The sequence below is a fragment of the Benincasa hispida genome, chromosome 12 (genome assembly GCF_027475165.1).
Source record: "Benincasa hispida cultivar pf3 chromosome 12, pf3_genome.v1.1, whole genome shotgun sequence".
Classification (NCBI taxonomy): Eukaryota; Viridiplantae; Streptophyta; class Magnoliopsida; order Cucurbitales; family Cucurbitaceae; genus Benincasa; species Benincasa hispida.
In genome coordinates this window covers 53,488,550-53,632,728 of record NC_143489.1, presented here as the reverse complement: position 1 = coordinate 53,632,728, position 144,179 = coordinate 53,488,550, and the positions used below count along the sequence as shown (strand labels likewise).

General features: G+C 35.7%; 1 protein-coding gene and 1 non-coding gene across 2 annotated transcripts; both read left to right on the top strand.

Annotated features, from left to right (window-relative positions):
- The first annotated feature begins 25,007 nt into the window (after positions 1-25,007).
- On the top strand, positions 25,008-25,111 carry LOC120068598 (small nucleolar RNA R71). The gene has a single exon (XR_005479236.1). It is a non-coding gene; the product is annotated as a small nucleolar RNA R71 (small nucleolar RNA).
- A 9,086-nt stretch (positions 25,112-34,197) lies between these two features.
- On the top strand, positions 34,198-114,551 carry LOC150032069 (uncharacterized). Its single transcript, XM_090308372.1, has 10 exons — positions 34,198-34,416; positions 34,498-34,666; positions 111,018-111,130; positions 111,238-111,461; positions 111,522-111,729; positions 111,875-111,988; positions 112,087-112,956; positions 113,130-113,252; positions 113,334-113,769; positions 114,058-114,551. Exons 1-10 carry the CDS (start codon positions 34,198-34,200, stop codon positions 114,549-114,551), a joined length of 2,970 nt encoding a protein of 989 aa, XP_090164498.1.
- Positions 114,552-144,179: the final 29,628 nt, after the last annotated feature.

Sequence of the window (144,179 nt, the reverse complement as noted above, 5' to 3'; positions counted from 1 at the left end):
ACGACTTGTTCCCAAAAAGTTATCTCTTCCGGTTCGAGAGAATAAGCCCATTTTCTTGCCTGATCATATAAAGAAAATGGGAACAGAGTGAGTCGAACTTCCTCGGTTGAGATATTCGGGAACACAAAAGTGTTACAAATTTCTATGAAGCTTCGGAGGTGAGCGTGCAGGTCTTCGCCACACCTTCCTCCAAACTGCCCAGCAGCCTGAATCATCTGCAACATTACCGGCTTCATTTCAAACGTCAATCCATCTAACGCTGGCCTCATGATTCCTAGAGAGAAATCATAGAGGTTAGGTGACGCATAATCCCGAATGGGTCTATTGCGGTTATTCGCCAGAAGGATGGGGTTGGCCATTATATTGTTCGCATTTGCGACCCTTGCTTCCGGTTGTTCCGCCATTCTTGGTGTTCTCTTTTGTTGTTGGTGGTTTTCTCTTAGTCTGCGTCGAAATGTTTTCTCAATCTCCAAGTCGTAATTCACCAGAGATTGAGAGTCTGCAAAGAAGTAAAAAAAATTACCGTTAGCACACTATTTTTCCGAAGTCCTCGGCAATGGCGCCAAAAAATTGATGCATTATTTTATGATGTGGAATAGTGGATGAAATGCGATGGTGAAAAATGCATTGAGCACTCAAGTTTTCTCAGTGGAATCCAAGTGTAAACCCCACTGTGTTCTTGGTAAGTCCAGGGTCGAACTCAGAGACTTGTGAAAACATATTGCGTTGGTAATTTTTAGAAAACCTTGTGGTAATCGGTAACTCAATTAATTGTTGGTTTGTTGTTGATTGTAGTAATGAAAAATAAACAAATGAGGCGGATTTGAGAAAAGTCTGATTTTGTGATAGACGCAATGAGTATGCGGATGGTGAAAAATGCATTGAGCACTCAAGTTTTCTCAGTGGAATCCAAGTGTAAACCCCACTGTGTTCTTGGTAAGTCCAGGGTCGAACTCAGGGACTTGTGAAAACATATTGCGTTGGTAATTTTTAGAAAACCTTGTGGTAGTCGATAACTCAATTAATTGTTGGTTTGTTGTTGATTGCAGTAATGAAAAATAAACAAATGAGGCGGATTTGAGAAAAGTCTGATTTTGTGATAGACGCAATGAGTATGCGGATGAACAGGTTGAGAAGGTCTTTAGCTAGCATTACTTGGGAATGCGTCAGACTATGGTATCATGCTACAGCCATGCACAACAAGTCATTTTTTAATGAAAATGCGATGCTCCTAAGTCTAGGACGCATGTGTTGAATTCAAAAGTGTCCATAGAACTTATTCCTAAGTCTCTACTCTTGTCCTATGCGATGATGCAAGATGCATAAAGGCATGGTGACCGCACACAATAATATCCTATCTCTAGGATGCATGCGATGTGTTAATAGCAAACAGTGCTTATTCCTAAACTCCTATCTCTTGATTATGCATTCTAATCTAACTCTCTCGAGCCTAGAATCTAACCTGACTTTCCCAAGCCTAGATCTTGTCCTTAGACTACCCTTCTGAGTATCTCTAATGGATGAATGAAGCATACATAATACAAGATAATCACATAGAATGAAGATTCCTAGTTGTGCTAGCTAAATGCTTCTCAACCCATTCAACAGATTTAGCTACTTATGCGTAAATAACAGAGAGTGAACAGATATAGAGAAGTAAATTCCATTTTTATAAATGAGTTTGAGTACAAAATAACAATGGAAGATAAAGGTAAAGAGCTTGGTAGCAATTCCTTGCTGATCGAGGCTTTTACACTGTCAATCTCTATTCGGTTCAAAAGATATTCCTGCTTCCACAGGAATCGGCCCTCTCTCTATTCTTGAAGCTTCCAACGCTCTCCCAAGCTTACCGGAAAGATCTGTTGGCACTTCTTCTCTTACGTCCGCCTTAAAGTAAAAGAAAATCTAAGAACAAGGCCAAACTATGAATAGAAATTGTGAACTCATGAGATGGTGAACTCCTTTTCTGAAGGATGCCTTTGGTATTTATAGAGCTTCGGGGTGAAGGCGGTTTCTCTCTTATGATTGTTCAGATGGGATGACTTTAATTCCCTGACTGATGTGTCGAATATTTATCATCGGAAAGCTGAATGTACTTGTTATCGTTAGCGGCTGTCAACTTAATTCGGATTCAACCGTCATCAGCTTTCTGTCCTATCGCGATTAATTACGCCTTTCAGCCAGATGCGCCCACCAAGTTGCGCCGACCAGGTTCCGGCAATCATTCTTGAGCAAATGTTTACGAACATAATCACCACAAAGTCTTGCGGTAATGTTGCGCTCGACCAATAATTTCTTATGATCGTTCTTTTCGCCTTGCATCAACGCATATTCTACATAAAAACACAAAAATCAACTATTTCTATGCGATGAACGCATACGACCGCAATATTATGAATTTGATGCATTTTGGACGCAATCTAACATATTTTATCAACGCAAACCAGCATTGTTTAAGAACTTAGCTCTATGATAACGTGCATTTCTGCCTGTTATCAACAAACATCCCAAATTAGCTCCACGTTACATTGGCCCTTTTGAAATAATCCAAAGGATTGGACCAGTAGCATACAAACTTTACCTACCCCCTGATGTAAGCATACATCTTGTAGTACATGTTTCATAGTTATGAAAAGCTGTGGGTACCTTACTGCCAAGATTAATGGCACCACCAATTGGGCTATTCTGGAAGCCACTCAAACTAGTGTCGGTTTTGGGGGTCCGGAAGATCGGCACTACCATATCATCATCTAATGATTTTGAAGAACTCATCCAGTCGGAAGACCTACCAATCGAAGATGCAACATGGGAAGGAGGAGCACAGATAGATAACCAATTCCCAGACTTTCACCTTGAGGTCAAGGTGGTGCTTTGGGGGGAGGGTAATGATAGACACCCCATATTTAGAAAATATGAAAGAAGAATTAACAAAAAGAATAAGAAGGGGGGGGGGGGGGTAAGAGAATATAGGTAGTTAAAGGAGAATGAAGGATGGGACCACTATGGGAGGAGGGAGAAATCTGTTATTGATCTATTATTTTTGGGTGACTGATTTAGTATAAAACATGAGGTAGGGGAGAGGGATAGATATAGTAATTTCATTTTGAATTAAGCTTGTAAGTTGTAAAGGGAGGAGGTCTTGGCTTCCTAGGCTATTTTGAGCCAAAACGGTGAATATATAACCTAGTTACTATCAGTTTTGTACCTAGCTTCTAACCTTTAACACTTCTTTCTTTGTAGTGCTGGACTGATATCAAACCTATTTGGATATTTTTTCAATAAGTATTGAATTCTGTGCAAGTTTTTTCCTATCTTGTTAATTGTTATACATGTCTGCAACTGTTAATTATGTAGATTATCAAATCAAAGTTGGCTAAGCCTAAAAGACTACTTGCTAGTAGCATAATTTTGTTGGTATGTTAGTCTTTGATTTGTTTCCACAATTCTATTCTTGTGTTTACATATTTTTATGTTTGCTCTACTAAGGGTTTGGATTTGATAAGTTTTAAGTTGCCAAGATTTATTACAAGTGTAATATTAATATGGAAGACTACTTATTCTGTGTTATATACTTATTCTTTGTTTCGTTTCACGTTCTTTAAAGAGCTTATTAAACTTGGCTTTTTGTGTTAAGTTTCTCAACACAAGTATTCTTATTATATGATTTTCAAGATTAGTGATCGTGAAAATTTCATTCATGGTGCAAATGTGGTATGTTATTCAACTCTTACTCTCTCCCTGTAGTTCGAGATTGAATCAGAGTGTTTGAACTAAGGTTTAAGATTGTTTTGTTAGTTTTGAGTGCTCAAGCTTCACTTAGAACATTTTGAACTATCTATTGTAGTTTGAGACTGATTCACTGTGTTAACTTAAGATTTAATGTTGTGTTTTTACTAGCTCTTGCACGAATCCACTAAAGTGGTGAAGCTATCAAGCAAGTGATTGATGTTTAGTTAGTGACCAAACTTGTTGTAATATAGTTGTTCATGGGAATACCTTGTTGTATTTAGTTTCTTTATATAAATTTACCAATTTGGTTATTAGTTGCTTGTATTTGTCCCTTTGGGGACATTTGATAGCTTTCTTGTATTTTGTTTCTTTGTAAAAACGTTTTTATTTATGTTTGAATCAATGTTGTATTTAAATTGGTTTAATTGATGATGAAAATCATATGTGTAACGATAAGGGTCAAAGAAAATAACAAAATATCAAGACATGTATTATATTGGCAATACAATAATGTCATAAATATGAAATTTTGTGACAATAAAAATCTGTCGTGATAGAACATTGTTGATATAAAATAGTTGTTATAGTTCAAATATTCTTGATAATAAAATGTCATATTTCATATATTATTGATAAGAAAAAAATGTCACTCTATATTCTTTTTTGACATTTTATAACTATCGCCAATGAGCATAACACTACAGTAGATACCCAATTTTGAGTTAATTAATGATAATATTCTGTCATAATATATTTGACAATGATAGTTTATGATTGTTAATATTATTCATTGTTGACAATTATATATTGCACGAGAAGATCAGTTATGACATTTAAAAAAAAAAAAAAAAAATCCTTTATGTGCATACCTTTACTTTGATAGTTTTTAAATGTCATGAAATCTCAAGTTTGTTATAGTTACCTACATCTGAAGGATAGTGTGCTCATGGAAAATATTTTCACTAATATAAAATCAAGCAATTTTAGTGATGTACGTATATATAAATAAACAACAATATAGTAACATTCGAATAATCCAAGTTAGAGAACGATCATTTAGGCTCTCGCTAAGTGTGAGACTCCATCTAATAAACTTAGGCTCCCTAAATGTGAGACTCCCCACTAGAAGAAAAATTGTTATGATAGCTAACAATAAAGGCTGTAAAAGACTTTTTATAACATTTTTCGAAGGTCCTAACAACCCATATTATTAAAGATCTGAGACCTTTTATAGCCTTTTTGTAGAGTTATCATAGATGCTATGGTAGAATATAAAGATATAGTATGCATATATAGCTATGAAAACATTCAATAGCATTAGTCATTAAAGCTATCTTTAACACATCATAGTTTGACTTAATGCTATCTTCACTATATAATAGCCTTTTCTTAATGCTTTCTTTGACATTTAACCTTTTTTCAAGGCTATTATATCATATATATATATAGCTTTAATCTTATGCTATAACAAAACATTGAAATTATGCCCATCTACATTACAAGTACTTGTTTTTAGTTAAATAAACACGTGAAATACTTCACACTATATGCATTAAATACAATGGCTTGTTTTCATTATTGAAATTTAGTAATCAATTTACCTTAGAAACTAAAAAAGTTATCCAATAATAACTATACAACATTCACAAATTAAAAATTCATGAAGTGTTGAGGATTATAGCATCATGAAATTGAGCTCCAATCTTAGATCTTTCCGCATGTAAAAGTTCATCCACTTACATAAAAAGTGAATTAGCATTAATTTGATTTCCAAAACCACTTAAAAAGTGACGAAGTATAATTTTGAATCCCAAAACTACATAAAAAGTGCATAATTGTCATTTTCTCCCAAAACAACCTAAAAATGTGTGGTTCATTAATATTCAACAAATTTACCATAGAAATAATATATTAATAGATAGAATAAGACAATAAGAGGTAGGACAAGAAATTCAAATCTAAACTAACTTTCAATTTGAAAATCCTTATACCCTTTTTTCATGTTCATTGTTATCGTAAAGAAAATAAAAACATACCAAATTAATAGTTGATATGAACTTCTGTCTCTAAAATTCACTAACTCTACTCCTTTTCCTCAAACACTCTTAAATAATTTAAAACAAAGGGTTGATGTCTATCAAATACTTATGATCATAATGTAAGGAAGATAGTGTCGAGCAATAACTGAATAATAAAGAAAAAACAAAAGCCCGCACACATTTAACAAAGTTTTCTTTTCAGGATTTATATATAATTTTGCCATGACTTAATAGTAGAGATTCATAAATTTAGATCCAAAACAACTAATCTATCACCTGATTATATTCATCAAATTGCAACAAATCTTTTTACAAGTTTGATGAACCCATTTTTGTCTTCAGCTATGTTACTTCTTCTACGTACAACATTCGGGGGGCTCCCATTTTTTATTATAAAGAAAAAGCACAAACAACTCAATAATATTAACTTAGCAAACATAGTAAAATTGTACTTGAATCGTTAGCATTATTGATGTTATCATTACAAAAATGGTATTAACTTAGCAAACATGGTAAAATTGAAGGCATGAAGGTTTTTTTTTTTTCTTTTTTTTATTAGTTTCAAAACCAGAAGGCTTGTGAAAGAAAAAAAAATAAAGACCAACTTACATTATATATTTAGACCCCAAAAATTTCAAACAAGAATAAAAGAGAAGGTTGCCACATCTAAACTTCATTGATAAAAAAAATATATTGGGGAAAGCACATCAGTATAGAAGATTCAAGATTAGAAAAGGACGTTTATTGTAGACCAACATGTTACCTAAGCTTTGAAGGCATGTTCAGTGATCTATAAGGTAACTGGCCAATTAAACATAAAAAAGACTAGTTATTATCATACCCAAGTTATCTATATGTGTAATTAATCACTCTTTTGACCGCCATCAATACGCCATATAATACACATCATGAGAATGGATCTTATAGTCTTGATTAGAGAAGAACTCACTAATTCTCATCAGACACGCGATGACTAACAAGTAAGTTGGAATAAAATAGAAGTTGAAAATCAGCTATGTAGAGAGACTAAAATAGAAAACGTTTTAAGTGTAAAACAGACTTTTACCTCTCCTATGAAAATCTAGATACAATAGATAGTGCAACTTTAACCTCTCCATGCTTATAAGGCTCTGAATCCAAGCACAACTATTATGGTCAATGGCTAAAATGTTCTCAACCTTGAGCATAAAAATAGTTCTCTTAAGAATTCAAGAAATAAGTTCATCCTCTTATGTGGCAAACTTCAAGAATACTGGAAACTAACATACTTCAAGTGTGTTCACTACTAATTCAAGGGCTGCATTGGTTTCAGTTAATCCATTTTATTACTAGAAGAAAAATGCAAATACTTGAAACCAATTCTTTGGTTCCCTAAAGATAGTCAAAAAGGAAAAAGAAAAATTCAACTCCGACTTATATGATGCAAGATATTTGACCAATAGTTCATACCTCCCATGACGGAACAATGTTTACTACATTACGAACCAAACACTTAAAAGGGAATTGAATCCCACATAAGCGTGTGATCGTGATATAGTTTCAAAGTCGATTTTATAATAAACAAAAACGGTAAATAATTTACACAAAAATAGAGGAGAAACATCAAATTTAAGCATGCTATTAAGGGTAAAGTAAATGAAAAAGGTTGAATCCCGATCTTCACGTATTTTCTCTCGCTTTTCTCACAAACGCCTCTTCAACAAACAAGGACACCACCGTAAGAGTAACCTTGTTATTCTCTAGGATTCCAAGGGTTAGGTTTGTGGTCTCTAACACTTGGAAGAGGAAAACTTAGAAAGACTTTGTTGAGAAAGTAGAGAGGAATTTTCGTGTGGAGGCTAGGTTTCGTTTCACAAATGAAACCCTTTTCTCGGCTATAAAAATGTATTTATATGTTGAAGGGTCAACCCCTTCTCCAAGTTTTTTCCTTTCCACTTTTAAAGTCAACTAATTAAATAACTATTATTTAATTAATTGGAATACAAATTAAATTTTCATATATCAAATCCAATTTAATATATAGTTAATTAATTAATATATAAACACCACATATTTATATGCATATACCTCTCTAACATAATAATTCTACATGAATCTAATTCACAAGAATCTAATATTTGAATCTCATTCAAATATTTCTCTCTTATATAATTTGGATTATAAATCACATCTATAATTAACCACATTATAAATTAATCATAATAATATAAAATTCCTTCAAGTGATCTGAATAATTCAAATCATTCATCATTACTGTTCACTTTTCACAAATCACTCGTAAGTACAGTTAGGTCAAATTACCTGTAACACCTCATTCGAAATCTGGATTCGGCACTTGATGGCTTCGACATTTCCCTGTGACATGGCTACGTCATCTTCACTTGCCTTGAATGCTTCTAGAAGTGAAAGTTGTCCCCACAAACAAACACGGGTCCTTTCAGCATGCTTTCTCCTCACTCACATGCATCCTAAGAAAATTCCTAGGAGGTCACCCAACATAGGATTGCTCTAAGCTAAGCATGCTTACTCCAAGCTAAGCATGCTTAACTTTAGAGTTCTTATGATTGAGCCACTAAAAAGGAAGGTGCACCTTCTTGGTATAGGTAGTAACTTTCATCCCTCTCATTCGGATGTGATATCGGTTCATTCATGTACCCCTCTTAAACTCAGCTGGTTACACTATAATGACCTGACTCTCTAGGACTCAAGCTAGGCCGTTACTAAACACATGCATGCATGGAACTTAAAACGACACCCTTTTATAGTGAAATAAATGCTAAATAAACAAGGTAGATTTGAAAGACCTCCATTAAATTCAAATATTAAAAATAAAATAATAGGGTACCCATAAATCATAAATGAAAATAAATAGGTCTGAAAAAAAATCTTAACAGTAAGTTTCCAAATAAAAAAATCGAAAGTTAAAAACATAAAAGAATTCTTAAAACATGAGCGAAAACATTAAAACTGGTCCCAATGGCTCGATCATGGCATCTGCTTTTCATTCACCGGCATGTCCCTGCTCTTACCTGAAATATCAATATGAGAAAGGATGAGTATGAAATACTCAGTAAGTAACTCCACTACTGGGGTCAGGCTAAACATTTATATCCAATAAATGCAACATGAACTGAAACTCTCTACTAGTGGGACCTAAAGATTTCCCTTTCATGGTTCACTCTTTTTCCTTTCCCTTAGAGTGCATCTCTTACGTATACCCTAGGTCCTCTCTGTGAATGTAGGGACATGTACCTCTTTCTTACACATGGTTATGCATACACCTCTTTCGTATACACATAACCCACTGAATGTGTACCTTCGTACACATGGTTATGCATACACCTCTTTCGTATACACATAACCCACTAAATGTTTACCTCTTTCGTACACATGGTTATGTATACATCTCTTTCGTAGACACATAACTGGTGACGAAAAATTAGAAGTCAAATTATTCAACAACTAAAATCCCTTGGACGCGGTATGTGATGTATGTTCCTAAGATATACGTTAATAGTCATGCGTCGATGGTCATGCGTTAATGGATGTATGCGATAACCATGCATCCTGTCAAAAGTTTTCTTGCGTTCACGCAAAGTATAACGCGAATGCAAGTTTCTCATGTGATCCAAGGTCAAACACGGGGACTTGTTGCAAAATGAATGCGGTGATGTGCGTGCGGCGGTTTAAATAAAAGAATGGAAGGGAGGTTGCTAAGTTAACCCTACTCCTACTCCTATCTAACAGACAACACAATGAGAATATGCATGAGAGGTAGAGACCCGACAACTCTTGACATGAAATAAATGAATGAGAAAGTAGATAAAATGCGGAGATAATTTCATTGCAACCCTTCAAAGTGACCGTAAGGGCAACCTCAGTCAACGCAAGCCATGCGATCATGCAACACACATCCAATAGTAAACCACCTCTTGGTGCGAATGCTACGGCTTCTAATACTAGAATGCATACGACATATCTACAGGGCCTACACATAAGCCTCTATTCCTATTTATGCGATGACAAAATGACATCCACACAAATATGCGACTACATAATATCATACTTATCTCTAGGGTGCATGCGATGCAGTGTTGTCAAACAAAGCTTATCTCTAAGTCCTTATCTCTTGCTTATGCCGATCTAATCTCACTCTCTCGAGTCTAGATTCTAACCTGGCTCTCCCGAGTCATTAGGTTATTTCTTTAGACTCTCTCTTGAGTAGCTCTAAAGGGGTGTTGGGCACAACATAAAACAAGACAAACGCATGAACTTGGTTGACGCAAGATTGTTCCTATCTCTAGTGACCAATGCATACATTGCTTAATGCGACCAACCACTTACCCTCCTGGGCAGTTGGTTGTTGCTGACTTTACTCATAGACAAGCAATGCGTTAGCCATAGACATGCGTTGTCGCATCTTCAGACTAAGATAGTAAGGTTACTCACACACTCTCGCAACACACACCTCTTGATGGGTTGCCACATGCTTCATATCTCTAATCCACATGACTAAGTATGCGATACCAAAGCAATCCTACTAAGTGTTGCAATGAAAGTAAAGATGCTAAGTAAAGAAGATGGAGATGGAGTCGAAGGAAACAGAGAAATGTATTGAAACAAATTGTATTAAATCTTTAATCACAAAATGTCATACAATATAAGAAAAGAACCGGTGGAAGCAAAGACTTGCTTCCAGCGGATGTGCGTCAAGGCTGCCGATGGTGCCATGGATGGGTGGAGGAGCTAACTCTCTCGAGATCTAACTCCAGTCATCACTCGGAATGGATGAAGGAGGTGAAGAACTCCCAAGCGTATTCTCACGCATTTTTTTCTAGATCACGAGGAAAATCCCTGGATTGTAGGGGTAATCCTCAGACAACTTGAATTTCTGCTCAGCGGCTTCTATTTATAAAGCTTGGGTCACTGACAGCATTAATGGACTGCTCTGAGTCTGACATTCGACGCGTTAGTTCTTTCTGAACCTCTGCCACTAACGGCGTGGTAGGTGAAATGTCAACATCATATTTTGGATTTCTCGAGGTAGATGTGTTGATGCGTTCATTCCACCAATCTTGCGTTGCTCCTATTAGTGTGCGTTATCACATAGCCGCAATCATTCAATGATCGCATTCGCTTAATACCGCAACTCTGTACGATGACCGTAATCGCTAGGCAAGCGCAACTCCCAAGCGATGGACGTATATGACTGATTACCGCAACATTCATGCGCTGATCAATGCATTCGCCTTTGCGATGGAGAGTTTCTCCGCATGCGGTCGTCTATGCGATGGTCCGATTTCTACGTTTGTGTCCACTTCCTGTATTAGCTACAAAAATAGAACATTGAACGCATAATAACGCATAATAATGGGTTAGCCAAGATTCATCATGCTGATCAACGCAAACTCATTTTATCATGAATTCCTAGCACAATTGTCGCATATTCTACTTAACAACCATCATAATTCTAAGTAAAAGGCCTAAGATGACATGCATTTCTGCATGTCATTACACCCTCAAACTTAAAATCATGCTTGTCCTCAAGCATGCGTTATACTCAAGAAATTCTAACTCACCTTCATGTTTTCATTTGCGATGACCAGCTTCTCAGAATATAATTTACACACGCCTCTGACCATCACCGCAATGCTCTCCTTCACTTTGGTTGCTTCTTCAAAATGATCTTTTCTAAGTTTAAATCTGGCAAGCCTTTGCTCAAAAACTTTTTATTCATTCACCGTAATTTTGCGTTTAGCTTTTGAGAATGCGTACGTCAAAATAATTCAAAACATTGCGATGACTTATTCAAATGCAGCATTGAACTTGGTTACGCCCTTCGTTTTGGCTTACCCCCACGTGTGTCATGCGGGCATCCAACTTCGGTTGCAGTCCATATTCAACTCAACTCTTGTCGCGTTTGATTTGGCTTGCGCCGGATAGAGGAGTTGCACTAATATGTTGATCCTAGCGACTAGCCTTCGTTTTTGCTTGCTCCCACGTGTGTCATGCGGACATCCAACTTCAAGCAAGTGCCTTTCATAGCTTAACTCTTATCAACATGGGTATTCCCATTGCGTTGACAGTGGGGTTATTATCCTAAAAAACTCGCTTGTTTTTCTTCAATGATCACAATGCAATGAACGCAATTCTCTGAGACTCTGCCACCCCCAAACTTAGAGGTTGGCAGCATCCTCACTGCAAAGCTAAAAACGAAATTACAAGAATGCGGTAGTAAATGTTTGAACAAAGGGTTGCACAAAATAAAACTTAAGACTTTCAAAATTTGAAGAAGCTAATAAAAGTAAAGAATTCCTTGCGTTGATTAGTTAGAAGATGTGGTGAACTATACATACCATCATAGAAACATCGTAAAACAACGTAATCGGGAAAGAAAGAATTTCAAAAGGATAAGGCATATAAGATAACAGGAAAAAAATTTCAAAAGGATAAGGCATATAAGATAACAGGAAAAAACCTTAGGCGGAACAATGCATGCGATCATGCGTTGGAATCCACGCGATTAAAGCCATGTGTTGAAGGGTGAAAGGAATTTTTCCGTTAAACTACGAATCGAGGAGACTTATTGTTGCACCTGCAACGAACAATCGACCACAACCAAGGAAGCAGCCATATATCCAAAATAACAATGAAAATAAAAGTATCCTATACTAAGAAAGAAAAGTAAAGATAGGGTAGAAGACGTCCCTGGAAAAATAGGAATGTTGTCACCGCAAGGAGTCTTCCATGGAGGATATGGTTCTCAACTGCTTGGGTTAAGTTTCCTTGACCATTGGAACTTCCGGCAATTGTTGGGCTCATGTTGGCCACCATGTGCTTAGAATTACCTTCAGCTGTTCTGCTACTGATTGCCCTTCTACCTTGGGGTCAATACTGGCTTTCAGCGTCTCGCCTACACTCCAATATTGTTTGCAACCTGGTCGCAAAAGCTGGAATACTCCTAAGATAAAAAGTTTGCTCGCAGAGACACAAAACTTAACAAACAATTAGCTACCAAGTCCTCGGCAGCGGCACCAAAAACTTGGTGATGGGAAATTAGAAGTCAAATTATTAAACAACTAAAATCCCTTGGACGCGGTATGCGATGCATGTTCCTAAGATATGCGTTAATAGTCATGCGTCGATGGTCACGCATTAGAATAATAATGCGTTAACGAATGTATGCAATGACCATGCATCATGTTACAAGTTTTCTTTGCATTCACGCCAAGTATAATGCGAACGCAAGTTTCTTGGGTGATCCGAGGTTGAACATGGGGACTTGTAGCAAAATGAATGTGGTGATGTGCGTGTAGCAGTTTAAATAATAGAATGGAAGGGAGGTTGCTAAGTTAACCCTACTCCTACTCCTATCTAACAGACAACGCAATGAGAATATGCATGAGAGGTAGAGACTTGACAACTCTTGACATGAAATAAATGAATGGGAAAGTAGATAAAATGCAAAGATGATTTCATTGTAACCCTTAAGAGTGACCGCAAGGGAAACCTCAATCAACGCAAGCCATGCGATCATGCAACATGCATACAATAGTAAACCACCACTCAGTGCGAATGCTACGGCTTCTAATACTAGAACACATACTATATATGTGAAAAGTTTACAGGGTCTACACATAAGCCTCTATTCCTATTCATGCGATGACAAAATGAAATCCACACAAATATGCAGCCACATAATATCATATCTATCTCTAGGGTGCATGCGATGCAGTGTTGTCAAACAGAGTTTATCTCTAAGTCCCTATCTCTTGCTTATGCCGATCTAATCTCGCTCTCTCGAGTCTAGATTCTAACCTAGCTTTCCCGAGTCATTAGGTTCTTTCTTTAGACTCTCTCTTGAGAAGCTCTAAAGGGGTGTTGGGCACAACATAAAACAAGAAAAAAACATGAACTTGGTTGATGCAAGATTGTTCCTATCTCTAGTGACCAATGCATACATTGCTTAATGCGACCAACCACTTACCCTCTCAGGCAGTTGGTTGTTTCTAACTTTAGTCATAGACAAGAAATGCGTTAGCCTATAGACAGGCGTTGCCATAGCTTCACACTAAGGAAATAAGGTTACTCACACACTCTCGCAACATACACCTCTCGGTGGGTTGCTACATGCTTCATATCACTAATCCATATGATTAAGTATGTGATTCCCAAGCAATCCCACTAAGTGTTGCAATGAAAGTAAAGATGCTAAGTAAAGAAGATGGAGATGGAGTCTAAGGAAACAGAGAAATGTATTGAAACAAATTGTATTAATTCCTTAATCATAAAATGTCATACAATACAATATAAGAAAAGAAAGGGAAATGAAATGACCCGGTGTTAGCAAAGATTTGCTTCCAGCGGACGTGCGTCAAGGCTGCCGGTGGTGCCATGGATGGGCAGAGAAGCTAACTCTCTTGAGATCTAGCTCCGGTCGAAGGCTTCGATTGTCACTCGGAATGGATGAAGGAGGTGAAGAACTTTCAAGTGTCTTCTCACGCATTTTGTTTAGATCACAGGGAAAATCCTTGGATTGCAGGGGTAATCCCCAGACAACTTAACTCATTGGCTTCTATTCATGGAGCTTGGATCACTGACAGCATTAATGGATTGCTCTAAGTCTGTCATTCGACGCGTTAGTCCTTTCTGAACCGCTACCACTAACGGCGTGGTAGGTGAAATGTCAACATCATCTTTTGGTATTCTCGAGGTAGATGCGTTGATGCGTTCATTCCACCAACCTTGCGTTGCTCCCATTAGTGTGCATTGTCACGTAGCTGCAATCATTCAATGACCGCATTCGCTTAATACCGCAACTTTACACGATGACCGCAATCGCTAGGCGAGCACAACTCCCATGCGATGGACGCATACTGTTCGTTGCTATCGTGATTCGAGCTGGGAATGTATTGTATAAAATAAATTGGAAAAATAAGTTCCAATTATGAATGGTGCGTTGATGCTTTGATGTGTTTATGTAGTTGTAACGCGTTGGTGCATTAAGGATGTGCAGCAGAACGCATAACACTCCTTCTATTGCAAGTTTTCCTAAACCTGACCCAAGTATAAATCTAGTTTAGGTTCCTGGTAAGTCTAGTGTCGAACTTAGGGATTTAGTTAAACTAATGCAGACCTTGTGTTGTAGCTATTCTAGGGGTTTCCTAAATGTATGAGAGAAATATGTTATTTACACTAAAGTGTTGTGCTTGTGCAAGAAGATAAAAAAGAGTTGAGTAGTGAGTGATGGATCATGCGAAAATGGATTTTAATGTAAGTGGTATGCGTCGGTCTAAGATGAGTGTACACAAATAGAGTGTGATGTGGATGAGATGGGATGATTTGCTTATCTTTGTTTATGTGATGTGGATGAGATGGGATGATTTGCTTATCTTTGTTTATGCATTAGACTTTATTCAACACTTCTCAATGAAAATAACATACAAAACCTATCTCTAGGATGCATGCGCCTAACACAGAATGCAATAGACACCAGTAAGTCTATCTCTAGATGTACTAGGCATCCTACTTGATGCTGGCTTATCTATTCTTTCAAATAATCTAAGCTAAGGATGCTTTCAACAATTGATCAAGTTGGCTTAAGCGTTTGAGATAAGATTTTGCATAAAGTATAAATGCATTTAACATAAACAAGAAATAAACAATGGCAAGTGTGATGGATCAAATATATGAATTTATAAAGAAGAAAATTGTCTTTACAAAAGCAATATTCAATCAAATGAAATGAAAGCGATAAATGAGATGAAAGGAACTGAGTCAAGCCGCAGAGTACAATCTCTTGTATCTCTTTTGCTCAATTATGTTGTGTACAATCACTTGTATAGGAGTTGGACGAAGTGTCTTTCTCAAGCTTGACTTCCTCCGCTCCCTGACCGGTAGTGGTGGTGGTTCTCAACCCTTCTGATCGTCTTGGCACTATAGCACAGCTTTTAAAGAACTACAACTATGACTACACTATTACAAAGAGTGAGAATCTTGATAAATTTCTGTGTATGTATATGTATCCCTGGAGGGACTTCATCTATTTATAGGCATTGGTCATCTCCACTTGGTGATGGGCAGAATTAAAGTCCATGCCCTGGTCAGCCGCCATACACTCAGAAGCTTTTCAGACGCCGTCTGCTATAGGTACCCATACTTGCAAGTGGTGATGTGACACAATCAGCTTCGATCAATGAATCTTCTTCGCGTTGAATTCCCTCCGACACATGGCCCATGAATTAGAGCTTTTGCCTGCATCACTTCTTACTCATGCATTAGCTTCTTGTTGAAATCCTGCAATATAACACGTTAGTGTTGCAGTATTTAGTAATAAAACTTCTTTTGCATGAGTTTGCTAATGTTTGAGTAATTCCATGCATTTCTTCTAAAAATGAGGAGAATTTATCATTAAGTGTGCGGAGTTTGGCTCTCATCATATTCAGTCATAAGTTTGAGATAAGAGTTTGGAAAATGTAACTCAGATCGACACTTTTCTAAAAGGAATAATGTTTAGTTTCAGATGCAGCAGACCTTTTATCGATAACTCTTTTCGCTTCTCAAAACATTCCCCTTTTTTTCTAAACCAACAATGTGTTAGATGCTCTTTTTAATATAGATGCCAGATAAAAAGAAAAAATTATGAATTTTCAATTACCCATGCATTGTTCCAGGTATTCCACTTTCGTTTTGGTTGCCCCCACAGATGTGATGCGACCATTCAACTATGGGTGAGAACCCTTCACAACTAAACTCATATCTAATATTCATGCGTTTCAAGATACAATTTCTTCAAAGTAGATAGAGGAGTTCTATGGGACGCATTGATCTAGGAGACTTAACTTCGTTTTGGCTTGCCCCCACGGGTGTCATTCGAACATCCAACTACGGCTAAGTGCTTAACTCATGTCACTTTGAGGTTTTTCTTTTAAAGTAATGATAGAGGAGATGCGTTTAATATTTTTGTTAGTTTTCTTCCCTTTCTTTTTGATGTATTCATTTGATGCGTCTTAACTCGGATTTCTCTCATCCCCAAATTTGGAGATGATCTAAACTCATCCCAAATTTGGAGATGAGCTAAATCCTCGTTGCTAAAAGAGAAACAAAATTTCAAAAAGCCTTTGAAAATTCGAAAGGAGTTTTGATTTAGAGGTTGCATGCGTTAGAAAGGAAACATGTAGTATTTTCAGAGAAGTTTAGGCTTTATTAATTTTCCTAATGCCTACTCTATACTTATAGATTTTATATTGTTGATATCCTTGAGGTAAGGCAAGGCACAAGACTTAGAAAATATCTAAAGAAAAAAAAAAAGTATGCTAAGGTCAAACAAAAGGAACAAAATGATAGAAATTTCTCATTCATTTTCATGGAATAACATAGAATAAACAAGTAAGTCAAACTAATACAAAAGATCAAATAAATCAAAATACAAAAATAACCCAACACCCCAAAACTTAAATGTGCAAGCGCGACATCCCTGCGTTCTTCTCCAGGGTCTTCATTCATAAAGCGCAAGGGCTTTCTAAGATGGGCAGGCAATGGAGGCAGGGCAAACATTCCAACCAAGACCTGATTGATGTACTGCATTGTATAAACGAATTGGTCTTGCATCCGTCTTGTTTGTTGTCTTAGGTAATCTCTTAGAACCTGGTTTTGTTGCTGAAGACCTTCGATGGATGCGGCCAATGGTCTGAGCTGATCACTGATGAAAGTTTTCAACTCTTCAAGGTTAGTACTGCGTTGAGGTGGTGTTGGTTCTTCACTTCTTCCAACTGGGTCTTCAAAATTTACTGCGTTACTCGATGCTAACCCACTTGGTTCAAAGATGGTTGGAGGAGGCACAAAATTGGGAATTGGACTTGGTGAGGGTGAAGGAAAGGAACAAGGGATATCTAGATCTATGTTTGTAGGTTCTTGATGCGTTTAATCAAGATTCCCTTCTGATAGAGCCATTGGTGAGTCATGGAGAGTGAGGTTGAGGGTTGGTTACACTTCTTCATCCGTAAGTTCAAGCTCTGCTTCATAATCTTCATGCTCTGAAGCTTCATCACTGTGTTCAACTATCTGGACGTGTCTTCTTTTGGGGGCGCGTTTAGATGATCGAGGTCTGGTTACCACTTCTTTGGGAGGTAAAGCAGGCTGATGTGGCAAACCGTAAAGTAAACGCCTGACTAACTTGATAACCAATAGACTGTCGATCTCTTCATGATTATCCCCCAGAGGGATGCCCCTGTGTTCACGTAGTGCACAGATCAGCCATGGGAAGTAGAATTGTCCTCGTGGTTTGGTCTTGATGGCCTTGATCTGATCCCTTATTATTCTTCTAACATCTAAAGGGATGCACTGCATGATACAATAGGTAGCCAGGACGCGTTCCTTTGACAGTGTTTCATCATGCGTTGAGGGTATGATGCTCCTCTTGATCAGATAGTACCATAGATTCGCGTTTGGGTTTAAGTTCCTGGAAGCTAGCATCTTTGCTCCATTTCTAGATGTTTTCCACTTACTTCTAGGCTTGGCTACCACTTTTAATGCATCTTCAAGTTGGCTTGGCATTGGTTGCTCCAAGATGATATTACCTTTTGTGTCTGGATTACTATCAATGTTGAACACTTCGTTGATCTTGTCGGCTGAGAAGTGCACTAATACCCCATCAACAAAGGCTGTATTCTTCTCCATATCAAACTCAATGATGTAAAACATGCGGACGAAGTTGGGCCAAATACGTGTATGCCCAACGCAAAACTGACTCCAACCCATTGCGTTTATGGTTTCTGTTATGTATATTGGCAGTGGGTGGCGCTCGGGAAAGAATCCTTTCTCTACAAGTATATCATTGAATTGGCACTTTCTTCCTGAGGTCTTCTTAGGTAACGCGTCTGTTACCTTGCGTTTGCCCGCCACATGTTCCTTCGCTTCCCTTGCTAGCTCTCTCAATTCATTCTCTAATTCCCTTTGGAGAGCTGTCTTTCTTCGCCCTTGCCTTGCGGGTTGACACTCTTCCAAGTCCTTTTCTAATACGTCGTGCCTTGAGTAACTTCCATGCGTTGCATCCTCAGGACCGGATGCTGATTTCTCATCTTCTTCCTCCAATATTAGTTTTCTCTTCCTAGTCACTCTCTTTGATTTTAAAGGCCCTTCATTCGCGTCGGTTTGGCATGATTAGACGCGTCTGGGCCAGTTCTTTTTTCTTCTCCTTCTCCATCTTCCTCTTCTAATTCTGCATCAAGCATCATAGCGTACCGCTCCACTTCGTCCAATTCAAGTGATGCGTTAGGTGGGTCAGAACGCATCACTTGCTCTTCCTCGTGGCCTTGATTTAGGCTTGCCAAAATGGCACCAAACACTTCCTGCTCATCGAGTCGAGCCAATTCCGCCAACTCTTCAGGGTTACGCTCTGACGCAGGACTGTCAGAGGGGGGTCTAAGTGGAGTAAATGGAGGGGTGCCTGATGGAATATGAGGCGACTCAAAGGAGGATATGACGATGGGTGAACGCGGCGGTTGGCTTGACGCGTCTGATTCGACTGGGTAGATGGTGGCTAGGGGTTGGATTGAAAGTGGGGGCGGTGGACGCACGACTGGTGATGGGGTGTTGTGAAGGTAGGCTGGAAGTGGGTCATGCATTGCACCCACCGGAGTTATGTTAGGAATGAATGGTGGTGGGGCAGGCTTGGTGTAGGGCTTATTGACAACCATAGATGACGGACGCTACCTCGGTTTTGAAGGTGTTTTGGGCTTTGGCTTAGGGATAGTTTTGGGTTTTGGTTGAGAAGTCTTGGCAGAAAGGGTTGCAATGGCTTTGGTGGTTTTAAAAGGAAGTTTTGTGGGTGTTGTGGTAGGCTTCGACAAAGACAGTCACTGGGAGGTGGAGATTGCTCCGCCATGCATAGGTTTGGATTGGACAGAGGGTTTGGAGGTTTTTCGAGGGCTTAGGGGAGGTGAAGTCAAAATAGACGATGAGAAGAAGGAACTTACCGGCGAGTCATTTCCGAAGCTCATCGTTTGGTTCTGACTATCAAATGCAGACGACATTGTGGCTAGAGAGGTGTTTGAGCAGATTGGCCGTGAGGGAAAACGAGAGGGCTAGGGTTTTCTTTTTCTTTTCATAGATGGCTCGAGTATGAAATGAGGAAGAAAAAGAAAACGAAGTGTTTCATCTTATATAGGCTGGGAAAGAGAGTGAGGTGATGTCAGGCGCGTAATAAATGCAAGGTCGAAGGGACGTTCTTGGGTTTCTAAGCACTCGAGTTCTTTGTATTTTCGAGACACGTTCCTTCAACTGAACCATGTGTTAGACTTGAGTCTGACGTATCCGTTATTCCCATCTCGATTATACTTTTTTTAAAAAAAACAACAAGTAAAATTTTTAACTTATGAAGGCAGAAACAAAGAACCATCAATCTTAAAACATAGACAAACAAACAAACCAACAAACTCAAACGCATTGTAAAATACAAAATGCAAAAAGACAAAGATAGAGGAAGCATCCCTGGAATGTATGTCAATGCGAGCGCAGGGATGCTTCGACGCGGGCCTCAATTGGCTTCGCGTAGTGCGAGAGATGAATTTTGACGTTCCATGCCATCTTTAAAGTATGGCTTCACTCTTTGGCCATTTACTTTGAACGCACTGGTGCCATCCTCCCGTGTTAATTCCACAGCTCCATATGGAAAGATTGTCTTAACGATAAAAGGGACCTGACCACCCGAATTTTAACTTCCCTGGAAATAAACGCAGACGTGAATTGAACAATTGAACTTTTTGGCCAATAATAAGCTCTTTCTTACTAATGCGTTGGTTGTGCCAACGTTTTTTCTTCTCTTTGTAATACTTGTTGTTCTCGTACGCGTTCAATCGCCACTCCTCAAGCTCAATGAGCTGAAGTTTGCGTTGAACGCCCGCAGCGTCTAAGTTCAAATTTAGCTTCTTAACTACCCAAAAAGCCTTGTGCTCCAACTCTAAAGGTAAGTGACAAGCTTTTCCAAATACTAGAGAGTATGGAGACATACCTATAGGGGTATTGTAGGCAGTCCTATAGGTCCAGAGCGCTTCATCCAGCCTCTGTGCTCAGTCTTTCCACATTGTGTTGACAACTTTCTCCAGGATAGATTTGATTTCTCGATTGGATACTTCAGCTTGATCGTTTGTTTGTGGGTGGTAGGCGGTAGCGATTTTGTGCCTAACATTATATTTGGCAAGTAATTTAGAAATGATGCGATTAATGAAGTGCATACCTTCATCACTTATCAGGGCTCTTGGCGTTCCAAATCGTGTGAAAATGTTCCTGGTAAGAAACTTGGAAACAGTGGACGCATCATTTCTAGCATAAGCTACTGCTTCTACCCACTTTGATACATAATCTACTGCAAGCAGAATATATTATTGGCCATAGGATAGGGGAAAAGGTCCCATAAAATCAATACCCCAAACATCAAATAGCTCAACTTCGAGAATATTGTTCAAGGGCATTGCGTCTCTTGAAGAAATATTCCCGGTGCATTGGCAGGGGTCACATTTACGAACAAACTCCCTCGCGTCTTTGAAGAGGGTGGGCCAGAAGTATCCGCTTTGAAGGATCTTCACAGCGATTCTTTGCCCACCGAAATGCCCTCCGTAAGAAGAGTCATGACACTCGGCCAAGATGCATTTTGTCTCCTCCTCCGGAATGCATCGACCTATTATGGAGCCAGGCCTTATTTATAGAGAAACGGTTCATCCCAAAAATAAAATTTGCTGTCATGTACTAATCGTTTCTTTTGCTGAGAATTGAAGTTCCTAGGGAATTGCTTGGTAGTTAAATAATTGACTATGTCTACGTACCAAGGTTCCCTACCTTCAACTCTGAACAGGCTTTCATCAGGAAATGCATCCTTGATTTCACTTTCTTGATCTTGCATTTCCTGATTTTCTAGCTTGGACAGGTGGTCAGCCACCTGATTCTCGGTTCCCTTTCTGTCCTGAATATCAATATCAAATTCCTGTAATAGCAGCACCCATCTTATTAATCTTGGCTTCACGTCCTATATACTCATCAGGAATTTTATGGCTGAGTGATCAGTATAGATGGTGGTTGATACACCAACTAAATAAGATCGAAACTTCTCGATACCAAACACTACAACCAACATTTCTTTTTTAGTGGTGGTGTAGTGTTCCTGAGAGTCATTCAACGTTTTGGATGCGTAAGTGATGGGATGTATCAAATTTCCCTTCTTTTGCCCTAACATTGTTCCTACTGCAACATCACTCGGATCGCACATGAAAATAAAACGCTGCGTCCAATCCGGTGCTATTAGTATCGGAGCTATAGTCAACACATATTTCAATGTTTCAAATGCGTCACAGTAGTCTTCATTGAAATCATAGGGCCGGTTCGCCTCTAATAATGCACTCAGAGGTCGTGCAATTTGAGAGAATTCTCTAACGAACCTTCGATAGAAGCCAATATGCCCTAGAAAACTTCGTAAAGCTTTCACATTTGTTGGTGGTGGAAGTTTAGCTATGACATCTATCTTGGCTTCATCTACTTCCAACCCAGCCTTAGATACTTTGTGGCCTAAGAAAATTCCTTCAGTCACCAAGAAGTGACATTTTTCCCAATTCAGTACAAGGTTTCTTTCCTCGCATCGAGCGAGGACGGCTTCCAAATTATCTAGGCATGATTGGAATGAGTCTCCAAAGACTGAGAAATTGTCCATGAAGATTAATGGTCTTTTCTTAGAAGTCAGAGAAGATAGCCATCATACACCTTTGGAATGTCTCAGGTGCATTCCACAACCCAAAGGGCATGCGTCTGAATGCAAATGTTCCAAAGCGACAGGTAAACGTTGTCTTCTCCTGATCTTTTGAATCAATCAAAATCTGGTTATAACCAGAGTATCCATCAAGAAAGCAATAAAATTCTTTGCCAGTAAGTCTGCCAAGCATCTGGTCAATGAAAGGAAGGGGGAAGTGGTCTTTCTTAATTGCTGCGTTGAGCTTCCTATAATCCATATAGATGCGCCAGTCCGTGACAATCCTCGCGAAGGAATGAGTTCATTATTGCTATTGACTATCACAGTCGTTCCCCCTTTCTTGGGAACACATTGGACTGTGCTTACCCAGCTACTATCGGATATAGGAAAGATGACTCCCACGTCCAACCATTTTAAAATTTCTTTCTTGACCACTTCTTTCATTATGGGGTTCAGCCTTCTTTGAGGCTCAATCAATCCCGACTTCCCTTCTTCCAGCCTGATCTTATGCATGCAATACGAAGGGCTTATGCCACGGATATCTGCTAGCGTCCAACCCATTGCATGCATGTGCTATTTCAGCATTTGCAAGAGAGAGTGCTCGTCAAGCTCTGTAAGATTCGCGGAAATGATCACAAGTAAAGTTTTATTTGTTCCAAGGAAGGCATATTTCAGATGACTAGGTAACAGTTTCAACTCAAGTTCTTGTGGTTCCTCAAGTAATGGACGTGTTGATTTTGTCCACCGTTCACTCAAACTTGGCGGCTCTGATTCTTTCAGATTCTCCTCCAACGCGAGGACTTCGCATACACGGGTCTCTTCTTCAGGCAACTCTATACTGTTTTGCTGACAATCTTCACTATCTGGGAATTTTAATGCGTTTAACACATTAAACTTCACCTCTTGATGATCTACACGCATAGTTAATTCATCTTTATGCACGTCAATTAAAACTTTCCTAATAACTAAGAAGGGGCGTCCAAGGATAATTGGTACCTCCCTATCTGCTTCATAGTCCAAGATGATAAAATCTGTTGGGAATATGAAGTTGTCAACCTTTACCAGAACGTCTTCAATCTTTCCTTCAGGGTACTTGATTATTCTGTCAGCGAGCTGAAGAGTAACAGAAATGGGTTATACTTCGCCAATTCCCAATTTCTTAAACATCGAGAGTGGCATGAGATTAATGTTGGCTCCCTAATCGCACAACGCATGACCCACATTCAATCCCCCTATTGAGCAAGGAACTGTGAAGCTCCCAGGGTCTTTCTATTTCTTGGGTAGACTGTTGCTTACTAACGTGTTGCACTCTTGCATTAGTGCGATTACTTCCGTCTCGCTGACTCTTCTTTTCTTTGTCAAAATGTCCTTAAAAAATTTGACATATGTTGGCATTCGCTCCAAAGCCTCTATAAGTGGAATGTGATATGCAATTGCCTTAGGAGCTCAAGAAAACGCTTGAATTGTTGTTCATCATTCTTTTTCATCAGACGTCTAGGGAATGGTGTGTTCAGCGGCACCGCAGGTTTTCCCGCGTTAGACGTACTTGGTTCTGAATGGCTTGTGGTCTCAGGCGTTCTTTCTTTTTGATCTTCTACTGCCATTAAACGTGTGTTGCGTTCTTTTGAAGGACTGCTGTTTCTTGGATTCATTCTTCTTTCTTCAAGAGCTTTTCCACTTCGCAAAGTCACCGCGTGACATTGCTCTTTTCCATTATTGTTCCCAGGTGTTTCAGTGTTGCTAGGTAGAACTCTAGGCTGCCCATTTTTCAACTCGCTCGCTATCTGCCATACTTGTATTTCTAGGTTTCTGATAGACGATGCCTGGCTTTTCAGCAACATGTCATTCTGGGCTATGTACTCCTTTAATAGGTTCTCAAGCGGAGATCCTGAGCTCGACGCCTATTCTCCTCTATTAAAGGACTATTGATGTGGCTGATGCGTTGGTTGAAATGCAGGCGGCGGTCCCTGCCTTTGCTATTGGTTCGCCCCTAGGTGGTGCTCTTGATGATTTTCTCCTGTCCAAGAAAAATTTGGATGGTTCCTCCATCCAGGATTATATGTATTTGAAAATGGGTAGTTTTTAATGAAACATACTGACTGAGGATTTTATCGGCAATCCACATAGGAGTGAGGATATCCACAGCCCACATAGCTAACCATGGGCTTCCTGAACCTTCTACCTTATTCACCTTCCATTGATTTGATGTGTTTCCTAGCGTTATGTTCTGCAAAAGGCTGATTATCGTAGCCACTTGTGCAGAAAGTGTGGCTATTGCGTTGGAATCGATAGAATTAACATTATGAGATCTGTTCTTCCTGTCAGCTCTTCCATCATACGTATTGTCCACCCATTCCATGTTGTGTTTAGCAATGCGGTCTAATATCTCTTTAGCCTCAGTGTAAGATTTATCCATAATTCCACCAGTCGCCACTGCCTCTACTGTCATCTGCGATGCTCTATTCAATCCACAATAACAAGTCTCCATTTGTATAGTTAGTGATAGTCCATGATTTGGGCAATTTTTTACCAATCCCTTAAAACGCTGCCATGCGACGCTTAAGGTCTCAACTTCTTCTTGTTCAAAGTTCATAATCTCTCGATGCCTCCTCGCGTTGGTGGTAGGTGGGAATTATTTTTGCATAAATTTCTCCACCAACTTCTCCCAGGTGGTGATTTCACCAGGCTCCAGTGAGCTTACCCATTGTTTTACGTCATCACGCAAAGAATAGGGGAACAAAGACAACCTGATCGCCTCTGGGGTGATTCTAGGAATCACAAATGAATTACACGTTTCCAGGAAATGCTTCATGTGGGCGTGAAGATCTTCACCACGACCACCCCCAAATTGTCCAGTAGTCTGAAGCATTTGAAGCATTACAGATTTCATCTCGAACCTCGTCCCATCTGGCATTGGGTATATGATTCTTGGAGAGAAATCATACAGTACAACGGACGTGTACTCCCTCATGGGACACGTGCTGTTGTTCGCCATTAGGATCGGATTTTGTGCAACATGAGCTAGTTGCTGATCTAAGTTCTGATTTGCCTAATTGTCCGCCATTGCTTGTTGTCTGAGAAGTTGCTACCTTAACCTTCGACGATGATTAAATTGGTTTCTACGTTGGAAGGTCCTTTCAATCTCGGGGTCATATATGAATTCAGGAGTGCTCTCCCTGCTCATAAACGTTCACAAGCTTAGGCTTGGCTTGTAATACTCCCTCAACTGAAGTGTTCATACAAAAGATACAACGAAATTTCTGGTTAGTTTTGTTTCTGAATCCCCGACAACGATGCCAAAAACTTGTTTGTTGATATCATGATTCGAGTTGGGAGTGTATTGTATAAAATAAATTGGAAAAATAAGTTCCAAGTGTGAATGGGCGTTGATGCTTTGATGCGTTTATGTAGTTGTAACATGTTGGTGCATTAAGGATGGGCAACAGAATGCACGAAACTCCTTCTATTGACGTTCAAGTTTTCCTAAACCTGACCCAAGTATAAATCTAGTTTAGGTTCCTGGTAAGTCCAAGGTCGAGCTCAGGGATTCAGTTAAACTAATGCAGACCTTATGTTGTAGCTATTGTAGGGGTTTCCTAAATGTATGAGAGAAATATGATATTTACACTAAAGTGTTGTGCTTGTGCAAGAAGATACAAAAGAGTTAAGTAGTGAGTGATGGATCATGCGAAAATGGATTTTAATGTAAGTGGTATGCATCGGTCTAAGATGAGTGTACACAAAACAGAGTGTGATATGCATGAGATAGGATGATTTGCTTATCTTTGTTTATGCGTTAGACTTTATTCAACACTTCTCAACGCGAATAACATACAAAACCTATCTTTAGAATGCATGCGTCTAACACAGAATGCAATAGATACCAATACATCTATCTCTGGATGTACTAGGCGTCCTACTTGATGTTTGCTTATCTATTCTTTCAAATAATTTAAGCTAAGGATGCTTTCACCAATTGATCAAGTCGGCTAAAGCGTTTGAAATGATATTTTGCATAAAGTATAAATGCATTCAACATAAACAAGAAATAAACAATGGCAAGTATGATGGATCAAATATATAAATTTATAAAGAAGCAAATTGTCTTTTCAAAAGGAATATTCAATCAAATGAAATGAAAGCGATAAATGAGATGAAAGGAACTGAGTCAAGCCACAGAGTACAATCTCTTGTATCTCTTTGGCTCAATTCTGTTGTGTACAATCACTTGTATAGGAGTTAGACGAAGTGTCTTTCTTAAGCTTGACTTCCTCCGCTCCCTGACCGGCGGTGGTGGTGGTTCTCAACCCTTCTGATCGTCTTGGCACCATAGCACAGCTTCTAAAGTACTACAACTATGACTACACTATTACAGAGAGTGAAAATCTTGATAAATTTCTGTGTATGTATATGTATCCCTAGAGGGACTTCATCTATTTATAGGCGTTGTTCATCTCCACTTGGTGATGGGCAGCATTAAAGTCCATGCCCTGGTCAGCCGCCTGACACTTAGAAGCTTTTCAGACGCTACCTGCTACAGGTGCCCATACTTGCAAGTGGTGATGTGTCACAATCAGCCTGAATCAATGAATCTTCTCTACGTTGAATTCCCTCCGACGCATGGCCCATGCATTAGAGCTTTTTCCTACGACACTTCTTACTCATGCGTTAGCTTCTTGTTGAAATCCTGCAATATAACGCATTAGTGCTGCAGTATTTAGTAATAAAACTTCTTTTGCATGAGTTTTCTAATGTTTGAGTAATTCCATGCGTTTCTTCTAAAAATGAGGATAATTTATCATTAAAAACCTTAGTTGTTCCAACTTAAGAGCAAAAATAACTTGTATTTCTACAAGTTATCACATACAGCTGATTACCGCAACATCCATGCGTTGATCAATGCATTCGCCTTTGCGATGGAGAGTTCCTCTGCATGCGGTCGTCTACGATGGTCTGGTTTCCGCATTTGCGTCCACTTCCTATATTAGCTACAAAAATAGAACATTGAACGCATAATAACGCATAATAACGAGTTAGCTGAGATTCATCATGATGATCGATGCAAACTCATTTTCTCATGAATTCCTAGCACAATTGCCGCATATTCTGCTTAACAACCTTCATAATTCTAAGTAAAAGGCCTAAGATGACAGGCATTTCTGCATGTCATCAATAACCCACTGAATGTGTACCTCTTTCATACACATGGTTATGTATACACCTCTTTTGTATACACATAACCCATTGAGTGTGCACCTCTTATGTACACCCCGATACCCTCTAGTTATATATCACTTTCATACACACCAGCCCTAGTACATCTCTTTCATGTATTAACGCCCTCGGATATGCATCACTTTCATGTAGTCAAATAATCTGGAAAGAAAAAGTGGTTGCATCTAACTTCATATTATATATAACATTCGCAAAATCATGAGTCCTCTAAAATCTCCTCATCAAGGTCATGTTAATTAAGATCGACGTACTTGTTTAATCTAGTTTTAATGGATCAACTCTAGTACATCACTTTCATGTACTAACTCATGTAAACAATCAAAATTCGAAATTTCATAATACATCATATAGCCTACACATTTTCATAATGAATCACATAAATATGTACATTAACAAATGCTCCAACTTTTGCATATCTTTAAGACATTCTAGAGTAGTGTCGCTTAACTCATAATTTAGGGCCATGTTCAATCGTCCTTTTAATGTCTCATAAAATTTAAGTCATGCTCATACATTAAGATGCTTTAGACATATTATTACATGCTTATATATCTTTTTTAAACAATTCATTCAATATCAGAACAATCAAAATTATCCTTGTAAACAGTCTTAAAATCCTCAAGATAAATCCTAAATTTATCGTTCGACACAAAAGCGATTCCAGTAATAAGATTACTTACCTCAATATGAAACTAAAACAATAAGTTTGCACTCAAGCAAACTCTCCAATCCAACTTCATAACTTTTAGTCCAATCCTAGGGCATGAAGAAAATTCATTTTAGTTTTCAAGCCCAATTCCATACATGAAACAATTTTAGAAGCCAACAAAATTCTTTCCCAACTAGCACTTTAATCTTAAATCACCTCCAAAACCCAAGTCAAAATCCAACCAGGAACTCCTAATTCAATCTTGTTAATGTTGAATAGCGCAATCCCAACATCAAACTCCCAACTAAACTTCCAACAAAATAGGCAACCATTGATTAACTCAAAAGTCAAAACCCCAAAACCCAAAGAGAAAAACAAGACCCATCCAAGAAAACCATGAAAGCCACCAAGACCTTACCCAAAAATTTCACCTAAAACTTCCACCCCACTTCATATTCCGATGATGAAGACCCACAACAGCGGTGCTCCGAAGATAGGGACGTGCATTGGATAGAGAGAACGTCGCACGACTTTAGGTGACATGGCTAGGCAATGCAGCTTCAGGCATCTACGGCTGGTGCGACATGGCTTCTGGAAAACATGACTGGAGGCGACGAAGAACGACGAAGGGAGCTTCAGCGACTGGTGACAGGGAGCAAGTGGATTGAGGGCTCGTCCGCGCGCAAGGGAGAGACTTCCTTCCTCTCAATTTTTCTTCGTTCCACATGTGCAGAAAAGGAAGGAAATAACATTTTTTTTAAAGCAAACCAAGAGGGAGAGAGAAGGAAATTAATTTTCCCATTTCTTTTTCCTTTTTCTTTTCCTACTCAAATTCCTTCCTAAACCAAAACTAAATTCGAATAAATCCAAATAAAATCCCTTTCCAAAATTTCCTCCCAAATTATAATATATAAATAATTCATATATACATATGTATATATATATATACTATATTCTTTCCTTTCTTTTTCTTAAATTCAAAACCCACACACACACACACACACACACACACACATATATATACTTCTTTTTCCTTTTCTTAATAAACATATCACATCAAACTCAAATCTTTCACCTCTTCTCCAATTAATTAAATAAACCTCATAATAAATTTACCAACTTTAAATCACTTCTTTCCAAAAATCCTAAATCCCAAAATTAAATTCTAACTTTCCAAATGAACTTAAATCCAAATTTACAAATCTTTTTAGATACTTGATTTAATAACTAACAAATAAACCAATTATCTTTTCTTAATTCTCTACTTAAATGTTGGATCCAAATTCCAAAATTAAAGAGGATAAATTTTAAAACCACATTTTCCCCTTTTCCCTTCCAAATTTCACAAAAACTCAAAATTTCTTATCCGAATATTTCAATTGTCCCTTCCAATTAATTTAAAACTCTACTCAAAGAATCCACATAACCAATAAAATTTCTTCAATTGTAACAATTTGGTTTCAAATTCAAAAGATTAGGGAAACCAAAACTCAATAATTTGGGATATTAACTTAAATTTTTCTAAACTCGGGATGTTACATTACTGTTTTATCCCTATACTTACATCTAATTCCTTAAGTACCACTGATTTCTCTAATGAACAAATAGGTTATAGACCAACTATAAACTAACACCTCTCGGGCCAGTGAGAGATTGAGGCCTCATTGTTCAAGATTCAAAATAAGCTATTAAGGGGGCAATTTATTTACTTTTCCTAAGGTTAGAAAGAAGTGAATTCCATCTTGTGTAGTTATGTTCCCTGCTCCCTACTCAGACAAATCTCCAAAATGGTAGGCTTGTTGAGTCGGCTAACATAGCCACTCTCACCACATACAGATTAAAGGATTGTCCTCATAAAAATGAGTTCACAACTCACTCAAGATTAAGGTCAAGTTACCTATGGTCATCCTAGTGAAATGTAAGTGTCTTCTAGTAATGGAGTTATATAAAGAGACTATTCATTCGTTGTCTGGTCTTACACAAACTCTTTATATAGAATACCCCTGCTCACATGTCTCCAAATGAATGATCAGGATCAGATCATTTGTAGCAAACAATAATTGTAACCACTACAAAACAAGTCGTATTCGTAGTGTCACCAAGATAAAGTACACAACCTTATCCATCTACTACAGACTATTTAGGTTATTACTTAAACATGATTCACATGTATGTCAACAACATGATCCACATGTATGTCAACCACATACATGTTTTAAGTTACATAAATAATCTTGGATTGTAGTTTATTGGATTGAATTAGCATAGTCTATATGTTAATAAAATATCTCTTATTTTATTAAATATATTATTTGTTTTTACAAACTACAAGATATATGAGATTTAGAACACCAAAATCCAACAATCTCCCATTTGTTCTAAAGTGAATGGGATGAACAGTATCAAATACAATACAATAAACTAGGTCATACAATATAATCAATAAAATCTCTTACTTGCCCCAGATTAGATGACTCATATCTCATAGACCCAGACTCTCCAAGTGACTGTAAAAAACTTTAGCCGTAAACGCCTTTGTAAATGGATCAATAACATTAAGCTCTGAGGCTATCTGTGTGACGATCACATCTCCCCGTTGCACAATTCCCTAATAAGATGATACTTGCGCTCAATATGTTTTCTTCGCTTGAGACATCGAGGCTCCTTGGAGTTTGCCATTACACCACTATTATCATAATAAATGGTGATGGGCAAGTTCATGTTTGGAACAACATTCAAATCCGTCATAAAGTTTTTGAGCTAGACAACTTCTTTAGTAGCTTCACAAGAAGCTACATATTTTGCCTTCATCATGGAATCCACAATACATCCTTGCTTAATATTGCCCATACTATAGCCCCTTCATTCAGAGTGAACAATGATCCTGATGCGGATTTCCTAGAATCCTTATTAGTCTGAAATCAGAGTCAGTGTGTCCTATAATATAGTTTATCATTCTCTTAAGATACTTGAGGATAACTTTAACCACTGTCTAGTGATCAAATATTGGATTGATTGATATCTATTGACCATTCCCACTGCATGGCAGATGTCGAGCCTAGTACACAGCATGACATACATAAGTCTACCTACCGCAGACACATAAGGAATCCGTTTCATTTCCTCAACTTCTTCAGCTGTCTTAGGACACTGTTCCTTAGATAAAATAATTTTATGTCTAAACTATAATAAATGTTGGCTTTTTGTCCCTTAATCTCAAATTAATTAATTTTAATTAATTAATTAATTAATATTTTGATGATAACAAACCCGATTTTATTTCCTAACAATTTTATTATTTTTCATAATTCATAGCGTAGAGCTCAGAACAACGATTCTAATTCCTTTTGAATCATCAAAATTGGAGTTCGGATGAAAAAGATATGGCCAAAAGAAATGTAACGGAAAAATACCTGAGATGGCGACGTGGCGAATTAATAACCAAATTGGACCAATTAGAGAGTGCCACTTGGAACTATAGGATGAGTGACACAAGGGGCTTAAAATTTCAATTGGGGGATTTTAGTTTATTAAAAAAATGAATTTTAAAAAAATTATAATAAATTTATATTTTATGTTTGTGTTTAAAGGCTAGTTTTTGACAAATGGTGGGCTCTTATTTTTTGTTGGGTTTTTTTTTTTTTCTTGAATAGGTAATATTATTATACAACAACAATGGGATCAAAGCACTACGCATACAAACCACATATATAAATAGCACACAGACGAAACAAGCATAACCATAATAAAAAGACAACCCAAAAGGAAAAACAAACAAATCCAACCAGAAGAGAAAACCCCAAAATTCGGGGAGCACACCAAAATCAAAGTAACCAAGAGAAAACTAAAAGCAACGAAGAGAAAGAAGCTGGAGAAAGCCATGAAGATCAATTTGCCAAGAAGCAGAATGCGCACGAACCTTAGAGACAATAAGCTGAAACAAGGTATACACCATTCTTGGACGTCCTCCATGAAGCCAACGATTCCTCTCCTGCCAAATAAAGTAAATTGACACACACTAGAAGACTCGAAATAACTTACTTCGCACACCCTTACCAACCCCCACCTGACACACCCAACTCAACTCCATATCCCACCCAACAACTCGATGAGACGAACCTAACAGACGCACCACACCCTCCCAAATCTCCCTCACAAACACACAGCCAAAAAACAAATGATTCCGAGACTCTACCCCATCCACACAAGTAGACAGGCAACATCAACTGACTGATCCCACCTTTTTTTTGTTGGGTTTTAAATGAAATGTTTTTAGAAGACATATATTATTATATTATATTTTTTTTGTGTTTAACCACTAGTTGAGTTTAAATTTCAACTACTCAATTTAACTTTTTGAATAATTCAATTGCTCAAATTAAAATCTACTTTTTACCCCACTTCTCTCTCTTTTTATACTTCAACTTCTCTAAAATTATTTCAATTTTTCACATTTTGCAATCCTCAAAATTAGCAAAAAAAAAAAACAAAAAAAAAAAAGCCACCATTGTTACTCTCTCTACAAACTTCCAATTTTCTTTCTTTTCATCTTATTCTTGAGAGAAATTTTTATTGTATTGTGAGGATTAAAGTGTGTGAGCTCATACTTGTATATCCACTCTTTTTAGATAGTTCTATTATGTGATTTAAGGCTTCAAAACATTGTAACGGTTGGGTCTTAACACGTGGAAAGGACTGGGTTTGCTCTTGAACCCGTAAAAAAACCAAGGTAGTAGTTCGACTCTCATCCGTGGAAAGAGTGAAAGAATATTTTTTTTTAATCGAAGTCCCAAGAGGCATTTGGGAAAGTGGATGTAGGTCGTGTTTGACCGAACCACTATAAAAATCATATTGTCTTCTTCTCTATCTCGTTTGTAATTATTTTTGCATTTAATTTTAATTGATTGATTTTGTTGGTTGAGATTGATTGAGTATATTATTACATAATTTTTATCAATCTTTTTATTTAGCATAAATTAGAGTTTTTATTAATTTAATTTACAAATATCTAATTAGATCCAATTGAGCATACTTTAAGAAAACGTTTAATTAAACCTTATTCACCCCCTCCTCCACAACCTAGAGTTGTCATATCGGTCCAACAATTGGTATTAGAGCGAGGTTGCTCTCTTGAAATTTAATTTTCTTGATAAACTTTATTGTTAGAGCTTTATGGCAAACCTAGTAGCAAATGGAATTGTTGAAGGGCAATCTACTTCTAAACCTCCTTATTTTGATGCTTCAAACTATGCATATTGGAAAGCTAGAATGAAAATTTATTTGCAATCTATTGACTATAATTTGTGGCTAATTGTTGCTAAAGGTCCTTATGTACCAATGAAAAAGGTTGATAATGTTGATAAGCCTAAATTAGAAGAAGAGTACGATGGAAATGAAATGAAAAAGTGTTCTTTTAATGCCAAGGCTATTAATTGTTTGTATTGTGCTTTGGGCAAAAATGAATTTAGTAGAATATCCATCTGTTTTTCCGCTCAAGAAATTAGGAATACTCTTGAAATTACTCATGAAGGAACAAATCAAGTTAAAGAGTCTAAAATTAGCATGCTTGTTTATAATTATGAATGATTTAAAATAAATGCTAATGAGTCTATAACAAATATATTTACTAGATTTACTAACATTATCAATGCTTTGAAGGGACTTGGTAAAGTCTATACAACATCAAAAAATGTTAGGAAAATTCTTATATCTCTACCTAAGACTTGGGAAGCAAAGGTGACGACAATCCAAGAAGCAAACGATCTCACTAAACTTCCATTGGAGGAACTCATTGGTCCACTCATGACCCTATGAAGGAACACTTGGAGAATGAGCTCAAGAAGAAGAAATGTATTACATTAAAGACCATCTCCTCAGAAGTTGACTCCAAAGATGAGGATGTCCTTGATGAAGATGACATTGCCTATTTTTCATGTAAGTACAAAAATTTCATCAAGAGGAAGAAGCAATTCAAGAAACACCTATCAATCCAAAGAGAGTCAAAAGGTGAGAAGAACAAAAAGGATGAGGTGATTTGTTATGAATGAAAAAAGACGGATCATATAAGAACGGATTGTCCACTCCTCAAATCATCTAAAAAATCCAAGAAGAAGGTAAGGAATGCTACTTGGGATGATAGTAGTGAAAGTGAAAGTGGAAGTGATAGTGAAGAAGAAACACACCTTGGTCTTATGGCTCATAGTGAAAAAGATAATGAACTTGATGACGAGGTAACTCTAGAACCCCCTTCTTATGATCAATTGTTTGAAGCTTTTGAAAGTATGCAGAATGACTTAAAAAAATTTAGCTCAAAATATATTATATTTAAGAAGAAATATAATACTTTGACTAGTGAAAGTAAGTCTTTACTTGATGAAATTGCTTGTTTTAAAGAGAGTGAGCATGTTGTGCAAATTGATGGAATAAATGTCTCTTGTGATAAGTATATTTGTGATTGTGATGAGAAAAATGCATTGCTTGATAAAATTAGATTTCTTGAGCATGATGGTTCTGAAAAGGATAATTTAATTAAATCACTTTAAGAAAAAGAATTAAATGTTTTGCAAGAACTTGATAGAGCTAAATAGTCTATTAAAAGGTTGACAATAGGTACTCAAAGATTGGAAAAAAATAATTGAAATAGACGAGCCTTTTGGTGATAAGAGAGGTTTAGGCTTTATTGATGAATGTTCTACTCCTTCAAGTTCTAAAACTATATTTGTTAAAGAATCTTCTATTGTGCCTAATATGCCTAACATCATGTCTAATAATGCTAAATCTAGTTTCGTGCCTATATGTCATAATTGTGGTGTTGAAGGTCATATTAGACCTAAGAGCTTTAAATTGAAGTGTGGTTACACTACTTCTTCAAGAAGAAAATTTTCTCAAAGAGCAAAGTCTTACAATGCTCCAAGAAAGAATTCTCCAAGAAGAGTAAAGTGCATAAATTTGTTGTTAGAGATAAATCCTTACATAATGTTTGTTTTTCTTGTGGCAAATATGATTATAAAGCTTATTCTTGTTACTTATCTAGATCCATTACTTGTAATGCTAATGCAAAAATGAAATGGATCCCTAAACTTGTAAATGCTAATACTATTGGACCCAAGCAAGTGTGGGTACCAAAGAATCAAACTTGATTATTTTGTTTGAAAGCCTCCAAGAAAAATAAGTGGTACTTGGATAGTCGTTGCTCAAGGTACATGATCGGAGACCGATCCAAGTTTATTTATTTCTCCAAAAAAGATGGAGGTATGGTAACTTTTGGTGACAACAAGAAAGGTAAAATTATTGGCAAGGGGAATATAAGTAATGAATCTTCTATTTGGATTAAAAATGAGCTTTTAGTTGATGGTTTAAAGCATGATTTACTTAGTATTAGTCAATTGTATGACAAAGGATTTAGAATTGTATTTTATAAAAATAATTGCATCATTGAGAATGCTTGTGATAGAAAAGTCATGTTTGTTGGAAATAGGGATGAAAATGTGTATACCATTGATTTGAATTATCATCCTATTATTGATAAATGTCTTTTCGTGTTGCATAATGATTGTTGATCATGGTAAAGAAGACTAGGACATACTAGCATGCACTTAATTTCAAATATTTCCAAAAATTCTTTGGTTAGAGGACTTCCTAAATTTAAATTTGAAAAAGATAAAGTTTGTGATGCTTGTCAAATGAGAAAACAAACTAAGTCTTCTTTCAAATCTAAAAATGTTATCTCTACTACTAGACTTCTACAACTATTACACATGAACTTATTTGACCCCTCTAGATTGCTAACTATGGAAGAAATTATTATGCATTTGTGATAGTTGATGGTTTTTCTAGATTTACTTAGGTTTTGATGATAAAACATAAGGATGATGCTTTAAAAAGTTTTATTAGTTTTGCTAAAAGAGTTCAAAGTGAAAAAGGATTTTTTATTTCTAAAATTAGGAGCGATTATGGAGGAGAATTTGATAATGATGCTTTTAAAACTTTTTGTGAAGAAAATGGGTTTTCTCATAATTTTTCGTCTCCAAGAACTCTTAAACAAAATGGTGTGGTTGAAAGAAAAAATCGTACTTTGCAAGAATTTGCCAGATCAATATTGAATGAGTATGGTCTACCGAAATATTCTTGGGCAGAAGCCATTAATACTACATGCTATGTTTTAAATAGAGTTTTAATTAAACCACCTTTAGATAAAACTTCTTATGAGCTTTGGCATGGAAAAATTACAAATATTGGGTATTTCAAAGTTTTGTGTTGCAAATGTTTTATTTTGAATAACAAAGAAAAGCTTAAAAAATTTGACTCTAAGATGGATGTTGGTATTTTCCTAGGATATTCTTCTACTAGTAAAGCTTATAGAGTTTTCAATAAGAGAACTTTAGATATTGAGGAATCTATGCATGTTATGTTTGATGAATCATGTAATAATGTTTCTAATGAGTCTATTTGTAGTGATGATTTAGAAAAATATTTTGGAGATTTACTTGTTAGTGACAAGGGTAAATAAATCATCTCAAGTATGCAAGAAGTGAGCATTAATGCAAAGAAGGAAGATGATTCTTCATCCATGCCAAAAGGGTAGAGATATGCTACATCCCATCCCAAGGATTTGATTCTTGGTGATCCTGAACAAGGTGTCAAAACTCGCTCTTCTCTTAATTTATTTACTAGTCTTACTTTTGTTTCTCAAATTGAACCTAAAATTTTTAAAGACACCGAATGTGATGAGTTTTGGATTTTAGCTATGCAAGAATTAAATCAATTTGAAAGGAACAAAGTTTAGGAACTAGTCCTTAGGCCTTCTAATGCATCTATAATTGGAAATAAATGGGTATTTAGAAATAAAATGGATGAAAATGGAAATATTATTAGAAATAAAGCTAGACTTGTAGCTCAAGGTTATTGTAAAAAAGAAGGTATAGATTATGAAAAATCTTTTGCACCGGCTACTAGATTAGAAGCTATAGAATGTTGCTTGCTTTTGCCTCTTTTAAGAATTTCATTTATGTATCAAATGGATGTGAAGAGTGCCTTTTTAAATGGTTATATTATGGAGGAAGTTTATTTTGAAAGTTTTGATTTTCCTAATCATGTTTATAAGTTGAAAAAGGCTCTTTATGGGTTAAAAGAAGTCGTAAGAGCTTAGTATGTTACTCTTAGCAACTTTTTACTTGAGAACGACTTTAAAATGGGAAAAATTGATACTACACTCTTTATTAAGGTTAAGGATAATGATATGCTTATAGTGCAAATATATGTTGATGATATTATCTTTAATTCAACTAATCATCTTTGTGTGAAGAATTTTTTAAGTGTATGCATAGTGAGTTTGAGATGAGTATGATGGGAGAACTTAGTTTCTTCCTTAGACTCCAAATAAAAAAACTCAAGGATGGTATCTTCATAAGTCAAGAAAAATACACAAGGGATTTTCTCAAGAGGTTCAAATTCTATGAAAGTAAAATTGCAAAAACTCCTATAAGTACTACCACTAAGCTTGATAAAGATGAAAAAGGTAAATGCGTGGACATAAAGACTTATCGAGGTATGATCAAATCTTTACTTTATTTGACGGCTAGTAGACTCGATATCATGTTTAGTGTATATCTATATGCTAGATTTCAATCATGTTCTAAGGAATCACACTTGCATGTCGTTAAAATAATATTTAAATATTTGCTTGGCACTATTATTGTAGGCTTGTGGTATCATAGAAATGTTGAATTTAATTTTGTTAGATATTCCGATGTGGATTTTGTCAGTAATTTACTTGACCGTAAGAGTATTAGTAGGACTTGCCAATTTCTTGATAGTTCCTTAGTATCTTAGTATAGTAAAAAGCAAAATTCAGTTCCTTTATGAAAAACATCTGAAAAGTGCTTTTATTACCTTCAAATTTAGAACTATTATTGCTAGTTTTGTTTCGTTTGATGTGGTTTATTGAGTTTAGGAAACTAAGCATCAGGGGTAATTTGTGTGAAATGATTAAAATAAATAAATAAATAAAAAAAAAAACCAGGTCAAAAGTCAAGATTTGAGTAATTGTGGGTTGACTATGAAATTAGGAAGGAACCAAGGACCAAAAATGCACAAAAGAGGCTGAATTTGGAAGACAATTTAGGGGAGCCAGCATTGGACTTGTGGTGCAACGCTATCTCCCTGACGTTGCAGACCCGAGAGCTCAAAATAGGGTTGCGTCACAATACTGCGCAACACTATCTTGCAGTGTTGCGATGCTACGAACGGCATGCGAATTTTGAAATGACACCAACGTTGCGATGCTGACTTATAGTATTGCAATGCTGCGAGGGCTTTATAAATATTACACTGTGCTGCTAGGTCAGGGGAAGGCAAAATTACACACAAAGAGATGAACATACAAAGGAAAAACATAGCAGTGACTAACATTTTCGGCTGAGGACTTGATAATTTGATCGAGAGTTGATCTGAGTGCATTTTTTGGACTAATCGTGACTAGAAGATCGATCGGGAACATGAGTTTTGCTGAAGATCAATCCGGAGTTCATGGAGAAAGTAAAAAAGATCATGATTGGGATTTGGTTCCATTGAATGGAGATCGTTTTTCTATGTCCTTATTATTTTTGTTGCCATGATAAACTTTTGTTTTGTGATTGATATTCTTGAAATCATGTGTGGCTAAACTCTCTTTTCTAGGATGTTGTTAGACTTTTGGGTTGTTATAATGAATTATTGATTTTACGATTGATTGATTATTACATAGATTTCTAAATTATTCGTGCTTAATTCTTTTGATTAACTAGCCATTAATTGAATAAACTTAGGCTAATTAGATTTGCTAAACCTAATAATTTAGATTGTTTTTCGAAATTGCATGAGAATTAATTTAGAATAATAAGGGGTCAATTGAAGGGTCTTAATGCAACGCTAGTTTAAGCAATCAAAGAGATTTAGGTTCATAAGCTAGGGTTAGAATGGAATGAGCTTGAGAAAGGATTTCTTGATTTTAAAACTTCATTGCACTCCTTAATCTATCATTTTCAATCAATTGCATGTCATAATTCATTGCACTCCCGTAATGAAACAACACCCGGGATTTGTTCTTTCTGATTTATATCCCGTGTTTGATCGTTATTTGTGTGTTACTCATTGATAAAAATCATCTTTTCGGTCGCCTGGATAAAATTGACAAAGAACTACAATAGCTAAGCTTAGGATAAATTGCTCACGCTGATCCTTGTGGATGATACCCTATTAATTGGGATTTTATTACTTCGATATGTACACTTGCGTTGCGCAACGCGCATCACTTTATCCACTATCGAAGCGGAATATATTGCAATTGATAGTTGTTGTGCACAAATTCTTTGAACGAAACAAACTCTTTGTGATTTTGGATTAAAGTTTGATAGTGTCATTATTTTGTGATAATACTAGTGCTATTAATTTGACTAAGAATCCTATCCATCATTCTAGGACTAAGCATATTGATTTATGCATCATTTTATTATAGAGCATGAGCAAAATGGTAATATTACTCTTGAATTTGTAAGCTCTAATAATCAATTAGTGGATACTATTACCAAGCCTTTGAATGAAGAAAGTTTTTGCAAAAATAGGCTTGAGCTTGGTATTATTCATTGTGATGCATCTTGATTTCCTATCTTACTCGATACTATTATATAATGCATATTGATAGGGGAAGAATTGGAATTTTTGTATATGTCATATTTTTAGGGGGAACACTTATATATTTATTATTCTTTTTTATGATTCCAAAGGGGGAGAAGTATACGGAAAATGTGTTATAATTGTGTTGAATGATTGTTTCTTTTGAATTTATTATTTAAAAGGAGAATTAATTAAAGGGAAGAAGTTAATTCTTTTGAATGAATTTCAAGCATGATCTTTGTGGTGATACGTATACTTGATATTGAAATTATTTATTGATCACATGTGTTGCTATAATTATGTGTATTTCAAGTTATTTTTCTTTTATGGTTTGTCATCATAAAAAATGGGGAGATTGTTGACTTTTTGGCCACTAATATAAAATTAATTAATTATAATTAATTAATTAATTAATTCTTTGATGATAATAAACCTAATTTTATTTACTAAAAATTTTATTATTTTGAATAATTCATAGCGTAGAGCTCAGAACAACGATTCTGATGCCTTTTGAATCACCCAAATCGAAGTTCAGATGAAAAGGATATGGCTAAAAGAATTGTAATAAAAAAATACTCGACATAGTGACGTGGCAAATTAATTATCAAATTGGACCAATTAGAGAGTGCCACCTGGAACTATAGGGTGAATGACACATGGGGTTTAAAATTGAAATTAGTGGATTTTAGTTTTATTAAAAAAACGAATTTTAAAAAAAATTATAATAAATTTAATATTATTTTATGTTTGTGTCTAACAGCTAGTTTTTCTGTCTTATTTTTTGTTGGGTTTTAAAATAAATGTTTTTAAAAGATATATATTATTATATTATATTTTGTTTGTTTTGAACAACTAGTTGAGTTTAAATCTTAACTATTCAATTTAACTTTTTGAAGAATCCGATTGCTCAAATTAAAATCCACTTTTTACCCCACTTCCCTCTCTTTTTATACTTCCTATTCTCCAAAATTATTTCAAATTTTCAAATTCTACAATCTTTAAAATTAGCAACAAAAAAAAAAAAAAAAAAGGCACCATTGTTACTCTTTCTATAAACTTCCAATTTTCTTTCGTTTTATCTTATTCTTGAGAGAAATTTTTATTGTATCGTGAGGATTAAAGTGTGTGGCACAAACTTGTATACCTGCTCTTTTTAGTGAGTTTTATTATGTGACTTAAGGCTACAAAACATTGTAATGGTTGGATCCTAATATGGAAAGGATCGAGTTTGCTCTTGAACACGTAAAAAGAGCAAGATAGTGGTTCAGTTCTCATCTGTGGAAAGATTCAAAGAAGATTTTTTTAATCGAAGTCCCAAGAGGCATTTGGGAAAGTGGATGTAGGTTATGTTTGATCGAACCGCTATAAAAATCACGGTGTCTTCTTCTCTATCTCTTTTCTAGTTATTTTTGCATTTAATTTTAATTGCTTGATTTTATTGGTCGAGATTGATTAATTATATTGTTACATGATTTTTATTAGTCTTTTTATTTAGCATAAATTAGAGTTTTTATTAATTTAATTTAAAAATATCTAATTACATCAAATTAAGCATACTTTAAGAAAAAATTTAATTAAACCCTATTCACCCCCCTCTAGGGTTGTCATATCGGTTCAACAATAAACCTTTCTTGGAATTCTGCATCACATATTTAACAAGCATTTTTTCAGTACATGATGCTTGAGACAAGGCTAGAGATTTATTCTTATGATCCTTGATGATTTGGATCCCTAGAACAAACTTTGCCACCAAATTCTTTGATTTGGAATTGAACAGTCATCTATTCTTTAATTTTGGTTAGAAAACCTACATCATTCCTAATTAGTAGGATATCATCCAATACAACAACAATAATGCTACTGAACTGTTGATGATCTTCTTGAAGGAACTCTTATCAAAGAGGACCTATGAGTGGAAGTAAGATCGTTTCAAATTCATTGTGACAGAGACCGAATTCACAAACATACAATAAGTTATGCATCTACTAACAAATTATGGCACGCTTTTCAAACTTAAATACAAAAGAACGAAAGACATACTTCTTGAAGAACTCTTCTTCTCTTTATATCTCACTCTCGTCAATATCAATAACTCTCGCTTCTGCTGTGCACACCAAGCCAATCGTCCACCAAATCTCATTGTCGCTAACCATCGCACGGTCTTCTACATGAACAAGTAGCAATGAGGGCACCACCACTCAGTAACCTTGGTATTCTCGGAGTGAGAATCCAAGAGGTGTGGACACTGTTGGATTTGGTAAAGGGGAGGTGGAAACTACGATCATATTCAACGACCAAGCAAGTGGGAGAGATTTTGTGTCTATCGTATAGACGGGTGCTTGATCGTTTAGTAAAGGGTGCACGATTCTTTAGGTAATCGAGGCTGATTGTTTAGACGATTGTTTAGGAAAATTCGCTCTCGCGCGCGATTGTTTAGAAAAGGCTATACGATCGTTTAGGTCAACTGCACATGTACACGATCGTTTAGGAAAACTTAAGCTATCGTGTATGCCCTTATTAGCTAGACGATGGGCAGTGTACAAATCTCAAGCGATTGTTTGATCTCTTTGCAAAATGAAAACTATTTTCATTTTACTCCTCAGTTATGAAAACTGAATGCAACCTCCCACTTTCACGTACGGTTATGGAGAAAAACCACCAATAATTATCTCATAATTGTTTAATCATAAATAAATATAATCATATTATATTTATAACCTATAGTTTTAATATCACATCATATGCAACATATAAACCATAGTCATTTTCTTCCCCACTAGATATAAATCATATTTATACCATTTTTCTCCAATTAATGTATCTCATACATCATGTCAACTATATCATATATAATTGACCAGTTTAATCATATCATATATAATCAGACTCCCTCTTGTCAATTTGAGTACTTCAAATTGACCCAAAAATTGATTCTCAGCTTGAATCCATTGAGCTACCAAGGGGAGCTTATGGATCTGTGGCTTGAAGCTCCAACGGTACGTGAATAGCTTACTAAACTCTTTAGCCACGAGATCCACCATCCGTTAACTGCCAGACATTCCACTAAAGACTGACAACTGCACTATTCTCACCACAGATATATTTTTGTGTCCATCGGATATAACCAATCAATAGTAGGATAACCCTTCACAGATGCTCGTAAGTAAAATTGGGCCAATTTACTTTTTTCCCCTGTAGTTACATCTAACTTCTTAAGTACCACTGATCCCTCTAATGAACAATACAACATAGTCCTACTATGTGTGGACACCTCTCGGGTCATGAGAAGGTATATGGCGCCACATCATTGAAGCCCCAGAATCAACCCTTAAGGGAGCAATCTATTTACTTACCCCTGCTTTGGGGAAGGAGTGAATTCCATCTTGTGTAGCTGAGTTCCCAGCTCCCAAATCAGACGAATCCCCGAAGTGGTAGGTTTGAGACAGCAATTTGGCCATTCGCACCTATGCAAATCAAAGGACCGCCCTCAAACACAGGAGTTCCCAACTCACTCAGGATTGAGGTCTTGTTACCTATGGTCATCTTAGTGCAGTGAAGTCTCTGTCATGAACAATGTTATATAACGAGTAATGAGACTATAACACTTCGTGGTCTGGTCTTTTACAAACTCCTTTGTATAGGATGCCCCCGCTCGCATGTCTACACATGAATGATCAGGATCAGACCATTTGTAGCAAGTCACAACACTTGTAACTATTGTACAAAGCGAGCCACATCCATAGTATCACCAGGATAAGGTTTCCCTCCTATATCCATATACCACATACCATTTTGGTTATCACTTAAGGCATGATCCACTTGTATGTCTCCACATAGATGCTTAAGTTACAACGACAATCAGGGATCTTAGTTTATTGGTTTGTGGTAAAGAAAATAAAACATCCCATGTTTCATAGACAATAGTGAAGAAAATATCATATATTATTACATCACAAGCGTTTGTTCAATACAGTGTTTACAAACTACAAAACACAACGAGAATTTAGGACATCAACCCCAACACTTCTTGTAAACACAAGGTTCATTAACATTTTGATCGAAGCCATAGGATTTGATTGCAACATCAAACCTTATATTCCAAGATTGAGATGCTTGTTTGAATCCATAAATGAACCGATTTATTTTACAAACTTTTTACTCTTAACCTTGTTTAGTGAATCCTTCTGGCTGAGATCATCTTCTCAAGATTACCATTCAAAAAGGCACTCTTGACATCCATTTTTCGTATTTCATAGTCATAATATGTAGCAATGGAGAAGAGAATTCGGATAGATTTTATCATAGCAACAAGCGAGAACGTTTCCTTATAGTCCACCCCTTCAACCTAGGTATAACTCTTTGCTAATCATCTAGCCGTAAAGGTTTGCACCTTTCTATCTACACCTCTTTTCCTCTTGTAGATCCATTTTCAATCTATAAGTTTAACCCCATTAGGTTTATCTACAAGTTACTAGAAAGAATTGAAGTACATAGACTCCATTTCTAGATTCATGGCTTTAATCCATTCCTCCTTGTCGACATAAACCATTGTGTGCATGTAGGTCAATGGATCCTCAATGTTGTCATCTAAGGACATTTTGAGTTTCTATTAAACCCTGGTTGGGTTCTAACCCTCCCACTATGATGAGGCTCCCTCAACTCTTAAATAGGATGTGCTTGACTCGATGAAGCAATATCAACAACTCTGGTTGAAGTGTTTCCTTCTTCAACAACTCTTGTTGAAGTTTCAGTAGTTTCTTTGGTGAGTTCATTTAATACAATTTTACTCCTTGATTTATGTTCTCTAATGTGGTCTTCCTCTAAGAAAGTTTCATTTGTCGATATAAACAATTTATTCTCTTTCAGATCATAAAAGAGACTACCTCTAGTTTATTTGGTTGCCTACAAAATAACATAATTTTGAACATGGTTCCAATTTCCTTGGTTTTTCCACAAGCACATATGCTAGACATCCCCAAATTCTAAGATGTCGTCAACTACTTTTACGACCTCTTCATAATTCCAAAGGAGTTTTCGAAACACTATTTGATGGAACTTAGTTCAAAATGTATATTGTAGTCTCCACTACATAACCTCAGAATGAGATAGGTTGAGAAGCATAACTCATCATAGATTGAATCCTGGACCTCTCCATAATTCCAAAGGCGTTTTAGAAACACTATTTGATGGAACTTGGTTTAAAATGTATATTGCAGTCTCCACTGCATAACCTCAGAATGAGACAGGTTGAGAAGCATAACTCATCATAGATTGAATCCTGTCTAACAGGGTTTTGTTTCTCCTTTCTGATACACTATTTTATTGAGGTGTACTAGGCATTGAGAGTTGAAATGTGATTCCATGTTCTATCATATAGTTACGAAATCCTATATCCATGTACTCTCCATCTCGATCTGACTGAAGTGTTTTTATCCTTTTATCTAATAAATTCTCATCTTCAGCCTTATACTTCTTGAACTTTTTAAGTGTATCAGGCGTATGTTGCATTAGGTAAACATACCCATATCTAGAATAACTTTCAGTAAAAGTGTCGAGGTATTTGAAACCTCCTCTTACTTTGGCTCCATAACCTTTTATAGAAAAGGTCATTTTTTTATCATTTTTCCTTCTAGACAAAATTCATATACAGGTAAATAATTTTCTTCTAACTCGTTTAGAAGTCCATTCTTAACCAATCTCTCAATCCTACTAAAATTACTCTGACCTAGTCTTAGATGCCAAAGATGTACAGTTTTTTTTTGGAGAAACTTTCCTTCTTTTGTTTTGTGTGGTTGTAGTATTGAACATTTCAACATTATAGAGCATTTTAGATACTATCGAGAAAAACGCTTTATAACGAATAAACAATATATATTATAAGATTGTTCTATCAAACATGAAATTGGAATCAAGTTCCTCTTAAAATTACGAACATAGTAAACATTGTCTAACAATTAAACTTTGATTAAAAAAAATAACTTCATGCTCCGTATTGCAACTGTCGAGACAACCTTTCCAGTTCCAACCCGTAGAGTCATCTCTCTAGCCTCAAGCTGCTTTTAGAGACTAGTTTCCTGTAAAGAAGTACAAACATGATTAGTGGCTCTAGAATCAAGTATCCAAGAATCATTATCATGCCCCACTAAGCATATTTCTAGAACCAGTAAATCATATTTATCTTCTTTTTCCTTCTTCTTTTCGGCCTAGTAGTTTTGGTAGTTATGTTTCCAGTGCCCGTCCTAGTTGTAATGAAAACAGGTTCCCTTCATAACCTTGAAATTCTTACCGTTTTGGGTAGCAACAAGTGGGTTAGCTTTATTTTTCCCTTTGCCACCTTTCTTCTTCTTCCACTTTTTGGAGCTAGAGAAGAAGACGCGAACTTAGTCCTAGAGGTAGAATCCCTCTGGACATTTTTTTAAGAACTGGCAACGTTTTCCTTCTCAATTTGTCCTTTGACTTTCATCAATGACTCATAAGTCTGCAACTCATTTAGAAGGGTGGTGAGGTTTTATTCTATCTTATTCATGAAAATATTATTGTGGAACTAAAGGTAAGTCTTTGGAAGAGTTTCTAGAATAAAGCTTACTTGGCTGGACTCGTCTATGACAACCCCATTCATCTCGACCACATTGAAGTGGACCATCATATTAAGGACATGCTCCCTAACAGGCGATCCCTCATTCATTCGGGCGTTGAAGATGTTCTTCAGAGCATCATGCTTGAGATGTGTAGCAGGTTGGCCGAACGTCCCACATAATGACTCCATGATCTCACGTGCAGTGACCATGGGCTCATGCTTTTTGGCCAAGATTGTAGATAAGATTCCCAAACTATAGACCTTGTCCTTATTGCCATTTAGTTTATTTGTGCCAAGCAAATAGATAACTGCACTAGTCATTTTGCCGATACAAAACAAATCACTTATTTTAGACACTTATGCAAAAATTCGTCTTACTCCAATCAGTTTAGCAAAATAATAATTAATAATGATAATAATAATAATAAAACCAACATCATTTTATTTTGCAATGATACTTCAGTGACTTAGAATAAATGCTACCTCGAGGTGAATAGTTACTCCGTCACTAAATTGAGACATTCTCGATCAAATATTACACCATAATATCTCTTATTCCTATAGCATTGAATTATCATTGATTTGGTCCAGAAATCATTAACTACCTTAATGTTTTCTTGCAAGTGTAACCCTTCATTTTCAATCCTATTACCCTGCCCCTACCAGTGTGCCTCAGGGTATAACATAATTGGTGCAATTGATCATAGCGATCTTATCCATTTCTGAAGTTTGTTATGTCTCTTTCCCATGCAATCATCTTTCTAAGGGGACGCTCCCAGGGTACCAACTTGTCACACCCCCTCTCGAACCCCTTTCCTATCCTAAGAGGAAATGTGAAGACTATTGGGGCTAATGCCCTAAATCTTGTAAGGTCTTATAGTTTGTAAATGTTTTGTACAAACTCATTGTTTATTTAATAAAATATATATGATATTTTATTCAATATTTTAGTTGCATTAACGACAAACCAATAAACTAACATCCAAGATTAACTTATAGCTTAAACATGTATGTAGAAACATACGGGTGGATCATGTTTAAGTGATAATCTAAATGGTCTGTAGTAGATGGATAAGGCCGAGTACTTTATCCTTGTGACACTACGAGTATGATTTACTTTGTAGGTGTTACAATTGTTGTAAATTGCTATAAATATCTAATCTTGATCATTCATGTATAGACATATGAGTGGGGATATTCTATATAAAGGAGTTTGTATAAGACCGGACCACGAAAAGTTTAGTCTCATTATATAACGTCGTTCATAATAGAGACTTACATTTCCCTAGGATAACCATAGGAAACATGACCTGAATCCTGAGTGAGTTGTGAACTCCTACCTATGAGGGCGACCCATTGATTTGTATAGGTGAGAGTGGTCAGATCGCCGACTCAACAAGCCTATCACTTTGGGGATTTGTCTAATTGGGGAGCTGGGAACACAGCTACACAAGAAGGAATTCACTCCTTCCCCGAGGTCGGGATAAGTAGATAAATTACTTCCTTAAGGGCTAATTTCGGGGATTGAACAATGTGGCACCTCACCCTCTCCTGGCTCGAGAGGGGTTTAGTCATAGTTGGACTATGATCTATTGTTCATTGGAGGGATCAGTGGTACTTAAGGAGTTAGATGTAACTACAAGGGCAAAACGGTTTTCTTCGTCCAGTTGTACTTACGAGCAATTTATAAAGGGTCATTGTACTATTGATTGTTTATATCCAATGGATACAAAAATATATCTATAGTGCGAATAGTGCAGCTATTGGTCTTTAGTGGAGTCCCCGATAGTTAACGGATGGTGAATAATTTAAATAAAGAGTTTGATTAATTATTCATGAACCGTTGAAGCTTCAAGCTCCAGGTCCATGAGGTCCCCTTGGTAGCTCAATAGGATTAAATGAGAATCATTTTTTGGGTTAATTTGAATTATTCGAATTAATTGAGGAATTTAATTGTATATGATATAATTAAGTTATTTTAATTATATATGATATAATTATTATAATGTATTTGATACATTATAGCATTTTTTAGAGGAAATAAATATTTGAATGAGATTCAAATATTAATTATATAAATTGTATTTATAATTATTAAATTTTATATAAATGTGACTTATATTAAATGCCATATGAGAGAGAAAAGAAACTATAGATTATATTGTATATGATACAATATTAGAAATATAGGTTATACGTTATATTGATATAACATACAGTTAATATGTATATTATATGATAAGTTAGTTATCATATATATATATATATATTAATTTCTTAAAAAATAAATTTATTTTTATTATTTTATTTATTAAAATTAATTTAATTAATTTAGGGAGCATCTTTTTTCTATCCACCCACGTAAGTGGGTAGTTGATGATATTTGTCTTTTGATAGGAGAGAGTCTTCATCACCGAGACATAGAGAAATGTTATGTGTGTGGGATTTTCTCAGAGAACAATCACAATTCCTCATCCTCCTCTCTTCTCTCAATCCCTTCCCTCATTCCAAAATAGCAAGATCCCACCACTCCTGGGTTCTCTACCTGAGAATACCAAGGTCGCCATCGTGGTAGTGCTCGTTTCTAGTTCGAGGGATTCTTGAAGATCTACCTTCAAAGGTAAGGGTTTCGATAACCCTAACTTTTTAATTAAGCATGTTGTAAATTATGTAAATGCATAATTTTTTTTTCTTTTATGTAAAACTTTCATTCTATAAAAAATGGGAATTGGGACGATCCCGCTTCCGCTCAATGTTCCCTTCAATGGGATCCTTCAATTGGTATCAAAGTCAAGTTCTGATTCCAAATTCCATTTTTTTAATTAGTTTTTACAGTGCTGGTGAGTTTTTCTTTTCTGCATTTTGTTCATGATACACGTGATGAATGGCTTTGTGAAGAATGTGGTTTTGTTGATAGATATTTCGGGATAGGATATTTAGTTTTAAGGCTTTATTCTTTTACAAATTGGTTTGAAAAGGCCCCTGTTTTGGGCATATTTATGCAATTGAGTCTGTATATAAATTTTTGAGTCGCTCGTGCTATTCCCGATGAGTTTCAAAGAGGAAATTCAAAGCAATGCTACGATGAGGAAGAAAGTTCTTGCTACAATATCGTGTAGCTTTTGCTATGAAATCGTGCCATAAGTTCGTGCAACTGTTACTACATTGTTTGCTACACGATCGCTGTAGAGAGTTCGATGATGGGCGGTTCAAGGCCTGGCTCACCTGTTTCGAACCCGATGGCTCTTATTCTTGTAATAATTAGCATTTAAATTTCTTTTAGGTGTTCTATCCCAGTCCATTAACTGTTAGCTTTAAATATACACACGTTGTGTATATATATATGTCATATAGATGTAAAACCCACCATAGGTTATGCATTTATATTCATGCATCATTTTATATTATAATTGTTATAATATATATATATGCATGATTTAAATTATATAGCATGCACATGCATCATGTAGTATAAATGTTATAGTGTATGTATGCATGCATTTATAGCATATTCATGCATCATTTATATTATAATTGTTATAATATAAGGTTGAATGAATGTATGGATGTATACTATAGTTTGATTTATTATTTTGTTATATAATTGTTATATATGTTAGTAATGAATTGAGATTGAATGAAGCATGACACTACCTTAGGTTAATTTATAAATTTTATAATTAACTGAAGTATGTCAAGTATGCAATGAATGTTTTAATTGTTTCATTTATTTATAATCGTTATAACTAAATGAAATTAGAATTAAAATCAATAATTAAGAGTTGCATGCAAACTTTAGATTATAATCATTTTTAAAAATGTTTTAAAATATGATTGAGATAGACCTAAGATCATATTTCCAATAAGATTAGAAATCTAAGTTTAATCTTTTGATTGGTTTAATAGGATTAAATTGATTCTTGATAAAAGATTAAATATGTAACAAATGTATCTATAAGGGACCTTTTGTCTAAGGCGAGTTCTGTCTAGGCTAGGGTACTTAAGTTGACGAAAACGTCGCACCCCTACCTGGGAACATACCTGGAAAGGTGAATTAAATAGATTTGTTACATGCATGCAAGTTTGATTAAAGTCTATTAAAGAGTTTAAAGAGACTTCAATCAAAATTGTTTAGTCATCAAAGATAAGTGTTGTTTTTTAGTAAATTGAACGTTCATTTAGTTAAAATCAGTAGTCGAGTTTTTCGTAAGTTAATAGGTAAAACACTCAGTGGGAGGAAAATGAATATATGATACTTCATTTTATCCTCTACACATTTCTCCCTGTAAATTCACAATGTGAGATCTACACTCGGTCTCGAGGCACCATGGATATCCCCCTACGGATGGCATTTGGGTATATTAATAATAAGGTGAATGGATAGAGTGTTTATAGTAAGTGGGAGCGGGACGTGTGACAACACATCCCTCGGCCTCTCTCATTAGGTTAAATATAGTTTCATGCATCGCCTCGTAACATCGTGGGTGTCCCCCTAAAGGATGGCAGTATTGCATGACGCTTTATTCAATCTCCGGAAATGGATAGGGTTACTTTAGTTTCATGTCCCAATCAGTTTTTCCCTACGGTTGGCTCATTAGGGCAGAACTCTAGAGCCTAAAATGAGGGGTTACACTTACAAGAATTTTAAGCAAGTTAACAGATTCTGGACTGACCAATGGTGACTATTAGTCATAGTAATAAGGGGTTGTTTCTATCTAATGGTTGAAAATGTCTCATTTCAGTGAAGAGACACTTGATCACCATACAGTGACTTTTGTCCTATCTCACTGAAACATCATTGCAAAATTAGATGTCACTTAGGTTACATTAAAATTTTGCTAAAGTTGATTGGTTGTATGAGTGGTTTAATACAAAGTAAATTAATTGTAAATAGCTTGTTCTCTTTTAGCAATTGTTTTATTATGGCTACCGCTACTTTAAACTTGCTTGTCGTGGATAAACTAACGGGTGAAAATTACACTAGTTGGAAAAACACAATCAAAACAATACTGATAATCGATGATCTTCGTTTTGTCCTCATGGAGGATTTTCCTCCCATTACAACTTCCAATGCTCCTTGAAACTTGCGAGAAGTTTACGAGCATTGGTACGGGCAAATGATAAGGCCCAAGTATATATTTTGGAAAGTATTAATGAAGTCTTGGACAAGAAGCATGATCCCATGCTCACAACCCGTGAGATCATGGAGTCTCTGAGGGGAATGTTCGAAAAACCATCCGCACAGCTCAGGCATGACGCTCTGAAACACATCTTCAATGCCCGTATGCAAGAAGGGCCATCTATTCGAGAACATGTTCTCAACATGATGGTCCACTTCAATGTGGCGGAGATGAATGGGTCAAGCATTGATGAAGCCAGTCAGGTTAGCTTTATTTTGGAATCTTTACCTGAAAGTTTCCTCCACTTTCGTACCAATGTTGTTCTAAACAAAATTGACTACAACTTGACCACTTTGCTTAATGAGTGTCAGACCTTCCAATCCTTGATGAAAAGCAAGGAACACAAGGGTGAGGCAAATGTTGCTTCATGCTTAAAGAAGTTCCACAAAGGCTCGACCTTTGGGACAAAGTCTGTACCTTCTTCCTCTCGTACTAAAAAGGGAAAGAAGAAGAAGGATGGGATATGGAAAGCTAATCTATAATTGCTGCTCAAAGGGGTAGAAGGCCAGTCAAGGCTGCAAAGGAAATTTGTTTCCTTTGTAACCAAAATGGGCATTAGAAGAGGAATTGCCCCAAATACCTAGCAGAAAAGAAGAAGGCCAAGCAATATAAATATGATTTATATATTTTGGATCCAAAATGGGCCACTAACCATGTTTCTTCTTCATTTAAAGGAATTAGTTCTTAGTGGCAACTAAATGCTGATGAGATGACAATGCAGGTTGGAACTGGGCATGTCGTCTCGGCTAAGGCAGTGGGAGGTCTCTAGTTGACTTTACAGAACAAATTTCTTATTTTAGAAAATGTATATGTAGTTCCTGATTTAAAAATGAACCTTGTTTCTGTAAAATGTTTGATTGAACAATCTTATACTATCTACTTTCTTTTAAATAAAGGGTTTATTTCTAATAATGTTGTTGATATTTGTTCTGAAAAACTGGAAAATAATATTTATGTGCTAAGACTGTTAGCAACTAACGCCTTCCATAACATAGAAATGTTTAAAACTGCAGTAACTCAACATAAAAGGCTTAAACTTTCTCCTAAAGAAAATTCCTAACTTTGGTGCCTAAGACTAAGACACATCAATCTCAATAGGATTGAGAGATTGATGAAGAATGGACTTCTAAGTGAGTTAGAATAAAATTCTTTACCTGTATGCGAGTCTTGCCTTGAAGGAAAAATGACTAAAAGATCTTTTACTGGAAAGGGTCACAGGGACAAAGAACCTCTAAAGCTAGTATATTCAGACCTCTATGGTTCGATGAATGTCAAAGCAAGGGGAGGTTATGAATATTTCATCACCTTTACTGATGATTATTCAAGATATGGGTATGTTTATTTAATCCAACATAAGTTTGAATCTTTTGAAAAGTTCAAAGAATTCAAGGCTGAAGTTGAAAATGCATTAAACAGAATGATTAAAACATTTCGATCTGATCAAGGTGAGGAGTTTACGGATTTGACTTTCCAGAACTATTTGATAGAACATGGAATAATATCCCAACTCTCAACACTTGGTACACCTCAGTAGAATGTTGTATCATAAAGGAGAAATCGAACCCTATTGGACATGGTTCGGTCAATGATGAGTTATACTTCCTTACCCGACTCGTTTTGGATTTATGCAGTAGTGCAACGTACATCCTGAATTACGTTCCATCCAAGAGTGTTGTTAGAATACTTTTGGAATTATGGAATGGTCGTAAAGATAGTTTATGTCATTTCAGAATCTGGAGTTGCCCAACACACGTGCTTGACGCTATCCTAAGAAATTAGAACCACGTTCAAAATTGTGCCTATTTGTAGGCTACCCCAAAGGAATGAAAGGTGGTTACTTCTTCGATCCTAAAGAAAACAAAGTATTTGTATCGACAAATGCTACTTTTCTTGAAGAATACCACATAAGGGAGCACAAGCCTCGAAGTAAGATTGAGTTAAATGAAATTTTCAAAGAAACTATTGAATCTTCAACAAAAGTTGTTGAAGAACCTAGTACCTCAATAAGAGTTGTTGAAGTAGGATAATCTAGTAGGTTAAATCTACCTTAAGTGTTGAGGGAACCTCAACATAGTGGGAGGATTGCAAACCCACCTGTTCACTATATGGGTTTAACAGAAATCCTAGCTATGGTATCATCAACAGTTTAATAGTTTTTCTAGTATTATATGTAGATGATATCCTACTCATTGGGAATCATGTAGGTTTACTAACTGAGGTTAAGAACTAGCTAGCGACCCAATTCCAAATGAAAGATTTGAGAGAGGCTCAGTTTTTTCTGGGTATTCAGCTATTAAGAGATCGAAAGAACAAAATGCTAGCTCTGTCTCAAGCGTCGTATATTGAGAAGATGTTTGTCAAGTATTCAATGGAATACTCCAAGAAGGGCTTATTACCTTTCAGGCACGAAGTTACATTTTCTAAGGAACAGTGTCCTAAGACACCTCAAGAGTTCGAGGAAATGAGACAGATTCATTATGCATCGGCTGTGGGCAACCTGATGTATGCGATGTTATGTACTATACCTGGCATCTGCTATGCAGTAGGGATAGTTAGTAGATATCAATCTAATCCAGGATTAGATCACTAGACCATTGTTAAAAACATCCTAAAATATCTACGTAGAACAAGGGACCACATGATCGTGTATGGTTCTAAGGATTTGATCCTTATGAGATACACGGACTCTGATTTTCAGATTTATAAGGATTCTAGGAAATCCACATTAGGATTAGTATTCATTCTTAACGAAGGGGCAGTAGTCTGGAGAAGCACCAAGCAAGGGCACATTGCTGACTCCACCATAGAGGCTTAGTATATAGCGGCTTGTGAAGCTGCTAAGGAAGCTGTTTGGCTCAAGAAATTCTTCACAGATCAAAAAGTCGTTTTAGACATGTCAAAGCCTATCACACTTTATCGTAATAATAGTAGTGTTGTGGCTAATTTCTGAGAACCTAGGATGAAGAAACTCTTAAACAAGAGAACCGTTGAGTGGAAGAAGATCATTCCAAACTCATTGTGAAAGAATAAAACATTTACAAACACACAACAACAGTTGTGCATCATTGAGTAAATTACAACATTCTTTTAAGTTAAATACACAGGGAGTCGAGTGACATGCCTTTGAAGAACTTTTCTTCGAGTATTCCCTCAATCAACACCAATCAAGCATCCAAGAAAACTTGATCAAGTGCACAAATGCAACAAACAACCAGTGAAAATCATGAATTGTTAGATCCTTGAACATAATCGAGTAACACTTGATTCTCGACCCTTGAGCAGCAACTCGACACTACCAATAGGCTACCTTTGTATTCTCGGTGTGAGAATCCAGGAGGTGTGGGCTCTGTATAGATTTGGTAAAGGGAAGGAGGAACTAAACAATCAAGTAAACGATTGAGTAATTGGGAGAATGTGAAACATCTATCGTATAGAGTTGGATACTCAATCGCATAGCAAACGAGGAGCTATCGTCTAGTAGCAAGGCACTTAATCTTTTACTCTCTCAAAGGCTATCGTATAGCTTTTCTCTACCCGATTGAATGTAATGCGATTCTGAAAAATGAAAATAATTTTCATTTTTATCCTTCAGTTATTAAAATTGATAAAAACTTCCCACTTGATCAGTTAATAGAGAAAAATAACCAACTGCAATTATCTGATAATTGTTTTTGTTATAAATAAATATAACAACTAATTTATGATATTTTATTTATAACCTATAGTTTTAATATCACATCATATGTAATATACAAACTATAGTTCTTTTTCTCCTTTATTACGTTTAATATAAATCATATTTATATTCATTCCTCCAATTTAATAATGTATCAAATACATCAAATTAATTATATCATATATAATTGAACTAATTTAATTATATCATATATAATCAAATTCCCTCTTGTTAATTTGAATACTTCAAACTAACCCAAAAATTGATTCTCAACATGAATCAATTTAGCTACCAAGGGGACCTTATGGACCTATAGCTTGAAGCTTCAACACTACGTGAATAACTAACTAAACCATTTAATCACGATATCCACCATCTGTTAACTATAGGGCATTCCACTAAAGACTAAGTGCACTCTTCGCACTACAAATATATTTATGTGTCCATTGGATATAACCAATCAACAGTACAATGACCCTTCACAAATCGCTCGTAAGTACAACTAGGCTAATTTACCATTTTGCGCTTGTATTTACATCTAGCTCCTTATGTACCACTGATTCCTCTAATGAATAATACATCATAGTCCCACTATGAGTGAACACTTCTTGAGCCATGAGAAGGTGTGGCGCCACATTATTCAAGCCTTGGAATCAACCCTTAAGGGAGCAATTTATCTACTTACCATTGCTTCGAGAAAGAAGTGAATTCCATCTTGTGTAGCTGAGTTCCCAACTCCCATATCAGACGAATCCCCGAAGTGGTAGGTTTAAGTCAACAATCTGGCCACTCGCACCCATGCAAATCAAAGGACCACCATCAAAGGCATGAGTTCCCAACACACTCAGGATTGAGGTCATGTTACCAATGGTCATCCTTTAAGTGAAGTCTCTGTCATGAAAGACGTTATATAACGAGAATTAAACATTTTGTGGTCCGGTCTTATACAAACTCCTCTGTATAGGATATCTTCGCTCGCATGTCTTCACATGAATGAGCAGGATCAGATCATTTGTAGCACTTTACAACACTTGCAACATCAACAAAGTGGGTCGTATTCGTAGCGTCACCAAGATAAGGTTTCCCTCCTTTATCCCTATACTACAGACCATTTACGTTATCACTTAAAGCACGATCCACTTGTATGTCTCCACATACATGCTTAAGTTACAAAGATAACCAGGGATCTTAGTTTATTGCTTTGTGGTTAATGCAATTAAAATCTCTTATATTTCATAGACAGTAATGAATAAAATATCTCATATTATTACATCACAAAAGTTTGTTTATACATGTGTTTACAAATTATAGGACCCTTTAAGATTTAGGGCATCAACCCCAATAATCTCCCACTTGTTCTAAAGCTAGTGGGGTGTGGAAGATGATTACAAGTACAAAACAATAAACTAGGGCACTGATAACGGGCAGAAATGCATGTTATTACAGTGCTAAGTTATTAAATAATGCAGGTCTGCGTTGATAAAAATATACAAGATCATGTCCAAAAGAATTAAGTTCACAATATTGCGGTCGCATGCGTCAATCGCATTAAAACAATTAGCTTATGTATTTTTGTGTAGAATATGCATTGACGCAAGGCAAAAAATGCGATTACAAGAAATCAATGGCTGAGAGCACCAAGAAATTGCATTAACACAAGGATATTGCGTCACCGTAAGGCTATGCAATGATTTGTACTCGAAAATATCTCCTCAAGAAGATTGCCGCATAGAGCCGGCAGAACTTGGTGGGCGCATCAGGGTGAAAAGCATAATAAATCACGATGGGATAGAAAGCTTATGATGGTCGATTCCAAATTAAGTTGACAAGCCGCTAACGAACTACATAGCAAGTACACTCAAATTTTCGGTGACAAATATTCGGCGCATCAGATAGAGAATTAATGCCATCCTATCAGTGCAATCATAAGAGAGAAGAAGCCTTTCACTCAGAAGCTCTATAAATACCGAAGGCAACCTTCAGAAAAGGAGTTCGGCTAGTTAGAGAGTGAGACAGTAGATAATTTTCTTAGCCTTGTTCATAGCTTTTATTTTACTTAGAAGGCGGAGCGAGAGAAGGGAAGAAATACCAGAAGATCACTTTGGTTAGCCCGAGAGAGAACCCAGAGGCGTGGAAATGTAGAGAGAGGGCCGACTCTTGCGAGAGCGAGACTATCTTTTGAGCAAAGTAGAGAAAACAGTGTAAAAGCCTTGGGAAGCAAGAGATTGCTACCAGACTCTTTATTCTTATTCCGCATTGTTATTCTATATTTCAAATCTATATCTATAAAATGGAACTTGCTTATCTACATTTGTTCACTCTCTTAAAAGCACACATGAGTAGCTAAATTTATCAAATGGGTTGAGAAGAACTAAGCTAATATGACCTAGAATCCTCATTGCATGCAATCATCTTGTCTTATGTTGTGCCTAACACCCCTTTAGAGCTACTCGAGAGAGAGTCTAAAGAAAGAACCTAAGACCTGAGAGAGCTAGGTTAGAATCTAGACTCGAGAGAGCAAGATTAGATCTACATAAGCAAGAGATAGGGACTTAGAGATAAGCTATGTTTGCCAACATGCATCGCATGCACCCTAGAGATAGGTTATGATATTATGTGGTTGCCTTGTTTGTGTGTGTATCATTCGTCATCGCATAGACAAGAATAGAGGTTTATGTGTAGGCCCTATAGACTTATCGCATATATCGCATGCGTTCTAAAACTAGAAGTCGTAGCATTTGCGTTGACAGATGATTTGGTATGTATGTGTGTTGCATGATCGCATAACATGAATGTAATCTTAGGAAGTGTTAGCTGAACCCCATCTCAACCCGTTCCCCGCATACTCATCGCATCTTCCGTACCATTAACTCTTTTCTTAACTCTGCTTCATAACTTTATTACTGTATACAACAACCCAAAAATAACTCTTTGATTTATTGGTTACCGCAAAGTCTTCTTAAAAATTATCACCACATACCGTTTTCCTTAGTCCCTGAGTTCGACCCTGGACTTAACAGGAAACTCAGTAGGATTTATACTTGGATTCTGCTGAGAAAACTTGTTGCACAATGCATGCCCATCACCGCAATTCATTCCATAAAAATCACCGCATAAAACAAAGCATCAGGCACTAAGGGTAGTTCAAAATCTCCCACTTGCCCTAGTCCAGACGCGGTCGATCCTGTAGACCTATGCTCTGTAGGTGACCCTCAACATTGTAGCTTTGAGATCCTTCATAAATGAATCAGCAACATTGTGCTCCAAAGCTATCCTCGTGAGAATCAAGTCCCCTCGATGCATAATCTCTTTAATGGGATGGTATTTACGCTCTATATGCTTGCTGCGCTTGTGACTCTGAGGCTCTCTGGAATTCACCACAACACCACTATTATCTCAATAAAGGGTGATAGGCCTAGACATGTCTGGAACAACTTCCAGATCAGTCCGGTATTTTCAAAGCCAAACGGCCTCCTAAACAGCTTTACAAGCCGCTACATACTCGGCCTCCATAGTGAAGTCAGTGATGCACCTTTGCTTAGTGCTTCACCATGCTACAGCTCCTCTGTTAAAAGTGAACACTGATCCTGAAGTGCATTTTCAAGAATCCTTATCAGTCTGAAAATCAGAGTCTGTGTATCTTGTAAGGATCAAATCCTTAGAACCATACACAAGCATGTAGTCCCTCATTCTCCAAAGATACTTGAGGATGTTCTTGACGACTGTGCAGTGACCCTGTTCTAGATTAGACTGATATCTACTAATTATCCCAACAGTGTAGCAGATGTCAGGTCTAGTACATAACATCGCGTACATGAAACTGCCAACGACAGATGCATAGGGAACCCGTCTCATTTCCTCAACCTCTTGAGGTGTCTTAGGACACTGCTCCTTAGACAAAGTAACTCTATGCCGAAAATGCAAAAGGCCCCATTTGGAGTTCTGCATCGAGTAGTTGATCAATATCTTGTTAATGTACGATGCCTAAGACAGTGCCAGAACTTTGTTCTTTCGATCCCGAAAGATCTAAATCTCAAGAACAAACTGAGCCTCTCCCAAATTTTTCATTTGGAATTGGGTCGCTAGCCAGTTTTTAATTGAAATCAGTAAACCTATGTCATTCCCAATGAGTAGGATATCGTTTACATATAATACTAGGAAAACTACTGAACTATTGATGGTTTTCTTGTAGACACAAGGTTCATCAACGTTTTGGTCATGCCATAAAATTTGATCATAGCATCAAACCTTATGTTCAAAGATCTAGATGCCTGTTTCAGTCCATAAATGGACTAATTCAGTATGCAAACCTTTTGCTCCTGAATTTGGGCTATGAATCCCTCGAGTTGCACCATATAAATGGTCTCCTCAAGATTACCATTCAGAAAGGTAGTCTTGACATCCATTTGCCATATCTCATAGTCATAATATGAGGCAAAGAACCGGAGGATGCGGATAGACTTAAGCATGGCAGCAAGTGAGAAAGTCTTCTCATAGTTAACTCCCTCCACCTGGGTATAACCCTTTGCCACAAGTCTAACCTTGAAGGTTTGCACCTTCCCATCAGCACCTCGTTTCCTCTTGTAGATGCATTTACAACCTATAGGTGTGACCTCATAAGGCTGATTTACAAGATCCCATATTGAGTTGAAGTACATAGACTCCATCTCGAGATCTATGGCTTTGACCCATTCATCTCGGTTAACATCCTCCATGACCTTCTTATAAGACAACATATGCTCAATCTCGCCATCGCTACCATAGCTACGATTTTAGTTAAACCTATATAAGGAACAGGTGGGTTCGCAACGCTCCCACTACGTCAAGGTTCCCTCAACTCTTGAGGTGGATTTGACCTACTAGATGAACTTTCATCAACAACTCTTGTTGATGTAGCAGGCTCTTCAACAACTCTTATTGAAGTTTTAGTAGTTTCGTTGGAAAGTTCACACAACACGATTTTTTTGGACTGTGCTCCCTTATATGATCCTTCTTAAGGAAGGTAGCATTTGTCGATATAAACAACTTGTTTTCCTTAGGATCATAAAAGTAACTCTCTCATGTCTCTTTGAGGTAGCCTACAAATAGGCACAGCCTCGAACGTGGTTCTAGTTTCTAAGGATTAGCCTCAAGCATGTGTGTTGGGCAACCCCAGATGCAGAAGTGATGCAAACTAACTTTATGCTCGTTCCACAACTCAAAAGGTATTCTGGCAACACTCTTGAAGGGAACACAGTTGAGGATATAAGCTGTAGTCTCTACTGCAAAACCTTAAAACGAGTTGGGTAAAGAAGCATAACTCATCATCGAACGAATCATGTCTAACAAGGTTCTGTTTCTTCTCTATGATACACCATTCTGCTAAGGTGTATCAAGTGCTGAGAGTTGGGAAATGACTCCATGTTCTATCAAATAGTTTGTAACTCAAAATCTAAAAACTCTCCACCTTAATCAAATCGAAGCATTTTAATCCATTTATCTATTGCATTTCCAACTTCAATCTTGAACTCTTTGAACTTTTCAAAGGATTCTAGCTTATGTTGCATTAAATAAACATACCTATACCTTGAATAATCATCAATAAAAGGGATAAAATACTCGTAGCTTCCCCTGGTTTGCACATTCATCGGACCACAATGGTCTGAATGCACTAACTCTATAGGCTCTTTGGCTTGATAACCTTTGCTAGTAAAGGGTCTTTTAGTCATCTTGCCTTCAAGGTATGACTTGCACACAGGTAAAGAATTTTCCTCTAACTTGTTTAGAAGTCCATTCTTTACCAACCTCTAAATCCTATTGAGATTGATGTGCCCTGATTGAAGGTGCCAAAGTTGGGCATTCTCTTTAAGAGAAACTTTAAGTCGTTTATATTGGGGTTGATGCCCTAAATCTCATAGGGTCCTGTAGTTTGTAAGCACTTGTATGAACAAACGCTTGTGATGTAATAATATGAGATATTTTCTTCACTGTTGTCTATGAAATATAAGATATTTTATTTGTATTTATCACTAACAAATAAACTAAAATCCCTGGTTTTCATTGTAACTTAAGCATATATGTGGAGACATACAAGTGGATCATGCCTTAAGTGATAACCTAAATGGTCTGTAGTATATGGATATAGGAGGGAAACCTATCCTGGTGACACTACGGATATGACCGCTTTGTGGATGTTACAAGTATTGTAAAGTGCTACAAATGGTTTGATCCTGATCATTCACGTGGAGACATGCGAGCGGGGGTGTCCTATACAAAGGAGTTTGTATAAGACTTGACCACGAAGTGTTTAGTCTCGTTATATAACGTCGTTTATGACAGAGACTTTCATTTCACTAGGATGAGCATAGGTAACATGACCTTAATCCTAAGTGAGTTGGAAACTTCTGCTTATGAGGGCAGTCCTTTGATTTACATGGGTGCGAATGGCTAGATGCCAACTCAAACCTACCACTTTTGGGATTCATCTGATTGGGAAGCTGGGAACTCAGCTACAAAAGATGGAATTCACTCCTTCCCCGAAGCAGAGGTACCCACTCATAGTAGGACTATGATGTATTGTTCATTAGAGAAATCAGTGGTACTTAAGGAGTTAGATGTAACTACATAGGCAAAATGATAAATTGGCCCAGTAGTACTGTTGACTGGTTATATCCAATGGACACAGAAATATATTTGTAGTGAGAAGAGTGCAGCTGTTGGTCTTTAGTGGAGTGTTCGACAGTTAACGGATGGTGGATCTCGTGATTAAAGAGTTTAGTCAGCTATTCGCGTACCATTGGAGCTTCAAGCTACAAGTTCATAAGGTCCCCTTGGTAGCTCAATGGATTCAAGTTGAGAATCAGTTTTTGGGTTAGTTTGAAGTGTTCAAATTTACAAGAGGGAGTTTGATTATATATGATATAATTAAACCAATTTAATTATATGTGATATAATTGATATGATGTATGAGATACATTAATTGAAAGAATTTGATATAAATATGATTTATATTAAGTAAAGAAGAAAAAGATTGTGGATTAAGTGTTACATATGATGTGATATTAAAACTATAGGTTATAAATATAATATGATAAGTTAGTTATTATATTTATTTATAATTAAAACAATTATATTATAATTGTGGGTGGTTTCTCCTTTAACCGTGCGTGAAAGTGGAAGGTGTTGGGATTGTTGTCCTAATTTTCTCGGAGTCTTGTAGTTTGTAAACATTGTACACATTGTTATGAATAAAATAAGAGTTATTTTATTTGCATTTACTCATATCCAATAAACAAAGCTTCATGGTTATTGTATGTAATCTTAAGCTTGTATATGAGATACATAAGTGGATCATGCCTTAAGAATAACCTAAAAGGTCTGTAGTATACGAATTAAGGAGGGATACCTGATCTTGGTGACACTACGAATACGACCCGCTTTGTAGAGGCTTACTAGTGTTGTAAACTACTACAAATGGTCTGGTCCTGACCATTCATGTGAAGACATGCTAGCAGAGGTGCTTATACAAAGAATTTGTATAAGATCGGTGCACGAGATGAATAGTCTCTTTATATAACATTGTTGATACTTGAAACTTACATTTCACCTAAACGACCATAGGTGACATGACTTTAATCCTGAGTGTTTGGGAACTTTTGCCTTTGAGGGTGGTCCTTTGATGAGTATGGGTGAGAGTGGCCAAATTGCCAACTCAACGAGCCTACATTTTTAGGGATTTGTCTGATTGGGGAGTTGAGAACTCATTTACACAAGATGGAATTCACTCTTCCTCGAAGCAGGGGTAAGTAGTTATATTACTCCCTTAAGAGCTAATTCCGGGTCTTGAACATAATGGCCACAGCCTCTCTTTGGAAGAGAGGACTCAGTCATAGTAGGACTATGACTTATGTTCATTAGAGGAATCAGTGGTACATAAGAAGTTCGATGAAACTAAGGGGGCAAAATGATAAATTGGCCTAACTGTACTTACGAGCGATCTGTGAAAAATTATCGCACTGCTGATTGGTTGATATGGACACAAAATATATCTGTAGTAAGGAGAGTGCAATTGTCGGTCTTTAGTGGAGTGCTCAACAGTTAACGGATGGTGGATCCCGTTACTAAAGAGTTTAGTCAATTATTCATGTATCGTTGAAGCTTCAAGCTACATGTCCATAAGGTCCCCTTGGTAGCTCAATGGATTCAAATTGAGAATCAATTCTTGGTGTTAGTTTGAAGTGTTCAAATTCAATTATATATGATATAATTAGTGTGATGTATAAGATACATTAGTTGGAGAATTAATGTAAATATGATTTACATTAAGTACCATAAAATAGAAAAAGAACTATGGTTTATATGTTTCATAAGATGAAATATTAAAACTATAGATTATAAATATAATATTGTAAGTTGGTTATCATATTTATTTATAATAATATTCATTATTTGATAATTATCTCTTTTTTTTTACACCAATTGAGTGGGAGCTAATTGGTGGTTTTATTGTAACCATGAGATAAAAGAAAAAATGTTTTTCCTAAATTTAGGAGAGTTACTTGATTTTGAAATTTTCTCATGGACAAGGCTATTAAGTGAAAGTGTTTCACTAAGTGATAGCAACAGAGAGACTAAACAATCATGGAGATTAACTATACGATAGTTCATTTAGCTGGTCGTAGTTAAACGATCACGTGGCATTGTTTATACGGTAGGCTTCCATCTTCTATACGATTGAGCATATTGTCTATACGATAGACACTTCTTATCTCCCATTTGCTCGATCGTCTACACGATCATTACCCTCCAGTCTCTTCCTCTAACAAAGATCATATAGAGCCCAGAACTTCTAAATTCTCACACCAAGAATACCAAGGTAACCATTGTGGTGGTGTCCTCACTCAACTCGATTGATTTCGAGGTTCTGGAGGTCGTTCGTTGGGTTCATGATCATTATGTTCATTGTGTTTGTTGTGTTCGTGTTGATGTTCATGTTGCATCGGTCGCTGCGTTTGAAGGCTGTGTTGTTGTAGACGCTGGTAGACTGATTGAGGGAGTTTGAAGAATGGTTATTCAAAGGTACCCATACTCTATCCCTTGATTCCTCCTAAAGCATGCTGTAATTTCTTGTTGTACATGACCTGTTAGTTTCCTTTCTTGTACTGTAATTGTTTATGTTCAATTTCGAATGGAATTTGGAACGATCCTTCCACTGCTCATGGAAATCCTCATGCTTGATTTCCTTCAATTGGCATCAGAGTCAAGTTGTTCTGATATTACAAATTTCACTTATGTTTTGAACTTCTTTTACAGTCATGGTGGATTTTTTACATTGCGTTTAAGTGTTAAATGCGTTTGTGGATGGATGTTGATGAATGTTTACGGGTTAATTTCCTCTGTTTAAAGCTTTGTTTAAAGTTACAAAGTGTTAATTTATTTAATGCTAAACGATGGGGTAAAGTGTTTGCTTTATCATGTAGGCTCGATCGCGTGGACGCTGGAGGTAAACAATCGAGTCAGTGCATTTGATGCTCATCGTTTAATAAAAGGCGTGCGCACTAAACGATCGTGTAGTTAGCATTCTTCATTGCATAGTCACTGATTACACGATCACTCGGTATAAGATACCTCGTACTTGCTTAGCGATCGTTTAGACGATTGTGCTTCACCACAACATTGTCATTTAGTTGATTGTTTAAGGCTTGCGTTATGTGTTGCGTGTTGCACGATCGCGTGCCTTATGCTTCATTGCATAGTCATGGTACACGATCATGGAGTTAGTACACGATCAAGGAGACGTGGACTCTTTCGTGTAGGCAATCACATGGAGTTAGTACACGATCAAGGAGACGCGGACTTCGATCGGACGGTTCAAGACCCGGTTTGCCTGTTTGAACCGATTACTCTTTGCTATATGTAATAGTTAGCTTAGGTTGTGAGGATTTTGAGGCTAATTATCCTGGCTCATCAACTTTTATTTAATGTACATGTGATGTATATTGGTTTATATGACATAGTCTATGACATATAGATTTAAAACCCACCTTAGGTTGCTATTTGTAATAGTTAGCTTTGGTTGTGAGGATTTTAAGGCTAATTATCCCAGTTCATCAACTTTTATTTAATGTACATGTGATGTATGTTGGTTTATATGCCATAATGTATGACATATAGATTTAAAACTCACATTAGGTTGTGTAATTATTCATGCATCATATATTATAAGTGTTATAATATAGCTTTTGTCATGATGAAATTACAAGAGAGCATGTGCATGCATCATGAAATATAAGAGTTATATTTATACACGCAGTAAGCATATTCATGCATCATCTTTATATCATAAGTGTTATAATGAATAGAAGCATATTTTCTTGGTTCATTGCTCGGTTGTATAAGTGTTATAAAAGTATCAATGAATGAACAATGCATGGAGCATTACACTTAGGCTAATTTGTAATTGTTATGAATGCCTTGTATGTGTTTTCTTTGCATTGTGGAAGGTTTTAGTTATTTTCGGTTATAAGCGTTATAATGGAAATTAGAACTAAAATCGATAAGAAAGAGTTGCATGCGACTTAGGTGAACTCATGTTTTAAAAGGGTTTTTAAAATTGGATGTAGATAGACCTAAGTTCAAGATTCTAATGGGATTAGCAACCTATGTTTTAATCTTTTAAATCGATTTAATAAGATTAAATTGATTGGCATAGAAGATTAAAATTGTATTAAATCTATCTATAAGAGACCTTTTGTCTAAGGCGGGTTTTTTCTAGGTTGGGGTACTTGAGCTAACGGAAACAAAACACCCCTACCTGGGAACCTACCTGGAAAGGTGAATTAGATAGATTTTCTTCAAGCATGCGACAGTTGATCAAAGACTCTGTTAAAGAATTTAATGGATGATGATCAAAAGTTGTTCTACTTTCCAAGGTAAAACTTACTCTTGGGCAAATCTAAAAAGTCACTTAGTTAAAATCCTTATTCGTGTTTTTTTAAGTAAACTAAACCCTAGGTTATAAAATACTCACTGGGAAGAAGAGATATATATGATATGTCAATGATTCCACTCATGTTTCTCCCTCAATGTTCATGCCGTAAGATTCATGCTTGGCCTCATGGTGCCCTGGGAGCATCCCCCTTCAGATGGTGTTTACATGAGTCAATATCAAGGTGGACGGAAAGAGTATTTATAGTAAGTGGGTGAAGGGTGTGTGTCAACATGTCTTGCGGTCTCCTTCATTGGTTCACATCATGAGATCATTCTTCACTCCCTCGTGGTGCCCTAGAAGCATCCCTCTTCGAATGGGTTTTGTGCAATTGGTCAATATCAAGGTGAACTCCAGAAATGAATAGGGTCACTTTAGTTTATTCCCCAATCGAATTTTTTCCCTTCGAATTGGTTGCTTGGGGAAAAACTCTAAGGCTTAAAATGATGGGTCATACTTACAGGAAATTGTTAAGCAAGTTAATGGTTTCTTGACCAAGTCAATGATGGCTAGTTGTTATAGGAGCAAGAGTTGTTCCGATATTAATGAATGGTTAAGAACGCCTCAATTCAGAGGAGGGATAAATTGACCACCCTTCGACGGCTTTTGTCCTAAACGTTTGAAGCATCATTGTGAAACTAGATGTCACACGGGGTTCATTTCAGTTTTGCTAAACCGTATTGGATGTTGTATGTTTTTCAATGAGTATTTACTTAAAACCTAACATAGGTCAATATGTTTGTTTTTTAAACAACATGTTTGCTTTTCCGTTAAATGCCTCTAGTTTGACCGATTTCATACAGTGGAAAGAGTCCATTAAAACATATTTCATGGTCAATGAGCTCGAGTTTTTCATGGTTAAGGAATATCCTCAAGTCCCGACCCTTGATGCACTACAAAATGTTTGTAATGCATATGATGTGTGGATGAAGGCTAATTCATTGGCTCGATTTCACATATTGGCTAGCATACCTGATGCTTTGGCCAGAAGAGGTGAGAATATGGTCATTGCACGTGCGATCATGGACTCGTTGCAAGAATTGTTTGAACGTAATTTCTTACTTTTTGAGCACAAAGGGATGGATGCCAAAACCAGTAGTTTCAGTTCCCAAGTTAACCTCCAGGAAGAGACAACAAGTGTTGTGACTCTGTTAAAGTTCATTGACGAGAAGTGTTCTCTGACATGGAACTTGGAGCTTATTTAGGTTATGACAATGATCCCACTACTCTCCAAAAGAGGAGGAAGTCTAAAGATAATAAATGTTATTTATTTGTCTTGGAAACGTGTTTGGTAGAAAATGATGAATCTGCTTGGATCCTTGATTCGGGTGCTACTAATCACGTCAATTCATTTTACCAAGGATTTAGTTCCTGGCAAATATTGCCACAGGGAGAGTTGACTCTTCGAGTCGGTACTGGTGATGTTGTTTCAGTTGTTGCTGTAGGCATGCTAAAGTTTTTTTGAACAAGAAACGTTATCTGTTACTGGATAATGTTTTCGTAGCTTCTCATATCAAGAGAAACTTAATCTCGGTTTCTTGTCTCATTGAACAAGGCTATATTGTCTCCTTTTCTGAGAGTAAAGTGTTTATTTTCAAGAATGATATAGAGATTGGTTTTGGTTCAATGGAAAATAACTTGTATACTAAGGTCTTTAGTCATAAAAACCTTGCTTAATACTTAAATGTTCAGTATGACAACAACTGCTAAAAGACCAAAGGTTTCTCCTAGGGAAAACACCCATCTTTGGCATATAAGGTTAGGTCCATCAACATCAATAGCATTGAAAAGTTGGTGAAATGTTGACTTCTAAAGAGTTTAAAAGAAAAGTCCTTGTCGGTATGTGAATCATGCCTTGAAGGCAAGATGACCAAACGACCTTTTACTGGAAAAGGTTATAGAGTCTAGGAAACCTTGAAGCTTGTGCATTCATACCTTTATGGTTCGATGAGTGTTAGGGCTCAAGGTGGGTATGAATATTTCATCTCTTTCATAGATGATTATTCAAGGTACGGGTATCTCTACCTAATACAACGTAAGTCTGAAGCTCTTGACAAGTTCAAAGAGTATAAGGCTGAAGTTGAAAACTTATTAGGTAAGAAGATAAAATACTACGATTTGATCGTGGTGGAGAGTATATGGACCTCCAATTCCAGAACTATATGATAGAACATTGAATTACGTCCTAACTATCATCCTCATGTACACCTTAGCATAATGGTGCATCAAAAAGGAGAAACATAACCCTGTTGGACATGGTTCGGTCTATGATGATTATGCTCATCATCCAGACTCGTTTTGGGGTTTTACAGTTGAGACTGCATGTTATATTTTGAACAACGTTCCCTCGAAAAGTGTTTTCAAATCACCTTTTAAGTTGTGGAGAGGCCGTAAAGGTAGTTTATGCCGCTTCAGGATTTGAGGATGTTCGACCCACGTGCATGTGGCTAACCCGATGAAGTTGGAACCATGTTTGAATGTTTGCCTCTTTGTAGACTACCCCAGGGAAATGAGGGGTGGATACTTCTATGATCTGAGTGAGAACAAAGTGTTTGTTTCTACAAATGCTATCTTCTTTGAACAATACCACATCAAGGATCATAAACCACGAAGTAAGCTTGTTTTACATGAGATTTCTAGTAAGACTACTGAAGGTTCGATAAGAGTTGTTGAAAAGACCGACAGATCAACAAGATTTTTTGACGTTGGTACACCTAGTCCACCGTCTCAAGAGATGAGACTACCTCAACATAGTGGGAGGGTTATGAACCCACTGGAATGCTACATAGGTTTAACTGAAGCCCAGAACATCATTTCTGATGATGGGGTCGAGGGTCCATTGTCTTATAAGCAAGCAATAGAGGATGTTGACAAAGATGAGTGGATTAAAGCCATGAACTAGGAAATTGAGTCTATGTACTTCAATAATGTATGGGAACTTGTCGATTAGCCTGATGGGGTAAAACCTATAGGGTGTAAGTGGATCTACAAGCGAAAGGCAGATGTAGATGGAAAGGTGCAAACCTTTAAGACTAGACTCGTGGGAAAGAGTTATACCCAAGTCGAGAAAGTGGACTGTGAGGCAACTTTCTCACCTGTTGTTATGTTAAAGTCTATCAGGATACTCTTGTCCATAGCCACATTTTATGATTATGAGATACGGCAAATGGACGTTAAGACTGCCTTTCTTAATGGTATTCTTGAGAAGACCATTTACATGGCTCAACCGGAGGGGTTCATTGTTCTAGATCAAGAGCAAAGAGTTTGCAAGCTTAATAGGTCCATTTATGTGCTAAAAAAAATGTCTAGATCATGGAACATTAGATTTAACAGTGTAGTCACATTGTTTGGCTTTGATCAAAACGTTGATGAGCCTTGTGTTTACAAGAAAATTGTCAACAATTCAGTAGCTTTCCTCGTACTATATGTGGATGATATTCTACTCATTAGGAATGATGTAGGCTTTCTGACTGGCATTAAAAGGTGGCTAGTTACTCAATACCAAATGAAAGATTTGGGAGAGGCGCAGTATGTTATAGGGATCAGGATTATTTAGGATCGTAAGAAGAGGTTAGCCTTGTCTCAGGTATCGTACAACGATCTAATGTTGATCAAGTACAGGATGCAAGATTTCAAGAGGGGTTTATTATCCTTTAGGCATGGAATTGTATTGTCTAAGGATCAATGTCCTAAGACACCTCATGAAGTTGAGGAGATGAGACGAATTCCCTATGCTTCAGCTGTTGGAAGCTTTATGTATGCAATGTTGTGTACCAGACCTGACATTTGCTATGCAATAGGGATTGTCAGTTGTTATCAGTCCAATCCAGGATTAGATCACTGAGTTGCGGTCAAGACGATCCTCAAGTATTTTCAAAGAACAATGGATTACATGCTCGTGTATAGAGATAAGGATTTGATCCTTATAGGATACACAGATTTTTACTTTCAGACTGTTAGAGATTCTTGGAAATCAACATCAGGGTCAGTGTTCACTCTGAATGGAGGGGTTGTAGTGTGGCAAAGCATGAAGCAAGGATGCCTCATTGACTCCACTATGGAAGCCAAAAATGTAGCCGCTTGTGAAGCTGCTAAGGAGGCTGTTTGGCTGAGGAAATTCCTTATAGATTTGGAACTTGTTCCAAATATGTCTTTGCTGATCACTTTTTATTGTGATAACAGCAGGGTTGTGTCAAATTCGAAGGAAACTCGGAGTCATCGTAGAGGCAAGTATACCAAATGGAAATATCACTTGATCAAAGTGATTGAATCAACAAAGGCTCTCATGACTAAAGTGTTCGAGGGTCATCTGGAGAGTCTGGGTCTACGAGACATGCAATATCTTGTTTAGGGCAAGTGGGAGATGATACTAGGGTATAAAGTATGCCCTAGTTTATTTTATATTGTACTTAAATTTTTCATGTATTGTACATTAGTCTCCCGAGGCATTAAGACAAGTGAGAGATTGTTGGGATTGGTTTCCTAATTCTTCCGGAGTCTCATAGTTTGTAAACATTGTACATATTGTTATGAATAAAATAAGAGTTATTTTATTTGCATTTACTCATATCCAATAAACAAAGTTCCATGGTTATTATATGTAAACTTCAGCATGTTTATGAGATATACAAGTGGATCATGCCTTAAGTAATAACCTAAAAGGTCTATAGTATACGAATTGAGGAGGGATACCTGATCTTGGTGACACTACGGATACGACCCGCTTTGTAGGGTTTACAAGTGTTGTGAACTACTACAAATGGTCTGATCTTGCCATTCATGTGGAGACAAGTGAGCGGAGGTGTCCTATAAAAAGAGTTTGTATAAGACCGAACCACGAGATGAATAGTCTCTTTATCTAACGTCGTTGATACTTGAGACTTACATCTCACCTAAATGACCATAGGTGACTTGACCTTAATCCTGAGTGTTTTAGGAACTCTTGCCTTTGAAGGCGGTCCTTTGATTAGTATGGGTGAGAGTGGCCAGATTGTCAACTCAACAAGCCTACCTTTTTGGGGATTTGTCTGATTGAGGAGCTGGGAACTCAGTTACATAAGATGGAATTTACTCCTTCCACGAAGTAGGGGTAAGTAGATAGATTGCTCCCTTAAGGGCTGATTTCGGGTCTTGAACATAGTGGCCACAACCTCTCTTTAGAAGAAAGAACTCAGTCATAGTATGACTATACTTATGTTCATTAGAGGAATCAATGGTACTTAAGGAGTTAGATGTAACTATAGTGGCAAAACGGTAAGGTCGAGCTGTACTTACGATCGATCTGTGAAGGTTATTGCACTGTTGTTTGGTTGATATGGACACAAAATATATCTGTAGTAAGACGATTGCAGCTGTCAGTCTTTAGTGGAGTGCCCGACAGTTAATGGATGGTGGATCTCGTGACTAAAGAGTATATTCATATATTCACGTACCGTTGGAGCTTCAAGCTATAGGTCCATAAGGTCCCCTTGGTAGCTCAATGGATTTAGTTGAGGATCAGTTCTTGGTGTTGATTTGAAATGCTCAAATAGACAAGAGATATTTTGATTATATATGATATAATCGGTATGATGTATGAGATACATCTAGTGGAGGATTGATGTAAATGAGATTTACATTAAGTACCATAAAATAGAAAAAGAATTATGGTTTATATGTTTGATGAGATAAAATATTAAAACTATAGGTTATAAATATAATATGGTAAGTTGGTTATCATATTTATTTATAATAATATTAATTATTTGATAGTTATCTCTTTTTCTCTAATAACCAACTGAGTGGGAGGTTGTTGGTGGTTTATGGTAACCTTGAGTTGAAAGGAAAATTGTTTTTCCTAAATTTAGGAGAGTTACTTGATTCAGAAATTTTCTCACGGACAAGGCTATCAAGTGAAAGTGTTTCACTAAGCGATAGCAACAGAGAGACTAAAAGATCGTGGAGATTAACTATATGATAGTTCATTCAGTTGGTCGTAGCTAAACGATCGTGTGCCATTGTCTATACAATAGGCTGGCATCTTCTATACGATTGAGCATATCGTCTACACGATGGACACTTCTTATCTCCTACTTGCTCGATCGTCTACACGATTGTTACCCTCCAGTCTCTTCTTCTAACCAAGATCATATAGAGCCCACAACTCTTAGATTATCACACCGAGAACACAAAGGTAATCATTGTGGTGGTGTCCTCACTTAACTCGATTGATCTCGAGGTTTTGGAGGACGTTCGTTGGGTTCGTGATCATTTTGTTTATTGTTTCATGCTGGTGTTTTGTGTTGCACTGGTCATTGCATTCGGGGGTTGTGTTGCTGTGGACACTGGTAGACTGATAGAAGGAGTTTAAAGAATGGTTCTTCAAAGGTATGCATACTTTATCCCTTGATTCCTCCTAAAGCATGTTGTAATTTCTTGTTGTGCATGACTTTTTAGTTTATATTCTTGTACTGTAATTATTTATGTTCAATTTTGAATGGATTTTGGAACGATTCTTCCGCTGCTCATCGAAATCCTCATACCTGATTTCCTTCAGGAGGTTATGTTCAGTTTTCATAAATGAAGGATAAAATGAAAAATGTTTTCATCTTAAATGTAATCGCTTCATTAAGTGTTTTACTAATTGTTTAGCTGGCGAGAGACTACACGATAGCCTTCTAAGCGACAACTAAATGATTGTGTATGCGCCTTTCTCTAAAATATCATGTAAAGAGATTTACTAAACAATCGCGTGCCAAGCGAGATACACTAAACGATTGTGTAAACGATCAGGAGTGTTTTTACTAAATGATCGTGTACTTAGCGAGATTTACTAAATGACCAAGCAAACAAAGTCTATGCGATAGACAATTCCTTCTCCCACTTGCTTGGTTGTTTAGTTCGATCCTTGCCTACCTCCATCCCTCTACCAAATCTAATAGAGCCCACACCTCCTGGATTCCCAATCCGAGAATACCAAGATTGTCAAGTGGTGGTGTCTAAGGGGTTGTTTGTTCGTGATCTAACTAACAACGAGAGATTAGCTAGACGATTGTAGTGACAACGAGAGGTTGTTGTTCCACTTTTTCACGAGAGCAAGAGATCTTCAGAAGAAATGTTCTTCAAAGGTAAGTCTCTCACTCCTTTTGTATTTAATTATGAAAGCATGTTGTAATTTGTTAGAAGATGCATAATTGTTATGTACATTTGTGTATGCATTTAATTCTTTCACAATGGGCTTGGAAAGATCTTGCTTCCACTCAATGGTTCTCTTGAATAAGAGTTCCTTCAATTGGTATTAGAGCCAGGTTCTGATAATCCAAATCCATTATTGTATAGAATTGCATTTACATTCTTGGTGGGTGTTAAGCATGTCTATATTCTGTTTAAGTGTGATATATGTTTGTGGATGTGGATTAATGGAGTTTCTAGGATGATTGCCTGTAATTTTTTAATTCTTTTACAATTTCAATGTTAATTGTAAGGGCCCTTGTGTTTTTAGGTATATTAACTTGCTATTGAGTCTATAATTCAAAGTGTTTGAGTTAGCTTGAGCCGTTCGTGATGAAGCTTCAAGGCATGGAGATGCACATTACTTTGAGGAAGAAGAAGACCAAGCATTGGTCAGATCATGTAAACATTGGGTAGGCGATCGTTGTGTATGGGATACTCATTACAAGGTTGACGTGCACGTTTAGCATGCTTCATTGCATAGTCACCGACTACACGATTGCGGGGTAAATGTTACCTATTGCTTGCTTTTCGATCATCTAGACGATCATGCTTCACAGCATTATAGTCGTCTACCCGATCGTTTAGATTTACATTTAACTTGGTGCACTGAACGATAGAGTGGCCTTCATGCTTCATCACATCATCAAAGGTACTCGATTGTTGCTAAATGATTGTGGTTACACGTTCCAATTTACTAAACGATTAGGAAGAAGAATTCGCCCAGGCGGTTCAAGACCCGGTTCACTTGTGAACCAGTTTGCTCGATGGTTTTATGTAATAGATAAATTTAATTTCCAGTTTTTGAGGCTAATCATCCTGGTCCATTAATTTTGGTGAATGTACATAAGATGTATGTTTTATTATATGTCATAATGTATGCCATATAGTTTAAATCCCACCGTAGGTTATGCACTGGTCCATTATCTCTATATTGTAAGAGTTATGATATAGTAGTTTGCATGATTAAAATTACTTCAAGAGCATGCTCATGCATCATATAATATAAGAGTTATATTTATGCATGCATTAAGCATATTCATGCATCATCTTTATATTATAAGTGTTATAGTATAAGGGTGTATGGAAGCATGTATGCTTAATTCATTACCAAGTAAATAAGCGTTATATATAGTTATGAATGGGCAGTGCATGAAACATGACACATAGGTTAAATTTCTAAGAGTTATAAATACATAGTGTTGCTTAGCAATGTGAATGGTTTTGATTGTTTCCTTTTATAAGAGTTATAATCGAAATTAGAACTAAAATCAATAAGAAAGACATGCATGCAAACTTAGGCTTGAATCATGTTTTAAAAGAGTTTTAAAATATGATGGAGATAGAACTAAGATCACGGTTCTAATGAGATTAGAAACCTCATATTTAATCTTTTAATCAGTTTAATAAGATTAAATTGACTAACAAAAGATTAAATATGTACCAAATCTATCTATAAAGGACCTTTTGTCTAAGGTGGGTTCTATCTAGGTTGGGGTACTTAAGCTGACGGAAACGAAACACCCTTACTTGGGAACCTACCTGGAAAGGTGAATTAGATAGATTTGATGTATGCGTGCAAATTTGATGATTGTCTGTTAAAGAGTTTAATGGACTTGATTTGAACTTGTTTAATTATCAAAGACAAGAGTTGTTTTTTAGCCAATTAAAATCACACTTTGATAAAATCAGTAGCCAGATGATCTAAGTTAATGAACCCCTAAATAGAACATTAAATGTGAGATACTTGGGGTATATGATACTTCATTTAAACCTCTTCACGTTTCTCCCTAATGTTCATACAGTGAGATATATCCTCAGCCTCGAGGCACCCTCGGAGTGTCCCCCTAAAGGATGGTGTTTGGGTAGGTCAATACCAAGGTGAATGGAGAGAATGTTCATAGGTTCATAGTAATTGGGAGCGGGACGTGTGACAACATATCCCACGGTCTCTCTCATTAGGTTGGATAACGTTTCTGTGCATCGCCTCGAAGCACCCCAGGAGTGTCCCCCTATAGGATGGCAGTTTTGCACGACTCTTTATCTGATCTCCTTTATAGGATAAGGTCGCTTTAGTCTCTTTTCCTAATCTACTTTTTCCCTACGATGGGCGAATTAGGGCGGGACTCTAGGGACGAAAATGAGGGGTTACACTTACGCGGAATTGTTAAAGGTTAACAATTCTAGACCGAAAAATGGCGACAATTAGAGTCAGTTACAAGAGTTGTTTCTGTCTAATGGTTGAGAATGTCTCATCCCAGTTAGGGGCACTTGATCACCCCACCCATGACTTTTGTCCTGCCTCGCTAGGGCATCATTGCAAAATAGATATGTTGTCACTTAGGGTACATGGAAACTATTTTGCTAAAACTAAAATTGGTGTTAAAAGTGGTAATGCATAGACTTATTAAGTTTGTTCATGTTTTTCAACAATGATAAAATGGCTACAGCCATGTTAAATACTATTTTGATTACGTTAGTTGGAAAACAATGATAAGCGCCGACAAACTGACTACCAAAAATTACTCTAGTTGGAAAATCACGATAAATACTATTTTAATCATCGATGATTTGATGTTCGTCCTTATGGAGGATTGTCCTTCTATTCCGACTCAAACTACCATTCAAAATGTTCGAGAGGCATATAAGAGATGGACACGGGTGAACGAAAAGGCCTGAGCTTCCATTTTAGCCAGTCTAAATGAGTTTTGGCCAAGAAGCATGAGCCTATGGTCTCGGCGCATGAGATCAGGGAGTCCTTTTGGAGAATGTTCGGACAATTGTCTAGACAACTCAAGCATGAAGCTCTAAAATGCATCTTTAACTCCAAAATGGAGGAGGGTACATCTGTTCGTGAACACATTCTGAACATGATGGTCCACTTCAATGTGGCAGAGATGAATGAGTCACGCATCGATGAGGATAGCAAGGTTAACATCATTATGCACTCGTTGCCAGATAGCTTTATGCACTTTGTTAGCAATGTTGAGCTGAAAAAAGTTGACTACACCCTTACAACTCTCCTCAACAAATTGCAGACATTCCAATCCTTGCTGAAAAGTAAGGAGAAGAAGGTTTGTGAGGAAAATGTTGCTTCATCATCAAGATGTTCCATTGGGTTTCGACCTCAAGGACAAAGTCTGCACCTTCTACTTCTAACACTTCCAAGTGGAAGAAGAAGAAGGGGAAGGCACCTACTAACCCACAACCTGTCGTACAGCAGGGAATACACCTATTAACCCACAACCTATCGCACAACGGGGAAGGTGACCAACGCTGTCGACAAAGGAAAGTGTTTCCATTACAACTAGGATGGGCACTGGAAGTGAAATTGTCCTTGCTGGTTAAAGGAGAAGGAGAAGGCTAAGGCCAAGGCAAAACAAAGTAAATATGATTTACTAGTTTTGGAAACCTGTTTAGTAAAGAATGATGATCCTGCCTGGATTATTGACTCTGGGGCCACTAATCATGTTTGTTCTTCTTTTCAGAGGATTAGTTCCTGGCGGCAGCCTGAGGCTGGTGAGATGACGATGCGAGTAGGCATCGGGATCGTCGTCTCAACTGTGGCAGTGGGAGGACTCCAATTGACTTTACAGAATAAATTAATCATTTTGAATGATGTATATGTTGTTCCCGAGTTACAGCGGAACTTAATTTCTGTAAAGTGTCTGATTGAATGTAAAAATAATTTTCACTTTTCGATGAATCAAGTGTTTATTCTGAAGGATGGTGTTGAGATTTGTTCAGGTGCTAAGGCCGTTAGCAACAAATTCTCTCCATAACTTAGAAGATGAAGAAACATTTTCAGCAAGGATTGGAATGTCTGTAACTCCTTGAGGAGAGTTGTAAGGGTGTAATCAACCTTGTTCAAAACAACATTGCTTACGAAGTGCAGAAAGCTTTCTGACAATGTGTGTAAAATAAAGCTAACCTGACTACCCTGATCGATGCGAGCCCCATTCATCTTCGCCACATTAAAGTGGACCATCATGTTCAGAACATGTTCTCGGACAGATGTACCCTCCTTCATTTTGGAGTTGAAGATGCACTTTAGAGCTTCATGCTTGAGCTGCCCAGACGGTTTTTCGAACATTTCCTTCAGGGACTCCATGATCTCACGAGCAGAGACCATGGGCTCATGCTTCTTTGCCAAGAAATCATTCAGGCTAACCAAGAAGTAAGCTCAGGCCTTCTCATTCACCCGTGTCCATCTCTTATAAGCCTCTCGAACATTTCGAGTGGCATTTTGAGGTGGAATAGGAGGACACTCCTCCATAAGGACAAATCAGAGGTCATCGATGATAAGAATTGTGTTAATCGTGTTTTTTCAACTAGCGTAGTTGTTGTCAGTCAACTTATCAACGACTAGAAGAGCTAAAGTAGCAATTGCCATTTTAAAAGTTGCTGAAAAAAGAACAAACTTAATAAGTCTATTTGCATTATCACTTTTAACACCAATTCGAGGTTTTAGCAAAATAGTTCTTTTGTACCCTAAGTGAAATGACATCTATTTTGCAATGATGCCCCAACAAGGTAAGACAAAAGTCACCGGTGGGGTGATCAAGTGCCTTTTCACTGGGATGAGACATTCTCAACCATTAGACATAAACAACTCTTGTAACTGACTCTAACATTCACCATTTTTTGGTCCGAAATTTGTTAACAACCTTACAAATTCTGCGTAAGTGTAATCCCTCATTTTAAGCCCTAGAGTCCCGCCCTAATGCGCCCACCGTAAGTAAAAAGCATATTAGGACAAGAGTCTAAAGGAACCTTATCCTTTTCAGGAGATTAGATAAAAAGTTGTGCAAATACTGCCATCCTTTAGGGGGACACTCCCAAGGTACCTCAAGGCGATGCACAAAAACGTTATCCAACCTAATGAGAGAGATCGTGGGATATGTTGTCACACGTCCCGCTCCCACTTACTATGAACATTCTCTCCATTCACCTTGGTATTGACCTACCCAAACACCATCCTTTAGGGGGACATTCTCAGGGTGCCTCACGGCCGAGGATAGATCTCACAGTGTGAACTTTTAAGGAGAAACATGTAGAGGTTTAAGTGAAGTATCATATATCCCAAGTACCTCCCACTGAATGTTCTACCTAGGGATTCATTAACTTAGACAATTCGGCTACTGATTTTATCTAAGTGCAAGTTTAATCTGCTAAAAAACAACTCTTACTTTTTATAATTAAACAAGTTTGAATCAAGTCTTATTAAACACTTTAACAAACTATCATCAAATTTGCATGCATGCAACAAATCTATCTAATTCACCTTTTTGGGTAGATTCCTAGGTAGGGGTGTTCCATTTCTGTCAGCTTACATACTCCAGCCTAGACAAAACCTGCCTTAGACAAAAGGTCTCTTATAGATAGATTTGGTACATATTTAATATTTTATTAGTCAATTTAATCCTATTAAACTAATTAAAAGATTAAACGTAGGTTTCTAATCACATTAGAACCATGATCTTAGGTCTATCTCAATCAAATTTTAAAACTCTTTTAAAACATGATTCTAGCCTAAGTTTGCATGCATGTCTTTCTTATTGATTTTAGTTCTAATTTCTATTATAACTCTTATAAAAAGAAACAACTAAAACCATCCACATTGCTAATCTAGACTAGGTATTTACAACTCTTATACATTAACCTAGTGTCATGTCTCATGCAATGTTTATTCATTACTATATATAACTCTTATAAGTTGTAATGAACCAAGCATACATGCTTTCATACACCCTTATACTATAACCCTTATAATATAAAGATGATGTATGGATATGATTAATGCATGCATATATTATAACTCTTATATTATATGATGCATGAGCATGCTTTAAAGTAATTCAATCATGCAAACTACTATATTATAACTCTTATAATATAAACATGATGCATGAATAAATGCATAACCTATAGTGGGATTTAAAACTATATGACATACTTTATGACATATAATTAAACATATATCACATGTACATTTATAAAAAATTAATGAACCGAGATGAATAGCCTAAAAAATCAGAAATTTAAACTATCTATTACATCGAGTCAACCAATTCAAACAAGCAGATCGGTTTTGAACCACCCGGGCGAAGCCTCGTTCCTCTGATGATGTAGCTTTTCCTTGTGATCATTGAGTAACGATGAGCAAGTATAGACGATCATGTAGCATTTATCTATTGGGAATGTTTTAGAACTTGCAATTCATAAATTTTATGTTAAAATATTCTATTTATCAATAAAATATTATTGAGTACTTTTTTCAATAAAGTCATTGATGTTGCATTCTATTATGAAAATTCATAACATATCCATGGCTATAGTATGAATACTTTAACTTTATGTGGTGACATAAATAGAATCAAGTTATAATATATAGCCTAAATAGTCTATAAGTATATGGACTATCAGTTTATGGATGAAGTTGGGTATTTCATCGTGGTAACAGTATTGGATGCGACTCATTTCGTAAACTAATACAAATGATGTGATCCATAAATTTGTATTAGTAGTCGCAAATAAAAGTGCTAAAGGCAACTTTTTTTGAAATGATGCAAAAAAAGATATCTTTGTTCACAACAGAAAAACTTTCTTATGATGAATTTGATAATCCTTGGAATTATCTTATTGAACAAAAAAAAAATCAATTTAAACAAAAAATTGATAAATAGAATTCAAGTTTTGGATAAGGGATCCCTTACTCTAGCTTGGGATGTACTGGAAAAAAGGACTCAATTATGTAATGATAAAACTAAAATATACTATTTACCAAAAACATATGATCCGATGTTGAGCGGACCTTACTGCAGACGAATTCATTTTGTTTTTTTCGTTCTCAATTATAATTGAAACTTCTAGAAAAAATTATAGTGAGAACATTTGGACAAATAAGATTCATGCTATCTTTCTTAATACTAACTACCCACAAATTGAAGATAAAATTGAGTCAGAAGATCGAATAAAATCTTTAAAGTTTTTATTTGATACAGTTATAACTCCTTACAATGCTAAAGCAAGTTGTAAAACTCGATTGGAATAAGAGAAATCAGTAAAAAAAAAGTTCCTCGATGGTCATACACATTAATCGACGAGTTAGAACAAGAGGAAGGAGAAAACGAGGAAAGTCTGGCAAAAGATCATGAAATTCATTCAAGAAAAGCCAAACGTGTCATAATTCTTTCTGATGATATAGAAACTAGCGATACTTATACTAATACTAGCGATACTTATACTAATACCAAATATACTAATAATCCTGATCAAACAGACGAAGTTGCTTTGATACGGTATTCCCAACAATCGGATTTTCATCGAGACATAATCAAAGGCTCTATGCATGCTCAACGACGTAAAATAGTTACTGTGAAACTGTTTCAAGCAAATGTACATTCTTATCTTTTTTTTTTTTTGACAGACTAGACAATTTCTTTTTTCTTTTGATATTCCTGGCCTAACGAAAATACTTTTTAGACCTTGGATATGGACAAATAAAGAATCGACTATTTCGGATAATAGAGAAGAAAAGAAAAACGAAAAGCAGAAAAGAGAGGCGTACATAAGAGAAAACAAGAAAAGAGAGGAATAAAAAGAGGAAAACGAACGTATAGAAATAGCAGAAGCCTGGGATAACATTCTATTTGCTCAATTAATAAGAGGTTTTTTGTTAGTAACTCAATCAATTCTTAGAAAATATATTGTCTTACCCTAATTGATAATAGCTAAAAATCTTATCCGTATGCTATTATTTCAATTTCCTGAATGGTCCGAGGATTTTCAAAATTGGAATAAAGAAATGCATGTAAAGTGCACCTATAATGGGGTTCAATTATCAGAAAAAGAATTTCCAAAAAATTGGTTAACGGACGGTATTCAAATAAAGATCTTATTTCCTTTTCATCTGAAACCATGGCACACATCTAGGTTACAATCCCCTAATAAAGATTCAATAAAAAGAAAGGACAAAAAAACGAAAAATGAAAATGATTTTTGTTTTTTAACAGTTTGGGGAATGGAAGCTGAACTGCCTTTTGGTTCTCCCCGAAGACAACATTCGTTTTTTGAACCCATTTTCATAAAAGAACTCGAAAAAAAATATGAAAAAATGGAAAAATAAGCATTTTCAAATTATAAGACTTTTAAAAGAAAGAACAAACTTGTTTATAAATATCTCAAAAGAAACAAAAAAATGGGTCATCAAAAACATATTATTTATAAAACAAATAATAACAGAACTTTTACAAAGAAACCCATTTCGATTATTTGAAAGAAATATACGAGTTGAATGAAGCAAAAAACGAAAAAAATTCGATAATAAGTAATCGAATGATCCAAGGCTCGTCCATTATAACTCGGTCTATGGAGTGGACAAATTTTTCATTGAGAGAAAAAGAGATGAAAGATCTGACTGATAGAACAAACACCATACTAAAAAAAATTGAAAAAATTAGAAAAGACACGAAAAAAGAGTTTCTAAATATAGAAATAAATATTAGTCCTAACAAAATAAGTTAGGATGATAAAATATTTGAATCTCAGAAAAATATTTTAAAGATATTTAAAAAAAGAAATGTACGATTAATTCATAAATCGCCTCATTTTCTAAAATTTTTCGTTGAAAACATATGCATAGATATCTTTCAATATATGACTAATATGCTGAGGGTTAATGGGAAACTTTTTATTGATTCAATAAAAAAAAAATATTTACTAAATCCATTTCCGATAATGAAGCAAATCAAGAAAGAATTGATAAAACAAATCAAAGTATAATTCACTTTATTTCAACTATCAAAAAGTCACTTTCCAATATTAATAATAAAAATGGAAAGATCTTTTGGGACTTATCATACTTGTTGCAAGCATATTTATTTTACAACTTATCACAAACACAAATTATTAACTTATCTAAGTTAAGACTTGTCTTTCAATATCACGGAACATCTCGTTTTCTTAAGAATGAAATACAGGATTATTTTGTTGAAGTTGTTGGAGCACACGAAATATTACATTCCGACTTAAAACAAAAGAATCTTCAAAATTCTGGAATGATAAATCAATAGAAAAACTGGTTAAAGGGGTCATTATCACTACGATTTAGATCCGGTTAGATGGGCAAAATTATTCCTCCAAAAATGGCGAAATAGAGTCAAGCAAGATCGTAAAAATAAAGATTTTAACCAATGTTATTCATATGAAAAAAATCGATTAATTGATTACAAAAAACAAAATTCTTTTGAAACACACTACTCATTATCGAATAAAAAAGATAATATAGAAATATATATATATATGTGTGTGTGTGTGTGTGTGTGTGTGTGTGTGTGTGTGTGTGTGTGTGTGTGTGATCTTTTATCATATAAATCTATTAATTATGAAGATAATAAAGATTCATATATTCATGAATTACCAGTACAAGTAAAAAATAATGACTAGTTGCATAAATAGAATTCAAGCCCAAAAAATAGAATATGTAGTACAAGGATAAAATAATTGCATATATAGATCAAAAAATGATAAAAGACTAAAAAACCCATGCCTAGCTACCATTTTGTTCGCTTCTTCCCAGTTTTCTCAAATTAAAAGTTATCAATGATAGTAGCTATCCGTGATAACCATTGATAGCTGCTATCAGCTGCTATCACTCATATCTTCTATCAATTGCTATCGATGATAGCTGCTATCAGCGATAGCTTTCAATTTGAGAAAAATTAATACAATCTTGAAATATTAGCTTTTAATTTGCTATCGATTATTAGTAGCTATCATTGATTCACTCTCATCAATTAGAATCAACGTTGAAATATTACTACTTACGACTATTAGTGGCTATCAATGATAGATTTATAAATAGTGATCAACTTTGAAAGAAGACCAACAACTTTGATTACCATAGTAGTTATCACTAATAATTTTTTATCATGGCTATCACTAATAGCAGTTATCAATCGTTATCACTGATAGACATCAATTAGAATCAACCTTGAAATATTTAACACTTAAGGCTATCAATGATAGACTTCTATAACTAGTTATCACCTTTGAAAGAAACTCGATATATAGATATCACCTATGTTTTATCACCGATATCACTAACATCACTCATATTGTGGTTATCAGTGATAGCTTCTTTCACTGATAACATCACTAATAAGATGCTATCAATGATCTCACTGATATCATGCTATCAGTAATAGTTTTCTATCGTCGATAACGTACTATCAGTGGTAGCTTCTATCACCGATAACGTGCTATCGGGTGGCTTCTATCATCAATAACATGCTATTAGTATTAGCTTCTATCACTGGTAACATGCTATTAGTAGTAGCTTCTATCAATCATAGTCACTGAACACTTTTTTGCCCCTTTCTTGTCCTTCCTAAACATTTATAAGTCCCTTTTCTTTTCGATAATAGCTTCTATCACTGATAAACATGCTATTAGCGATAACTTCTAGGCATTCAACTTATATTTTAGTTCGAGATTCAACTTTATTAATTAAATTCACTAAGTTGGCTATCAATGATAGATTTCTATAAGTGGCTATTAACTACGAAAATATAATCAAAGATTAAGCTATCAATGATAGAAAATATTAGTGGCTATCACTGATAGACTTTCATTTTCTATTTATATTTATTATTTGTTATAATAATCAAACTTGATGATTGACCTGTTGGTGTTAAGTCACTTATGAATTGAGTACTTTCAAGTCCTGCGTACGGAACTCAACCTCATATCTCTTGTGAAAAAAAAGGGGAAGAAGAAAAAATTCAAATAAAGGAAGAAAAATTTTAAAAATAAGAGAAAGAGAAGAAGCAAAAACTGAAAAAGGAAAGAAAATTAAATAGGAAAAAGGAAGTGAAAATTGGACAAAGGAAAGAAAAACTAAAAAAAGAAAAAGAAAATTGGAGAAAGAAAAGAAAATAAAATAATAAAAAAAAAAGATAAGGGAAGAAGCAAAAATTGGAGAAAGGAAGAAAATAAAAAGAAAAAAGGAATAAGCAAGAACTAAAGAAAGAAAAAAGGAATAAGCAAGAACTAAAGAAATAAAATAAAAATTAAAAAAAAATAAGCAAAAACCGAATAAAGAAAAGAAAACAAAAAAAAGGAAAAAAGAAAGGAAGGAAATAAAATAAAAAAAGAAAGGAAAGAAAAAGAAAGGGAAAAAGAAGTAAAAGAAAGAAAATAAAAATAAAAAGAAGCAAAAATCGGATAAAGGAAAAAATAAAATAAAAAAAAAGAAGAAGCAAAAACTGAGAAAGAAAATAAAATGAACAAATGAAAAAAGTGAGGGAAGAAGCAAAAATCTAGGAAAATAAAGAAAATAAAAAGACTAAAAAAGGGTGTACAACAAGATAAGACAAAAGAGGGCGAAATTTGAAATTAAAAAAAAAAAATTAAAGATTGACTAGTCAACTCATCCATATTTGCAAATATTTTAAAGATGTAATATATTTTTAGATTTTTTCTCTTATTCTACTATGTATTACAAATATCCAAAAATAATCAAGAAAGTTCTTATAAGTACAACACAAATAAATGGAAAATTTTTGATATACTGACTGATATCCCTATCAATATTTATCTAGGAGAAGATGATATTATAGATTTGAAAAAAAATCCGAATAGAAAATATTTTGATTGGAGAATGCTGCATTTTTGTCTTAAAAATAAGGCCGATATTCGAGCCTGGATCAATATTGAGGCTGACACGAACAGTAATAAAAATACTAAAACTGGGGTTAATAATTTTCAACTAATTGAAAAAATCGATAAGAAGGATTTTTTTTATCTCACAATTAATCAAGATCAAGAAAGCAACCCATCCAACAATTAAAAAAACAAATCTTTTTTTATTGGATGAGAATGAATGTAGAGACATGTGAATGGAAACATCCTATGCAATGAGTTTTCATAAGACTGGACCACGAAATAGCCACTTTTTCTTTATAATGACTATTTACTGTTAAAACTGACTATTTCAAACTAAAATGACCTAGGGTAACATGATTTTAATCCTAAGCTAACTATGAACTCCTGTTTATTTCGGGATTATCCTTTGATCTGCATAGGTGAGAGTAGTCCAATAGCAATGCTCAATAAGCCTTCCATTTTGGGGAGAAGATCGGGTAAATACCTGGGATATAGCTATGCAAGATGAAATTCACTCCTACCCGACTTAGGGTTAGCAGATAAGTTGTTTTCTTAAGCGTTGATGCCTAGTTTTGAACAACAGGGTCTCATCCTCTCTTGATAGAGAGGGATATAATTTATAAATAGTATTACAAATCAATTGTTCAATAGAAGGTTAATGGGAGCTTAAGGTGCAAGATGTATTTAGAGGGGTAAGACGATAATTTTGACCCAACTGTAAATACGAACGACCTGTGAAGAATCGACTTACTAATTATGGTTTACATGAATAGAAATACATCTAAAGTGAGGAGAGTGCAACTATCGAGTTATAGTGGTGTGCCTTGATAGTTAACAAATAGTAAATAATTCGGTTTAAAGAGTTTAACGAATTAATTACAAATCGTTGGAGCACATGATCTGTAAGTCCATTAAGTCCCTCTACTAGCTCGTAAAAGGATTAAACCTTAGATTAGAACATTAAGGATTGAAATGTTCAAATTCGAATTAGGGTTTGGATAACTAGATTTGATATAATTAACGTTCAAATTTATTGAAATTAAATGTATTTAAAGAGTTTAATATATTTAAATATTGATTATATGAATAGGGTTTTATGTTTGAATTAGGCGTTTTATTAATTTAATATTTGATATTAAATTATTATTATTTAATTAATTATTTAATGAATTAATAAATCAATTTCAATTTTGAAAATTCGATTTCCGATTTAAGACATTGAATTTCAGATTTAAGACATTGAATTAAGATTATGTTTAATTTGATTTTAATTGAAAATTAAATTAAATTAAAATTAAAAATTTCGGTTTTTAATCCATAGTGGTTTCTCCCAAAATTGAACACCTAATCCACTAAATTAGAGATGTTTGAAGTGTCAAATAATCTATTAATCCTGTTTGCATTTTTTTTTTTTTTTTTTTTGCAATAATACTTCATAATTCGTTTGAATTATGAGCATGCAAAATTGAAAAAGAGAAAAATCTCTACTGAAGAAGAAAATAATGTTTCTCTCTAATTCAATCCCAAATTCATCTTCAATTGTAGTTCTATCACTCTTCCTAAGACCTGAGATTAGTAGAGAAGACTCTCATGGTTGTCGACCATAAGATTTAAAGGTCAATTTCGTGGAGATTGAAAGGAACAAGTGAAAATCATCAAAGGTATTCAACTTGAAACCTTATTGTTGAAAACTATGAACGTGCATGCTAATTATCTAAAATTGATGTAGTTAGAGTGCTTAAATCCTTAATAGCTTACGTTTATTGATCGACGACTCCATCAATTGGTATCTAAGCATGTTTTAAGCACTCAATTTACGTTAATTTTAGTATGAAGAATGTTTTTCATGAGTTGCATGAAATGGTTGCTGAAATGGATGAATTTTGGGTTTTGGCATCTTTTTTTTTTTTTTTTTGTTCAACATGCAAGTAATTGTTGTAATTTGATATTTGGTTATGGGCCTTAATGTATGTTCAAGAGTCTCTAAATTTATTAGAGTTGTTAAAGTTGAAATTAGGTTGTAATTGAAGGAAATTCAAAGAAAGCTCAGTAGCAGAATTCCAAAATTTAAGCTTCTGTGAGACAGCGTTGCAACGCTACCTTCATAACGTTGCAACGCTGTTCTTCAGCCAGCCCAAATGTGAAGAACATTCCCCCGTGGCGTTGCAACCCTGGGATGAAGTGTTGTGACGTTATTCATCCCAGTATAGTTCGCGTGCGCGCCAAACGACCAACAATTCAACTAAACCAGTCAGACTTGTTGAAGTCTTTGAGGTTCGATTTTGTTTAATTGTTGACAAGTTTAGCCCATTTTGAAGCCCTGGAGGTCTGGTTCAGGCCGTTCGAGCGGTCCAGAGGCTTTTTGAAGTTTTTTTTTTCATTTATTAATGTAGTAATTAATTTTTTTGCTTGTTTAGGGTGCAAAAACCAATCCGTTTCATTTTATGCTTAATTATCTATACATTATTAATGTATGTTTAATTAAATTAAATCTTTTATATGCATAAAGTATGCTATGTAGATCTAAAATCCCACCATAGACAGCATGTACCATGCATTGAAAATATGTTATAAATAGTTATAATATATAGTATGCATGTTTAGAGTTTCTTAAATTTAATATAATTGTTATATTAAAGTATGGAATGCTTCATGTTTGATATAACATGTCTATAGTTTTAGAAAAGGATATAAAATGGATTAGAAATTTAAAATCCATAATCAAGATAAGCAACATGCTCACCTAGGATTAATAAATCACAACTTGTTTATATAGTTAAAATAGGTCGTTATCTTAGAAAACTTTGGTTACAAACTTAATCGATCTATAATCATGTCTAAGATTGGAGATACTTAAATTGATAGTTTATAAAACACCTGCTACCGAGGGATTATAGCAGAATTATAACCCGATTTTATGAGAATGCATGAGTGGTGTAAGGTAATAAAATTGTTTTATTACCTAAAGATCATAGGTTAAAATCTAAATATAAACATTATACTTGGATAAGCCACATAGACTTAAGATGTTTTTTTAATGGGTATCTAATACTCTAGTTTATTCTTTTTGTTTTCTCTCATTGAACTCAATACTATATATATTCATCCACTAGAATTTTAGTCCAAGTAGGAGTTTGTTAGGTTGTATATCCTAAAACTCGCAATTTGTAGAGTTAAACATTTTCTATATCAATAAAGATGTTATTCAACATTTCTTCAATCAAGTGGTTATTGAATTTGTCAATTGAACTTTAAAGATTAAATCCAATAAACGAATATCCATGGCTATTATATGAATACTTGAACTTTATGTGGGGACATAAAAGTGGACCAGGTTTGAGTAAATAGTAAAAATGATCTATAGTATACGAATAAGGATGGGTGCCTTATTTTGGTAACACTATTGGATGTGGCCCACTCTGTAGTTGTTACAAGGAGTTGTAAAGTACTACAAACGAAGTGATCCTGGTTCATTCATGTGCTGACATGAGGAGTAGAGGCGTCCTAATTCTCTTGTTGGCTCGGATACCATGAAAGAAAATCGAACTATACGACCATGCTGATTGCAAGGATGGACCCGCTGAAGTATCTACGAGAAAAGAAGAAGAAAAACTTCTCTTGAGCCTATTTTCTTTCATTGATCTTGCTTGTGATCTATGACCACCCTTGCTTTCTGGTTTGTCAGTCTCGTGATTCATTAAGTGAAAGACGCTAACCGAATAGTTAGAGATGTCGTAAGCAAAGATCATATAGCCTAATTGACTGCAAGTTGAATAAGCTATGACCCTCTTTGAGTTCATAATGAATGAAATTCACCCTCGGATGAAGATCGGCCGCCAATAGTTCTAATTCCTTCGCTATTGGAACTATGACTCAATGCTTGGTGGTGTTCCTGTCTGGCATGGTAATTTGGAAGGCACTAAAAGTTGTAGAGCTGGTCGTCTTTCATATCGAGCCAAATACAGCATTATTGTATACTTTTTCATATGTATGGCGCAGTAATGCTTGTATTCCCTTACTGAACGGAAGGAACAGTTCCTGGCACCATCGGGTCTGCTTCTTCTCAAACATCATCGTTATCTCAGCTAAATTACCTGGGATGCCTATGCCCATAAGAAATCGCGAAGCCACAATCTCTCTCAAATAGGTAACGGGAAGTACTTTATAATGTTGTTTACTGTTTAAGACAGACTATTTTTCTTAGATGACATAGGTAACTCGATCTTAATTCTGAGCTAACTATGAACTCCTGTTTATTCGAGATTATCCTTAGATTTGCATAGGTGAGGGTTGGCTCAATAGTCCTCCCATTTTAGGGGTAAGAGCAGGTAGATAGCTGGGGACATAGGGTGCAAGATGGAATTCACGCCTACCTATTTTAGGGATAGGAGGAAGGTTGTTCTCTTAAGTACTGAATCCACATTTTAAACAATAGTCCTCCCATCTTAAGTACTGAATCAAGTGGACACAAATATATCTATTGTGAGGAGAGTGCAACTATTGAGCTATAGTGGTATGACACGACAGTTAAAGAATATTGATTAATTCGGTCTAAAGAGTTTTAGCTAATTAATCTTAAATCGTTGGAGTTCATGACCTGTAGGTCCATAAGGTCCCTCTACTAGCTCGTAAAGTGTTTCAGATTGTTGAAATACATAAATAAGCAGCGGAAGAAAACAAGATCATTAAGCATTCTAATTCCTTAATTTTGACATCAAAATAAGCATGTTCATAGGGTATTAAGAGGGTTTCAACACATAGCTTTTCAGATGCTCTTCAAACACGAATTTGAGCTGCTATCTTCTCCAATTGAAGTCGTGGACCACTAAGAGATTTTCTTTACTATTCTTAGCCTTGAATTTGAGTGGTGGAACTCACAATTGAACTGAAATTTGTGAAGAATTGGTGTGGGTTTTAAGAGATGGAAAAACCATTTCTGCAAAAACTAGTTTTTCAACGTCTTTTAATTTTTTTCAATCTCAAAATTGAAGAGTTTTATCATTCTCTTTCATACAGACACTCAAGAGACCAGTTGATGCCACTTCAAATGCATGGAATTAATGGGCATTGTGTGTGAATTTAGGAGAAACACCTCCTTACTTCACCAAAATGAGGAAAAATCCACTACCAAGTTTCAATTTCCATTTTCAAACTTTAATTTTAATTATTTCAAAATTAATTAAAATCAAAACAAATATTTCAATTTTTTAAATTGAAACAAAAATGGAAATTAATTTTTATTTTTAATTAATTAAATAATAATTTAATATCAAATATTAAATTAATCACACACCTAATTTTAAACATGAATCTTATTCATGTAATTAATATGTAAATCAATATTTAAATATTATAGACTCTCAAATTTTATTTAATTTTGATAAATTAAACATTAATTAATTATATCGAATATAATTATATAAACCCTAATTTGAATTTGAATTATTCAAATTCAAACCCTAAATTCAATTTGAACACTTCAAATTTATATCATTCCAAATTCGCTCAATTTATTAATTCAAGGTGTTCATGTTTTACGAGCTAGTAGAGGGATCTTATGGACCTATAGATCATGAGCTCCAACAACTTGAGATTAATTGGCTAAAACTCTTTATATCGAAATAATCAATATTCGTTAATATTCATTAAACAGTAAACGTTATAAAGTAAGAGTGACTTATTTTAAGGTTCGATCTTATGCATACTTGTTGCATAGGACGCCCCCACTATTTATGTCACCACATTCGTATATTATAGATCATTTTGACTATTTACTCAAACCTGATCCACTTTTATGTCTCCACATAAAGTTCAAGTATTCATATAATAGCCCTAAATCTTTGTTTATTGGATTTAGTTTTTACAAGTACAATTTACAAATTCAATAACCACTTTATTGAAGAAATGTTGAATAACATCTTTATTGATAATAATAAAATATTTAACTCTACAAACAGCGAGTTTTAGGATATTCAACCCAGTATGTTTCCTAATAGGTCAGACTTAAAGCAAGAAATCATAGAGGAAGCCCATAGCTCAGCCTATACGATGCATTTAGGTAACACTAAAATGTATTTGAAACTGTTCTATAAGTGACCTAGGATGAAACGTGATATAGCTAAATATGTCTTGAAGGCATTATTTGCTAGCAGGTTGAACCTATCTGACAAAAAACATATGAGCTTTTAAATCCACTCCCAGTGCCAAAATGGAAGTGGGAGCATGTTACCATGGACTTTCTGTGTGAACTTCTTTGCACTTAGAATGGTCATGATGACATCTGAGTGATAATTGATAGGTTGACTAAAACAACGAGATTTTTACCAATTAACACCACTTATTTTTTTGATATGTTGGCTAAGATGTATGTAGCAGAGGTTGTTAGTCACTATAGAGCATCAGTATCGGTTATCTCTGACTGAGATTTAAGATTCACGTCTAAATTTTGGCCAAGCTTGCAATAGGTTCTTGGTACTAAACTTAAATTTAGCACAACCTTTCGTCCTTTGATAGATGGGCAATCAGAAAGGACTATTTAGACTTTGGACGACATGCATCAAGTATATGTGCTACAGTTCAAAGGAAATTGAGATTTTCATCTTCCACTAATGGAGTTTGCGTATAATAACAGTTATCACTAAAGTATTGAAATGGCTCTATATGAGGCTTTGTATAGGAGGAAGTGTAGAACCCAGTATGTTGCGATGAAGTTTGTGAAAGAAAGTTGCTTAGTCTAGAATGAGTGCAAATCACTACAAATACTATTGATATTATAAGGGTCAAACTTAAGATGGCTCAAGATTGCCAGAAAAGTTATGTTGACAAACGCTGTCGAGAACTGGAATTCGAGGTGGGAGATAGAGTTTTTCTTAAAACTTTCTCCTTAAAATGGAGTGTTACACTTTAGTAGAAAAGGAAAACTGAATCCATGTGTCGATGTTGCGTAAATAGGACCCTATGAAATCCTGGAATGCATAAGGCCATTAGCTTACCATTTGGCATTGCTAATGGAGCTTTCCAAGATACATGATGTGTTCCATGTATCGATGTTGCATAAATATGTTCCATGCCCGTCACATGTTCTAAAGTCACAACCACTACAACTTAAGGAGAATCTATCGTATGAGGAAGAACCTATGCAAATCTTATATAGAAAGAAGCAAGTATTGAGAAACAAGAAATTTCCACTAAGAAGCAACCAAGGAAAGCGAATAAAAAATGAGAGCCAGATACCCTCAATTTTTTCTCCAGATGGCTTATTGCTGAATTTCGAGGATGACTTCTGTAATGACCCGACCCCCTAGGACTTAAGTTAGGTCGTTACTAAATACATGCATGCATGGAACTCAAAACGACACTCGGTTATGATGAAATAAATGCTAATTAAATAAGGTAAGTTCAAAAGACTTTCATTAATTTCAAATATTAAAACAATAGTAGGGTACCCATAAATCATAAAGGATAATAAATAAGTTTGAAAAACGATTCTTAAAAATAAGTTTTAAACATCAAAACTAAAAGTTAAGAGAAACATGAAAAAAACTCTAAATTTCATGATGCGGAAGCGTAAAAACTAGTCCCAGTGGCTCGATCACGAATTCCGCTTGTCCATCACCAGTGCATCTCTACCCTTACCTGAAACAATAACATGAGAAAGAATGAGTATAAAATACTCAGTATGTAACCCCACTACTGGGGTTAGGCTGGGCATCTATGTCCTCTAAATACCCACCTCTGGTAAAACATATAACTGCTTTAGTCCTCATGGGACACATATGCACATGAAATAAGAAAGAGACTGAGTCCTATCCTACTGTAGTTAAGTATGCCCACTACCTCTGATGAATCTCGAAGGAAGCACAAACTGGTGAATCCTGAAGGAAACATAAACTGGTGAATCCCGAAGGAAACACAAAATCTAACGGGCATCTAACCAAAAAGCAATTGAATCTTTGTGAAATTCTTGAATCCTTAATCAAGCCTAAACATAAACCAAGCTTTAAAATTAATAGTTAAGGCCAAATTCCAAACACCCAAATATTACAAAATATTTCCAGATAACCTTACCTAAAGTGTGGTCCAATTCAAATTCACCTTCCAAACCTCCAATTTTAAGTCCAAATAATTAGCAAACCAAACTCTTCTTCATCTTGAATGAAATTCTTGAATCAACCCCCTAATCATAATTTGAAATTAGGCTTACATGATTAAAGCTTGAATCAAATACATACTTCACTACCAATGTCTCAAATATTATCCATATGTAGCTTCGTCAAAAAAATCACTTCCAAATGACTTTACCAAAATTTCTCAACAACCAAAATTAATCCACAAGAGGGTAATCAAAGCATAAAACTTACCAAAACTCGCTAAAACAAACTCCAACTTCATTGAACAATACCTCAATACCTTCACAAACTTGAATCCAAAGTTGAAACACAATGGGTATCAACCAATTGATGCCAAAAGTAAATGAAGTATTCAAGAATCAACCGAAAACAAACCCAAAGGCAAAAATCTTACCCAAATTGATAGATCTAGTGACGGCAAAAGCGAATGACGCTTGAGCAGTGGTGGACGGAGGTCATGAAGAAGAAACTGACGTGGCGGCTTTGGGCGGCGTCGGACGGGCTCACGAACGTGAGGAAGAAAAGGAGGGTGGGGTTTGACTTTTTATAAAAAAAAACAAAACAAAAAACAATAATAATAATAATAAAACAAAAAAGGAAGTAAATATAATTACATTTAATTTCTTTCTGTTTTATACTATTAAATTCTTTCCGTTTCAAAAGAAAATTAATTCATGCCATTAATTTCCAATTTGAATTTCAAATTGAATAATTTCACGCCTACAATTAAATTCCCGCACTTATACTTGAAGTCCAAAATTCCAAAAATGTCCTCCAACTAATAACAATTACTGAAATTCCAAATAATAAAGTTACTGAAATTACATTATTACTAAAAAATGTGCAGGGTGTTACATTCTTCTCTCCTGAAAGAACTTTTGTCCTCGAAAGTTCATTCTTGAAAAAGCTCTGGGTACTGGGCCTTCATCTCATCCTCTCACTCCCAGGTAGTCTTCTTGAACTAGTGATTCTGCCATAAGACTTTCACAAAAGCAATTTCCCGACGGCGCAATGTTTTTACTTCTCTAGCAAAGATCTCCATGGGCTTCTCCTTGTAGCTAAAGTTATCATTCAATCGTAAGGGCTCGTAATCGACTACGTGGGATGGATCTGTCACACACTTTCTTGACATCGAAACATAACAGACATTATGAACTGAAGACAGTGATGAAGGCAAGCTAATCAAAAGCTACGGGGCCAATTCGCTTCAAGATCTTGAAAGGCCCAAAGCATCACGAACTCAGCTTCCCTTTCCTACCAAACCTCGGAACTTCTTATCACCAGTCTCAAATTCCAGGTCCTTACGTCTCACGTCAGCATAGCTTTTCTATCTACCCTGAGCTGTTTGCATATGTGCTCAGATCTGCTGTATTGCCTCATTTGTCGTCTGCACTAACTCAAGTCCTAGCAACTTCCATTCACCAACTTCATCCTAACATGCAGGGGACCTGCAACTCTTCTCATATAAGGCCTCCAATGGCGACATGCTAATACTAGTATGGTGACTAATAATATAAGCAAACTTTATGCAAATGAGAGTCCCAACTCCTCAAAAACTCCACCCATACACCCATAACATACTTTCCAATTTTTGGTTCGAACGCTTTGTTTGACCATCAGTCTATAGGTGAAAAGCTACAATAAATTCTAATTGGGATCCAACACCTTCTGGGAGACTTCCAAAAATGGATGTAAAACATGGGTCGTCATTTGACATAGCTGAAACTAGCATCAAAGAGGTGTGACAACCCCATCCATACATAACTATGAAACTTAAGATGCTGAAAATCAACAATACTTTAACATGTTCAAGCTAAGAACTATGAAAGCTTTTATAAGCTTAAGAAAGTCTTATCGACTAAAAACATATATCTGAGCTTACCATTCTGTCATAGGGAAAACTTCATAGGTGTAGTGGAGAAACTGGTCATACGATATAATAATTCATCTGAAGATACGTACTAGAACAAATCTGGTCAACTAAAATCTTCTTCTATTCTAGAAGCGCTGACTGTGATGTCTTTCTTAGGGTCTACATGTCTAAGAATAACTCTATCTAATTAAGCCTCACATTCATGAGAAACTCATCATAAGGCTCTATACTATCATGGGCTATAAAACTGGCTTGAGCTAATCCTCAAATTATTCTTTAGCTTTAAAACAATCACATATCATTACTTAGACCCTGTTGTGGATGAGTCTAAAATTCCCTCTGAAAATAAGGTTTTGAAGTCCCTAGATGCTAAAGCACCAGCCAATTGATAACACATTTCTATAACCTCGTAATAACCATAATTGATCCCTAAAGTCAATTTTTACGATAAAACCTTCTTGATTCATAAATCATAGCTTGATTTACTCCTACTCCTTAGAGCTAGTTAACTCATTGCCCATACAAGAGAAAACATACTATCCTGTACTTCTCCAAACCCACCTATAGCAACTTCTTGTTATCAACTCAACTTTATTACAAGTCTATCCCTTATGCCAATGGTGATATTGGAAGATCCAACTTACTTACTTTTGTGCATCTACCACTTTTGTCTACCTCGAGCTGGATTAAGTTCCTTTTTCAATCAAATTGATGGTCTTGCTAGTTCATGTTTCCAACACTTGCACACAAAGTCCAAATCCCTTAAATCTTACTAATGCCTTCAATGTTTTACGCCTTAACTAATGAAGCCTCAACATACCATATCAATAGTTCTCGAACATCTACTATTACTAGTAACTCCATTTTAACTTATCCTTTCTTTCTGTTTCGGTAATAGATTCTTGTGTTAAAACAAAGTTCCATATCAATCACCTACATAAGCTAGCTTTCCATCTAACACATATTGTCCTAATGTTCCACATGATAATGAGGTATTCTTCTTTTACACCAAAACAAATACCTTGTAACCCCTCTTATCAAGCCTTCAAACCATACTTAACTAAAAGTTTCGAACACATTAAATTTCTCTCTTTCCAAGAGAGTAAACTTTCTTGGATACTTTTCTCTCATTCACACTTATCTCTGATAAAACCACTAAATTCAAGACACCTCTTTTTTTTTTTTTTTTTCCACTTTCCATGTGAAACATAATCTCTTTACTAAATTATATTTTACTTAAATCCTCCATAAATCTTATCTCTCTCACTAAGAATTTCCATCTTGTAGAATTCTTCTTTGCCAATTTGCATACTTTTAAACTCCAAAAGACTTTTGTTTCTTCAAATTTGCCTAACTTGGATCTCCTCATCACAATAAGGCTCTGGTTTTCGTCTAGGTATACTAGAATAATCCTTCAACCTAAACAAATAACACCTTACTTTATCCCCTTTAAGTCCAAGGTCATGTCCAACTATTTTAGCTTCCTTTAATGACATCAACTTAGCTAAATATTCCAAAATAATTCTTCATATCATCACATATACTTTATCTACTCCATCAAGTCGTAGTATTATCCAAGTGATTATGACTTATGAATCCTTTCTAAATTTCTTCTCAAAATGTTGGGTTTTTAATATCTTAAAACCTTTAATAAATCCATCGTCTCTTCTTCTTGTCCTTCATATCCATAAAACAATTTTTAACCTTATTTTCGAGAATGTGCCATGTGAAGGAATTTATTTATAATGTCTCCAATTGCACCACAAAACATAACACTAGTCCTTAATGAATTCTTGTCAAGACAATTTTATTCCTGGGCTTAAACATATACATACCTTTATTTCTAAACTGTCATAACTCTACATAGTTTCATCAACCTTTAAGATCTCTGAACTGAGGTATATGTATTTGTTCGTTTTTAACATAATTCCCATGAGATAAACTAGTGCCAAGTGACCTCATAATTTATTTTATTTTATTTTCCTCCTTTTGTAGTGTCGTACCTGATAATCCTCTTATAATAACTTCTAACGAGTCACTGTCCTAGCATTAGAACATAACTGGTGCATTTAAGCTAAACAAATATTTTAATGCACAACTATCATAAAACTTGTAATTGATAGGATATACCTGGCGATGACGAGGAATCCATTCATGGGCCACAGGGACAATCTAGACTTACATAGTAAGTCAGTCTACAGAACCCAAAACATGGGCTCTGATACCAACTGTAATGACCCGACCCCCTAGGACTTAGGTTAGGCCGTTACTAAAATAAATGCATGCATAGCATTTAAAACGATACTCTTTATGTTGAAATAAATGCTAAATAGACAAGAGAAGTTCAAAAGCCATTTATTAAATGCAATTGTTAAAACAATAATAGGGTACCCATGATTCGTAAAGACTATTAAAAGTATAAAAAAAAAATCCTTAATAATAAGTTTCAAACAGTAAAACTAAACATTAAGGGAAAAATAAGGACTCTAAATTTCATGATGCGGAAGCGTAAAAACTAGTCCCAGTGGTACGATCACGAATTCCATTGCGCCATCGCCGGTGCATCTCTACCCTTACCTGAAACATCAACATAAGAAAGAATGAGCATGAAATACTCAGTAAGTAACCCCACTACTGGGGTCAGCTAGGCATCTATGTCCTCTAGATACCCACCTATGGTGAAACATATACACACATGAACATACAGAAAGAGACTGAGTCCTATCCTACTGTAGTTAAGTATGCCCACTAAACTGGTGAATCCCGAAGGAAACACAAACTGGTGAATCCGAAGGAGACACAAACTGGTGAATCCCGAAGGAAACACAAACTGGTGAATCCCGAAGGAAACACAAAATCTAATGGGCATCTAACTAATCAGTAAGGACATTTGCACAGTCTCAACATCATAATCATCACTGTACGAATCTATGACATACATATAAACCTCAACATCATGGCTCTACAACATACACATATACCTCAACTTCATGGTTCTACAACATACATGTATACCTCAACATCATCAGATCAAATACAACCATGGAAGCACATACCATCTCATATTAGCATTCAAGTGTCTATATACATAAATAAATAATTCGGATCTCGTAATAGAACATACTTTAATAATATACTATCAATCTTTCATGTTGTCATTCTGCCATAACCTTCATTTAACATGCTAGCATACATCTAATGCATGGCCCGTGGGCAGTTCCAGTAGTAAGATTACTTACCTTGATATTAGGTCGAACCAAAAAGCAATTGAATCTTTGTGAAATTCATGAATCCTTAATCAAGCCTAAACATAAACCAAGCTTTAAAATTAATAGTTAAGGCCAAATTCCAAACACCCAAATATTACAAAATATTTCCAGATAACCTTACCTAAGGTGTGGTCCAATTCAAATTCACCTTCCAAACCTCCAATTTTAAGTCCAAATAATTAGAAAACCAAACTCTTCTTCATCTTGAATGAAATTCTTGAATCAACCCCCTAATTATAATTTGAAATTAGGCTTACATGATTAAAGCTTGAATCAAATACATACTTCACTACCAATGTCTCAAATAAATTATCCATACGTAGCTTCGTCAAAAAAATCACTTCCAAATGACTTTACCAAAATTTCTCAACAACCATCCACAAGAGGGTAATCAAAGCATAAAACTTACCAAAACTCGCTAAAACAAACTCCAACTTCATTGAACAACACCTAAATACCTTCACAAACTTGAATCCAAAGTTGAAACACAATGGGTATCAACCAATTGATGCCAAAGAATATTCAAGAATCAACTGAAAACAAACCCAGAAGGCAGAAATCTTACCCAAATCGATAGATCCAGTGACGGCGAAAGCGAACGACGCTTGAGGAAGAAAAGGGGGTGGGGTTTGATTTTTTATTAAAAAAAAAATAATAAAAATAATAATAATAATAATAATAATAATAAAAAAGGAAGTAAATATAATTACATTTAATTCCTTTCTGTTTTATACTATTAAATTTCTTTCCGTTTCAAAAGAAAATTAATTCTTGCCATTAATTTTAAATTTGAATTTCAAATTGAATAATTTCACACTGAAGTCCAAAATTTCAAAAATGCCCTTCAACTAATAACAATTACTGAAATCCCAAATAATAAAGTTACTGAAATTACATTATTACTAAAAACATGTGTGGGGTGTTACAACTTTTGTTGTATTTAAATTTAAACATGTCTGTGCATATAGTATGCCATTTAGATTTAAAATCCCACCACAGGAAGCATGTTATATGCATTAAGTATATGTTATAAATTATTATAATGTATAAAATGCATGTTTAGGGTTTCTGTTTTTAATATAATTGTTATATTAAATTTGATGCCTTTGATCGTATTGGGATATATAAGCATGTCTAGTTTTATAAGTTGTTATAAAATTGAATTAGACATTAAAATCCATAACGAAGATAAGCTGTATGCTCACGTAGGTTAAACACTTGTTTTAATAGTTAAAATAGGTCGCTATCTAATAAATCACGGTTACAAACTCAACTAGTATATAATCCTGTCTAAGGCTGGGGGTACTTAAGTTCACGGTCTACAGAACACCTTCTACCTGGGGATTGTGGTCGAATAATTGAGCGTTGTTAACCGGTTTTATAAGCGTAAGTCAGCAGTTCGAGAAAATAAAACGGTTTATCACATAGACATCGTAGGTTAAAATCCAATTATAAGCATTATACTCGAATAAACCACTTAGACATAGGGTGTTTAAATTAGCCGATATAAACCTAAGTATAAATTTAACCAAATAGTAGTAGAACACTTCAGTGGGAGATTAATAACATATACAATACGTTATTCTTAGCCTTTACGTCCCTAAGAGTTCACAATTGAGATTTAAGTGATACTTCGTGGCGATTCTTCCCCGACTGCTCCATTCGAAAAGTATTTGCATGAATCAAGATTTAGGTGAATATGGGGAAGTCGTTCAATTATAAGAATCAAATATATGATATATTTGATTTCAACTTTCACGTCCCCACAAAATTCACACCGTGAGATCCATACAATGGTTCGTGTTGGTTATACCTCAACTGCTCCATTCGGAAAGTGTTTGTATGGGGTAAGAGCAAGATGAATGAGGGAAGTAGTTCATAGTAATTTGGTGAAGACATATCCTTCGGTCTATCCCCTCGAATGGTTGTAACATAGGATTCGAAACAACTCAAAACTCCAAAAATTGATAGGATTTCTTAGGTCCATTCCCAGCCTTGACTCTCAATTTCGGTTGCATAGTCGAGGTCGACCTCTAACTTGTGAAGGGTCGACTTACTAGTTATGGTTAAATCATGTGGACACAAATACATCTACAGTGAGGAGAGTGCAATTGTCAAGCTATAGTAGTGTGACTCGATAGTTAACGAATACTGATTAATTCGGTCTAAAGAGATTAGCCAATTAATCTTAATCATTGGAGGTCATGATCTGTATGTCCATAAGGTCCCTCTACTAGCCCGTAAAACATGAAAACCTTGAATTATTAAATTGAGTTAATTTGGAATGATATCAATTTGAATTGTTGAAACTTAATTTCAATTTGAAAATGTTAAATTGAAATTATGGTTTTTGAGTTTGAATTAGTTCAAAACCAAATTAGGGTTTGCTTAATTATATTCTATATAATTAATATTTAATTTGTTGTTCATGATATTTAAATATTGATTTAAATATCATTACATATATAGGTTTCATGTTTAAATTTAGTGTGTGATTAATTTGATATTTGATATTAAATTAATTAATTAATAATGTTTAATTAATTAAAAATAAAATTAATTTGCATTTATAAATGCAATTTGAGAAATTGGATTATTCAATTTTGGATTTGACTAATTGAGAATTAATTAAATCAATTTTTTATTAATTTTAGAATTGATTAAAAGAAACAAATTGAATAATTTGGAAATTAAACTTCAAAGTGGGTTTTTCCCACATTTGAAGCTAGTAGGAGGTGTCCCTCCCTAGTTCACACACAAATCCATCTTCCAATTTGAAGTAGCTGCTAGTTAATTCCATAACTGAAGGAGTTGCACGCAACCAAGTAATAAGACATTTCAAATTGGCTGAGATGAGGATGATGGACAAAGAATTTTGAATGTTGGAAAATAGTTTCTGCATCATCTTCTTCTTCCTCTTCAAGCCCACATATTTACTTACCAAATTCACTCAAATCTAAGTTCTACTACTCAAATTCAAGGCCAAGAATAGTAGAGAAGACCTCTTGGTGGTTCACGGACTGATTTGGAGCTGAATTGGAGTGAAGAGCAGCTTGGATTTGAAGATTTCATCTTAAAAGGTATGTAACTTGAAACCCACTTGAATATGAATGCTCTAGAACTCAAATTAAATGTAATTAGAGTGCTTATTGATTCTGTTTCTTTCTGTTGTATGCCTGTGTATCCTATCAATTTATACCAGAGCTTAATAAAAATCGATTAGATCGAGGTGGTGAGTATGTGGACTTGGAATTCCAAAACTATTTGATAGAACATGGAGTCCAGTCTCAACTCAAAACCCCTGGCACACTTCAGCAAAACGGTGTGGTAGAAAGGAGAAACAGAACCTTTTTGGACATGGTTCGTTCCATCATGAGTTATGGTTAGTTACCAAATTCTTTTTGGGGTTATGCAGTTCAAACTGCAGTATATATTTTGAACATGGTTCGCTCAAAAAGTGTTTCTGAAATACCTTACGAGCTTTGGGAGGATGTAAAGGAAATTTACGTCACTTTAGAATTTGGGGTTGCCCGACACATTTGTTGGTGCAAAATCCTAAAAAGTTGGAATGTCATTCAAAAGTATGTGTATTTGTAGGTTACTCAAAAGCGAAAGGTGGTTTCTTTTACGATCCTCTGGAAGACAAGGTATTTGTATTGTCAAATGCAGCCTTCCTAGAGGAAGACCACATGAAGAATCATCAAACTCGCAGTAAGCTAGTAATAGATGAAATGTCTAGAGAAACAAAAAATAGATCAACAAGAGTTGTTGACAGAGCAGGTCCACGAACAAGAGTTATTGATGAAACTGCTATTTCACATCACTCTCAAGAGTTGAGAATGCCTCGTCGTAGTGGGAGGGTTGTGCAACAGCCTGATCGGTACATGGGTTTAACTAAAACTCAAGTCATCATACAAGATGATGACTTAGAGGATCCATTGACTTTTAAATAGGCAATGAATGTGGATAAAAACCAATGGATTAAAGCCATGGTCCTTGAAATAGAATTTATGTATTTCAATTTTATTTGAGATCTTGTAGATCAACCTGAAGGGGTAAAACCCATCGGTTGTAAATGGATCTATAAGAGGAAATGAGACCAAGCTGGTAAGGTACACACCTATAAAGCAAGACTTGTGGTAAAAGGTTTACCCAAAGAGAGGGGGTAGATTATGAAGAAACCTTCTCTATAGTTGTCATGATAAAGTCAATTAGAATACTCTTGTCCATAGCTACATTTTATGATTATGAAATATAGAAAATGGATGTCAAGACAGCCTTTCTAATGACTATCTTGAAGAGAGTATCTATATGTCTCAAGCAGAAGGGTTTATTGAACAGAGTTAAGAGAAAAAGGTTTGCAAGCTTAATCGATCCATTTATGAGTTGAAACAAGTATCTAGATCCTGGAATATGAGATTCGACACTGCGATCAAATTTTATGATTTTGAACAAAACCTTGTGTTTACAAGAAAATCATTAACAAAACTGTCACTTTTCCGGTGTTGTATGTTGTTGATATTCTACTCATTGGGAACGAAGTAGAATTTCTAGCTGACATTAAGAGATGGCTGGCTACACAATTCCAAATATTTAGGAGAAGCACAATATGTTCTTGGGATCCAAATAGTTCGGAATCGCAAGAACAGAACATTAGCACTGTCTAAAGCATCTTATATAGAGAGGATGTTGTCTAGATATAAAATGCAAAATTCCAAGAAAGAAATGTTGTCTTTCAGACATGGAATTCATCTGTTGAAGGAACAAAGTCCTAAGGCACCTCAAGAGGTTGAGGAAATGACATGAATTCCATATACATTCGCGGTAGGGAGCTTAATGTATGCTATGTTTTGTACACGTCCTGATATATGCTATGAAGTTGGAATAGTTAGCATATTTCAGTCTAATCCGGGATATGATCACTGGACTGCAGTTAAGAACATTCTCAAGTATCTTCAGAGAACGAGAAATTATATGCTCGTGTATAATGCCAATGATCTGATCCTTACTGGGTATATTGATTCTGACTTCCAAACCGATATAGATTCAAGGAAATCAACTTTAAGGTCAGTATTCACTCTTAATGGAGGAGCAGTTGTGGGGAGAAGCATTAAGCAATGTTGTATTACAAACTCCACAATGCAAGCTGAGTATGTAGCTGCAAGTGAAGCAGCAAAAGAAGTAGTATGGCTCAGAAAGTTCCTGACTGACCTGGAAGTAGTTCCTAATATGCACCTGCCTGTCACTATTGTGACAATAGTGGAGCAGATGCAAATTCAAAGGAACCTTGAAGCCATAAACGAGGAAAGCACATCGAGCGGAAGTACCATCTCATCAGGGAGATTGTACATAGAGGAGACGTGAATCGTCACGCAGATAGCCTCACAAGACAACTTAGTTTATCCATTTACGAAGGCCTTCTCGACTAAAGTGTTCGAGGGTCACCTAGTAGGACTAAGTCTACAAGATATTTATCACTAGGGCAAGTGGGAGAATATATGGGTATTTAATGCCTTTATTTATTGTATTTATACTTTTTGTTCTCTCAGTGTAACTCAACATTGTATATATTTGTATATATTGATCCACTGGAGTTTTAGTCCAAGTTTGTATTGTTAGATTTTATGTCCTAAAACTCGCAGTTTGTAAAATTAAACATATTTTATTATCAATAAAAGATGTTATTCAACATTTCTTCAATAAAGGTATTGAATCTATTAATTGCATTCATAGAGTCTAAATCTAATAAATTAAGATCCATGGCTATTATATGAATACTTCAACTTTATGTAGAGACATAAAGATGGATCAAGTTCGAGTAAATAGCCAAAACAGTCTATAGTACATGATTAAGGTTGAGTACCTTATTTTGGTAACACTATTGGATGTGGTCTACTCTGTAGCTGTTACAAGTTGTTGTAAAAATACTATAAACGAAGTGATCCATATTCGTTCATGTATTGACATGAGGAGTGGGGGCATCCTATGTAATGAGTTTTGCATAAGATCGAACCAAGAAATAAGTCACTCTTACTTTATAATGATGTTCACTATTTCAGACTGACTATTTCGTTTAGATGACCTAGGTAACTCGATGTAATACTAAGCTAACTATGAACTCCGGTTTATTTGAGATTATCCTTAGATTTGCATAGGAGAGGGTTGGCTCAACAGCGCCGGTTTAATAAGCTTTCTATTTCAGGGGTAAGACCGGGTAGATAGTTGGGGACATAGGGTGCAAGACCGAATTCAGGCTTACCCGATTTAGGGATAAGAGAATGGTTGTTTTTTTAAGTACAAAATCCAGGTCTTGAACAAATGGCCCCACCATCTCACTGGCTCGAGAGGGATTTGGTTTAGTGACTGGATCATAAATCAATTGTTCATTAGAGGATCAGTTGGAACTTAAGGAACAAGACATAATATCGAGGGTAAAATAACACATTGATCTAGACGATATTACAAATAACCTGTGAGAAGAGTGCAACTATCAAGTTATTGTGGTGTGACTCGATAGGTAGTGAATACTAATTAATTCAGTCTAAAGAGATTAGCCAATTAATCTTAATCATTGGAGGTAATGATTTGTTGGTCCATAAAGTCTCTCTACTACCTCGTAAAACATGAACACCTTGAATGATATTTAAATGTTCAGATTGAAATTAGAGTTTTTGAGTTTGAATTAGTTTAAAATCAAATTAGGTTTTGCTTAATTATATTCGATATACTTAATGTTTCATTTGTTGAGTTAATGATATTTAAATGTTGATTAAGATATCAACTACATGAATAGGATTCATGTTTAAATTTATTGTGTGATTAATTTGATATTTGATTTTAAATTAAATAATTAATAATATTTAATTTATCAAAAATCAAATTAATTTCCATTTTTAAACTCAACTTGAGAAATTGGATTTTGCAATTTTGATTTGATTAATTGAGAATTAATTAAATCATAATTTGATTAATTTTAGAATTAATTAAAAGCAAGAAATTAAGAAATTTGGAAATTAAACTTCAAAGTGGGTTTTTCCCACATTTAAAGCTAGTAGGAGGTTTCCCTCCCTAGTTCACACACAAATTCATCTTCCAATTTGAAGTAGCAGCTGGTTAATTCCATTACTGAAGGAGTTTGCATGCAGCTGAGTAATAAAACATTTCAAATTGGTTGAGATGAGGATGATGGACAGATAATTTTGAATGTTGGGAAACAGTTTCTGCATCATCTTCTTCTTCCTCTTCAAGCCGAGATATTTACTTACCAAATTCACTCAAATCTGAGTTCCACCACTCAAATTCAAGGCTGAAAATAGTAGAGAAGACCTCTTGGTGGTTCAGGGACTGATTTGGAGCTAAATTAGAGTGAAGAGTAGCATGGATTTGAAGATTTCATCTTAAAAGGTATGTAATTGAAACCCACTTGAATATGCATGTTTTATAACTCAAATTAAATGTAATTAGAATGGTTACTTATTATGTTTGCTTTTGTTGCATGCTTGTGTATTCTATCAAAAAGATCAAACAAACAGTTGGTTGGTTCAAAATAATTAGATGAAAAAAGGCAGTTTTTGGCAATATATGAAGGACATTTTTGGAAGGCTAGTTCTTCCAATTTACTCATGCCATCTTTATGTTTTTTGGAAAAAATGAAAGTTGATTGAGTATAGAAGAAAACTGTAGGGCTGTTGGAGTGGTTGGAGATCTAAAAGGTTGAGAAAACTTAAAGGAAGTAGAGATTGTCTGAAAATTAGATAAATCTGAGCTTGCTTTTGAAGGAGTTTTCAAGGAACTTAGAGGACGATTTTTGTACCCAATATTTTTGGTAAACTAGTTAAAAATTCCCTCTTGAGTTCCATAAAATTTATTTAGACGTTATTTTACTGGAAATGGTGTTTTGAAGCTTTGGAAAATCGGGATGCAATAGGCATTTCATTGGGCGAAGATAGCAACCTGCCACCCCCCCTTCCCCACGCATGCCCAGCTCCGTGCGTGCATCTCTCGTCCACAAGCCACACATGCGTGCACCCACCTGCCATGCTAGCGCGTGTCCCACGCCCCCTGTCATGTGCCCATACCTATTTTTGGTTCCCATTTGCTTGTTGTTAAGCATTTTAGGTGTTGGTGAGCAATTTTGAAGCCAATATAGAATTTTATTGATATATTAACTCTAAATGAAAAATTTTGTATTAAAAATTGATTTTGGGGCCATGGATCATTTGAGAAAAATGGACTTAAGGGGCAAAATGTGAGGGTTTAGGAATTAAATTGAGTTCAATTGGTCTCATCGAATCATTAAGGGTTATTTAGGGTTAATCTTGGGATTTTGTTCAAGGCTTATAAGCCAAGGAACTCATGCCTGAGTGGTTTATTTTTTAGTATTTTGATATGAAAAAAATATATGTAGAACAGTTTATTGTGATTTATGAAAGGTGATGACATGATCTGTTTTACTTGATTATTATTTCAAAAACGCTTGAATCTTGATTTATGAATTCTCATTGATTTGATATGACTTGGATTTTTTAAAATGTATTTTGGAATTTGATTTTACATTATTGTGTTTTTTATGATTTTGTAAGAAAACCTCTGAACGGTGGCTTTAAGAATGTGGAATGGTTCATGAAAATGATTTCAAACTTCTAATTCTTGTCCCCGAGAGATGGTTATTTTCCCATGCTACATGAATGTGTTTCAGCAACACCGCTCAGACGATCAAAGGGCTACTGGGTTAGATGTGGCCAAAGTATACCAAAAAGTTCAGAGGAACCTGTGCCTGCAGCGTCACCCAAGCTATCAGAGGGCTATTAGGGTCAGGTTGGCTAGAGTATATTAAGAAGTCCATAGTATCCTGGGCCTCTAGTATGTATCTATGTTTAGCATTGAGGCAGCCCTACGTACACGTATGACCTTGTGCTTTGGTTTATATCGCCGGAGGCATTCCTTGTCCAGAGTAACCCGCCATTTTAAACAAGTATTTCGGTAAAGATTTCGTGTGGTTTTTTGATAACCTCTAAATGCTTTATAATATGCTTTATGAGATATGATCATGCAACTGGTTTACTAGCACGTGTTTAAGATGTTACTGAATCATTCATACTTTGCTATTATTTACTGAATGGTTTGACCAGTTTTATTGATGATTTAAAAAGAGAAAACTTATGATCATATAAAATTACTACTCACGGGGCTTTCACTCATGCTTTTCAATGTTTTATGTTTCCCCCCTCCCCTAGGTAGTGATAAAGTTTCAACATTAAGTTGAGTTATCCACTGCCACACGACAAGGGTCTTCTGCTACAATGTAGGTCTACATGATTTTGAAGGTTTGTTGTAAATAGTTTGTATATCACGAACTATATGTATTTGAGTTTTAGGAGCAAGGGACAAAAGTGGTTGTTTGGTTGTATAGTTATAAAAAGTGTTTCTATAGTACATAAACTACGTTGATGGTTTATATATAACAGGAGATGGGAAAACTATGAAATGTGTTTGTGAATGTCATGAAATGGAATATGTTGAATAGAAGTTAAATGTATTAAATGATCATTGTGTAATTGTTTATTTTCTTATACATGTTGAGTTGGTTGGTCGAATTCTGATAGCTCTCAAAAAGAGCTATATTTCCTTGCTTAATTAAGGCTCATTAAGGGATTTTATATGTTAATTATCCTATTTTGTAGAGCAACTGAGAGGTAGAGTCGAGCTTTTGGAGCTAAATGGGGTCAATTTGAAGTAAATTGGAGTTGGTTTGAGCATCCAGGCTTCAAAGGAGTGAAAATGACCAAAATGCCCTATTAGAGCGTCACAACGCTTATTACATGCCTTAGTCCAACGCTTGCCCGACGCGGTAAGACTATAATTGCATTCGTAAGGTAGCATTCCAATGCTGCCATTAATGTTGCAATGTTACGAATCCTTTGACGCTCCCAGTCGTTCGTGTGTGCGTCTCTTCTTCACCCCATACACGGGGCTGCGTTGTAACGCCAGTCTGAGGGTTGCAATGCTGCGATCAATTTCTATCAATTCTCTCTTCTGTTTAGGTTAAAGGGTGTGCTATGTAAACCCTGAACTTAGGTTCCCTAGATAAGCATGTTTAGACAAGGGATGTTATATTACATATTTATTAAGTAGAAATTCATGTTGTTTATAGGGATTATGAAGGAAGGGAAGAAAATATATTAAATGAAGAAACTCAATCATTAGTTTTCTGAAGGCACTAAGTGTGGGGTGACGTAGCAATCTACTTTTTGAACTCAGGAAGCGGGAGAAAGATTAAAAGGAACGTGAAAATTCAAAACCATGATTTTGGCAATTGACAAAAGAAAATTTAACAAATTTGGTGCCATTTGAGAGCTGGGAGAATTTAGTTTTCAAGATTTTCCTGTAGGAAAAAAATTGCAAGAGGAGAAGAACAAAAGTGGAGAATTTGTAGAAGAGGCAGAACCACAGATTAATCAGGGCCCAAGGTGAAGTTTGAAAGTTCCAAGCTAAATATAAGGAATTCTGGGCTGAAATTTTAAGGTAAGTAAGTTAACTCAAATCTAAACAAGTTTGTAGAAGAAAGTTTCTTGAAAAGAGCTCTGGATTTTGAGTTATGAATTTTTGAAGTTATAATAGGGAATTCATGCATAAGCAGACAGCTGCTTGTGAAGAATAAGCAAGCAGTTCATTGTGGAGAATTATAGCGAGACTTGGGCATGAGGATCTCGCTTATAAAGGAAATCTCACTGATTTTGTAAGGAGGATCTCACTCTAGAGGGAAATCTCACTAAGAATTGAGGTGAGTGTCATTAAAAATTTCACAGGAAAAGCTTAATCTCGCTGTAGAGGATCTCGCTGATATCGCTCTAGAGAATCTCGCTAACATCGCTCTAGAGGATCTCACTAGCATCGCTCAGGGGGATCGCCCTAGAATCGCTCAAAGGGATCTCGCTAGCATCGCTCAGGGGGATCTCGCTTACCTCGCTCAAGGGGATCTCGCTAGTAAAGCTATCTGTATTGATGGAAGTTCCTTTAATAAATGAATTATTTGAGGTATTTTACTAGGAATTCTAAGTAGTTTAATTGGGAATTATATCTTTTTAGGCCAAGAAGAGCTAGGGGAAATTTATAAACCAATAACTGCTTGACGAATGGTGAGTGACTAAGTAAACTTAAGGTTTCCAATACTCATGCATATATGATCAAGTAAAGCACAGTGACATTAATGATGTATTTATACTTCCTCAAGCAAAAAATGGTTGGAGAATGACTTAAATGTATGTTTCCCGGCTTGAATGTGTGTAACACAGGCCAAGGAATGTCGTGTAACCATTACAAAAGCTATGTTTCTGATTTTGATATATGCTTCCTAGAGGAAGGCTATGAGAGAATGAATTCTTGTGTAAATGAATGGCAATGGAATAGCTCTTATGTAAATACTAGGTAATGGAACTTAATTTGATGTTACAAAATACACATTTGATACCGAAGGACATTGAGAAGGTATCTAACCAATTAGGTACCGAAGGACATTTTAGAAGGTACCTAGCCAATTTGATACTGAAGAACATTTGAGAAGGTATCTAGCTAATTTGATACCGTAGGACATATGAGAAGGTATCATAGTAGCTCGATACTGAAGGAAAAATTTAAGAAGGTATCTGAGCGTATAAAATATGATGGTACGTAGTGTGGCCACGTGCACGTAGGCAGTTATAAATGAGAGACCGAAGTATGGGTCTCTTGATCGGTAATAAACGTTTGGAGTTAGAGCATTTAGGCTCGTTCTCAACTAGGGAATAATAATGTTTAATGATGTCTGAGAATGGTTTACAGTTACATATAGAGACAATTTCTTGAATTTACTCATTCGTATATTTACATGTTTATAGTTATGCTACGCTTGTTGCTTTACGATTCTATAGTCACTCACTGAGCTTTTAGCTCACAGAATTTCTGTGTTTTCCCTTTTTAGGTAGCGGTCAGTTTTCTCAAGGTTGATCCTGCTGCTGCTTGCCACCGAAAGACTTGGCTTATTAAAAGACTTAGGTTGATGATATGTTTATGTACACATGTTTTGTGAGGGACTAGGGCTTTTGTAGGAATGTTTGGGCCACCTCTGAATGTTTTTTTTTTCTATAAAAGTAATGTCTTGGCAGTATGCATGTATTTATGTAATCTTTGTAGAACCTTAAGGGAGGTTAGTTGTTTGCATATATTACTAATGAGATGAATAGGTTGGTATTTAGATTAAAAGGCTTGGGTGCTGAGTGCTGGCAATAGGGCTAGTAACTACCACGGTCATATCCACTTCCAGAATAAAAGGGTAATCTGAGAGAGGGTGTGACAAGTTGGTATCAGAGCATAAGGTTTTGGGAATGAGAGAGAAGTTTATGCATAAGTCCAAGTCCCTAAGTGTGAGTCCCTAACATGTATACATTGTATTAGGTGAAATGCCGAGGCAACATGGCAGACCGAGTAAGCAGACAGGTGGCAGGAACACGGACCCTACCAATAGAGGCCCGGAGGTTGGGGAGAACCCACCAGGTGGCAAAAAAAAGGTGAATGATCCAGTGGGTTAGGAAACGATGTCCGAGGGAGAGTCTAGTATCTCCAAGCAAGGGCAGATTCGCAGCTAGAAGATGCAGTGTTTGACAAGATAGTGCAGAGGTTAGCAGCCAGTGTGGGCTCTACACGAGTCGACCCAAAAAAGAAATATGGTATTGAGAGGTTTAAAGCCCTAGGGGCTGTGACATTTAAAGGTACAACAGATCCAGCTGAAGCTGAGTTGTGGCAGGATGTAGTTGAAAAACGTTTCAATGTTATGAGTTGTCCAGAGGATAAGAAAGTGGGATTAGCCACCTTTCTACTACAGAAAGGAGCAGAGAAATGGTGGAAAGTGATATCCGTCAGATGAGCCAGTACAGATGTGATGTTATGGCCTGAGTTCAGGAAGGCCTTTGAAGATAAGTATTACCCCAGCTCGTTTCAGGATGCAAAAAGGGATGAGTTCCTCATATTAACATATGGAACGATATCGGTGGCAGAATATGAGCAGAAATTTACAGAGTTATCACAGTATGCCCTGCTGGTTATTGCTGAGGAAAGAGATAGATGCAGGAAATTTGAACAAGGTTTGGAGAAGGAAATCAGAACTTCAGTGACGTCTATGGCTAATTGACTAGATTTTAACCAGTTAGTAGAAACAACAATACGAGTTGAGCGGAGTTTGGCAGATGTTGAGCAGTTGCCAAGAGGTAGTGAGGCTGTAGTAGGGCCTAGAGATAGGGGATTCCGATCTCCAGTGGCAACATAGACTAGTGGAAGCCATTTCAGGGGAACCAGTTGGCAGGGATCTAAGAGAAGGAAAACAAGATCCTCGGCCGGTGCAGTTAGTTGATCAGAGATACCACGAGCTGGTGAGTCAGTAGGTAGCACAGATAGGAGACCGATATGCCCTAGTTATGGCAAGAGGCATTTTGGGGCATGCTATAGTGGCAGAGGTGCATGTTTCCAGTGCAGACAAACAGGGCATTTCAAGAGGGACTGTTCCCAGATCAATAGGGACGTTCCAACAGCACAACAGTCGACCTCCCAGACAGTTAACCAACCAAAGAGTGCTGGATATCGAGGCGAAGGGTCAAGTGGTGCCAAGAAAAAGAATGTCATAGGTCGACCCCAGCAGCAGGGGCGAGTGTATGCCGTGACACACCAGGAGGCAGCAGAGTCTCCAGATGTTGTGACCGATAATGTTATGATATGTGCGCAGTTTGCTTATGTTTTATTTGATCCTGGTGCCACACATTTATTTATATCTAGCATGTATGCACCTAGTATAGATAGGTTGGTTGAACCTATACCTGAAGAGTTATTTATCTTTACCCCTTTGGGAGATGTGATAGTAGTAGATAGATGCTATAATCATTGTGAGATACTGATCAATGGTCAGAACTTCTATGCTGATTTACTTCCTTTAGAACTGTTGGAGTTTGATGCTATCTTGGGGATGGATTTTCTAAGTAAGTATCATGCTTCAGTAGACGTTTACAAGAAGGAGGTAGTGCTCAGAAAAACAAATGGCCAAGATGCAATGCTAATAGGAAGCAAATGCTTAGTCGCGGGGAATTTGATATCGATAGTGAATGCTCGGAAGCTATTGAGCAAGGGATGTAAAGCCTATCTAGCTCATGTGATGGTTGCTCAAGGGAAAGAGCTGAACCCAGAAGATGTCCTAGTGGTAAATGAATTTCGGGATGTATTTCCTGAAGAATTACCGGGATTACCATCCGACAGGGAGGTGGAGTTTACTATTGACTTAGTTCCAGGAACAACTCCCATATCGCAGGCACCATATAGAATGACGCCGACTGAGTTGAAAGAATTAAAGGTTTAACTACAAGAGTTAATTGACAAAGGATACATTCGACCTAGTGAGCTCAGGTATTGTTTATGAGGAAGAAAGATGGTACACTTAGATTGTGTATCGACTATAGGCAGCTGAATAAGGTAATGATTAAGAATAAATATCTGTTACCATGCATTGATGATTTGTTTGATCAGCTAAGAGAAGCCACAATGTTTTCAAAGATAGATCTGAGATCGGGTTATCATCAACTGAAAGTGAGAGAAGCCGATATTCCAAAAACCACATTTAGAACGAGATATAGACATTATGAATTCCTGGTAATGCCTTTCGGATTGAAAAATGCCCCTGTGGCATTCATGGATCTCATGAATAGGATATTTTATCCCTACTTGGACTAGTTCGTGATAGTATTCATTGATGGTATACTGGTGTATTCTGGTAGTAGGGAAGATTATATTACCCACCTGAAAATAGTATTGCAGACGCTGCGAGATAGGCAGTTGTATGCTAAATTCAGTAAATGCGAATTTTGGTTAGATCGGGTAGTATTTCTTAGGCATGTTGTTTCAGCAGAGGGCATTAGTGTAGATACCCAAAAGACGGAAGCAATAGTTAATTGGGAACAACCCACAACTATTTCAGAAATATGCAGTTTCCTAGGGTTGGCAGGTTATTATCGGAGGTTTGTGGAGGGCTTCTTTAAGATAGCCCTTCCGTTGACGAACCTGACTAAGAAAGGCGTGAGGTTTGAATGGTCGTTGGAGTGTGAACATAATTTTCAGGAGCTGAAACGGAAACTAGTATCAGCACCAGTGCTTACCTTGCCTATTTCAGGTAAGGAATTTGAGATTTATTGCGACGCATCCTGACAAGGATTGGGATGTGTGTTGATGTAGGATGGGAAGGTGATTGCATATGCCTCTCGTCAACTTAAGAAACACGAGGGCATTTATCCCATGCATGATCTGGAATTGGCAGTAGTTATTTTGGCTCTGAAGTTGTGGAGACATTACCTATTTGGAGAGCGCTGCAGGATATTTACAGATCACAAAAGCTTAAAATATATTTTTGATTAAAAGAAATTGAATCTAAGACAACGAAGATGGATTGAATTGATTAAAGATTACGACTGTTCCATCGAGTACCACCCTGGTAAGGCTAATGTTATGGTAGATGCAGTAAGTAGGAAATCTTCGGGACCGAAGGCCATTATTGGTTCAATAAGAGGAATGCTATTGCAAGAGTTCAAGAATTCCAGAACTGCTTTATCAGTGGAACCATCAGGAGGAATGATAGCTACTTTTCAGATAAGGCCGACCTTAGTAGAAAACCTTAAGCGGGATCAGTTAGAAGACCCTAGTTTTCAGAAGATTGCTGATGATGTGAGTAAGGGCATCAGGGTTGACATTCAACTGGGAATAGACAGTGTACTAGAAAAGGAGGAGAGAATGTATGTGCGTAACAAGCTACAGCTTAAACAAGCCATTCTAGAGGAAGCACATAGTTCCATTTATGCCATGCATCCAGGTAGCACTAAGATGTATAGAACTTTGAAGAAATCTTATTGGTGGCCTGGGATGAAGAGAGACATAGCAGAATATGTGGACCGATGTTAGTCTGTCAACAAGTAAAACTTGAGAGACAAAGACCAGCAGGATTACTCAATCTACTTCCAGTGCCTGAGTGGAAGTGGGAGCATGTGACAATGGACTTTCTATTTGGTTTGCCTAAGACACCCTCAGAATTTGATGGCATTTGGATAATAGTCGATAGACTAACTAAGACGGCCAAGTTCATACCAGTAAAAGTTACTTTTACACTAGACCGTCTAGCTAAGATTTATGTGGATAGGATAATCATTTAATATGGAGCTCCAGTGTCAATAATGTCGGATCGGGACTCGAGGTTCACTTCAACATTTTGGCCTAGTTTATAGAAGGCTATGGGCACTAAATTTCATTTTTGTACAACTTTTCATCTGCAAACAAATGGACAGTCGAAAAGAACTATACAGACACTGGAAGATATGTTAAGAGCTTGTGTACTACAATTCACAGGAAGTTGGGATACACACTTATCGCTGATTGAATTTGCCTACAACAATAGCTACCATTCTAGTATCGGAATGGCTCTCTGCGAAGCATTGTACAGCCGACCTTCAGGGACTCCAGTATGCTGGAATGAATTCAGAGAACGACAATTACTGAGTCTAGAATTAGTTCAACAAACAACAGAGAATGTGAAACTTATCAGGGATAATCTTAAGGCGGCTCGCAATAGACAGAAGAGCTACGCCGATAAACGAAGAAGAGAACTAGAATTTGAAGTTGGAGAACGGGTATTTCTCCGGCTATTCCCATGGAAAGGAATTCTCTGATTTGAGAGAAAAGGGAAGTTAAGTCCACGATACATCGAACTATATGAAATTATGGAACGAGTTGGTTCGGCAGCTTATAGGTTGCAGTTGCCGATGGAGCTAGCTCGTATACACGATGTATTTCATGTGTCGATGCTAAGGAAATACGTGTCTGATCCTATGCATGTACTAGCAACACAATTAGTACAGCTCAAAGAAGATTTATCTTATGAGGAAGAGGCCATCGAGATTTTGGACAGGAAAGATCAGGTACTCAGAAATAAGACGATACCTTTGGTAAAGGTGTTATGACGTAATCATAGGATCGAGGAAGCAACCTGGGAACCTGAAGAGCAAATGAGGAAGAGATACCTTCAACTTTTCAAATGACATATGAAGTAAATTTCGTAATTTTGAGTACGAAATTTTATTTAAGGGGGAGATGATTGTAAACCCTGAACCTAGGTTCCCTAGATAAGCATGTTTAGCCAAAGGATGTTATGTTACATATAAATTAAGTAGAAATTCATGTTGTTTATAGGGATTATGAAGGAAGGGAAGGAAATATATTAAATGAAGAAACTCGATCATTAGTTTGGCTGGAGGCACTAAGTGTGGGATGACGTGGCATTCTACTCTTTGAAATCAGGAAGCGGCAGAAAGATTAAAATGGAAGTGAAAATTCAAAAGCATGGTTTCGGAAATTTACAAGAGAAAATTTAGCGAATTCAGTGCCATTTGAGAGCTAGGAGAATCTAGTTTTCAAGGTTGTCCTGTTAGAGAAAGATTGCAAGAGGAGAAGAACAAAAGTGGAGAATTTGCAGAAGAGGCAGAACCACGGATTAATCAGAGCTCGAGGTGAAGTTTGGAAGTTCCAAGAAAAACTATAAGAAATTCTGAGCTGAAATTTTAAGGTAAGGAAGCTAACTTAAACCTAAATAAGTTTGTAGAAGAAAGTTTCTTGAAAAGAGCTCTGGATTTTTAGTTATGAACTTTTGAAGTTATAACAGAAAATTGGTGCATAAGCAGACAGCTGCTTGTGAAGAACAAGCAAGCAGTTCATTGTGGAGAATTATAGCGAGATTTGGGCATAAGGATCTCGCTTATAAAGGAAATCTCGCTAATTTTGTAAGAAGGATCTCGCTCTAGGGGGAAATCTTGCTAGGAATTGAGGTGAGTGTCGTTAAGAATTTCACAGGAAAAGCTTGCTCTCGCTCTAGAGGATCTCGCGGGTATCGCTCTAGAGGATCTTGCTGGCATCGCTTAGGGGGATCTCGCTAGCATCGTTCAAGAGGATCTCGCTGACCTCGCTCAGGGGGATCTTGCCAGTAAAGCTGTCTGTATTGATGGAAGTTCCTTTAATAAATGAATTATTTGAGGTATTTTACTAGGAATTCTAAGTAGTTTAATTGGGAATTATATCTTTTTAGGCCAAGAAGAGCTAGGGGAAATTTATAAACCAATAACTGCTTGACGAATGGTGAGTGACTAAGTAAACTTAAGGTTTCCAATACTCATGCATATATGATCAAGTAAAGCACAGTGACATTAATGATGTATTTATACTTCCTCAAGCAACAAATGGTTGGAGAATGACTTAAATGTATGTTTCCCGGCTTGAATGTGTGTAACACAGGCCAAGGAATGTCGTGTAACCATTACAAAAGCTATGTTTCTGATTTTGATATATGCTTCCTAGAGGAAGGCTATGAGAGAATGAATTCTTGTGTAAATGAGTGGCAATGGAATAGCTCTTGTGTAAATACTAGGCAATGGAACTTAATTTGATGTTACAAAATACACATTTGATACCGAAGGACATTGAGAAGGTATCTAACCAATTAGGTACCGAAGGACATTTGAGAAGGTACCTGGCCAATTTAATACTGAAGAACATTTGAGAAGGTATCTGGCCAATTTGATACCGTAGGACATATGAGAAGGTATCATAGTAGCTCGATACTGAAGGACAAATTTGAGAAGGTATCTGAGCGGAAGTACCTAAAATATGATGGTACTTTGTGTGGCCACGTGCACGTAGGCAGTTATGAATGAGAGACCGAAATATGGGTCTCTTGGTCGGTAATAAACGTTTGGGTTCTAAAGTGTTTAGGCTCGTTCTCAACTAGGGAATAATAATGTTTAGTGATGTCTGAGAATGGTTTACAGTTACATATAAAGACAGTTGCTTGAGTTTACTCATTGGTATATTTACATGTTTATAGTGACGCTATGCTTGTTGCTTTACGTCACTCATTGAGCTTTTGGCTCATAGAATTTCTGTGTTTTCCCTTTTCAGGTAGCGGTCAGTTTCCTCAAGGTTGATCCTGCTGCTGCTTGCCACTGAAAGACTCGGCTTATTAAAAGACAGGTTGATGATCTGTTTATGTACACATGTTTTGTGAGGGACTAGGGCTTCTGTATAACGTAGATAAAATGCGGAGATGTTTTCATTGCAAAACTTATGAGTGATCGCAAGGGCAACCCTAGTCAACGCAAACTAATGCGATCATGCAACACTCATACAATAGTAAACCACCTCTCGGTGCGAATGCTTTGGCTTCTAATGCTAGAACGCATGCGATGTATGTGCAGAGGTGTCTATAGGGCCTACACATAAGCCTCTAATTCTTGTCTATGCGATGATACACAAACAAGGCGACCACATATCATCATTCCTATTCTTAGGGTGCATGCGATGTAGTGTTGACAAACATAGCTTATCTCTAATTCTCTATCTCTTGCTTATGCCGATCTAATCTCGTTCTCTCGAGTCTAGATTCTAACCTAGCTCTCTCGAGTCATTAGGTTTTTTCTTTAGACTCTCTCTCGAGTAGCTCTAAAGGGGTGTTGGGCACAACATAAGACAAGTCAAACGCATGAACTTAGTTGACGCAAGGTTGTTACTATCCCTAGTGAACAATGCATACCTTGCTGAATATATTTTTTTTCTATAAAAGTAATGTCTTGGCAGTATGCATGTATTTATGTAATCTTTGTAGAACCTTAAGGGAGGTTAGTTGTTTGCGTATATTACTAATGAGATGAATAAGTTAGTATTTAGATTATAAGGCTTGGGTGGTGAGTGCTGGCAGTAGGGCTAGTAACTACCATGGTCATATCCTCTTCCAGAATAAAAGGGTAATCTGAGAGGGGGTGTGACATGCTGTTTTTTATGGAGGCTGAATAGAGCCCTAGTTTTCTACCCTTCCTCTTGTCTTTTCAGCATCAATAGGTTAGATTTTAGTTTAAATTTGGATTGTAACCATGGATTGGGTCATTTCTCATAGATTTGTCTATGAATTTTTTAGGTAAATTTCATCTAGTTTTTTGGATCAAGGATTCTATGTTAAATTCTTAAGTTTTCTACTTTCAATTGATGTTTATTAATTCTAAATTGCGTGTTCTTTGAATCTTCTTTAATTTTCAAACTAATGATTTTGAGGTTGACCTTTCACGCATAATCGTGCATGCTAATTGATTCTTAGTTCGTCACAATTTCGCATGAATATCTTGACAAATTTATTTTTGCATAAGAATGTCTTGTTAAGGTCTCTTAAGTAGCAAGAGCAAATTAGGAATTTGATGGCTATTCCTAGAATGTGCTAATTGCTAGGTTCAAAGATAAAATTGGTTAATTGAATATGGATTCCTGACAGTTAATCAGCATAATTGAATCCTAAATTGTAATACATGTGTTTTTAGTTCTATATGGCTGCTATTGAACCCAATAGAATTTAGAAGCATGTGGATTAGTTAAGGTATGACCTTTCCAACCTTAATTAATAACTAGGACGCTTTCTTGGTTAGACTCATGCTAGTAGTCTGCCACTGTAGAGGCTAGTTAGTTGAATCAAGCGAGTAGTTATGCATGCATAATCAATTGGAAGAAAACGATAATTGAAATTACATTGAATGTCTATCTTGATTTGAGAACTAGATGAGCCAATCACTGTTTACATTTATCCTTTGCAACTTAATTTCTTGCACGTTTTCAAATTAATCAAAAACCAAAACCTCGTTTTTACTTCTTTTCACAGTCAAATTTAGCTTAAGAGGGAATTAATTCTTGGCCTCTCTATGGTCCGACTTCGTGCTCACCACTGTTGCTACGTTTTTGTAGTAAATTGAGTAGTTTGGTGATCTTTATAAATTCTTTTTTGATTTGAGGCACTTTTCGGGAATTAAATGACACCGAAAAAAGTTTGCGCGAACAAAATGACATTGTTACCGTGGAGGCAAGCCAATTAATCTCTTTTTGTTGAATTTGATATGTAAATTTTAAAAACCCAAAAATATTTTTGTTTTCTTACGTCTACTTGTTTTCTCATGGCAGATGATTTGAACATTTATTATGCACTTCGTATGAAGTATGTGGTTCAGTGAAGAGAGCGAAAGGTAAGTGAATTTAATGAGCTTAAAGATCAAATATCTAAACTACCCTCTCTTGTTCAAGCTTCTACTATTAGGCAATTTTAGGTTTCGTGTGGTCCTGATTGCGAATATTACCCACCATGGGAGATTAGTTCAGATAGCTTCTCTAACAGCTCTGGTGAGTTCGTGCAGGAGTCCTCTTATAATCATCAAGAATCCTTGAGTTTCCAGCAGGATAGCTTTTTGCATGTTTTCAAATTAAACAAAAACCTAAACCCCATTTTTACTACTTTTCACAATCAAATTTAGCTTAAAAGGGAATTAATTCTTGGCCTCTCTATGGTTTGACCCCGTGCTTACCATTGTTGCTATATTTTTGTAGTAATAGAAGTAGTTTGGTGATCTTTACAAATTCTCTTTTGATTTGCAGCTCTTTTCGAGAATTAAATGATATCGGAAAAAGTTTCCACAAATAGATGCCAAATGTCATCAAGGGAGGTGATGTTTAGCATCTTTACACCTCTTTTTAGATTTGGTGGGTAATCTGGGAGTGGGTGTGATATGAAGTCTTCCTTGATATCCTCAAGGTGAGAGCCAAAGATAGAGTGTGTAGGTTTGCCATTTTAGTTTTCACGTAGGGAGAAAGGGAATTTCTTGAGAGGATTTCACAGAGAGGATGAAGAGTATGTAAAGAGAATTTTTTATAATGTTTTCATGTAATAATGAACTGTCTCTACCCAACTCCTCTAGATATGGTATATGAGAGATGTGAGGGAGTTATCCTATTACTCCCATCACAACGTGAAATAATTCCTAACAGAGTTATTTCCAATCTCAAATTTAATTTCATTAACTAACTTAACATAATTAAATTAAACTATATATTATATCTCGTATAATATATAACCTATAGTTTATATAATATCATATATAATATAACATATATTATTAATATGAATCATATTCATATTAATTTTTAAACTGTAGTTTTTATATGAATTTCATCATATAATTAATAATTGAATCATATTCAAATATTTATTTCTCTCAATAAACTTTATATTATAATGTATCCAAATATATTATATTAATTGTATCTCATAAAATTAATTCCCTTTAATTAATTTGAATATTCAGATTAATCTCAAACTAATTAATTCTCATTAACTCTTATTGACCTTGCAAGGGGATCTTATGGACTTAATGATTAGAAGATCCAATGATACAAGATTAATTAATTAAACTATTTAGTTAAATTAATCAAAATTCATTAATGGTCGGTCACTCCATTAAAAACTGACATCTACACTCTTCGCATTGTAAATATATTTCTTTATCCATTGGATATAACCAATCAACAGTAAGTTGACCTTTCACAAATTGCTCATAGCTACAGTTGGGTCAAATTACCATTTTACCCTTGTAGTTACATCTAACTTCTTAAGTACCGTTGATCCCTCTAATGAACAATTAGTCATAGTCCAACATTAATTAGATCACTCTCTAGCCAGTGAGAGGATGAGGCACCTCATTGTTCAAGACTCGGAATTGGTCCTTAAGAGAGCAATTTATCTACTTACCATAACAATGGGAAAGAGTAAATTCCTTCTTGTATAGCTATTTCCTAGCTTTCCATTCGGATGAATCCCCAAAATGGTAGACATATTGAGTCGGCGAATTTGGTCACTTTCACCCATGTAGATCAAAGGGTCGTTATCACAGGCAGGAGTTCATAACTCATTTAGGATTAAGGTCAAATCACCTATTGCCATCATAGAGAAATGTAAGTGTCTTCTAGTAACGGTGTTATAAAGAGATACTAATCATTTTGTGGTCTGATCTTATACAAACTCTTTGTATAGGACACATCCACTCACATATCTCCACATCAATGGACAAGATCAGATCATTTATAACACTTTACAACAATTGTAGTAATTACAAAGTGGGTCGTATCCATAGTGTCACCAAGATAATGTACCCAGCATTGTCCATCTACTACAGACGATTCGGGTTATTATTAAAATATGATCCACCTATATGTGACCACATGCATGTTTAACCACATGCAACTAAATTCCAAATAAAATAATAAATTATTTTATTAAATAAATATTTTTCTATACAAATAAATTTATAAACTATGAAACTATGAGATTTAGGGCATCAACCACAACATTAACATACCAACGATGGGGTGTATGGAGGCAGGCAACATTGAGCAAGTGTCATTTTTTACTCAACTCTTATTCGCGAAGCTTTTTTTTTTTAGGAAGTGGAAATATTTTGCCTCTCTCTTCTGCTCCTTGACTTTCATCAAGGACTTGTAAGTCTGTAGTTCGTTTAGGAGGGTGGTAAGCTTATAGTCAAGCTTGTTCATAACATGGTTCCTATGGAATTGTAGGAAACTCTTTGGCAGAGTTTCTAGAATAAAGCTAACTTGACTAACATTATCGATGATAGGCCCGTTCATTTCAGCAATGTTAAAATGGACTATGATATTGAGAACATGTTCTCACACAAAGGTCCCTTTTTTCATGCGTGTATTAAAAATGAACTTAAGAACGTTGTGTCTGAGTTGTGTGGATAGTTGTCCAAACATCTCCCACAGTGATTCCATAATCTCACGTGTAGTGACCATGGATACATGATTCTTTTTCAAGACTTCAGACAAGCTGGCAAGTATATATGCTCGAGCCTTTTCATTTGCCTTTACCCACTTCTCATATGCATCCCGAACATTTTGAGATGCCATGGCAGTGAGTACTTGAGGACACTTCTCAACTAAGACAATTTTCAGATTATTGACAATTTGCACAATGTTAATTATATTGCTCCAGCTTATGTAATTGTCACCAGTTAATTTATTAGCACTTAAGAGGTTTAATGTAGCGCTAGTCATAATGAAGTTTGCTGAAACCATACAAATTATTTATATTAGTTATTAAGCATTACCTAAGAAAAACCAATCATATTTTAGCAAAATTTTAATGTACCTTATGTGACTTCTAATTTTGCCATGATGCTTCAATGAGTCAAGATAAAAGACACGTAGGGTGGGCAGTCACCCCTTTACTGAATTGAAATATTCTCTACCAACCATTACACATAAATAACTCTTATTCCTATAATGATTTGACATCTATGTTCAGTCAATAATGTAAACCCTCAACCTCTTTCACCTAGCCATAACAAGCACCAAGCGTTAGCCTTAGATAATAAGTCCCAAGTGGTGGTATACTTGGAGCCTTGAAGATAAAATTTGGCTAAGTATTCAAACTATGTTTTGAACCTAGAGAAGCTTAAGGGCATGAGTAGGCCTAGAAGTAAAGGATGAGTAAAATTGGCAAAGTGTTGGAGGTGAAAGTGAATGCATAGTCCAATAAAGAGGGAATTTAACTAGATATTAATAAGAAAGGAGTGGGACTCAACCATTGAAGCATGATAGTACAAGTTCATTCTAATACCTTAGTTGAATGCATACTAGGTTGGGAAATGCTACTTGGACTCTTAGATGAGTCATTTTGGATGCCTAGGTTAGGGACTTGGACACATAGTTGAAAGAGGCTAAGAGTTGGCCATACATAAGAAGGTTCAAGATGAATGAAACCCTAAAGACACAAAATGGACACATAATAGGGCTGCTTGGATGCATAAGATGGTATGTAATTACTAACATATCAAAGGCAAAACATGAGTTGCACCAAGAAACCCTAGAAGAAACAAGGCGACGCATACCTTGGAGAATATACACATGTGGATGCATAGAAGGCTTGGGGGTGGATTAGAACTATGCTATGAACTCAAGTGAAGAAACCATGCGGTGAGAAGAAGACAAAAACCAAGGAAGGAAGAATTTGGGGGAGGTTGGACGCATGGATTAGGAACCATGTGTCCAGAATAGCCAAAGTGAGAGGAAAAGTTGCAGCATGGAAGGAACCATGCGCCCAAGATGAAGACTATGCGTTGGGATGTGTTTCCATAGGGAAAAAGGTTAACTTGGTAGCAAGGTGAGGTGTGTGGCTTAATCAAATGAAGTCTTAACGAAATCCCAGTAGGAATTAGACGCCTAAAGAGGAAAGTGGAGCATGCAAAGTGTTGGTTGGACATCTCAAAAGGGAACCATGCGTTGGTGGCCTTTCAATGTGAAGGCACATAAAATTCACATGCAAGTAAGAGGTGTCATGCTGTAAGAACTTGTGGGGATGATGAGGATAACTTGGAATGGCCTATAAATACCTCGAGGGAGTTCATTTCTCTTCATAATTCAAATTTCCCTCAAATAAAACTCAAGAGAGATGTGAGAGGAGAGACTTGGGGTGTTGAAGTAGACCAACTAGGCGTTGGAAGGAGTTGTCTAGGCATCCAACTAGTGCTGCGAAAGATCAACCCTGGGTGCACAACTGTCCTAAGTTGTTTTGAGGCCTAGTTTCACATCTGTTGGAGTTGGTAAGCTAAGTTTAGAAACATGAAGGTATTCTAAGGTTAATCTAGCCGAAACATGAGATTCTAAGTTAAATATTGGATTGATATAGGCTTAAAATCCACGAAGGAACTAGGAAACCAAAGGATTGGGAAGAAAAAGAATCCCTGCTAGTCAATTGTGAGTGGTATTTATTTTAGTGTTTGTTGTAAGTTTCCATATGTGTATGTATGTGGCTTGTATGGCGATAAAAGTTCACTACACAGGACGGTCAGAAAAACTGTGGATCCAGAATCTAAGCCAGTAGCAGAAATACACAGGATGGTCAAGTGGTCATAGGACCTAGTTTCTGAGCTTGTGATGGAACTTCTCATGGGATGGTTATAAGATTGACAGGTCTAGTTTTTGAGCTCTTGAAAGGTAGATCTATGTGTACATAGAGAGATATCCTTAATTGTCTACCGTGTGTAGGATTAGCAGGGAATGGATACGACCAGAACGAGGTTTGAGAAGTAATCTTGTTATGATTTGTTGATGCACTAATGTCATACTATTTGTTGTTAAAGGTTGAAAGAGACCCTGTAGCTGCTACCACTCACTGGGCTTCTAGCTCATTCTTTTCTTAAATATTTTTCTTTTCAGATAACAGAAGAGTCCTAGTTTCTACTTGAAAACGAGGCCTGCAATAAGATAAACTTCTTTTGAATCAATAGAATAAGGGTTGAGGGAATAGTTGTAAATTTTCTAAGTTGTTAAAACTCTATCTTGTTGTAATGAAATGAGAAATTTAAGTTAATTTATCCCTGGCTAAGATTGAGATTGAATTAAATTAGCTCCAGATGGATAGCAGGTATCATAAAAGGGTGGTATCTGCTATCCTCGCACCTCCTTTCTAATAATAGAGATATACTCGGGAGGGGATGTGACAAAGAAATCATTAACTTGCGTAACAATATCTTGTAAGTGTAACCCTTCATTTTAAACTCTAGAGTTCCACCTAACGAGCTAACCGTATCCAAACCGATTGGGACAAAAACTAAAGCAATTCTATCCATTTATGGAGTTTGAGTAAAATTCCATGCAAATATCTTTGTTTAGGGTGACAAAAGCGAAGGTGCCACAAAGTCGAGCATGAAACTTTACTACAAACTAATGAAGGAGACCATGGGATGTGTTGACACACATCCCTCTACCACTTACATAAACATTTTCTCCATTCACCTTGGTATTGACCTATGCAAACACCTTCCTGATGGAGACACAAGCAAATGATTCCACGAGGCTGAGCATAGATCTCACGGTGTGAACTATTTAGGGAGAACATAAAAAGAAATTGACATATCATATACAACAATTTTCTCTCACTAAGCATTTTAAACCTAACGTTTATTTCTTAGGTAAATTCGACTAATAATTTATCCAAGTGTTTGTTAAATTAGCCCAATATAACTCTTATATTAGATAGTTTAACAATATATCATTTTTGTTTATTAAACAATTTAATAAACCTAATCATGCATTGCATGCTAATAAAATATTTGTCTTATTCACCTTCCAGGCCGGTTTCCAAGTAAGGGTGTTATGTATCCATCAACTTAGATAGAACCTCCCTTAGACAAATGTCCCTTATAGATAATTATTTTATAGATTTAATCTTTTATTATTTTCAATCTAATCCTATTAGAAAAAAAATAAAAGATTAACCTATTTCTAATAACATTAGAAATATATTAACATATATCTAGGTGAAATTAATTTTAACCTACGTTTGCATGCAACTCTTGATTATAGATTTTAAGTCTAACTCATTAAACTTCACTTATAAAACTAATGAAAAAAAATAAAATCTATAATCATGCACTTAATGACATTCATGAAATATAACACTTATTTCTAAGTAATGTCATGCTTCATGGAATACCATTTTCATTATATAATATAACACTTATATTATAAAGTAATGAAAACAAACATATCCATCATTAAAACTATCTAATATAATACTTATACTATAGTATGATGTATGGACATGTTAATAATATATACAATCATATAATATAACATTTATATTTAATATGATGTATGGGCATGCTTATTATATCATGCAACTATATGACATAACAATTATATTAAATATTATGCATGATAATATGTTTTTCTTATGGTGGGATTTTAAACTATATGATGTACATTATGCAATATATTAAATTAATCATCCATCACATGTAAAAATTAATTAAACAGCAACACTAGACCAAAAAATTGGCACTCTTACGCAATTACTTAAATTAATACAATATTTATATTAATTTAATTAATTTAAAAACAATAAATTACTTAAAATGTGAAAATACTAGTAAATACCAAAGCATACTCCAAGTCCTATTCGAACCCATGACCTCCTTGCGGCGCGCGCATGTGTAAACACCTCGGAGCGTAACGATTCTCGGTGGGAGCATAGTTATACTGGCCTGCTGCTTGCCGTAGCGTAACACGCTGGTCTGCCACTTGCCATAGCGTAATGTTATGCTCCATGAAGCATAGTAATGCTAACCCTTCTATGCTACAGTGTGAAGGGCAACATAATTACGCTCTACGCTCTTGCACAAATTGCAAATTCTGTTTCGATTTCAATATGAACTTGCTCCAATTTATACCGATCTCCTCAACAACTCTTGTATTCACAATCGATACAGACTTACAAACTCGATAGCAATAAATAAATGCCTAAAAATACCGAGCCTTTACTACTTAAAACGATTTAAATTGGAAAATTCTAAGCGCCAGTTTTTGAAACATCCACTATGCAAACCATCCACAATGTAGTGAAAAAACCCACCAATTCTCTAATTTTAAATCTTAAAAAGAAATTTAGAAATATGATTTGACTCTGATACCAATTAAGAAATCGAATTCTCACAGTGGAAGTGAGTGATCGTTTGTATTAGTGAATTTTTTTTTTAAATAACTTAAAAGGAAGAAGGAATTACATAACGATAAACATCATTCAACCTTAAGCATGCTTTCTACTACAAAAACAGAGAGGATAGGGAGGATAACACATACCCTTGAAGAAATTGTTCTTCACATTTTTCCATTCCAGTGTAATCACGAATAGAAAATCTCCTACAAACTAAGCAATGTATAGAAAGATGAACACCATCAATGAAATCTTTCTTGTTATTCTCATGGTGAGAACCAAGTGCAGAGTGTGTGGACTTGCCTTCTTAGTTTTTGTGTAGGGAGAATAGGAATTTCTTGAGAGGATTTCAGATAGGATGAAAAGTAGAAGAGAGAATTTTTTATAATGTTGTCACGTAATAATGATCTGCCTTTGCCCAACTCCTCTAGATATAGCATATGAGAGACGTGAGGGAATTATCACATAACTACCTTCATAATGTGAAATAACTCCCAATTTAATTACATCAACTAATTTAACATAATTAAATCAAACTATATATTACATCTCATATAATATATAATTTATAGTTTATACTATATCATATATAGTATAACCTATAGTTTATATTCTCTCATGTAACCTATAGTATTAATAAGAATTATATTCATATTAATTTTAACCTATATTTTTTATATGAAGCTAATTCATATAATTAATTTTTGAACCATATTCAAATATTTTTCTCTCATTAAACATTATACTATAACGTATCCAAATATATTATATTAAGTGTTCATACAATTAATTCCCTTTAATTAGTTTGAATAATTCAAATTAATAAAAAAAATTAATTGGTTCTCATTAACCCTTATTGAGCTAGTAAGGGAACCTTATGAACCTATAGATTAGAAGATCCACCGATACGAGATTAATTAATTAAATTCTTTAATTAAATTAATTAACATTTATTAACTATCTGTCAAATGACCGACAGCTGCACTCTCTACACTGTAGATATATTTTTGTGTCCATTGGATATAATCAATCAATAGTAAGTTGACTCTTAACAAATTGCTCGTAACTACAACTGGTTCAAAATTGTCATTTTACCCTATAGTTACATCTAACTCCTTAAGTACCAATGATCCCTCTAATAAGCAATTAGTCATAGTCCAATTTTAACTAAACTTCTCTCTAGCCAATGAGAGGGTGAGGTGCCCCATTGTTCAAGACCTGGATCAACCCTTAAGAGAGAATTTATCTACTTATTCTAACAATAAGGGGCAAATTTCTTCTTGTGTAACTGTGTTCTCAGCTCCTCACTCGAATGAATCCCCAAAATGGTAGGCATATTGAGTCGAAAAGTTTGGATACAGATCACAACTCACTCATGATTAAGGTCAAGTCACCTATGGTCATCCTAGTGAAATGTCAGTATCTTCTTGTAACGGTGTTATAAAGAGAGACTAATAATTTAATGCTCTGGTCTTATACAAACTCTTTGGATAAGATACCTTCACTTACATGTCTTTACATGAATTATAAGGACCAAATCATTTGTAACACTTTACAATAATGGTAACAATTACAATGTGGGTCGTATCCCTAGTGTTACCTAAATAAGATACCGAGCCATAGCCATCTACTACAAACCATTTAGGTTATTACTTAAACATGATCTACTTGTATGTCATCACATACATATTTAAGCTATATCCATTAATTATGGATCTTGGTTTATTGATTTTGGGTTAATGCAACTAAATGTCAAATAAAATAAGAACTTATTATATTAAATAAATAATTTTTTTTGTAAAAATAAATTTACAAACTACAAAACCACTAATAAATTCATTAGCCGGGGTTTAACTAAGTATAAATTTATTATACTTAGTTAAACCCCAGCTAATGAATTTATCTAAGTCCTTTAAATTTGCTTCAGTATAACATTTATATAAAATAATTTAACAATATTTCATTTCATTTATTAAACTCTTTTAATAAAGTTAATCAACTATTGCATGTTTATCTAATATTTTCCGAATTCACTTTCCAGGTCGATTCCCAGGTAGAGATGTTTGATTTCCGTCAACTTAAATACCCATTCCTAAACAGAACCTTCCTTAGACAAAGGTCCCTTATGGACAATTATTTTAGGAATTTAATATTTTATTAAAATTCATTTTAATCTTATTAAAACAAATTTTAAAAAATTAAACTATATCTAATCCCATTAGAAATAACACAAGTCAATTTTAAACAATTTAAAATTAATTTGACCTATATTTGCATGCAATCTAGATTATAGAAATTAATCAAGTTCATTAAAACTATAACTCGTTATAAATTAATGAATTAATTCTATAATCACATCAAGTATTCACATTCATCATTCCACTATTTATTAGAAAAATTTTAGTATAAAGTATGATTCGTGGACATACTTAGGTTAATCATATATCACTAACATAACGCTTATATTATGATGCATGAAAATGCTTATTTAATCATGCATCTCTAAAATATAACTCTTTATATTTAATTATGATGCATGTATATATTTATCCTAAGTTGTGTACTTTTGAATATATATGACATACAATATGTATATGAATTCAAAAAAATAATTTAAAACATCCATCTAATGAATAATTAAATTAAATAGCAAAAATTCGAACAGTTTTTCACACCATAATGAAAAAATAATTGATTAAATAGTATAACAATTATATTAATTTAATTAATTGAAGAAAAAATTACTTCTATTCGGCAGTGACGACGCATAAATTGGAGCTCAAAATGACGATCCAACCATTCAAAATAAGGCCATGGTTGTCCTTCACATACTGACAAAATTTCAACATGATCCAACAGATAGAACTCTGGAAATTGATAAATTAGTGAAAGTTGTCCCTGAAAAACTGAATTGCACTTTTTCTCTCCGTTTTCTCGTGTTTCACCTTTTTTTTCCCATGTTCTTTTCACATCAAATTTTTTCCATGAACGACACGGACATACAGACTCGAAGAAAGAAAGAAATTGCCCAAAAATACAATGGGCCCTTACAATTTAATCAAATTAAAAAAAAAAAAAATCTAGTGTCAAAATCGAAAACATCCAATTTTGGAAACTAACATTCAAACATTCATAATGCATAATATAATACCCACCTCTAAATGAATTTTTTCGAGAAAAGACGAAGAACGAAGATGCAAAAGATTGGCTCTGATACAAATTGAACGGATTGGATCCCGCAACGGAAGCATCTCACATAAGATCGCCTCGCATCCCGCGATTCAATTTTACATTAAACAAAATCGTTTTACTAAACAGAATAAATAAACATGTAAATTAGCATGCTTCTAGGGAAAAGGGTTAGAATAGTTCTTCGCCTTGTAGATTCCCTAGTGCCACGAACAAGGTTCCAACGAATGGATCTCCAAACGGTCTCGATCATGAACAACTCCTGGAGCGATCTCGAATACTACCACAAGAGAAACCTCGTTTGTCAAACCCCCTTCTATTCTTATTTCTTAAGTCCGAAAGGAGGCATGAAGATGGTATACACAACCCTTTTGTGATATCTATTGTCCACATACCCCTATATACTAGATAATTCTTATAACACATATGTGTATAATTTCAAAGTTAAATTGATTAATTACATCTGTTTATACTACGTAGGTTTAAAAACATATTTTTTATTCTTTCTAAAGCCTAATAACTCTATATTGTAGTAGGATCCAGAGTTTCACTCTGCTAGAGTGGCAGATCCTAACCTCGAATGGCATTTCTAGAACGTCCTCTTCTACTACTTGGGGAAAAAAAAACATAGAAAAACATGAGCTAGAAGCTTAGTGTGTGGTAAGGCTAGTAAGAAATTAGGTTTTTCTTTTATTAATTCGTTTTGAGATAATTTCACAGGAAACAAACATGAACAATATCAAGAAATAAGATATAACCACCCCAGCCTTATTGCTAAGATACTACTTGCATGATCATGTGTTTCCCAGATAGTTCAGTCCAACCCAAGACACATGTGTGAGGAAACAATCCCAGTACCCAATATGACCCACCGAATGTGTACATATCAACAAAATCCCATTAGACATGCTCGAGACGCGCTCACATTTACCCAGGGCACAATTGCAGTTTCCAGACCAATCCTTATAAGCATGTTATCAAGCAAATGCAAAGTTACACAGCCATTTACGTAAAACAACAGAAAATTAGTAACTTAACTCGGAGAGAACACATTTGTTGATCATGCTATTCATATCAAACCATACATACATACATACATACATACATACATACATACATACATATATATATATATATATATATATATATATATATATACCATAACATATATGTATATAGGTTCAACCAAAACAATTGTAAAACCACTCATAATTCACCCACAAGAGTTTCTCTTCCCTGAGCTTTTCCCATGTTCCTAGTTCCTCCCTAATTCTGAACCTATGTTAATCTAGTACTCAACTTAGAATCCTGTATTCTAGGGCTAAAAAAATTTAAAAATACGTTCTTGGCCTTAGCCGTATCTTACCAACTCCAACAGACGTTAATCTATACCCTAGGACAAACCCAGGCAGTTGTGCGCAAAGGGTCACTTTTATGCAAACTGATTGGCACATGGACTCTTTTTCAACACAAAACAAGCCTGATGAACTCATGGTATCCCCTATCAATGCATCCCCCCCCCCCCAAGCTCCTCAATTCACTCCAATTCCTCTCTTTTTAAGTCTCCTTGAAGATATTTTGAGTTGTGAAGTGAAATGAAGTCTACTCATATATTTATAGGCATCCCAAAATGGATCCTTGTCATCCTTTCTATGCTTCAACGCATGACACCTTGATTGTATGGTAAGTTTATGTGTCAACCTCATGCAAGCTCTAGCACATGCCCCTTGAAACCTCTTCCTTGCAGGCAGAGCTTAAGTGTCTACACCATACCTAGGCTAATGCATAGCTACTTTTGAGATGTCATTCCGACCTTTTACATGTCCTACTATGTGTCCACCTCATCCTTGGCTCGCCAAAACTTCACTTGGTTGAGCCACATATCCCACATTGTCTTCAATTCGACCTTGCTTGCCAAGTTCTCAACTTAATGCATACTAACCTAGGTTGGGCGCATGGTGGCTTCATCAACCCTCCTCCATGCATCCAACATCTCTTTATGCATCCATGATGGTGCTTCCAACACATGTTCACGTAGGTTCCAACATGTGGTTCCTTAACTTGGCTTTTAATCACATCATATCTTTCTCTTAGGCCTTAGGCAAAAGTATGCAACTATCTTCCCTCAAGCATGCACCCAAATACGGTTTTTGGTTTCCTTGGGTTCAATTTTCCTCCTCAACACATAGCCTACTTCCCCCAACTCAAAGACCTACCCATACATCCTTTTGTCCTACTTTTCCTTCAAGACATGCGCCCACATGGCCATTGATGCACCCAATGCTTCACATATGTGCCCAACCTTTCCTTTTTTAAGGTTTCCTCCACTCGTGTTGTCTTATGTTGTCCAATACTTAGCCAACTCTTCCCCCTTGAATCTCCTATGCACCCACCAATCCTCCCTCATGCGTTCAATCCCAATTTATTCCCTTAGTGGTGCATAGTTCAATGCATGACCTTCCAACACAACCATTTTTTTACTCAGGTTTCCACATGATCCAAAACATCTCACCATAACACCTCATATACGTCCAAAGTTCTCTTGGTATGTGCCCATCATGTCCATTTCTATCCTAACATGCGTTCAAGTCCTTCTTTTTTTCCTATAATATGTTCCCATAATAGTTTCTCTACAACCAAAGTTGTGTAGGAATGTGTATTTGCAAAGTGTCATGGGGAGGCCTAGGGTCAATGATCTTTTCCAATTTATTTTCCTTTTCCTAAGCTATATTTTCCAATTCTATAAATACATATTTTCATTTTCTGTATTTAATTAAATAATACTTATTTAATTAATTAGCCTAATTAAATAAAACTTATACAATTTGCACAATTAAATAACACTTATTTAATTTTAATTTGCACAATAATTAAATAACTATTCATTAATCCCAATTTAATATATCTATTTAATTATCATACACATCGCATGTATATGTGCAACACCTCTCTATTAATTAATTCTTTAGGAATCTAATTCACTTGAATTAATTAAATTGAATTTTATTCAAATATTACTTTCCAAATTAAGTAGAGATCATATCCATAATTAATTATATATTATTCATATTAATATATAGGTTCCTCAAATTAATTTGAACAATTCAAATTATCTCTTTTAAGTATCCTTTAGTGAGCTAACGAGGGGACCTTGTGGACCTGTAGAATAGAAGCTCCAATGATATTAGATTAATTGGTCAAACTCTTTAACCAAGTTAATGAATATTCTATAACTGTGGATACACTCCACTGAAGACCTAAAATTGCACTCTTCTCACTACAGATATATTTTTGTGTCCATGAATATAGACCAATAACAGCAAGTTAATCCTTCACGACTGTTTGTAACTTCAACTGGGTCAAATTACCATTTTACCTTTGGGTTATCTCTGACCTCTTAAGTACCAGTGCTCCTCCAATGAAAAACCTGTTTATGGTCCAACCAATAAATAAAAACCCCTCTCGGGCCAATGAGAAGTTATGACCCTTTGTTCAAGTCCCGGAGACACTACTTAAGGGAACACTCATCTACTTACTCTCAAGGAGGGAAGGAGTGAATTCCATCTTGTATAATTATGTTCCCATCTCCCCACTCGGTCTCGTCCCCAAAGTGGTAGGCTTATTGGGTTGACGATCTGGCCACCTCCACACATGAAAATCAAAGGACAATCCCTCGTGAACAGGAGTTCATAATATACTCAGCATTAAGACTAGGTCACCTATGCCATTCTATTGAAATAGGAGCCAAGTTATTCAACGGTGTTACATCTAGTGGTTACTATTTCACGATCCAATCTTATATAACCTATTTTCATAGGATACCTCCACTCGCGTGTCACCTACACGAAGGCGTTCGATCATTAAATTTGTATCGAATACAAAGTGGGTTGTATCCATAGTATTACCAAGATAAGGTACCCAACTTTATCCCTATACTATGGACCCTTTAGACTAAATCTTGAACATTGATTCCTGTATGTCTCCACATATAGTTCCAGACTCATAAGGCAACCTTGGATGTTAGTTTATTGGATTTAGGATTATTAAGACAAATTAGATAATAATACAAACAATAATATCTATTGATTGAACATCTATAACTCTTTATTGATGACGGTCAATTAATAACATTTACTATCTATGAGTTTTAGGGCATAAAACCCAAAAAACTCCCAAGCTTCTCGATCTTGGAAAATAAGATTTGATACTTCGATCAAATCTTATGCCTTTGATCAAAATATTGATGAGCTTTGTGTTTACAAGAAAATCATCAACAGTTCAGTAGCCTTTCTGGTGTTGTATGTAGATGATATCCTACTCATTGAGAATAATGTAGATCTACTTATTGAAATTAAGAATTGGCTAGAAACCCAATTCCAAATGAAATATTTGGGAGAGCCGTAGTTTGTTATGGGCATTCAGATCTTTAAAGATCGAAAAAAGAACAAAACGCTAGCCCTGTCTCAAGTCTCATACATTGACAAGATGTTTGTCAAATTTTATATGCAAAACTCCAAAAGGAGTTTCCTCCCTTTCAGACATGGAGTTATATTGTCTAAGGAACAATGTCCTAAGACACCTCAAGAGGTTGAAGAAATGAGACGGATCCTCCATGCATCGATTGTTGGTAGCCTGATGTATGCGATGTTATGTACTACACCTGACATCTACTATGCGATGGGGATAGTTAGTAGATATTAGTCTAATCCAGGATTTGATCACTGGACCGCTGTTAAATACATCCTCAAGTATCGACGAAGAACGAGGGACTACATGCTCGTGTATGGTTTTAAGGATTTGATCCTTACAGAATACACAGACTCTGATTTTCAGATGATAAAGATTCTAGGAAATCCACATCAGGATCAATCCTCACTCTAAACAGAGGAGTAGTAATCTAGAGGAGCACCGAGCAGAGGTGCATTGCTAACTCCACTATGGAGGCAGAGTACGTAGTAGCTTGTGAAGTTGCTAAGGAAGTTGTGTGGCTCAAGAAATTCCTAACAAATTTGGAAGTAGTTCTTGACATGTCAAAGCCCATCACCCTTTATTGTAATAATAGTGGTACTATGGCTAATTCTCGATAGCGTCGGAGTCACAAGCGCGGGAAGCATATAAAGAAAAAGTATCATCTTATCCAAGAGATTGTGCATTGAGGGGACGTGATCGTCACACAGATTTCTTCGGAGCACAACGTTGCTCGTCCATTTTCAAAGGCTCTCATGGCTAAGGTGTTTAAGGGTCACCTGCAGAGTATGGGTCTATGAGACAGGCCACATTTAAACTAGGGAAAGTGGGAGATTTTGTACTGGGCGCGTGTTATGCCATAGTTTATTACTTTGTGTACTTGTATATTAGTATGATTTTTATATTGTACACCCCACTAGTTTTAGGTCAAGTGAGAAATTGTTGGGGTTGATGCCCTAAATCTCGTAGGGCCCTGCAATTTGTAATTGTATTGTACAAATATTTTATTTAATTAATAAAATATGAGATATTTTATTTCAAATTTAGTAGTATTAAACCCACAAACCAATAAACTAACATTTAGGTGGATTATATTTTAGTGATAACCTAAATGGTTTATAGTAGATGAGTAAGGTTGGATACCTTTACGATTGTTGTAAAGTGCTACAAATGATCTGATCCTGATCATTCATGTGGACATATGTGAGCAGGGGTGTTCTATACAAAAGATTTTGTATAAGACAGTACCACAAAATGACTAGTTTCATTTTATATCTCTCTTCATAATATTGACTTACATTTCACTAGGATGACCATAGGTGACATGACCAGAATCTTGAGTGAGTTGTGAACTTCTTCCTACGAAGGCGGTCCTTTGATTTGTATGGGTGAGAGTGACTAGATCACCGACTCAATAAGCCAAGTCATTTTGGGGATTCATCTGATTGGGGAGCTGGGAACATAACTACACAAGATGGAATTCACTTCTTCCCTAATGTTGGGGTAAGTAGATAAATTTCTTCCTTAAGGGTTGATTCCAAGGCTGGACAATGTGGTGCCACACCCTCTCCTGGCTCGAGAGGGGTTTGATCATAGTTGGAATATGACTTATTGTTCATTAGAGAGATCAGTGGTACTTAAGGAGCTAGATGTAACTACATGGGCAAAACGGTAATTTTGTCCTAGTTGTACTTACAAGGAATTTGTGAAGGGTCATGCACTATTGATTGGTTATATCCAATGGACAAATAAATATATCTGTAGTGTGAATAGTATAGCTGTCAGTCTTTTTTTGTGTGCCCGACAGTTAATGGATGTTGAATAATTTAATTAAAGAAGTTTAATTAATTATTCAAGTACCATTGGAGCTTCAAGCTACAGGTCCATGAGGTACTCTCTGTAGCTCCACAGAGGTAATGAGAATCAATTTTAGATTAATTTGAATTGTTCAAATTAATTAAGAGAATTAATTATATGTGATATAATTAATTTTAATTTAATTATATCTGATATAATTATTATAATGTATTTGATACATTATAATATAAAGTTTATCTAAGAGGAAATAAATATTTGAATATCGTGAATTGCTTTCATATAATTAAATTTAATATAGATGTAATTTATATTAAATACCATATATTAATGAGAGAATTAAAATCTATAGGTTATATTATATTTGATACAGTATAAAAACTATAAGTTATTTGTTATATGCGATATAACATATGGTTTAATTTATATATTATATGATAAATTAGTTATTATATAAATATATATTAAATGTTATAATATTTATTTAGTATTAATTTTTTAATTTAATTATGGGAGGGAGTTGTAACTTCCCTCCCCCTCTTTTCTCTCATTTTCATATGTGATAGGGTAGTTTTTGGAGAAGGTGGTTTATTGATCTTCAAAACAAAAGAGTTAGGAAAACCTGATTACTCTGTATTTTTTTTGCTAGAGTTTTCCTCTCGTACTCTCAATCTCAATCCCTTAATGAAAATACTGCAAAGCCCACACCTCTTGTAAATTCTCTTCCCCTACAGAGAATACAAAGGAAACACTTTTGGTGATGGCCATTTGGATTTGTTCGTGAGTGTCTTCTAGAAGAGGAACACGTGAAGTAAAGTTCTTCAAAGTTAAGGGATTCTAAACCCTATTCCTCCCTTTTTCTTTCTTAGAATTGCATGCTGTAAAATTTGTATTATGCATAATTTTTGTTTTCTATAATTTCATTTTTTGTAAAATTGAAATTAGGATCGATCCATGTTTCCACTCAGGGCCTTCACAGGTTCCTTCATCTTTAACTTCATGAGGTTTCTAAGAACACTATTGGTTAGAGTCAGTAAGGTACCTTACATCATTCCCTAATGAATAGGATATCATCCATATAAAGTATTAGAAAAGCTACTTTGTCTTTCTTAACCACTTCTTTTATCGCAAGGTTGAGTCTGCACTAAATTGATTGGTCCCTGTGTGTCCCTCTCTTCTAAACGTATCTTGTGCATGCAATATGTCTGGACTAATGTCATGCGTTTCTGCTAACATCCATCCTACGACTGTGCTATGTTTCTTTATCACATATAAAGGGTTTTCTTCGTTTGGTGCATCCAATTAGGATGATACGATGATTAGCAAAGTATTTTCTATCCCAAGTACACATACTTCAAGTGCACTGGTAGTAGTTTCAATTCTAGAATCGGTGGCTCTTCGAGTGATGGTTTCCTTTCTTCGATTCTTTGTCATGCAAATCTAGAGATTCAAATTTCCTCTTTGTTTCATTCGTCACATAGACAACTTCGTCAAGCTCAATTTCTTCATCTTTCGAGAATAGATCAGTTTCGATGTCCTCGCTTTCAATTTCTCATTCCAATGCGTCCAATAATTGACAAAACTCCAAGTCGTCAGGATACTGCAACGTGTTGAACATGTTGAATTGATTGTTGGAGAGGCAGCACACAATGGAAGCAGACAGGATCGATAAACACTCTAATTCATTAATTTTGGTAAAAATAGAAACACGCTTAAACAAAATTTAATGGGTTTCAAGAACATACCTTTGAATAACCTTTGAAATCATGATTTCCAGCTACTAAATCCTCAAAATCTTTGTGTAGACCACAACAAGATCTTCCCTACTATTCTCTAGATTGAGTTGTGGGACTCAAAATAAGTTGGAATCAAAGAGAATTTGGAGAAAGCTCACTGCAACAACCCAAAATGAAGAACATCTTCTACCCAAATTTTCAAAAAAATTCATTTGGTTGCCTCATTTCAACATCACTCCAATCTCTTCAATATTTTGCAAACTATCATGCAAAAAGATATGCATTCATGGGATGCAGCTCATGCTTGGAGTAATTGAAGGTTGAAGATAATGGGTTTCATGGTGAGCAACTTTGAAGATGAAGATGAAACTCATTTTCCTTTAGTGTAATTTTTAATTCCAAAAAACCAAAATCTATTTTTAATTTTAAAATCATATTTTATTTCTAAAAATCAAAATTTATTAATTTTACAAATTAATTTCACAAATTAATTTTCTAATAAAATTAATAAATAATTATTTAAACAATTTAAATAATTCTAATTAATTTAATATCCAATATTAAATTTATTTTTAAACAAATTCATCTTCATATATTTAAATCATATTTAAATATATATATTCTCCAATTCCGTTTGATTCTAATTTGAACGTTTCAAATTAACTTATCACACTGATCTATAGCTAATCCATTTTCGAGCTAGTAGGCGGACCTCGTGGACCTACAGATCGATCGTTAGAGGTTGTTCATTAGACCGATCTAACCCTCATTCGTTAACTAATGGGTCACTCCACTAAAGCCCATAGTTAAACTCCCCTCACTGTAGATATATTATGTTCACTCAATATAACCATGATTAGTAAGTCAACCCTTCACAGGTTGTTCGTAATAACGACTAGGTCAAATATCTATTTTACCTCCGAAATTACCTCTCGTTCCTTAAGTCCCTACTAATCCCCTAATTACCGATTGTTTTGTGATCCAATCAACAAAATCGAGTCCCTCTCGGGCTAGTGAGAGAGTGGGCCCCCTTGTTTAAGACCTAGAATCAGCACTTACGGGAACAACCTCTCAACTATCCCTAAAGTGGGTTGGAGTGAATATCCTCTTGCACCCTATGTCTCAAACTATCTATCCAATTTTACCCCTGAAATGGTAGTCTTATTGAGTTGACGCTGTTGACCCAACCCTCATCTATACAAATCTAAGGGTAATCCCAAATAAATAGGAGTTCATAGTTAGCTCAGGATTAAGGTCAAGTTACCTAGGTCGCCTTGAAATAGTCAGTCTTAAACAGTAAACAACGTTATAAAGTAAAAGTGACTCATTTCGTGGTTCGATCTTGTACAAACCCTTTTGCACAAACATACCAGCACGCAACGGAAGCAAATAGGATCCATAAGAACTCTAATTCATCAATTTTGGCAGAAAAGAAAACATGCTAAAAAAGAATTTAATGGGTCTCAAGATATACCTTTGAAGAACCGTTGAAATCTTGATTTCCAGTTGTAAATTCCTCCAAATCTTTGTTTAGACCATCATAAGATCGTCTTTACTATTCTCTCGGTGCTCTAGATTGAGTTGTGAGACTCAAAATAAGCTGGAATCAAAGGGAATTTAGAGAATGCTCACTGACTCAACCCATTGAAGAACACCTTCTTCATCAAGAATTTTCAGCTAAAATTCTATCGGTTCTTTCACTTCAACTTCACTCTGATCTCTTCAATATATTGTAAACTATCATGCAAAGAGATTTACTGCATGGGATGCAGCTCATGCTTGGAGTTATTAAAGCTTAAAGGTGGTGGGTTCCTAGTGAGCAAGTTGAAGATGAAGATGAAAATTTTTCATCTTGTGAAATTTTCTATTTCCAAAATCCAAAATTGATTTTTAAATCATATTTTATTTCTAAAATCAAAATTTATTAATTTTACAAATTACTTTCACAAATTAATTTTCTAATAAAATTAATAAATAATTATTTAAACAATTTACATAATTCTAATTAATTTAATATCCAATATTAAATTAATTTTTATACAAATTCATCTTCATATATTTAAATCATATTTAAATATATTTTCTCCAATTCCGTTTGATTCTAATTTAAACGTTTCAAATTAACTTATCACGCTACTCTAGAACTAATCCATTTCTGAGATAGTAGGAAGACCTCGTGGACCTGTATATCATGGGCTCCAACAATCCGAGATTAATCGGCTAAACTCATTAGACCGATCTAATACCCATTCGTTAACTAATGGGTCATTTCACTAAAGCCCATAGTTGAACTCCCCTCACTGTTGATATATTATGTCCAATCGATATAACCATGATTAGTAAGTTAACCCTTCATAGGTTGTCCGCAATAACGGTTGGGTCAAATCTCTGTTTTACCCCTGAAATTACCTCTTGTTCCTTAACTCCCAATTGATCCCCTAATGAACAATTATTTTTGTGATCCAATCAACAAAACCGAGTCCCTCTCCGGGCAATGAAATGGTGGGATCCCTTGTTCAAGACCCAGAATCAGCACTTAAAAGAAGAACCTCTCTATTATCCCTAAAGAAGGCAGGAGTGAATTTCCTCTTGCACCTTATGTCTTCAACTATCTATCCGATCTTACCCCTGAAATGGGAGACTTATTCAGCTGACGCTGTTGAGCCAACCCTCACCTATGCAAATCTAAGGGTAATCCCGAATAAACAGGAGTTCATAGTTAGCTTAGGATTAAGGTCAAGTTACCTAGGTCATCGCTTTGAAATAGTCAGTCTTAAACAGTAAACATCATTATAAAGTAAGAGTGACTCATTTTGTGGTCCGATCTTGTACAAGCCCTTTTGCACAATGACATCCCCACTCCTCATGTCCAACATGAACGAATTTGGATCATTTCGTTTGTAACACTTTACAACTCCTTGTAACAACTACATAGCAGGCGACACCTAATAGTGTTACCAGAATAAGGTACCCAATCTTATTCATATATTATAGATCATTTTGACTATTTGCTCGAACGTAATCCACCTTTATGTCTCCACATAAAGTTCAAAATCATATTTTAGATTTTGGTTTTTGGAATTGAAAATTTTACAAAAGGAAAATGAGATTTTCATCTTCATCTTCAAAGTTTCTCACCATGAAACCCATTATCTTCAACCTTCAATTACTCCAAGCATGAGCTGTATCTCATGCAACAAATCTCTGCATGATAGTCTACAAAATATTGAAGAGATTGGAGTGATGTTGAAGTAAGGCAACCGAATGAATTTTTCTGAAAAATTTAGGTAGAAGAAGGTGTTCTTCATTTTGGGTTGTTGCAGTGAGCTTTCTCCAAATTTCCTTCGATTCCAGCTTATTTTGAGCCCCACAACTCAATCTAGAGCACCAAGAGAATAATAGGGAAGATCTTGTGGTGGTCTGCACAAAGATTTGGAGAATTTAGCTGCTGGAAATCCAGATTTTAAAGGTTCTTCAAAGGTATGTTCTTGAAACCCATAAAATTTTGTTTAAGCATGTTTTTGTTTCTGCCAAAATTAGTGAATTAGAGTGTTTATCGATCTTGTCCACTTCCGTTGCATATTGGTACCTCTCCAATATTGCCCTCTTAGTCATTCACTCTCATTGTGAACTCTCTCTAATGAATGTCATTGAGAGCCCTTCTAGTTGATAAAAATGGCTCTAAGATGATAGGAATTTCTCTGTCCCCTTCATAATCCAAAATATATGAAGTCAACTGGAAAAATGAACTTGTCAACCTGCACAATAATATCTTCAATCTTTCCTTTAAGGTGTGTGATGAACCTGTTAACAAGATAAAGCAAGATAGTGGTAGGTCTGGCCTCCCCAATCCCCAATTTCTTAAAGATTGTAAGAGGCATCGAGTTAATGTTGTCTCAAAGATCGCATAGTGCGTGACCTAAATTAATTCCCCCAATTGAGCAAGGAATTGTGTGACTGCTATGGTCCTTCATTTTCTCTTAGATCCTTCTTTTAAATAATGCTCTGGTCTTTTGTATCAATGCTACGATTTTAAACTCGCCAAGTCTTCTTTTCTTGGACAAAATGTCCTTTAGAAATTTAACATAGCTGGCATTTGTTCAAGTGCCCTAACAAAGGGAATATTCACATGGAGCTATTTAAGAACGTAAAGGCAACGTCTAAATTGGTTTTCATCATTCTTCTTCCTTAATTGTCATGGGAAGGGAAGCTATGGACGCATCTCAGATGATGAGTTCGAAGTTTTGGTGTTCCAAGAGGAACTCATACGTTCAATATTTTCATTTCTCTCATTTCCCTTTTTCACTTCTTTGTCCTCTTTGTTGTTGTCATGTGTCGAATTTTCTTTCTTAGAACTCTGTGTTGGTCTATTAGTCAGTTGATCAACTGACTGTTCCTTTGCTTGTTCATTTGGTTGATAAGTTGCTGAATTAGTTCTCTCTGCTCTTTCAATCAATAATCTGTGCTCCTCAATGTCTCGACCTGACACTATCTGTTTCCTATGTTCCCCACATGTCTTGGTTCTTCCATATTATTCAGAAAGGTTTCTTTTGGTCTAGTTTTTAACTTTCCAACTGTTTGTCCCATTTTCATCTCTAAACTTTGATTTGAGGAGGCTTGGCTTTAAAGGAGCGTTATTCTTTTGCATATACTCTTTCACTAACACTTCCATTTGGGAAGTTAAGCTTGATGCTTGTGGAGCCAAGTTTTGAGGTTGTTGATGTCTTTGATAACCTTGGTGGATTCCTAAAGGTCCACCTCTATTTGTGTCCTGGCCGCCTTGTGCTCTGACTGTTTTGCGCATTTCCACCCAAGGACAAACTCGGTTGGTTTCTCCATCTAGGACTGTATCTGTTCGAATGAGAGTCAGGCTTGATGATGTATATGGATTGTGGATTTTATGGGCACATCTCGAATGTATGTGGCTCTCCAGTCTAACGCATCCTAAGTCAGAAACTTGATTTACCACATGTACTTAGTTGTTGCTTCCTACGTTGACTTAGTTTAATGCCATCAATTGCAGTAAATTGGTCATCACATCTATTTGAGTTTGTAACATGACGACTGCATCATTTTTTGATCTTCCCACATTGTTTCCTTGTTTGCCCAATCTTGAGAAAAAATTATTATCCTACCAATCCTCGTTATTCCTTAAAATTCTATCTAAGATGGTCTTTGCTTCAATGTACATCTTGTCCATAAGTCCTTCTGTAAGGCCGCTCCAACATTTGCTGCTTGCTGTTAACTCTTGTTCGACCCATCGTAAAAGATTTCCTTTTGCACACAGTCAGGTATACCATTGTGCAGACAATTTCTGAAAAGTTTCTTGAATCGCAACCATGCATTGCTGAGAGCTTCCCTATCCCTTAGTTCAAAGTTGGTAATATCTCGTCTCCTTTTGGCATTTTCAGTAGAAAGGAAATAACTTTTCATGAATTTTTCCACCATTTCTTCCTAGGTGGTTATTTCACCTAGTTCAAAGAAGTAAACTCATTATCTCGCTTCCTCTTTCAAAGAGAAGAGGAAGACCATCAACAGATTTTCTCTGCGGTAATATTTGGTGTGACAAAGGTATTTCATATCTCAAGGAAGCTTTTCAAATAATCGTATGAATCCTTTCTAGGAACCCCTCCAAACTGTCCTACAATCTGGATCATTCGGAGCATCACAGATTTCAATTCAAATCTAGCTCATTTTATGGTTTGTTGCATGATACCTAGTGAGAAATCATATAGGGTAGGTGATGCATACTCCCTTATAGGTCTATTACGATCGTGAGCAAGGAGTATTGGATGTGTTGATGCCAACATATTATTTGTGTCGTTGGCCACATTTGTGTGTTGGGTTTGTTAGCCATGATTGGCGCATTCAGGTTGTTCTCATTTAGTTAGTCTCTCATTCTATTCCTCAGTCTAATTCGTCTATTTGCTCTACTTCTCTTCTAAAAAGTTTTCTCAATTTTAT

Coding starts and splice junctions, on each gene's coding strand:
- LOC150032069 (XM_090308372.1), top strand. CDS start 34,198: ATGAAGGAACACTTGGAGAATGAGCTCAAGAAGAAGAAATGTATTACA. Junction 34,417..34,497: donor AGAAGAACAAAAAGGATGAG/GTGATTTGTTAT, acceptor AAATCCAAGAAG/AAGGTAAGGAATGCTACTTG. Junction 34,667..111,017: donor ATTGTTTGAAGCTTTTGAAA/GTATGCAGAATG, acceptor ACATTGTATTAG/GTGAAATGCCGAGGCAACAT.